The following is a 109,821-nucleotide window of genomic DNA, read 5'->3' as shown; positions in this document are numbered from 1 at the left end:
ATTGGTCGGGCAAACTTTTAAACTTTTCTTGATGGGTGTAAAGAAAATTATAATATATTGGGTGGAAGATACTCTTAACCCTTCTTCTTATTAGGAAATAATAGTTGTGTGTGAATGTGTGAGATGTATCCTTCAGTTTAAATAATGAAAATAGAGACGAATGTCGATTGATAAATTTATCAAAATCGTTTATCAAATTCGTTATATGAAATTGTAAAGTGGGTAAAATAGTAATTCAAATATAGAACACAATCTATTGTTAACACAAAATTATCGTCGGTTACTTTCTTATATTTTTTTATTATGTATATCGTATAGAACTAATCATTGTTACACACAGATGAAGTTAGTTTAAAAGTGTGCTTATGTAAGATATTTTAGAGTACTTTATTATAAAGACCGACCAAAGATTTTCTGAAACAGTCAATGCGTTTTCAAGTGATAAGAAACATAAACGAATCTGAAAAATCTTCTGTAATCTTCATTTCGTCAGGAAATTATAATATTTCAGATAAACGCGAAACTCACCACCGAACACGAACGTAAAATGTCAGAATGTGATATGTGACTTTCATAATTATAAAATTTATAGGATACACGTATCAAAATGGCGTATCATTTAATTCAGTTATCGATGTTGCTCGAGTGAGATACGAAGTGAATTCTTACAGAATCGCTCTGCAGGGGCTATAAATCTTAAATTAGATACAGTTTTAATGACAATGAATTAACAGTTCTTCTTTATTTGAAAGAGTACAATCATTCGTTCCAATGATAAATACGTTGTATTATTTCGAGTTCAGAGAGTTACAGCTTACCATAAATAATCACAAAGTATCCGATAATTCGATGATATATTCACTTGTCACTCATTACGTATTTATATGACGCTTTAATTCTTCCTTACTGTTTTTGATGATGTGAGTGTACTTAAGTTTACGAACTGTGATTATTTTGAACCAAAGGTTTTTTACACCTGTAAACTCCAGTTTATGTCTATGATATTATCAAAACGAAACTCTTGTTTACAATTCGTATTGTTTGAAAGTGCGGCATTACGTAAAATACTTTATTTTTATCAACGTGTGAGACTTCAGAGTAAAGGTTAAATATATCGGAACAAAACTGTTTTTTAAATCATTTCATTTCATCAGGGATGAAATTTAATAATATTTAGCAATAAATCCTTAACAAATACTTATTATTACATCATACACAATTATACAAACTATCTTATACGAAAATAAAATCAGGATTAGAACAGCAATCGCTCTTTCTATCTGGATTTTCCTTGGCACGTATCCACTTCCCGTGACAGTGTGGTGCCACCAGCGCGTAGAAACGCGTGCTGTGACCACTCACGCCGTGACCACCACATCGCCAGTTGAGGTCTCGTCGGAGAGCTGCTGCTTCACACATCACGCAAACTGTACCACCTGATAAAATTAACATTATATAATTAGGAATATCGGAATTCCGATTCAACGGAAACACTGCTTGGGAGATTGGGTGGCCACATGGCCTAATGGCTGAAATACGTTGAACTTAACCGAAGATTTTGGGTTCGAACCTGGTACGCATTACTGAAATTTTATGTGCTTAATTTGTGTGAAGGAAAACATCGTTGGGAAATCTGTAAGACGTATGCAAATATGCCACTTGTGTATTCAACTCGTAGAGCTTCGTGGTGGAATAAAGTCCAAGGCTTCTTCAAAAAGGAACGGAGAACTTAGCCCAGCAGTGGAATATTTAATATTTATGTCTCTGTTCTTTGCGGCCATGATTTGTAATTAATTTTGATCTAATAATAATTAATATTTAATTACGTCCTTAGTGCATATTATAATGTGAACATGTTGGTTTCGAGGCTAGCTTTCAAGGTTGCAGATCTTGAGTCCTGGGTTCACAACCAAGACAGACCAGTAAATAGTTACTACGTTTTCCTGTAAAGAATTTTTCAGCAGTTCGGAATTTGAAGAAGACAGTTTTATTTTTTAAGTAATAGGTAGGTAAATGGGCTACCTGATGTGTGGTGTTCACCATCGCTGTTAGAAATATTAACCATCCTTTACTTCGACAATACGCCCCCAACCTTGGGAACTAAGATATTATGTCCCTTGTGCCTGTAGTTACACTGGCTCACACACCCTTCAAACCGGAACACAACAATACCAAGTATTTCTGCTTGACGGCAGATTATCTGATGAGTGGGTGGTACCTACCCAGAAAGGTTTGCATAAAGCCCTACCAAGAAAGATCAACTATCTTTCTTGGTAGGGCTTTACTCCAATGCTCTATAACATATATTTGATTCAATAAGCAGAACTATTCGTAAACTAGGCTTAGTTTAACTGATTTGTACTCACTCTTTCTTCTACATCATTTTACAAAAGTTATTACATAATATAATTAAATATCAATGTACCTTCACGTAAGGGCTTGTAATCGGAATCGGTGTGACAGGCTTTAGACACTTTCGTTACTTCAAACTGTACACAATATCTGAAACAAATACATTAAGATTATAAATATATTTGACGGCACATCACTAGCGCCATCTTTTAAATTACGAGGAAACAAGATTTGACAACTAGGGAATGTTGAACACCGCCATCATTGTGGGGTGTCAACGGCAAGCGCTACCACGTCTGCGACGAATCGCCTTTGTTCCTCATAATTTTTATATTGTGTAATTGTAATTTCTTACGAAAATAATAAACAAATGGCTTATCCTAATAGAGATGGAGATTTGCCTTTATATCTAAATATGTCGGAGACGCTCATTAATACGGTCCCTAAAACAGAGCGACACGAAACCCAAGGAATGAGTCGAGCTGATAGAAGGACGTTGGGTTGGCGTATCATGTGACCAGTACTGACAATTAATAAAATGATTATCATTCTATTGATGTATGGATGGAATATAAGATTTGTAATGAAAAGGGATTGTGCAGTTTTTTTTATGATATCGGTAGGCGGACGAGCAAATGGGCCACCTGATCGTAAGTGGTCACCGCCGCCCATAGACAATGGCGTTGTGAGAAATATTAACCATTTCTTACATCACCAATGCGCCACCAACCTTGGGAACTAAGATGTTACGTCCCTTGTGCCTGTAGTTACACTGGCTCACTCACCCTTCAAACCGGAACACAACAATACTGAGTACTGCTGTTTGGCGGTAGAATATCTGATGTGTGGGTGGTACCCACCCAGGCGGGCTTGCACAGAGCCTTACCACCAAATATGATTTTGAGAAAATGGAGAACATTAATGGTATTATTGTATCGGAGCTCGATTACTCAAATATCTGCCCGCATAATGTCTTAACGATTACATCAGTACCGTCCATACGAGAAACAGATAAGATCTTTATTGCACACAATTATAAAACAACCGAGATCGCTCAGTGGTTAGAACACGTGCATCTTAACAGATGATTGCGGGCTCATAACCAAGCAAGCACTACTGAATTTTCATGTGCTTAATTTATGTTTGTAATTTATCTGGAGTTAAGAAGAAAAACATCATGAGGAAATGCATGTGTCAAAATTCAATGAAATTCTGCCACATGTGTAAGGGAATCATGTCTCAAAAGGGAACGGAGACCTAAACTGTTACTTTATAAAAATAACAAATTACACTGTAACTCGTGTCCGCCCTTTTTCTTTCGAAGTTTCTAGAAAACTGTACACATATTTTTCTATGCCCTTTAATTTGTTAAAGTACGTTTTTTGGTTGAAAAGTTTTTTATATGATTACTCACTCTCTATGTGAATTGGATTCTGGATCGTCGGGGTTTCTCAAGCGCAAGTTCTTTCTGATGTCGACAGTTTCATTCGAATGGCGGCTCACCGACAGACCTCCTGGCAGAATCATCGCTGATTCCTCTATAAACAAATACATAATGGTTAGTACTGATTCAAAATGTCTAAGGTGTAGTAAGGCCTCTACCCATAATTTAACAAGATTCAAACTCTAATTAAAATGTAATGTATGTGTGTACACTTTTACATTGCATATTTTTTTTATAATATGCCCAATAATACACCACCACTCACAGAGATTGGCGCTATAATATTAATCATTCCTTACATCGCCAATGTGCCACCAACCTTGGAAACCAAGATGTTGCATCAGTTCGATCACCGTTCAAAAAGCAGCACGACAATACTAACAGCAACGTTAAACGATAGAATATCTGATAAGTGGGTGATATTATAGAGTCGAGATAAACCAGTGATTAGAACGATTGCGAGTTGAATCCAGTCAAGCTCACTGAATTTTCATGTGCTTATTTTATTTTATTTCGTGTTCGGTGTTGAAAGAAAACATTACTAGGCACAAGGGACATAACATCTTAGTTCCCAAGGTTGGTGGCGCATAGGTGATGTAAGGAATGGTTAATATTTCTTACAGCGCCTTTGTCTATGGGCGGTGGTGACCACTTACCATCAGGTGGCCCATATGCTCGTCCACCAAGCAATGCCATAAAAAAAAAATATATATATACCTGCACGATTAAATTTTAATGAAATTCTGCCACATTTATATTCATCAATCCGCATTGAAGGAGAGTGGCGTCCAGCTGCTATAGTGGTTAAAACTAGCTAAAGCTAAATTCCTCCCTTCGTTTGTAACTCACAACCCATTTATTTGGACAGCGCGATACAAGACTATTTAACAGAATGACTTTCAGTCGCCTCGAAACCAGACGTGTTTAGGAATTATTTTGCTGATTTTAACTTTTGCAGAGCAATGAGTTAAAAAAAACAGCACGTTGAACTAAAATAAACATTGTAAGGCTGAAATTGGCAGTTTTTTTTATTAGTACGAAGGTTATATCATTTACATAGAGCGATATCTCGTAAGCTAGTGGATGTTCAAAATTATCTTCCATTTTTCAGCGAAGTCTAAAACATTGTGTTATAAGCAGGCCTGTCTTAATCCATAGTACAGGTTGCAACCCACATGTGGGGGAACCGCGGAAAAGAACCCAAAACGTTCTCTTAAAAATCTTTTCTCGGGAGGGTTAATTATTTGGGGTTTGTTGTAAGTTTACCTTTAAAAGTATTATTATCGCTGATTTAAAAAAAAAAAATAGGATTGTGAAAATATATGTGCTTGTGTGGGTTTGAACCCAAAATCATCGGTTAAGATGCACGCGTTCTAACCACTGGGCCACTTATAACATGTATTAATAATTTCATAATAAACTATGCTAACTATATAGCTTTAATATATACATTCCAAGTGAAGCTCCCTGAACTATTTCATCGATCAAGGATGTTCAACTATTTCTAGACTTCTATTTACGTAGACGAACGGACAGCGAACTAATCTAATTAACACGATTAAGTACGGGAGGGGAAATAAGGAGGTATTCTTGCTGATAAATCTTCGGACGTGTCTATTTAGTATCTTAAGTTGTATGTTGGAATTTAGTTTCAATGGACTTTGGACGTTTATTAGAGTTTTCTGTGGTTATGAGAAAAAGTTGGCGGATTGGCAAATGGGACACCGAATAATGTGATTACCTCATAGTATTGGAACTGATAGAAATATTCGACATTTTGAGAAATGTCGATATTATGTCAATATCGATGATATGAGTATCACCAATGCGCAACCAACGTTGGTTGGTTGTTGGGAACTAAGATGTTATGTACCTTATGACGGTAATTACACTGGCTCGTTCACACTTTAAACCGGAACACAACAATAACAAGTATTTCTGTTGGGTGGAAGATTGTAAAAAGAAAAAGAGTTACTACTGAGTTTCTTATCGGTTCTTCTCGGTAGAATTTACATTCCGAACCGGTGGTAGCTTTACTTTAAATAGTTTGTTAAATGTCGATTCGAAAGTGCTTGTAAAAGGCGACTCGAATAAAGTATATTTTGATTTGATTTGATTTGCATGACGAATGGTTGATATTATTTTTTATTTGACTATCAAGCTTTGGACAAAGGGCTACAACCAAGTAAAATCTTTTGGTGATAATTAGCGTGTTGCATTTGTACAGAATTAAATTTCCTCAATAATTGTACTAGATTTACATATGATTCTCAATAGCCACCGCTTTTAACATCAGTGGAGAAATTACGATTTTAACAAAAAATATAGTATATTTATGTTATGAATCACAAGAAAGAACAAACATCAAATTTCAATCTCTTCATTTTTGTGTTTCCCTACAGATATCTCGACAAAAAACAACGACACAAACAATCAAATATTATAAACTTATTTGTTGTATTATATTCGCAATCATTTTATCTTTACAGAGAACTAACTTTCAAAAGGAGACAAAATTTAGCCCTTTGTTCTAAACGAGTAAGCTCATTTTAACTTGACCTATTAAAAAATTTAAGCTCATGACATAAAAAAACAGTGGTAAATAAGATATATTAATCAAATCAAGATTATATTAAAGATAAAAAAGCGTCGACTTAGTTTTTAAAATATATAGAAATCTAGTTGTACTTTATTGACGTGATCTGTAATTAAAATAAAGGTTAGAACGCGTGCATCTTAACCGATGATTTCGGGCTCAAACCCAGGCAAGCACCACTAAATTTCATGTGCTTAATTTGTGTTTATAATTCATCTCGTGCTCGGCGGTGAAGAAAAACATCGTGAGGAAACCTGCATGTATCTAATTTCCACGAAATTCTGCCACATGTGTATTCCACCAACCCGCATTGGAGCAGCGTGGTGGAATATGCTCCAAACCTTTTCCTCAAAGGGAGGCCTTAGCCCAACAGTGGGAAATTTACAGGCTGCTAATATAAAGTAATGTATGTAATGTAAAGGAGCTACTGAGTTTCTTGCCGGTTCTTCTCGGTCGAATCTACTTTCCGATTCTGTGCTAGCTTTAAATTTAATTCCAAGCTGTAACATGACGATTCAAAATTGCTTTTATATAATGTTTTGATTTTAAGAAAGTTTTTTCAACCCAATATCTAAAGCTCCTCAATTTCCATGTATGGAATTATTTTCCGACTTTCATTACCTCGGAAAATATTGCTGGACATAAAATCCTTCGATAAAACTGTCAAGAGCCAAATCCATTAGTTATATTTAACTAACCAAACTCGACAAATATTGACCAGCCAGTGTACATATATTTATGGCGATCCGTCGGACATAGAAATAAATGCGAAAACGTTGAAATTGATGTGCTGCGGCGCCAATTAGTGCCGACGTGCAACTAACTGGATAACACACGAACCTCCTCCAAGTAAAAACAATTATTCCAACGTCCACGGTAATCGATCATTGTCAAAGTATGTGTAATTTATATAACTAGTTGTCGTCCGCGACATCTTTCGCGTTTTAGGAGTTGGTTGTCTAGCGTTGGGCATAAAAAGTCTACGTCCTTCCTGAGAGTTCAAGGTTGATTCATACAGAATTTCATCAAATTCGATTCAGCGGTTTAGCCGTGAAAGAACAACAGGCAGACAGACATACATAGTTACTTTTGCATTTATTATATTAGTGTAGATAATACGTACCTCGTAAAGGAATATCACTATCCGGTAGACAGCCATGGTGCGCTTGGCATGCCCGACGTTGCACGAGCGAAGGACAGTGACGACCACCATGAGCAGGCGCTTGCATGACCCTTCGGCTCCTCACCATGCTGCCGGACCCGCATGTCGTGTCGCAATCTGACCACTCGCCCCATCCCGACACCACGCAATCTAAGACTGAAACAAATTATTTTCATCAAATTGCGTACTTTATCACAACTAAGTTTATTTATAGGATTACTAGTTAAACAATCAGCTTTACTCGCGTGAAATTTATACAAAAATACCCTCTACTTTACCCCCACAAAGGGTGAATTAAAAAAAGAAGTCTTCGTTCTTCTCCGATCACCGGGGCTCAAACGATCTCCATACCGAATATCATCTCAATCGGTTCCGCGCCTGAGCGTGAAGAGGTAACAGAGTTGCCTGAGCATTTATCATATTAGTACAGATTTCATAGACATGTATGGAGTTATCCAAATCTGTTCTACTCTTCCTGAATATATGTATAATTATATGAGAAAAATATTTTTTTAACTAAGCGATTTTTATGAGATTTATCTTCTGGCTTTTATTACCAATACGCGATTATTTCACCATTGAGGTTATCGAGAATGAAAATATAAGTTGGCAGAACATTTGAAGCGAATCGCGAATAAATATTATACAATATTCATTGTAATGTTATACAGTTAGTTATTTATTCGAGGTGCGCTCAGTGCCAATTGTGATAAACATGAATACGGGTGAGTTTATTTCATAAAACACGGATCCTTAAGTCGATTAACAAAATTAATGTTTGATTCCAGTAGATAAATAATTATTCGTTCGACATACAAATTAATTATTCATGTATATTCGAAAATATAATATTTCAGATTATTAGCATTATCTAACAAGAGTTATAAAGAGTTCGAGCGTTCATTTCTCTTATATAATACAAGTGCTTTAGCTACTTACATTGGGATCAGAGTAATGTATGTGATGTTGTCCAATATTTATTTATTTATTATTATTATACTATATGTTCATTCCGACATCGTACGCGTTAAATTCTACAAATCAACCTGACCCATTTACCCCATTAAAATCTAAATTGCCAAAAATCCTAGTAGTAATTGTCTACGTCACGACTAATATAAGTAGCGAGTAACTATGTTCAATTTCAAGTCAAACTGACATATAGTTTCGGTGTTTTCGTCCTGAGTCATTTCAGCCAGCGGTAGCCAGTGGTATTTCTTATATATATAGATTCCAAATTGTTATTAAGTCCTATTCGATGATATGTTAGAAAACGTGATTGTGTCAATTTAATATAATATACATACCTGACATACTTTAGCCGAATAGATGAAAAAATATAATGAAGGAAGAAATTATATGTCATACAATATAATTTTATAATATGATATTCACTAAGTTATGATAATATTTTCTTCAATTATATACAGTAAGCGGATGAAAATTCTTGCGAGACAACTTCGTGAATAAATGAAGATCAAAAAGTAATATATTTTTAAATATTTCGCATCATACTTTGTATTTCGTTCGCAATTTTTAATAATACTTAAAAACAGGTGTACATAAATAGAAAATAAATCAATTGTTTTATGAAACAAATTAAAATATCTCATAAGAATCCGTATTAAATACGTGTTTACTATACATGTGAATATATTGACGTTTACTTTTACAGTGATATTTCAAACTTTTAGACAAAGGAAAGTTCATACAGCCCAGTCTCATTTAATACGATTTAAATGTAAATTAGTCTGAATAAATCCTTACATAACCTATTTTCCGAAATTTAATAAACATGCTTTATATGCGCGTCGTTTATTAGTAAATCGCTTTAAAAATGTATACAATAGAACGCTTTCATATATAACTTGGACAGATCATGTGTGGCAAGCTTTAAGAGGCCATTAGTCAAACTGGATCCATTATGACGAGGTTTATGACGTTCTTATGGAGTGCGAGGATATTTGAGGACTTTTATAGCGAAAATAAACCTGTTGAAAGAAGCTCGCCTATGAAAAGGTGTTATGTCGGATTTTCCTTTGAGAGTTTATGAGGTGATAAATTTATAACGATTCAAATTTAGAATTATTCACATCTCACAGATATAAACGAAATCTGTACTACAAAGGCGACTTTGTCTGTCTGTCTGTCTGTTACTCTTTCACGGCTGAATCACCGAACCGATTTTGATGAAATTTAATATGAAGCAAGCTTGAACCCAATTAAAGATATATTTGCGATGCCTAACATCAGCCAATCAACTCCTTAAACGCGAGCAAAGCCGCGAACGACAATTAGTTATTTATATGATCAGTAACATTAAGTATTAGTTAGCCTTCGGATTTTAAAAAAATAACGGTTTTGTTACATTTTTGAATGATATGAATATACGTAAACCATTATAACGTAGAGTATTAAACTTTCGAAATATGATCATGAAATGTTAAAGTAACAGCCTTTATAGGCCCTCTGCTGCGTAAATTCCTCCATTTGAAAAGGCTTGGAGCTTACTCTACCACGCTGCTCCAAAGCAGGTTGGATGCATGTGACAAATTTAATTAGCCACGTGCAGTATCACGTTTACCTTTACCACTAAGCACGAAATAAATTATAAACAAATCAAGTATATGAATTCAGCTTGCCCGGGTATGAACTCATTAATATTAATTGTAAAGATATTTATGTTAATATACAGCCTTCATTGTCTTGTTTGATTAATTTTGTTGCAAAAGTTTTTTATTAATTTCCTTATAACAAAACGAAGCTTTGCAACCGGTAGCAGATTTTACTAATTCCATGAGATCGCCGCGGAAAAGCACCGAGTAATTAAATCAACGAGCTCAGTATATACAAATAAAAAAATAAAACTCAAAAAAAAAAAAATTGTTACATTTTTATACGATAGTACATTCAGCATTTAAAGTGAAAATTTTCATGTCCACATTGAAGCTCGCACTGGCAACACAATAATAACGAATGAAAAAGAAAAATGGTTCCATATTTAAACGTGTTCCTTGTCGCAGTGGTTTTGTCGCGCCATTGTTATGATGAAACAAAATGGCGTCCGTGTAGCGAACTACGTGTTAATGTCACACAAGTTTCTAGTGCCTACTTGTGTGGATTTTACTCAGAATTCGGTCGAGAACACACAATATTATTATACTTTACACCACAAGAGTACAATTTTTGCTTACAACGAATCTAGTTTCACAATATAGCAGATTATTATATTATATTCAAAATTTATTTTTAATGGGGGGGACGTCATCAAAGAGCGTAATTAGCACCAAGGCTCGACAAATGTTACACATCAAGAATGCTTAAAATAGAAGATGGATTCATTTTCATATTGTGTTTTGTTTATAATTAATTTCTTGAGGTAAACATCGTGAGCAAACCTACAAACATCGACTGAAATTCAACCACACATATATTATTATATAACAGGCATTTTAAATAAGACGTATTGTCTTATTTAAAATGCTCACGCTTAAACTTAACCTAATTTTAAGGAGTCTCAATTTTAGGTTAAATTTTGATATCTCATAAGAATTTTACAATACACTTAAAAAAAGATTAAAAATACAAACAAAAATTAAACAAAAATACTCGTATATTTAATAATCATTGAAACTATATACACATATAGCCGAGATGCCCAAGTGGTTAGAACGCGTGCATCTTAACCGATGATTTCGGGTTCAAGCCCACGCAAGCACCACTGAATTTTCAAGTGCTTAATTTCATCTCGTGCTCGGCGGTGAAGGAAAACATCGTGAGGAAACCTGCATGTGCCTAATTTCAACGAAATCTGCCACATGTGTATTCCACCAACCCGCATTGAAGCAGCGTGGTGGAATATGTTCCAAACCTTCTCCTCAAAGAGAGGAGGCCTTAGCCCAGTAGTGGGAAATTTACAGGCTGCTAATGTATGTAATCTAAAACACATTAGTTTATGGCAAATATACATTATGTTAGACGCTAAGCTTCTCCGAAACACGCTGCATCCTCCGATATAAGTTTTATGTATGTATATTTGTCCAGTAGTCGCATCGATAGAGTAATAAAAAAAAAAAAGCACGCAATATTATTGATCACGTCATTTCTTACATTGTCACGAATAATATATTAAAAGATAAATCTCTTTGATCGTAATAATAATTACTACAATTTAAATATTCTCATTAAAATGTTTATGGGTTTTTTAATTCCGTTTCCGTCTGTCTTGCATTTGTAGTACGCAGTTGTAATTTCCATGATAACAATTATGAAGGATAAACAAAAGAAATGGCCAATTTTATTTCAACGTTAGTTGATTTTGATGGAATACTTCAATTAATTGCTTGACCGTAGGTACTAAAACGTAGCGCGTAGGCGCTGAAACGTAGCGCGTAGGCGCTGAAACGTAGCGCTACGAACAATGATTAAATTAAATTATAAACCAATAATTATTTGAATCCTCCCGTAGTTTAGAGGTTTTGGTTATTTTGCAACCGATTAAAAATTAGGTTGTTTTATCAGTATAACTGGTAAGGTATGTTCGGTTATATTTTGTTTGTGAACCTCTTTTGATTTTTGTGAAGTTCAGTATAGCTTCGTCGATCTCGTCTTAATTTATATATTCAGATTAGTCTTTCATGTCGCTTTTTATTTAACATTGTATTTATTATTTGATTTACAAAGAATGTAAATGGAATTATGTTATTTAATAAAAAATATTTATTAAGTATCTTCATGAGTAATTTTGAAAATGCAGGATACAAAATTGGAAGGCTCTTTATATATAATTTCAAAATATTATATTATTATATATTTTATTACATATAGACGAAGATAAACTGTTCGACTCTTATTGTTCGACGAATATTATACGAATTATTATAAATTATATATACTGGAACACTAAATTTTCCAGTATTGATATATTTACAGAATCAGTTGCTAACTTCAGGAAATTTGTGCTAGAACCATAAAGCCTAGATCTTTTATTTGTTTTTTCTCAAATTTGCCCTTTTTTCATAGGTTTGTTTTTTCTTATTGTTATTATATTAGATATTATAATTCATTTTGTTCTGCTCTTATTATGTTTTTAGTTATAAGTGGAAACTTTACTGGTATATGTGCTAATTTCTATGCTTTAGCTTTAAGAATGACTTGTAATGTTTGTTTCCCTAATAAAGTAAAAAATAAAAATAAATAAAATATTACTGACGAGTATCTGTCACTTTGTATATTAATCATTATAATATTATTTTTTAATCTGTCAACGTGAATTTTGACAGGTAATCATCACGGCGGGAAAATTAATGCTCTGGAATATCTATGTATATATAAAAAATGAATCCCTATTTTCCTTGGTCACGGCATCACGCGTGAACGGCCGGACCAATTTGGTTATTTTTAATTAAGTAAATAAGTTGCAACATTATAAAATTCAAGAAAACTCAACGATTATATTAACTTTTCTAATATAAACATCGTTATTGTGGTCCACTGTCAGTTGTTTGACAGTTGGTGCAACTCACAGAATCAGCACTGCAAATCTTATATTTTATATATTAATAGCCTAAGCCGATTTTTGTCCCCGTCATTACGGGGCAATAGCTGCACATAAAAAATCGGCTATGGTCTCATTTCGAAGAGCTCCAGCCATAGACGTGCAGAAAAATAAAGAGGATTCTTGATTGCATTTACTTAACTGTTACGATTTAACAAAGAATTAACTTTAGAGAGCAGAGAAAACTTACTGGCCAGCTAGAGAGCAGCTACACGGCTGTATAAGAAAAAAATACTAATATAAAAAAAAAAAAATAATGAGCCTAGTTGAATAAATAATATTTTGATTTGATTGAATGTCTGCACTGCACTGTACTGATACAAATAGTAAAGTCACTCTTTTTTTGTTGAGACTCTGGGTAGCATACATTTTAATTCCATTTTTGAATTTCATTGCATGTATTTCGAAAATTAGTTTGATCTATTCAGTACAATTCCATGCGTATTGGATCATCGGTTATACTACAGACAGACATATAGATATCATCACATATTCGTGTCAGCATGTTTGAATTAATGCTTTGAATTGTAATGTAGATACAGCTTATTGGATAGAAGATTATAATCAACAAGGCTATTATGGAATAAATTAGACGTTGAAATTGAACTCGATTGTGTGTCGCGAACACATGATATTAATAATAATTTTGATAATACAGAGGCTCACTGCTTTTATATCTTTGCCTAAAATATATGTTGGATAATTAAAAAGTTAAATTTTATAATTGGAACTAGATTGGTTGGAACACGTTCTCTTTTAGTTTTTACTAGTTACGATTTTATTTGTCGGCGTATGAGGGAAGGTGTTAAATACCCTTCGTCGTTTACTGTACCCCAAACAACATATACACAAAATTTCAGGACGATCGTTTGAGTAATTAAGACTTGAATTCGTGACAGACAAACTCAATTTAGCGTTGATAATATTAGTTTGAAAGTTCACACATTTTCGCGTAAAACTAACTGGATTCTTCATATTTGAATTGATTAAACAGTTAGTTTATTTTTTTGTTAATAGATGGCGTTGATTGTTCATTAAATCGCGCAAATCGTCATTCAAATATAAATTGAATTTATTGGCTTAGTCCAGTCAGTATATACAAAAGTCAGGCCGAGAAATGCAAATAAACATTTCATTTCATTCATTTCATTTCATTTGCATTTCCAAATATAATGGACTAGTTCAATCTTTAATCAAAATTCGCTTTAATCGTCGTCTAACAGGATGTCAAAATAAAAACTTAATTTTTGAATAAATATTGTATGGCTAATCTTATATCTTAATAAAAGCGTAAGCCGATTTTTGCCCCAGTGATTATGTGATACAGACAGACAGTGATAGCTGCACATAAAAAAATCGCTTATGGTCTCATTTTGAAGAGCTCCAGTCATAGATGTGAAGACTTAAGAGAGAAAATTAAAGAATATTCTTGATTGCTATTTACGAAATTGTTACAATTAAACAAATAATTAATTCTTAAGAGAGGAAAAAATATACGAAAGTCCTAAAAAACCTTTCGAATAAACGCGTAGTTTGTAGAGACCCACTAGTATTCAATTAACTATGTATTGTCAACGGTAAACTATAACTATAGAGCCGAGATGGCCCAGTGGTTAGAACGCGTGCATCTTAACCGATGATTTCGGGTTCAAACCCAGGCAGGCACCACTGAATTTTCATGTGCTTAATTTGTGTTTATAATTCATCTCGTGCTCGGCGGTGAAGGAAAACATCGTAAGGAAACCTGCATGTGTCTAATTTCAACGAAATTCTGCCACATGTGTATTCCACCAACCCGCATTGGAGCAGCGTGGTGGAATATGCTCCATACCTTCTCCTCAACGGGAGAGGAGGCCTTAGCCCAGCAGTGGGAAATTTACAGGCTGATTATGTTTTATGTATGTTAAACTATAAATTCTCGATGTCCTTCAGACCGATTTCCCTTGGCCACTCCACAATAATATAGTGCACTCTATACGCTCACTCTGATAATCCAATCGGATATCAAGTTCGACATGACCGGAAAGAGTTCAGGCGCAATACGTTTACGTGCTTCCCGAGGCACGTCCATAAATACTGATAATAATTATCACATCACTTTTTCGTGTCATAGTTGCATTTGCAGTTGAAACACTTCGGAAATTGGTTAACGATGCAAAAATATTTATTAAAACTTATCGCCTCCACTGGTGACGGGAGGGCTTCATGTTTTGCTTTACCCTGTAGATCGGAACTGCGATACAGCAGAGAAATGCTGCTAGCATTCTTGCCCCATCACACTTGATCATGATTTATTCAGTTTACTTGGTGGTAGGACTTTGTGCAAGCCCTATGGATAAGTACCACCCACTCATCAGTTATTCTACCGCAAAATATCAGTAGTCTGTATTGTTGTGTTCCGGTTGGAAGGGTGAGTGAGCCAGTGTAATCACGGGCACAAGGGTAACATCTTGGTTCCCAAGGTTAGTGACGCATAGGTGATGTAAGGAATGGTTGATGTTTCTTACAGCGCCTTTGTCTATGGGCGGTGGTGACCACTTACCATCAGGTGGCCCATATGCTCGTCCGCCAACCAATGCCATAAAAAAAGTAACTATTTAAAATTGTATATAATTGAGGCCTTAATGTGAATAATTCTTATGTAAATAAATGCTATTGTTTCAAGATTCTTGCTTGAATTTTTATTTAATATGCTAATTCAATGCTAATAAACGTTCTAATGATCTTTGCTATAACTTCGCTGTATGGAATACCCTCGAGTTTCTAGCTAGAGGAAGAAAATCGATTTTTAGGGCCTTTTAGTCATCAACCAGAGATATTGCATTTTATTCACATCAATAATAAACATTAAACTTGATCAAATAATTTTTTTTGTCTATTATTTAGGTCAAGCAAATGGTCACCTGATGGTAAGTGCTTACCACCTAAAGGCATTGGTGCTGTAAGAAATATTAGCCATTCTTCACATCGCCAATACACTACCAACCTTCAGAACTAAGATGTAATTTCCCTTGTGCCTGTATTACACTGGCTTACTCAACTTTTAAACCGTAACAAGGTAATAAAAAGTATATCTTGGTGGTACAATATATGACGAGTGGGTGGTACCCCCCAGACGGGTTTGCACAATATCCTTGGATCGATTTTAAAAAGCGTTTGTCCCAAATTCGTTCATTTAAAACTTCAAACAAATTTTCCATTGTTCGTTTAGGAAGCCTGTTCCCTCAGCGACGAGTGACACGTACGAGTTTGTAGCTTGCTTTGACGCATTTTTTAGTCATACAAAAACAACCCAAAAGTTCTACACTACTGGGGAAGTGTACTACAAATATTGCATATTTATTCGAAACTGTTTCGTGCAACTCGCCCTGCTAGAGTAAATTTACCCTTGTGGAGTCATTTCTACTAAGGCCTACAAAATCAAAATATTCATATAAATATTTTAAATATGAAAGTAAGTCTGTCTGCCTGTCTATTGCTCTTCTACTGCCAAACCACTGAACCTAATTTGACGAAAGTTACTTTGAACCAAGCCCCAAAATACAAGCGAAGCTGCGCACGCCAAGTAGTTCTTTCTATAGAGTTTTAATAAGCACTTTTGACCAAAAGCACCATCGTTTCAAAATTTATATTTCACCGGCAAGATACTTAGTAGTTACCTACCAATTTTTTTCAAATGTAATATTATATTATAGTAATTTATTCTTTTATTATAAGAAATAGCAAGTCTCTCAATATAAACAATATTTTTAACCCAATTAACTAACGCAACATTATCAATAAATATATACAATATTTAATGCATATATAAACATATATATATTTATAATAGCATTCCCTGTTTAAACCCCAAAAGATTTTTAAAGATAGATTGTTTGTACACATCCAAACCATCGATAGAGCATACATTTTAAATTGCAAGTACCTAACTACAAAAACATAAGAATCCCATACAAACTTCCAAACCCCGTTTTACCCCCTTAGGGGTGTAGTTTCGTAAAATCCGTATCCGTATTCTTAGCGGATGACTGCACCCTATGGAACCTACCTGACAAATTCCAAGTTTGTAGGATTTGTTTTGTAGGTAGGTATAGACATATATATAGATTATTAATTCCGTTACAACAAACAGCTGCTACAAAAACCAATTAATCGATTAATTACTACAAAGTACGCTTTGTAAAGAGATCTTGAGATCTTGAGGTCTCAATTAATAAACAAATTACGATATTTGTAAAGAACTCATTATAAACTTTCTAGTCAAAATAAGTAATTATTTGTTTTCATAATTTAACATAATAAAGGGTAAAAATTAACAAGCCGAAGTAGTTCAATGAATACACGTGATCGACCGAAGATTGCAGGATCAAAATCAGGCAAGCACTCCTGAAATTGTCATGTGCCATAGTTGAAGGACAACATCGTGAGGAAACCGGAATGTCTTATATGATAACTAATATTTATGTATCCAGTGGGGTTAAATCGCACTGGAGCAGAGTAGAATAATCTCTAAATCAGATGATTATTATTTATTATATTCCAGTTCCTTATTATATTATATTCCAGTCGGAGAAGGCATACTGATAAACAAACTTTACGTATACTAACAGTTCTTGAGTAATATATCTTTATTTATACATTACATTATTTTTACATTAGCAGCCTGTAAATTTCCCACTGCTGGGCTAAGGCCTCCTCTTCCTTTGAGGAGAAAGTTTGGAGCATATTACACCACGCTAATTCAATGCGGGTTGGTGGAATACACATATGGCTGAATTTCTTTGAAATTAGATACATGCAGGTTTCCTCACGATGTTTTCCTTGACCGCCGAGCATGAGATGAATTATATACACAAATTAAGTACATGAAAATTCAGTGGTGCCTGCCTGGGTTTGAACCCGAAATCATCGGTTAAGACGACGAAGGAACGTAACATCTAAGTTCCCAAGGTTGGTGGCGCATTGGTGATGTAAGAAACGGTTAATATTTATTACAACGCCATTGTCTATGAGCGGTGGTGACCACTTACCATCAGGTGGCCTATTTGCTCGTCCGCATACCGATATCATAAAAACAAAACGATAGAATTATTGACGTGTTCATGTAAAACTGAGATAAAGACGAATAAAAAAAGCATGCTATTTACCTACAAAGCCAATGAGCACGCTTTACAGCGCTTCAGTAAGCGCTGAATGGTGCAAAACATTTTCATACATAATATGAATGCGTAGATATTACAATTATTATGCGTAACGCATTACTGACGAAAATAAAGCGCTTTGGTAAAATTGCCAACATTTGCTTCCAAAAAATAACCGCTAATTTACGTCAGCTGGTTCTTCTCAAGTATGGGTAACGTTTTTGGTGGTCTCGTGGTTTGAATACCAAATCAGTAAGTGTTATACTTCTACCCTTATACACTCACAAATACCTTATGGTGGGCAATTTAAATAAATTGAAACGAAAGGCGGTAACAATATTGTCATTAATCTTTTATATTTTATTTCATTCCGTTATTTTTCACCGCCCTGTTGCTATCACGACACCCGAAACGAAAAGATCTTTTGTCTGTTATATCGGTTGCCATGGGCGACAGTCTCTTTTGCATAAACTCATGAATGAAGTACGAAAAACTTGTTGGGTATTCAATGCCTCTCACTGGATAAACGGATCTGACGGACGGTTCCAGCACAACTTGACGTGGATGGCTTGGCTTGGCTTTGCTCGACTCGGCAAAGCATATACCGTGGCGTTACAAAATATATAAATGTACTTATTTATATAACTTAGGGATGTCTGTCTATGAGTTTTGTGATCACATCCTTAAGCAGTTTAGCTTTACAAATTTTACTATTTAAACATTTATAATTGTTCGAATAATATTGTCTCAATCGGAGGGCCTGGTGTACTACTGGTGATCTACCTTTTCTAAATACCATTCGTATATATACGAGAATAGTGTATCGAATTGATAACATTTACTCTATATTCCATAAATATTTAAATTTTCGTTTTGAATGTCAACGAAACGTGCCGTTATTACGTAAATATACCGACTAACTTACGAAGGCATCGAAATGATCTCCATTATAAAGTTTATATTGAAACATTTGTGGATGTGTTCAAGATTAATAGACTTCGAATCTGTTTGAAAGCTGGTATATACCTAGACTAGTTGATGCCCGGGGCTTCCCTCTCGTTTTATAGATTGGTTAGTAAAAAGTAACCTATGTACTTCCTTGGAATTCAAATTTCATTAAATTCAGTTCAGTAGTTTGGTCGTGAAAGAGCACCAGACAGACAGAGTTACTTTCGCATTTATAATTAGTAAAGATGTAATTTTTATATGTAATACATATAATTAAGATTATTTATTACATGCCACATTTGCATACGTTTATATAATTCCATAAGCGATTATCAATTAAAATGAGTTCAAAGTTATAATTGTTTGGTTTACTTTATTCGGGAACGTTCCGACTTTATTCGGGACGATTGTTTGAATTTAAAAATTACCTAAACAAATATGATAAACGCAACCTTTTTTTTTCGTGCGTGATATTAAAGGTTGTCAACTTGACATTTGATTGAACGTTTTGTCAACAAGACAATTGAACTTGATATGTCGCGGAATCAAATGGATGGCCATCTAAATTATCACTATTGTCGTTCGACATATTGTTCTTACTAAATCAGTCACGCACGTCTGGCGATGGCGCTGTCCCAAGAGCAAGTGCCTCACTAGACAAAGGAACAAAGGCTCACTCACACACGCACACATACACAGAGCACCATTTAATCTTTTTATTTCCACCAATCGGCTGTTTAACAAATATAGGTGCCCGGTACAAGTGCCGACAACTGACAACCTATCAAACAATAACACACAAAATGAGTTAATCACGTCATTGTCATTATAATAAATGAGGTCGTACACCTGTGTAAACAGATTGTCTCTAACATATATTTAGGGAACATTTCTATTATAATAAAAAAGTCTATATAAGGCTGCGTAAGCCCGACTTAGGGGATCTAATCCGAAGCGTTGATGTACTAAGGACGTTTGAAGCGCTCCCGTATTACATCGACAAACGCTAACTCGATAGGTTACACATTAAACACACACCGACCCCGCCAACGGAGTCGAGGTCCCTCGTACCTTATTACCCGTCCGCGCCTAGGCGTATGACGGGCTTCAGAGAACACAATCTCTTCCCTCGAGAAGTCGACGGCGTCCTAAGCCGAAATCCGGCCTCACAGGAGGCGCCCTTAAGACACGCGTACTCTGAGCCCTTCAGTGGGCTCTCAACATCCGGCAGAGTCTTCTACGACTCGCCCACCCGCCCGTTGGCGCTGTAGAGGCCACTATGACCAACAGCTACAACCGAAAAAAAAAAACTAAGCGGCATTTTATTTGTTGTACAAAACGTTAGCTATCGACGCGATATTATTATGTATGTGGTTGCAGTTTTAACTAAGATCAGTATTACCGTTATAAAAAAAATACGTTGTTTTTTTTTGTTTTTATAAGTGATTGGTGTTTTATTTAAAGTTAAGTAATTATATGAGAACATGAGTTTGTAGTATTTAATAAAGAGATTTAATTAAATGATTTAATAAAGATAAAGCAACTGTTTTTTTTTCGGCGTCCTATATACATGTCGGAGGAGCAGGATGCCGAACAGTTGGGTTCGGGGATTGATCCGACATTTGGAAGAATCATAATAATATCAAAGGATTACAATAATTCATTTCGATTAAGAGCAAATGGGTTTGCAAGCAACCACCGCATTCGAGTCGCTTGTCAAAACATAACGGCTCGCATTGCCATGACACTTACAACTCCATTCGGGGTGACCCGCTCTTAAAAGTAAATCAGCCATCAAACATTATTGCCAACTATTAATTAATTATCCGAATCAACAATCAAAGTAATCTCGCCCCGTTATTCATATATATATCTATACATTTTAACTTAAACAAACTATGTCAGTTTGTACATATTATAATTTGATTATTTATATGTATAGAATGCGTTGAAAAAATAGGAGCCAACAGTTGCCCACTGAGCACTGTGTGTGCAAGTAAAGTATTACGGCGTTTGGCAAGTGTCAAAGGTAGCTGTCACGCACACTAGGATAATAAACATAACATAAAACATAATCAGCCTGTAAATTTCCCACTGCTCTCTCCCGTTGAGGAGAAGGTATGGAGCATATTCCACCACGCTGCTCCACTGCCGGTTGGTGGAATACACATGTTTCGTTGAAATTACACACATGCAGATTTCCTCGCGATGTTTTCCTTCACCGCCGAGCACGAGATGAATTATAAACACAAATTAAGCACATGAAAATTCAGTGGTGCCTGCCTGGGTTTGAACCCGAAATCATCGGTTAAGATGCACGCGTTCTAACCACTGGACCATCTCGGCTCTTCTATCTAGGATAATAAAGTTTGTCATATTGTTTTAGTTTTTTTGTAGTGCAACACTCTATCAAGATACATACATAATCTAAGAATTTATTCTAAATTAAATTATTATAAATATTACAAAATATAAAGAGGCTTAGAATGCTTATTGATATAGAAAAGAAAGGATGATCAGAGATTTAATTCTCTATGAGGAGAGATCCCATTCTTCTCACTCAACACAACGTTTCTACATTAAAATGGAAAACCACTGACGGTGGTGATCCCCCTCCGTGACAGCTTAAAAGTTTTAAAACGAGTACTATTTTAACTCTTTTATAAAACTCGTGGACAAAACTTGTCCAAATGTAAGATTTTTCCAACTATAATAGATTTTTGTGAGGTGGTTTTTCTTTAAGACTTATCTTGAAAGGGTTTTTGTGGATGTCTGGGTAAGCGTCACCTACCCATTATATATCCTACTAGCGAGCAACAATAATTCGTATTGTTGTATTCTGGTTTGAATAATGAATGAGTCAGTGTAACTACAGGCAAAAGGGGCATGTAATCTTGTGATGCCCCCCGGAAAGACCCCACATCATCGTGGGGGAAATTACAAATTATATTATACTTATTTCTATTGTAATATATTTATTACACGCTTCATGTCACTGTCGAATTTCACGTAATTTAATAATAAATAAATAAATATTGGACAACATCACATACACTACTCTGATGCCAATGTAAGTAGCTAGAGCACTTGTGTTATGGAAAATCAGATGTAACGACGGCACCACAAACACCCAGACCCAAGACAACATAGAAAACTAATGAACTTTTTCTACATCGACTCGGCCGGTAATCGAACCTGGGACCTCGGAGTGGCTTACCCAAACCTAACTATAGCTAACGCCAGGAGCAGCTCTTGTCATAGCGTGATGTTATTTTACGTGACTAACTTATATTATAAATACAATTGGAATATTATGTTAGTATTGCAAAAATATTTTTATGAAATCATCAGTTAGTAAATTACCAAGTAATTAGTGCTAGATATGTTAGAAAACTTTTAAAAGCTTGAAAGCAATATGAGTGTTAAGGTTCAGTACCGACGCACCCATATGGAGAAGTTTCACGAAAACCTCGTACAGTGAATAACCCGGAGAACAATTCCAATATATCATAAAAGTAATGGAAGAATCCAGATCGATGGGATGAAGATACGATGGAATATCACCCGAGAGTATCTCAAGGATATATGCAAGAAAGTTTCGAAAAAAAAATTATTTATGTAGATACGTAATAAATTATTATTGCGGTATTGCCATATCACAGAAACTACTCGTAGATTTGGAAAAAAAAATTGTTATAACTAGCAAATAAAAAAATCAACATTTTAGCTATGACGGCACCAAAATATTTCTTAACCTCTGTAATCTATAATAATATTCCATAAATTGACTATTTAAAGCGAATTCGTTTTGAAACATAATCGGACTCTTGTGATGTATAAATAAACTAAATATTTTGCTTTATATATAATGTTTCCTACTCAAACAAAATGGAAATCTGCCCACGGTTCATTTAAACGATAACTGAGAAATTATACACATTACAAAAACTTTAATTGAATAAATATTAAAATACTGTTTTCATTCATTGGATACTGAAATTATTCTGCTATAAAAAATATAAAATTAATATATATATAACTCATTAACAGGATTCTGTGACTACTGATTGACATTATTTTGTATTACAAGTGTTGGAAAAGAGTAACTATTGAGTTCCTTGCCGGTTCTTCACAGTAGAATCAACATTCCGAACCGGTGATGAACTCAATAAAAATAATATACAAACAGACAACATGACTGTGGTAATTATTATTAAAGTAAAGGAACAGTCTTTTATATCTTACTGCTGGTCAAAGACCTCCTCTGCCTTTTAAGGAGACGTTTTGGAGCTCCACACTACTCCAATGCGGATTGGTCGGTTGAAGATTCTCCGCCGCCACGTGCAAGATTCCAAGATATTTTCCTTCAGCAAACACGAGACGAATTCTAATCACAAATTAAGCACGTGATTTAATTGATAATTGAACTCATTGGTTAAGATTCACGTCTTGTCGTCTTTGAAATTTTTTCATAAAGAAATGAAAAAATAATATAAATATAATTTACGAATTTATAAACGTAAACGAAGTCGTCGGTTACTGCTTGAGGAATAAATGAGATTCGAAATGTTATTATCAGTAAAAATGAATATTGATGAAACGAGAAAGATAAAAATACGAAATCCTATCACGTCGTACCGACATCTGTCATCAGGGGTAGTCATCAAAATAAATGTTCGTTACATTCTCAAGACCCACGCCATAAGGGTTGAAAGTATAACGTATGATCACACTGCAAACTGTTTTAGGGTTCGACGTGAGAACACTTTTATAATCAGATTTTCTTCTTTTCTAATATATTTTTATCACTTGCTCAGGTTTTGTATCTTTATGTAAAGTGCCTAACTAGATAAGGCAGATTTCATAGGTTCACACTTGGGCAGAAAACAGCCGTGGGATATTGACTGTAGTCGACCTTCGTTTGACCTTTTGCAAATTACATATGATTTTTAGTTTATTTAGTCAATGAATTATGACCCTTTTATTACAATAACACGTCAACAAGAAGCGTAGCTTTTTATATAAAAATGTAATATATTAAAACCTACGAAATGATTTATATTTTCTCGTATAACTTACGTTTAAGTTTAGTAGATTTTTTCAGTTAGACATTTAAAAGAACATTTGTGACATCACTTGTAAGTAAAAAAAAACCGATATTTCTAAATTTTAAACTTTTTAAATCCGAACTAAACTCCAAAAAGATTGGATACTGTTTAGCAATTACTTTGTGTATATTAATTAACCACTATGATCTGAATTAGAATAAGATTCAAGATCTTAACAAATTAACAATCTGTATCCAAAAAGGCTGTGATAGAAATAAATAATTATTTTATTTATTTATACCGGATAAAGTTGCATGAGATGAAATGTTCATAACATAGTGTGTTTATAGCTTTACAGGCGGAATACGGAAACAGGTTTGAGAAGAATAACTTGAACTTGTCCCATTGAAATACAGTTGATATAAAAAGTAACGACAGAGTCTTATGGATCAGATTTAAGTATCGTAATGTTTTAATAGATAAATGTTGAAAGATTCAAAGTCAACTAGTGGTTACAGAGCGTGAACTTAAATGGAAGTTTGGGTGTTCGAATCCATCAAAAATCAAATGCAAAATGTCAAAATAAAATTAATTAAAAATAATTTATTAACCTATAACTGGGGATGTGGAGGTATTTAATAATAATGATGCAAAATAATAATTAATTAATTATTATTCGCTGCAGTTATACTACACTTGGTGGTTTGAATACCGTTACCGTTGAGCCACTCATCAGATATTCTACCGCCAAATAACACTACTCACTATTGTTGTGTTCCGGTTTGAAGGGTGAGTGAGCCAGTGTAACTATAGGCACAAGGGACATAAAATATAAGTTCCCAAGGTTGGTGGCACATTGGCGATGTAAGGAATGTTTAATATTTATTACAGCGCCATTGTCTTTGGGCAGTGCCACTTACCATCAGGTGGCCCATATGCTCGTCCACCAACCTATGCCATAAAAAAAGTTGTTTTTCTACTATTTTATACTAGTATGTTCGTCCCGACTACGTACGAGTATAATAATATATTTTTATGTTTATTAGTAATGGAAACCGATCCCAACCAACTCACACACGCAAAAAAATCATCATAATCGGCTATCATCTAAACGGCTGTACGTTTAGAAATTCAGTGATATACACACATACAGAAGAATTTATATATGAGAGAAGTAATCATAAAAGTTCTAGTCTTCAGATATACTTTGAAAAAAAAAGAACTATATTTTTCAGGAATAAATAATTTTGATTCAATAATCTTAACGAAAAACTTTTATACCTAAAATGTTGATGATTAGAAGTTATTTACACTAAATTGTTATTTAAAAGGGACATTTAATTTAATATGCGTTTTATGGAAGGAGCGCATCGGCTTTTATCACAGTAACTTCGTTTTTACTGAAGGCCGCTCTATTTTTAATGTACAATAGGGTTACTATCTTTTAACTTTGCACTGCAACTGATATTTTTTAAACTGGCAACACTATTATACCCTCACGCTATTTGTCCAATGTTTCTTCAAGTGCAAGCCATAATTACGGAAGTGTTGTGTGTAACCCAATCAATTTAAATACACCTCTCTGCTACAGAAAAATTATTGACAGAGAAGTCACTTTTTCTAGCATATCGTCATAGCAAAAGATCTCGGAACTCGAACTCGACATCTGATGATTTGCTGCTGTACAGACTAACTAAGACACCAAATAAATCAAACTCGTGATCATCCTTAAAGAGCCGAGTTCATGTGTCATAAAATACGAAATATTATCACGAAATAATACCGTAAAAATAAATAAATAATTTTCGCTACGGAAAATGATAACCACGAACTACCGTTAAGAGTTTTCTAATGGTATATAAAATTAATAGTAAATCACTCCACTTCAAGTAAATATTCAACCAAAGAATTTCATTTAAAATTCTCATAATATTTTTTCTTTATTTAAAGTGGTAACCCTATTTGAAAATAACTAATGAGACTTCATTACAGTTGAGACGGTAGTTTTTCAATATTGCTTCGGTATTCCAACTTTATTTAATTTCCAGCGTCGAATTGTTCCGTTTATTCTAGGTGGTCGACAATTATATTAATTTTGATCTCTAGTTTGTACAGCTCTTAATAAAATGTATTCCTAACAATTTAATTCGTATATTTGTTACTTATATAAATAAATCTTCGATCAAATCCATATTGGAACATGGAACATGGTTAGTTTGGTGGCGCAAAACTGTTGGAGTATGCACCACCCACTCATCGTATATACTACTCCCAAACAGACATTCTTACCCACTTACCGGTTTGAAAGGTGAGTGAGTCTAATTGCAGTCGCAGGGACATAACATCTTAGCTCTCAAGTTTGATGACACAATGATGTGTTCTTTGGAATGGTTAATATTTCTTGCAGCACCAATGTTTACGGACGGCGGTGTCCTTCGTTCCCAAGGTTGGTCGCGCATTGGCGGTGATTCGAGTTGGTACAAAATGTACAACATTCTATAGTTTGAAATCGTTCAGTTAGGTAACAAATTTTATAATTTAATTTAATATCACATCGATAGATTATAATGTATCGAAACATAATTCGTTCAATTGTCCGCACTTGCGGCTTATATATGAATTATCATCATTGCAATTACCGTCTGAATCAACATTAAAAACAAAAAAAGAACACTCGAGTCGTTTAGCAACTTATTTTCTTTCAATAGCGTTGTAAATTATTGTAACGGATACATTTTATAAACCCATAGACACTGCAAAAATGAAAATTAACCACAATGACTTGACAGTAATAATAACTAATTCAATGATAATTTAAACTAATATAATAATATCATATTATATTAATTCAAACAATACGTCGAAGATAAATCAAAATATTTGGATAAGTCGCGCAGAGAACTACTCAAATATTTTACATCAGAATCACGGAGCTGAAATGTAACTTAAAATTCATAGCGAACGCCGTTCCGAAACTCGTCCGACTTCGATAAATCAATTCAACTATCGCCTACAAAATTCCGAACATAAGTTTTATTTGAACAACTCCCATCGAAAACTTTGGAGTATCGATACGGCATTGCTTTTTCACGTTTAAAACTCTCCTCTTAAACTTCTCCTATTGTATAGGAGTTCATTTTAAATTGAAACAAATAGATGCTTCTTAGCTATGCATCTGAGTTCGTTTTAATTAAATTTCAACAATGTTTACATGAAAGCGCTTTGCTCTCTGATACGAACTAACGAGGCCAGGGAATTAATTTCGGAATATATTTATTCAGAATTATTTTGACTCGGCTTCAAATGTGGATACGACGATGGTGTTATGAGTTTAAGTTGGTCTTTCAATAGCCACAGTTTATTTTGATATATATTTTTTTATAGTCAGGCAGACTGACTACCTGATGGTATTAACCCGATGATATTGACGTTTATGCTTACAAGATGACATAGTGTGCGTGATTTGACTAATGTAACATAAAATAAAGGTTATGTATACTTAACAATTTAACAACGAAGACTAATGTACAAGTATTTGATCTAGAATCCCACAAAACCAGAAATACATCAAATGCAAGACCAACGTCTTCGCGTCCTTTCGACGTCAGGGAAGGTTAAACTCTGCTAACTTTCAAATTCCGAGCTCCGGCAAAACCATGACTTTGGGACCGCATCGTCTTACAAGCTAGCCACTAGGGCAACAAGGCTGTTGACTAGTAAAGAATTATAGAAAACTAACTTCGCCCGCGCATGAGGGGTAAGGGAGTCAGGTTTAGATCCTTACCTACATCCCTGACAAGATCTTTACAAAATTTCACGGTGATTGATTGAGTAGTTAAAGCGTGAAAGGGACACAAAAGTGAGTTATCGTTGATCGCCCTATCGGAACGAAGTAGCTTATAGTTTATCTCATGTCATAAATGACAGACACAAAGAAATAAGATTTTAAATTAACATGGTTATTTTTATCACTAACAGTATTTAAAACGGGATATTTAGCATGTTTTTCTGTTCTATATATTATATATATATGTTCACGAGAACAAGACATTCATAAATAATTATTCGTAATTATTAATTCGTAAATAAATACTGTTAGTAACAAAGAAATAAGTTAATAAACTTTAAGAATAATTCAATTTTTTTTATGGCATTGGTTGGCGAGCATATTGGCCACCTGATGGTAAGTGGTCACCACCGCCCATAGACAAAGGCGCTGTAAGAAATATTAACCATTCCTTACATCAACTATGCGCCACCAATCTTGGGAACTAAGATGTTGTGTCCCTTGTGCATGTGATTACACTGGCTCACTCACCCTTCTAGCCGGAACACAAAAATACAGAGTACTGTTATTTGGCGGTAGAATATCTGATGAGTGGGTGGTACCAACCCAGACGGGCTTACAGAAAACCCTACCACCAAGGACAATATGTAAAATCGTTATTAAAAATCCTGCTTGAATTAAATCAATATTAAAAAATAAAATTATATGAAACCGTATACAATAAAAAGTGACGGTGTCGAAGACATGGAAAGATACCTGAGATGGACCATAAAGTTTTTTCCTTGCACGTTTTCAGCCAGTTCACACAACTAAGGCATCTTTAATAACTTCGTTCCAAAAAAATCAATAAACAGAACCACTTTCAAATTTATATTACTAGTTCGGATATTTAAAAGTATGCTTGAAGCATTACTAGTTCGTTTCTAGTATAAAAAGAAACGCCATAAAAGCCAACGCCTAGTATCTAGGGCTTCTCATGAGACCGACCTATTAAGTAACGGGGTCACATTGCGCACTGAACGTCTCAGAGCTACCTCGATTCCTTCGAACAAAGCTGTTTCCTTTAATTAGAACTCGAAGAACTCGCGCAAAAAACATCGGCAAGTTTTTTAATTTCTTTGCATCTTTCAGAAGGTATATGAACTACCAACTACCGTCATTTCTGCACGTCTCGACTTCGTACTTATAAAATTCATACAAATGATTTTTTTTTTTAAATACTAGCAATGTTCCTAATTCCAAAATATTTTTAAGCTTATAACTTGTGTTAGGATAGGAGACGACAATAACCCAAGGAGTCAGGATGGCTCCTGCGATTTTTTTACAACGCTAGACTGCCCGTAAACCATTGCCCTATTGCCGCTTCAAAGATAACTTCAAACATTAAAGTTGAAATTTACAAAAAAATTCTTAGTGCTAACCTTTTAAAATAAATCGACTGTTCCAAATTTTCTATTTCTATACTCAGTAGTTTTGAGAGTACGTTACGACAAACAATTTAATAAATATACATATCCGCGAATAGTCTTTATTGGTTTCCAAAATACAGTACAGTACAGTATAGTATAACCTTTTGGATAGGACTCAATAGAACATTGGACTATATAATTAGACCAAATACTTGGTGGTAGGGCTTTGTGTAAGCCCGTCTAGGTAGGTACCACCCACTCATCAGATATTCTAGCACCAAACAATAGTACTCTATATTGTTGTGTTCCGGTTAGAAGGGCGAGTGAACCAGTGTAATCACAGGCACAAGGAACATAACATCTTAGTTCCCAAGGTTGGTGGCGCATAGGTGATGTAAGCAATGGTTAATATTTCTTACAGCGGCTTTGTCTATGGGCGGTGGTGACCACTTACCATCAGGTGACCCATATGCTCGTCCGCCAACCAATAAAAAAAAACCTTACTAGCATAACATAAATCTATAACTTCACCTTAGTGGATACGTGTGAATGTTCCATTACTGGGTTAAGGGCTTCTCTCCGCTTTAAAAACAGGTTTGGGATCATTCAATCACATACTCCAATGCCCAAAAATTATTTAAACAATAAATGCAGGTTTACTCGAGATTTTTCATTCCTTGACGCCAAGCTAATTGATTTGTGAACATAAATTAGGCACATGAAAATTCAGTGGTGCTTGCCCGTGTTTGAACCCGTAATCATCGGTTAAGATGCACGCGTTCTAACCACTGGGCCATCTCGGCTCTACGACACTTGTGTCACAACACGTGAAACCGACAACTGATATTGATTTCACGTTTTCTAAATACTTGAACAACTCGGATTTTGTCAAAACACAAATACATACATAGAATTGAATTTGGACTCTTCATAAGTATCCCAATCTGTTATAAAATTGAAGGAGATGTTTTTATTTGCGATCCCTAACTGAAAAAAACTACTCAACCAATAAACATAAAACTTAAGGCAGAAGGTGGAGCGCGTTTCGAAGAAGGTTTTAGTATACAAAACATGGCGGACAACGTAATACAGCCTAGAATTCCACCAAAGATACTTCAGCGTAGGAACGATTTGAACTTTAAGAACATAGAGTCTAGAAAATAAATCTACATTTACTGAACGGTGTAAGTTCGTTTTCTGGATTTGAAAATGGAACATCTAGGAATTACGAGGGACCATAAAAGCGATTATATCTGACAAATAGTTGAACATTCATAAAACGATCTGACAATCTCAGAGTCAATTTATTTTTGTTCGGATTTTTGAAACTACGGGTAATTTTTCCGTTTCACGTTCGACGATAAACATTATGAATATTTACAATTCCAATAATTGCTTATATATATTTTTATATTGTGATCGTAATGATTATCAATAAACATTGTGTAATGTATATTGTTATTGATAACATTTTCGTTTCACACTTTGAAAATATATATTTCATACAAAAATAATGTCATTAAAAGTCTATTAGCGCTTCTTTTTTTTTATGCTACAGGGGGCAAACGAGCAGGAGGCTCACCTAATGTAAAGTGATTACCACCGCCCATGGACATCTGCAACACCAGGAGGGTTGCAGGTGCGTTGCCGGCCTTTTAGGAAGGAGTACGCTCTTTTTTTGAAGGTTCCCAAGTCGTATCGGTTCGGAAAAACCGCCGGCGAAAGCTGGTTCCACAGAGCGGTTGTGCGAGGCAGAAAATGTCTTAAAAATCGCGCTGTTGTGGATTTTCGGACATCTAGGTGGTGCGGGTGAAATTTAGAATTTTGACGAGATGTCCGAAGGTGAAATTCAGCTGCCGGGATTAATCCAAACAATTCCTCGGAACATTCCCCGTGGAAGATTCGGTAGAAGACGCAGAGTGATCCAACATCTCTACGCAGAGCCAAAGGATCGAGCAGATCAGAAAGGGCTTGATCGTCGATATTTTGAGCTGCTCTACGTTGGATACGGTCAAATGGAAGGAGCTGGTACTGGGGAGCACCCGCCCAGAGGTGAGAGCAGTATTCCATGTGAGGCCGAATTTGCGCCTTGTATAGTCTTAGGCGATGTGCCGACGTGAAATACTGTCTTGCCTTGCTGAGCACACCGAGCTTTTTTGATGCCAATTTGGCTTTGCCTTCCAATTGACCGTGGAACTGAACGAGGCTTGAAATATCGACGCCAAGTATTCCTATACTAACTGTGGCGGCTAATGGAATGTTCTCAAATAGTGGAGATACGACAAATGGTGTTTTTTTAGCAGTTAACGCGCAAACTTGCGTCGTTTTGGGGTTGAAATGGACTAGGTTTAGCCGGCCCCAGTTCGAGACTTTGTTTCACGAAGACTCGATTTCAGACACAAGTTTGTTCCGGTTTTCTTCGACGTTTTCCCGAGAAATATTAGCACGGCCGGTGTATGAGGTGTCTACGGTGCTATCGTCTGCATAGCAGTGAATGTTACTGATTTGCAACAAGTCATTGATATGCAGAAGAAACAGAGTGGGTGATAGAACGCAGCCTTGTGGAACACCAGCATTGACGAATTTTAAGTCGGAGCATGCACCGTCGACAACGACTTTGATGCTCCGATCTGCCAAAAAACTCGCCGCAGTCAACACGGAGCCAGATAATCGATAGGTCCTGCCCTTCAAGGCTGCCGAGGCGTCGAGAGCAGATATCATCTCTGACGTAAACGCACACCCCAGCTCGTGGTACAAAGATATGTTCCAATTTGTACCCGGGGTAAGAAAGAAATGTCGTATCGGCAGGAGAGGATATCTGGGTCTCGGTAAGAAAGAGCAAGGCCGGCTTCGCTGTCTCAAGATGAAAGTGAACGGCGTTCAAGTTGGAGTTGAGTCCCCTTATGTTGCAGAAGTCCACAGTGTGGGTGGTAGGGGTTGCCTTATGATGCCTGCTCCGCTTGCCCCGAAAAGTGGCGAGCGCAAAATTGTTATAATGCCAAAGTTGCCCTTGGAAGAGGGCAGCTTTGGCATCCCTGCTCAGGTAGTGTACGTCCTGAGCATGGATTCCCAGAGAGGGATTCTCCACCGCAGTCGCTGATACCCTCCTGGGGTAATGTAACCAAATTCTGCACAACCATCATGTTTGGGGGGGAGATCGGGCCTCTGGGACTCTCACATACCAGACGAAACGCGGTAGCATAGCTACCACTTTACGCCGGTTTTAAGTGACAGAGTGGTACTTCCCCGGGCGTGCCGGCCCATTCGGCTGCAACCCGAAGGTATGCAGTGTGGCACTACCACTTAATTCGGAAAGACGAAACTCTAACTTGAGAAAAGCCGCCGATATAATCCCGATGAGTTTCTTTCGCCGATTATCTTAATGCAATTGTTGTTCACAATTAATTTATAACATTAAGTGCTTAAATATATATACAAATATGAATTAAAAATAGTTACTGTATAAATCTTGACCGCGTGGAATGGTGGCAAGAATGCTAGCAGCATTTCCCCGTTGAATCGCAATTCCGATCAATACAATTATTATTTTAATAAATATATTTATAATTAATTTATTTACACGTTTATTTGAAGCGACCTGAAGGTGATCGTTTCACTCTTGGGTTACGATATTTAAATCATTAGTTCGATTTAAGGAATGAATTCGATATAAACAGTGAGAGTTTTTTAATCTGTAATATTGATACTGTTTTATCCGTCCGAAATATTTCAAAATGTATATTTATAAAATATATTTTCTATGTAAATGTTATTTAAATTGAACGTTGGAATAATATTCCAATAAACGTTAACTCAATTACAGCGGAATTATAAATTTTCACATAAATATTTTACAAAATGTTATTTTATAACGAAATAATTTATTATTGTGACGGAAACTGGTATGCATGTGTGCACTACGCACAGGAGCACACATGAATGCGTTTCTTTTTTTTTGTTAATAATTAAAACCTTCGACTTAATACTTCATTTAAAATAACAATGTGTTGTCAAATAATGTATGTTATTTATTCAAATAACAAATCAATACAACAAATTTGACGACCTCCGTATAATAGGCACATGAAAATTCAGTGGTGCTTGCCTGGGTTGGAACCCGAAATCATCGGTTAAGATGCACGCGTTCTAACCACTGGGCCATCTCGGCTCCTCAATTTTGAATGTAGAATAAAATAACGCTGGAACGCTTGTGATTTTAATTCTATTCGGTATTAATCGTGTTAGGAATATAACAATTACTTGATTGTGTATTTACTCCCTTTGTGCAAGACAGTATCTTGACTCTGGGTAGTTAACACTCATCAGATATTCTACCGCCAAACAGCAATACTTAGTACTATTGTGTTCCGATTTGAAGAGAAAGGGAGCCAATGTAACTACAGGCATAACATCGTAGCTCCTAAAGTTGGTAGCGTATTGGTGTAATGTACGGAATGATTAATATTTCTTACAGCGCCAATGTCTATTGGTGTCTTTCTTTCGGGTGTCTACACCCTATAAGGAACGTACCAGCGATTTTTCAAATATGTAGGTTTTACAGTTTCTGAGATTTCGTAATTAATTTAGTGAGTGGCATATTCACTTTTATATACATAACTATATAGAAGATTTAGTAGTTAAACAAGACAAATTAAAAGGATCATAAATAATATCCGGATTTTTCTTTTAAACAAATTACGAACTTAGTCCGGAAAGCAGATAGCCGAACATCTAATTTCACCCCAAAACGAATTCCACGCATGCTCAGTCGTTATATTAATAAAAATGAGCTTAATAATCTTATGCTCCCAAAAAAAACGAACCAAAATTCCATACAACGAATTTATGTGAACGAAATATTTATTACACAAATAAATAACTGTCTCAAGCAACCCTCCGTATATCAAGTATCCTTTGTAGGCACAATCCGGTTAATTCCGGTTTGGGTGCACTTTATATTTTCAGTATTGTATGAATTTCTTGAAGTATGAAGCCTATCTTTTAAACTTTATTGCTCGCATTTGTATTTTTATATTATTTGTCGAACAATATTAATCTTTATTATATTCGTGATAAAACATACGTGTAATTTAATTTTCGAAAAATAATAAGTACTGAGTCATCTACCGAGTAGGCTTAGGAGAAACTAGTTTTCAAACCAGTGGTAACTTTAAATTTACTTTAAACCTGTTAAACGCTAAATAAAAGCGAATAAAAGACAAAGTGAATGATAAAGAATAATTTGGTTTGATTGAAGTTGATTTAAATCTATTTCTATATTGATAGTAACAGCCTGAAAATTTCCGACTCAAGCAGTGGGCAGTTAAGGCCTCTCCCTTTGAGGAGAACGTTTGGAGCTTATCACACGCTGCTCCAATGATACATATGTGGCAAAATTTCGTTGAAATTAGACACGTGCAGGTTTCCTTCACCGCCGAAGATGAATTATAAACACAAATTAAGCACATGAAAATTCAATGGTGTCTGAGCTTGTACCCACTACCAACGGTTAAGTTGCACGCGATCTAATCACTGCAATAAAATATATAAATAATAACATTGCGAAAGTAGCTCTGTCTGTAACCTCTTTAGATGAAATATGGTATGATTATAATATGAGCACCGGGGACATAAACTAAATCACCTCTCGAGTGGGTAAAACGGGGGTGACGGTTGACGAAAACCACAGGTTCAGTATAATAAAAACCGAAAAGGAAATTTTTTATTTGAGTGTTCATTTTCTTACACTGCAAGTAGTCATTGGGTCATGACTACTTAGAGTCATGGTATGATGAGGTGGGTCAAGTTATAGTTCTATTTATACTTGGTGGTAGGGCTTTGTGCAAGCTCGTCTGGGTAGGTAACACCCACTCAGATATTCTACCGCCAAATAGTATTATTGTGTTCCGATTTGAAGGGTGAATGAGCCAGTATAATCACAGGCACAAGGGACATAACATCTTAGTTCCCAAGGTTGGTGGCGCATTGGCGATGCGAGGAACGGTTAATATTTCATACAGCGCCATTGTCTATGGGCGTTGGTGACCACTTACTATCAGGTGGCCCATTTGCTCGTCCGCCTACCTAAAAGTTAAGTTATTAGACTCTGATCTTCCAAGAAACTTTATCTTTATCGAGAAATAATCGTATCTACTGAAATATATTTAAACAAAAGCCGACAAATTAACAATATACAATAACTTTACGGATACATAACTTGACAAGGCCTGGCGCAACAAAAGAGTTATTCACGGACATAAATGGCTTTACAGATGAAATTCTTGTCTTGTTTCTATATTACAACACGTCAGAAACACAGCTGGTACATAAATAATTATAATCAAGTAATCTTGGTGAGTATTCTACCGTTTAACAGCAAGACTCGGAGTAGTTATGTTCGAGCGATGAGTGAGCCAGTTCAAATACAGACACAAGTGTCATAACATAGCTGCCAGTTGGTGACACATTATCCATGTAAGGAATGCTTAATATTTCTTATAGCGCTAATGTCTCTAGGTGGTACCACTTACCATTAGGTGGCCTATTTGCAGGGACGGGTAAACATAGCCTTACCTTTGATTCAACCCCGTAACATGACGATTCAAAATTGAATTTATTAGCCCCAATACTTTAATGAAGAATATTTTGAATTTGATTTTCGTTTTGATTGAATCAGTTTGGTAGAATAAGGTCCAAATTGTATCCTCAATATGATAGATCCTGCCAAAGCAGCGGTATATATACAGAATGTTGCATTATGTTAAATGTTAATTTTGAACGAAATAAAGAATATTATTATTGTACATATTGTTACATTGTAGTTCATATTCCTCTGAATGTAGCTCAAAATTGTATGCGACTGGGGATTGCTCAGTGAATTGTACTATTCAAAAAAAATTGTACGCTTTTCTAAAGGTTAGTGTATTCTAATGATGCTTGTTAACATTTTTCCTCAAAAATACAACTCATTCCGCATGCATTTGTAAGTAACTAGCTATTTAAGTATCTGTGAACGAATTTCAAATGCTAATTTGTTTGAGATTTTTTTTTTTTTTTGTTATTAGGTAGTATAATTTATTTTTAGTTTTCCTCAGAACTAAAAAATAAATTATACTACCTAATAGAATTTATTTATTTATTTTATCCGTACTTTATTTTATGTCATTTGTAATTTGATCGATGTAATTGTAATGTGCCTGCAGTTTTATTGCCAAGTCTATAAAAATAATCGAATATTAGAGAATAATTTGAATTATATTATATTAATTATTTCGAGGAGATTTATTATATATCTACGCTATATATTATACTATAACCTTAACCGATAATTGCGGGTTCAAACCCAGGCAAGCACCACTGGATATTCATGTGCTTAATTTGTATTTATAATTCATCTCGTGCTCGGCGGTGAAGGAAAAGATCGTGAGGAAACCGGCATGTGTCTAATTTCAACGAAATTCAACTCATTGGAGCAGCGTGGTGGAATATGTTCAAAGGGAGAGGAGGCCTTAGCCCAGCAGTGGGAAACTTACAGGCTGTTAATGTATGTATCTTCACATGATGACGAAGGACGAACGACGTCCGCGATAAATTAATTATTTTGTAATGAATAAACTTCACAAATCTAATCTCATATGTATTTTTTGGTATATATACTTAATATATAATAAACTACTAAGATTTCTTAAGCCCGGTGAGGCGAGTGATAAGTGAATAGTGAAATCTATATTATTAACAAGATAAGTTGAAAAGTCACAAAAGTCGTCTAAGCTGCATGACATACGACATAAAAATATAATGTTTTCTAAAAAATATTGGATATTTTCAACGTAGCGCTGTATGAATACACTTGTTAGAGCTAAAAGCTTCTATTAGAAACTGTAATCTATTTTGAAAATGCATACGATTTTCTGAAATAAAATTGGGCTTTAGCTAGACGCAATAATAAACGGGGGACTGAGTAAGAGACGAGGCAAAGAAGGATACGAGACGAGCTTGATTGGGGGAGAACAGTAGTAAATAAAAACACGATTTAAAAATAAGATTTATTTGCTTTTGCGTGCAATAAAATATATTTTTTATTTGAAAAATGTATTGGCGCGCAGCATGACGCGCTCCTTTGCCATCATACTCAATCTCCATCCTTGCTCTCTATTCCCTTGTGAGTGCATGGTCAACACATACATATATCATATATCCTTAACATATCGTTGCTATATATTAAGGAAACACATAGTAAACTTTTAACGGAGTTCCTTGTCTATATTTAATCGATTCCATATTTATCTATTGGTTTGCTTAAATTATATATTGTTTTATTATTTAATAGAAAACAGCTATCCACATGGTTGATATATATATTTTTTAATTTACTCTTTACCATACTACACATATATTTAAGGTTGGAGAGACCTCTTGTGAGCATGGTACATACTCGTGTCAGATGAACCCACTCTTCCATAACATAATGTGTTATATAAGCAACTAAGTAATGAACAAACTTTTACTTAATATAATTAAAGTTAAAGAGAAAAAATAAAATAAATTAAAAAATAAAGTTATTGTGCTCGAGTGTGTGCGTAAACACAGATTGTCGATATATTTCGTTACGATTATAATCCAATCGCAATCGGACACGACGGAAAATTGTTCAGGCGAAGGACCAACAGCTTTGCGTTCTATCAACACTCCACCGTCATGATCAAAAAATTATACAGCTTGTAGAAAACAGTACTACGAAATAATATTTTTTTTCTTTGATCCGTGTTTTAAAACGAAAACGTAATTTTTAATGTCAGAAGCTGAATCAGAGTGGACCAACTTTAAGACAGATACCAGATTTGACCCGCCCATACAAAGGTTATATAAAAATAGTCTCGCTTTAAAACTTCGCCTTCTGTCGTATGAAAATTTATATCAAAGGAATGTTCTATTAAATTATGAATGAGATCTCTGGTATTATGTCGCTGTCATTAAAAAAAGTCATTAAAAAATAGTTAATGACTCATTTCCTGGTGATAATTAAAACGCTAAGTCAAAGTATACAGTACGTGTTTACTCCTCATTATGATACAATCTATTTTTCTACACAAGAAAAGAAATTCTAATCGACAGAAAATGAGATATTTAATTTTCCTTTGCAACGTTTAACTTCAAGTTTGAAAATTGTCGTCTTATTTATAAAACATAACTAATGTGTTGTGTTTTACTGAACAAAGTTCGGTCATAGCATTGGCAAAGCAAAACTAAACAGGAGACATTATTATGTCTTCTTAAACGATTTTGGTAAGAGTATTCATTCCCAAGAGATACTACCTGCACAGTAATGTGCAAAAGGTTATGCGCAAACACAAGTTTAAGCTCTTTACAGTTATGATCCGATAGGACACGAGACAAATTCAGGCTACTTCTAAGATTTTATCAACAAAATGTCAAAATTCGTTTCAATTTTACTACAAGTCTCTAGAGCGAGGCAGTCGAGATTTTAGTGCATACGTGTATTTCTAAAACACTGTTTACTCTCTCTTGTCCTCTATATTCCCTCACTCTCGCGAGACGTAGGAATCCAGTGCTAACACAGACAGACCCAGAGTTTACATACCGAGGCACGAGTCTAAGATTCTGCAACAAAACTCCAGATTGCTTACTAAAGTTTCATTGACAAAAAAACCCCAAAACATTTTACTGGTACGAAGGATTCCAGTCTTGAATCTCATTTCTAACCTTCGTTTAAGCCGCATTTTCATGATCGATATTATATCAATATTCGATAGATTTAAAAAAATATTCGTATTCGGCTAAAATGTAGCAACTTTGTTAAATATGACGGGCCACTGTGTTTTGAGAGTGTCAAGAAACGAAAAAAAGTAATAATGACATTTTTGACAGTAAAATTGGTTATAGTGCGGTTGGACGTTTCTTCACTCTGACGCAACTTCAGGCTCTTTTGTGTAATGCTTTTGCATTTGTCGTAAGCAAGACGTGCCTGGTGGAGCGTCGTTACTTTATTATAATATCAAAAGTGCTGATTGTATTACTGTTAAACTGTAAAACCTTCAAACACGTGGTTTTAATTCTCCTCGCCCGCCTACCCACGATCGCTCGGCAGCCACAGATGGATACAGAAAATAATGATAATGGCAATGTGTCGTTAAATATTATTTTTTAACTTTATCGTATAAAAAACATCTTACCGAATATTGGCTCGGTAAATATATTATAGAAAAACCTATTGTGATCGAAATATTTCACGTCAAAGATTCAGTTGCCTTATACATTCTAGTTAATCAGGCTGTCGTTGATATTATCAGTGAAGGGAGCGAGGATAATAAACATGAAAGTTTAATGTCAGCACTTTGAGTTTTCAGGTTGTAAATATGTAATGCATCTTATGACGGAAAACGCCTCCAAGAAACATGCTTCTCAGAAGTATCGGAGATGTATACAGCGGTACGACGCATACACCTTCGTTTCTTAATATGTAACCATATGACAAAGAGTAACTGTAAATTAAGACAAACTGTAAATTGGGACATAGAAATATAAATATTGAATATTTTTTTATGATATCGGTAGGCGGACGAGCAAATAGGTCACCTGGTGGTAAGTGGACACTACCGCCCATAGACAAAGGCGCTTTAAAAAATATTAACCATTCCTTACATCACCAATGCGCCACCGACCTCGGGAACTGAGATGTTATGTCCCTTGTGTCAGTTACACTGACTCACTCACCCTTCAAACCGGAACACAACAATACTGAGTACTGCTGTTTGGCGGTAGAATATCTGATGAGTGGGTGATACCTACCCAGACGGGCTTGCACAAAGCCCTACCACCAAGTATTATATATTGAATATGTAGTATATTCAATATATATATATATATATATTTCTATGAACGAAGGAAGTATTCAAGGTCGCTGATATTGTCTGTTGCATTATTTTTGCTAGGTATATTGTAGTGTTTCCTTGGCCAACACCGACTCCAAAACTAACAATAATTGTTAGTACATTATGTTATCGTAAATCGACTTTTAAGTAGTCTAATATTTTTCATTTCATTTTACTCAGGACAACTCTAAAAAACATTTTGATCGTTTTTTGTTATTCATAGATATATGTGGAGTTAGATTTAAGGTGTACCCGCTTAATTTACCCACCTTCTTGCGTGGCAAAGTCATAGATCGTACCTACATTGATGAGTAGAAAAAGTACATAAATTGATTATTAAGTTGTAGTAGAAAACGCAATTATTTTTTTACTTTTTATTTTGGTTATTCCAAAATTGTTTTTTTTAAGTCGGTTTCTTTTTGTTAAAATTTTTAATTATTAACGGAAGCGCACGCTGTGCAGAGTGTGGACGGCGAATGGCCATGCTCAGTTAGTTAAAATTACCCGACAGTACCTGCATTGAAACTGCTCAGTGTTAAGTAACTGACTTTGATTTTTGATTATTATATTGTGACTTTTGTGACTATTAGTTGAAGATTCATTGAATTTGTAATTACTAATTCAAGCTGTATGACATTATCAGTACTGAAGTTTTGGGACTGTGACATACAAGTGTGTAAATTTACATTGAATCATTAAAACTTTTAGTTAATCCTATAATTATCATAATGCCGATAAAATCTACTCGAATAAAGAATATTTACATCTTGACAAATACTAGATTTGTAAGGTTGTTTGACAAATTGGCTACCCTCGCCCCCAGAGATGTTCTAGAATCTAGGTTACAAAAAGGAATGAATGAAGTGCAAAGGGGCCATTGGGGTGCAACTGTTGAGTAGAGTTTTTATTCTTGGTTTCAATGAATTCTTACTCTATTTATTGTAAGATGCTATTAATAACGACGTTTAGTTAACATAATATTCAAGACAAGAAGTTTATGAAAATAATTTTCTTACTTTTAAACGTAAACGTACTTATAAATGCAAATTTAAAAAAGTTAATTATTTTTATATAATTTGAGTCGAATTTTACCCGACAGCGTCGAAACGAACATTCCAAATAATACGATACATTCTAACGTTAGTTAGTGAGCAATAGCTCAACTTAAGGCCTAAGTGGCTAGCGATCACGGCAATGAATATACCTCTGAACATCACTATGAATATTTATTGATAAGTAAGTAATTTGTATATAAAAATACTAGATGAGAATATATTTTTGTTTCATACTTTTGACCGCTGCGTTTCTTACGCCGGTTCTATTCACGTCAGGGCATTCTCTTTTCCGAAACGGTGTTAGAGTTTAATTTGACAATCAATAATTACCTACATAAGTATAATGGTGCTCTATTCAATAAAGGAATTTGATTTGATTTCACGTTCTAATTTTTGACAACACGAACACGAAGTTTGAGGCTTTATTTTGTAAGTTTAGCTGTTTTTTTTTTCAAAAAAATATAGGAGTATAATAATATATACTTTTTTATAAATACAATCTACTCTAGACAATCTGTCCTTTTTTGTGATGTTTACGGAAATAACTTACAACTCATTTTCATATGTAAAAATAGTTTTCATGAGACACTGAATTGTACAATTTTTGAAAAAGTGCATTTTTAACAATTAAAATTGCGAAAATCAGTAATGTTTATTTAGGATTTTTTTAATAGATTCTATTACTGAGAGACTTAACTTTTGTTTAAGTTACCGATAAATATATGGCTCACAGTTTTTTAGAAAAAACCCGTGACAGCGGCCAATCCAGCATAAACGCTCGTAAGCAGTTAAAATGTATAGTTAAATATTTAGGATACAATTAAGATTTAATGATTAGGTTTGTAAATGACCGGTTATATGTATTATATCAGTTCATGCATAATATATATGGTACATAAATTTATAAAGTATGTGCTTATAACGAGAAAGTCAATGGAGTTCCCTCCAAATAGGGAGGTTACCGCTGAATAGAAATGTCAATGCGAAGTTTGAATATAGAAATACAAAAAGACAAACTTTTGTATGGGATACCGCCCCAATTTGTTAAGGATATTTTTTACATTCCATCCAGGGGTCTTTAGATCAAGTTTAATTCGAAGTTCTTTCAAGAAAATATCGGTTTTTTACCATTGTGCTCACAAAGATGTCCCTTTGGAAGTATAACTTCAATACGGATTAGGGAACCTTAATCTCCGCATGAGTTCGACATATGTATCAAGGTTATAATTATACAATGATTTTATTTCAAACATTATACCGGTTTTAACAGCATATTATTTTGCTTATACTCAATGAACAAATGGACAAGAGCACACTGTAGTAACAATGTCATCCTGACCGATTTCAGCCACGGCACCCAACCTTTATTTACGGTATAGGGGGCAAACGAGCAGGAGGCTCACCTGATGGAAAGTGATTACAACCGCTCATGAACATCTGCAATACCGAGAGACTTGCAGGTGCGTTGCCGGCCTTTACGGAATGAGTACGCTCTTTTCTTGAAGTTTCCTAAAGGGAGACCAGTCAATTACATACTATAAAGCACAAGTGGGGGTGCAAAGGTACTCGCTCTTCTCTTACCCTCATGATGGAGGATGGCAACGACACGACCAGAAGAGTTTAGGCACAGGACCGACTGCTTTTTTTGCTGCGTTTTCTTTCTTTTTTTTGCCTTAAAAGAATACTAGCAATGCCCCAAATTAATTGAGGAATTATCAATATTCCTATTTACCCCTCCTTTTAAGCTTATCACTTGTGTTAAGAGTGGGGACGACATTAGCCTATAGTCCCCACGATCGTGAGCTCCTGGCCATTTACGACGCAATACGTCATTTCAGACACATGGTTGAAGCCAGGACGTTTGTGGTATACACAGACTATAAACCTATCACTTTTGCCTTCTCCTATAACCGCGAAAAGTGCTCACCAAGACAATTTCGCTACCTTGACTTCATTTCCCAATGCACTACTGCTATCCGCTTCGTAAAGGGAAAAGATAATATAGAAGCGGATGCTCTTTCGCGCATCGAGGAGATAGCCGTCATAGACTACAAGGCCTTTGCACTTTCTCAAGATACAGATCCTGAACTGCAAGACCTGCTAAACAAAGGCACCGCACTTAAGATGGAGAAGATGCAAGTTCAAGGGGTCAGGATCGATCCTGCGACGTTTTACATTGCTAGACGGCCCGTAAACCATTGCAATATTTACGCTTAACTATCCAAATTGGCAAGCAACTACCAGAAACTGTTACTGAGTCCAGAAATCCAGTAACATTTTATCGGTCTAGACAATCGAGGCAGTCAAACAACTCTATGATATCATATCATTGTTTTCAACAATGTTATTAAAAAAACTTAAAAACCCGGTCAATGAATTACCAGTTAATGCCCATTTTTTGGAAAATCCTCTCGAGGAGACGGTTTCGGAGTTCCTTTCACTGTGGTTTGATAGATAGATAAAATTTAGTACAAAAGATGAATAAACAAATTCAAGTACATTAAAGCCAAGTTCTTTCCCTGGTGTTAACCGGCAATTGTCGCTTAACATTCACGTGTTCACCGAAAGGATCTAGCCCGTGGTAATACATTGGAAGAAATGCAAATACGTCACAATTAAAGCATCACATAAAACATAGGAGTATGTTTCTTATGTCGACACGGTATAGTCCAAAGTCGCTACAAAGTAAATTGATTTTGCAATCTTGAGCGTTCCGATCAATCTCCTTCGGGGCTTTTTTATCTTAAGTGAAATTTTCTCGATACTTTGTACCGCTACTAATAAGTCATTAAAGAAATTAAATGATTTTTTTAATGAAAAGCGATTGAAGTTGCCTGAAAATGTCAGTAATATAAAATGCTTTCATGTGAATTAATAGATTTCTAAAGTGCCTTAGTAAAAACGAATTTTGTACTAATATCCTTTTATATCAATACGGAATACTAATTATTTCAAAATCGGAATACATACGCCAGCGCACATTTGTAAGGAAATCGATGATTTCGGGTTCAAACCCAGGCAGGCACCACTGAATTTTCATGTGCTTAATTTGTGTTTATAATTCATCTCGTGCTCGGCGGTGAAGGAAAACATCGTGAGGAAACCTGCATGTGGCTAATTTCAACGAAATTCTGCCACATGTGTATTCCACGAACCCGCATTGGAGCAGCGTGGTGGAATATGCTCCTAACCTTCTCAAAGAGAGAGAAGGCCTTAGCCCAGCAGTGGGAAATTTACAGGCTGCTAAAAATAGTAAATCGCCATTTTGCGGCCTTAGGCATATCGACTCCAATATTTTATAGCCGATGGTGACCACAGGTGGTAATTTGCCAATATACCTACGTGTATTATAAAAAAAATAGGAAGTAATTTTATCAAAAAAAAACGCGTCTTTTATAATCTAACCTGCATATGTGAGCGATAAATCTTTTATATAAGTAATATATAAACAGGAGGTCGGGGTAAAATGGACTAACAAATTGTGTTTTAAATTGAACTGGCTTGTAATGGGGTTCCCAAACCAGACGCCATATGGGTGAAAAGGTCCAAATGAAACAGAAAAACGGATGCTTCGAATTCTATAAATAATATTGCGATATATTTTCTTTACTTTAATTACTTCAAAAGAAATTTAAGACTTAAAAAAAAAAAAAAACAATAAAAAATATCGGCATTATATTAAAAATCGCTTGAAAGGGTAAAATATTTTTGCGAACATTCACATTCTGTTGTATTTATAAAATGTAGAATTTAAAATTATCAAAGTAAATTTATTTTATTGTACAGTAAACGTAGGTATTTCAATAAAGCGTTATGACGGTATAAAATGTTGTACAAAGAAAAGAAACGTATGTCAGAATGTGATACGCGTCTTTGACTGTAATCATTATTAAATTTTTAAGCTATACGTATCAAAATAGCGTATCACCGTAAGTCGGTTAATTACATTTAACGAGATTTGAAGTGACCCTTACAGAATCACATCGCTGACCAGTCTGTTTTCTTGGCTCGTTCGATAAGAACATAGATGCTGTGCTGGATTTATACTAGAGCCACTCAAAGGTAGTATCCTGGGAAATATTTTTTAGGGCCGGAAAAGTGTTTATTTAAAAATTGTGTATCGAAACTTTATCTGAATTAAAGTAAAGCCTGTAAATGTCACACTGCTAAGCTAAGGCCTCCTCTCCCTTTTGAGGAGGTTTGGACCCTACTCCTCCATGGTGCTCCAATGCGGGTTGGTAGATAAACATGTGTCAGAATTTTATTCAATTTAGACACATGCAGGTTTGTTCACGAGGTTTCTATTCACCGCTGAGAACGATATTAATTGTAAACATAAACTAAGCTCATGAAAATTCAGTAGTGCTTGTCTAGGTTTGAACCCGCAATTATCTAGTTAAGATGCACGTGTTCTAACCACTGCGCCATCTCGGCTCTTTCCTTCTCATGATGTGACAATTCACAAACCAATAAATTTATCATTACTTGAATTAAATGAAGACGTCTCAATATTTTTTGTATTTATTAAAATATAAATACATTAAATATATCGCCAAGGTAATAACAAAACGTATCTTATGTAAAGTGTTTTTAGGTAAATAATGTTCCCTTTTAAGTTGTTAAATTTAACTACAGGCACAGGGGACATAACATCTTAGTTCCCAAGCTTGGTGGCGCATTGGCGACATTGTCATTGTTATTAAACCATATACATATGTTAAATTGTCTTGTCCAATCATTGTTTTTTCGTTTTTAAACACTGTTATTAATTTATCATTACTTGAATTAAATGAAGACGTCTCAATATTTTTTTGTATTTATTAAAATATAAATGATGACTATAAAAACACCCACAATTGAAAGGTTACGCCAAATTGGCCTCTAAACAGCTTGGTGTGAAAGGCGAAGCAGTACTTGACATCGGCTTGTCGCCTAAAACTTTATAAGGCGCAAATTCCCCCCACACTGAGTACTGCTCTGATATCTCGACGGGAGCTCCCCGACACCGGTATTGACGTAGAGCGCACTCGCAGAAGCTCCAAATATAATTGGGTATGGCACATCTTAGATTAAAAATATTCAAAGCGAAGACATGCTCTTTTTGATTTGCCTCGTACAAAAATTGTATATGCCCGAAATTATTTCATCCGTCGTTCGTGTAATATGTACACGTTTTTATACTATAGATATGTGTATCGTCATAATAATAATAATATTTATTCAACACAAAAATCATATTTAAAAACAATTACATGGTCGAACTGTGACAAAAATCTTAATAAAAATAACATGGTCATCAAGCAAACACAGATCAAGTACTGGCTATCCTAGCTAGGCTAATTAAATAACCTGTATTAAGGATAATCTGTCCTCTCCCCGAAAGTTGAAATAATTAAAATACATTAGATATATCGTAATAACAAAACGTATCTTATGTAAAGTGTTTTTAGGTAAATAATGTTCCCTTTTAAGTTGTTAAATTTAACTACAGGCACAGGGGACATAACATCTTAGTTCCCAAGCTTGGTGGCGCATTGGCTACGTAAAGAATGGTTAATATTTCTTACAGCGACATTGTCATTGTTATTAAACCATATACATATGTTAAATTGTCTTGTCTAATCATTGTTTTTTCGTTTTTAAACACTGTTATTAATTTATTTTTGTCTTGGTAATTGATTGTTTAATTTTTTGTCTACCGTAACACTTCCTGCTTCTTATTGGTGTTGGATTGGTGGAAACTTGATTGGATTACAAGTTGTTTTTTTCGAATATCTTTTTTTTATTTGTTTACCCAAAATAACATCAAATAAATAAAATAAAAGGCAGATATAACGCACGGAACTTTATAGTGAAGGTAATTAATAAAATCATATACCCGGTGGTGCAAGGGCGCGTCTTTTTGTTAATACGTTAAAAGTGTTGTCACTTTGAAAATTTTTATTTAATTTGTAGGCGGACTGGCAAATGGACCACCCGATGGTAAGAGTTCATAGACATTGGCACTTAAAAATGAATAATAACCATTCCTTACATCCCACCAATACGCCACCTGTAGTTACACTGGCTCACCCTTAAAGCCGGAACACACTATACTAATTATTTCTGTTTAGAAGTATAATATCTGATGAGTGGGTGGTACCTAACCAGACTGAGTCGCACAGAGCTTATCATCTAGGTATTTAAAAAAAAATTCAAAAATCAAAACATACTTTATTCAAGTAGGCTTTTACAAGTACTTTTGAATCGTAATTTAACAAACTATATCAAGTGAAGCTACCACCGGTTCGGAATGTAGATTCTACTGAGAAGAACCGGCAAGAAACTCATTAGTAATCTAGTAAAATCGCAATAATTAATAATAATATAATATACAAAATGATGGGAATATTAAAGTATTTGATTAAAAGTACAAAGTGTAACAGAGTTAAGAAATATCATTTTAATATGACAACTGACAGACAGCTTAAAGACTTTATTAAAAATGCGGACAGGGGAAGTCTTATGAAAGGCGTCTGAAAAATCTCAGCCATTAGGGAGAGGAATACTACGAACGTTTATGTATAGCAGAAATTGTTTTATACCAGACTAGCTTATTCACGCGACTCCTTGCATGTCAAGTTTTACGTGCTATTAGTGCGGGTTTGGGACCTTTGATTATTTATACTTTTAGACAGACTATAGAAATTGAGAACACATCGAAAACTAAGTACACGCACACTAGTAATGTCGTATGACGTTTGGCGAGTGTCAAGTAACTGACACACACACACACCAAGACAATATAGTTGGGACGTTTGTTTTAGTTATTTTGTAGTGCAACATTCTATCTAAACAATATATCAATATACATTTCTTGGTTTTCTATTTAATCATCAATTTCGATGTCCAATGACAACAGACGACGATACAATTTATTTCATATAACGCTATTAAAAACTCTCAAGCCGTATTAGAAATAATCTCATTCTTAAATAAAAATCGTTATTAAAACACGTCGTAGGAGTATGTGCTGTCTAACGAACGCGGTTTCATTATAACTTCCGTCACAGTGATACATATTTAAAATCTGATGATGCCCTGCCCGAAATTGTCCACAGCGTCCATTATCAAGGAATACCAGCAAACGCAGGACATTATCATTATATTGCACAAATACACAAGCAAACAAACATTGTCACCTCGATCTCATAATGCGAAGAAATTCAAACACGCGATGGTGACCACAAGTTAGCCTATTCGCTAATCCTACCTATATCATAAAAAAGAGAATTTCATGTTCTTTTACTCAATAAAATAATCCCCCATGTATCGGCAGATCATTGGAATAAGCCGTCGGATAAAGGAGGCCTGTATATGAGGATTACGATTTTATAACCTCACAGAATGCATACGAGAGGATAAAAGATACGTAAAATTTAATTTCATTTTTATGTCGTAACTCAGTTATGCTCGTAAAGAGAGTAATTTGTAAATCATTCTAGAAACCAATGCGTTTACCTAATTTTATTTAAAGTCGGCAAGTAGACTGTCAAATACAAATGCACGTGATAGTACCAGGCAAAGTAAAACATATTAACCATCCATTAGATCTTCATTCTGCCACTAACCGCGGGAACTGATTACATAGTCTCTTGTTCGTGTAATAAGACTAACTTGACCTTTAAACCAAAACACAACAATACTATGTATTGCCGTTTGGCGGTACAATAAGTTATGAGTAGGTGGTACCTACAGACGGGCTGCCACGTGTATCCACATGCTTATTCAGCCATCGTCCAATGTGGTTTACATTAGACCAGCGTTTAATAGACCAGCGTAAATAATTATTTCGTTATTTTCAAAATCGAATAAAAAATCCAAACACGCCAATAAACAAATAAATAAGTCGCATTCAAGACATACACAAGAGGCGTACTTTTCGCCAAAACAGAGATCTCTTCCAGGCAAACATAAGTTAGGCAAAAATAAAATAATATTTCAAGTGATAACTTCTTATGGGAGGGTAAACCGCTTCGTTACGTAACGCGTTACGGCGCCAGTCTGTCTGGCTTCCCTTTCTCTTACGCATACGGCAGCGGCAGATTCCTCTTCTCTCTCTGTGGACTAGCCGCAGCGCTAGCCGTATTTCGGACAGTTTAAGTTATCACTTCTATCACGTGTCCAGAGACATATACGTATTTATTTTTTTGTATATTCGATGTCAAATACAGAAAAGTTCAAAGGGTACTTAACAACTGCATGACCCGTGGACAAAGCCGCGATTATAAACTAGTATTTCATAAAAAATATTCATTATTCATACTTAAGTTACGGATGTTCAACAATATTAAAACAGGGGTTATGGAGCGCCCCGGCGGGACACAGCTGTCATAATGTAGTCATTACGACGCTCGAAATCATTTATTAAAATCGCAGTTTTGATGGAATAAAGGTGTTTTATTAAGCTGTAGATGACCCGATTAACAATGATAACATATTCAAATACAACCCCGTTATATATTATATAGTAGATGTAATCCTTAAATAAATATAAATATACTAACTACCCCTGCACGAAAATATTATTTGGAACACTTACTTGAACGCATCCGATTATATCTCGAATACACGAACTTTGCGGATATATGTTGTCGACTAAAAAATCATTATTTTTTTAAACGATATATAATTGTAGGTAGGTTTCGATCGGGTCTAACGCACGAAATTATTAATATAGATACGTCAATATCACAAAAGGCCATTGCACTATTGGGTCTTCAAAACTCAAAATGTCAAAATCATTCGAACCGTATTCTATTAACAACTAACTGATTTGTAAATTCACAATTATTGTTTTACAAAAAGTTTAACAGTGTTATGTTATGTATAGAGTATCAGTTTTATGTACTTACTAGCTGAGCCCGCGACTTCGTGCGCGTTGTTTGAATTTAAGTTATTTGGATATTTTATTCTATATATAATTCTAAAATAAAAGTAGCCTAAGTTACTCCTTATTACATCCGCTATCTGCCAGTGAAAGTCCCGTCGAAATCGGTTCAGCCGTTCCAGACATTAGTCGGAACAAACAGACAGTCGGACAAAAATTGTAAAAAATGTTATTTCGGTATATGTACCGTGTATACATAAATATGCATTTAGTAAAAATGGGTTATTTTAATATTACAAACAGACACTCCAATTTTATTATATGTATAGATATTCAAATAGTAGATTTTTAAGTCAAACATTACAAAAACGTCTCGTCCGTCGTCTTGTCGTCGTTTATTCTGTCGTAAGCGCTTTAGGCATTTCTTGATACGAATATTTAGATCCTATGTTTTTTATTACATGCAACGTACTATGTAAAACAGTTATTTCAAAAACATATACATACCTCCACAAGTCTCTCTAAAGTCGGGACAGCAATCACCCAATTTCAAGCAAGCGTGGTCACAATAACACGGTTTATCCGTCAAGTCCTCTATTATCGCGTTCTGATGGGCCTTTTGTACCACGCACGAGCTATCCCGCCCGGGACAGCACAGGTTCGCGTCCCGGCAGTAATTTGCATTACATTGTCCCGCCAAATAAACGGCACTCAAAATACCGACCCAGTAGCGAAACATTTTTATATATATATGATAATTAATTAAAATTTTAGAACTAATTCCTTTTTAAAAATTTTGTTATAATTTTTATATTTCAAAATTGTTTTTAATTACGAAATGTTTTTTATTTTTACTTCTACTTTATATATTATTTTTTTATTTTTTTAGTTGGTTCTTGATGTATCCATCAATGTATCTGAAACAAATAAAATATCAAATAAATATATTGAACATACATAAATAACATTTGACATCGAGTTGATTTCATTGGTCGAGAGCTTTAGCAATCTTTGATATTCATTATTGTGATTGGCGAAAAAAGACGTTTTGTATGTCGAAGCCGCTATTGGAACTTTGGAAGTAAAATTAAAGTGGATTTACGTAGTTAAGTGAATCATTGTATTTAAAATATAGATATATTGATCAAGTATTTAATATTGCACAATATAGCCGAGCTATTAGCAAATCGCAGGGAATACATACGTAGCTTACTTAAATGTAAGGTTTGTTTATCTTAATTCCTTTTTCGATTGGAACAGACTATAATATTAGCTTATAGGACTACTCAGAAGTCCTGGGTTCAAATCCCAGGGCAGGTCAAAAACGTAATTTAGTTTGAAAAAATGTTCAGTATTTTTTAGATACTAGTTACTAAAAATTATAAAAAAATAAATATTTGAGATAATTGAGAGTATGACTGTTATTCAAATTCTTCGTTTAAAACAAATAATGCTAAGAATTTCGTGAGTTCATTGGGTAACAACCCTCGCGATTACACCGTTGCGTCAAGGCCACCTGATACCCGGTAAAGCTTCGGCTGCACCAATAAAATATCACAAATTCGAATTAATATACACGTGCTCGTACCCTATACCACACGTGTGACCGCAGCTTTACCGGCGGTTCACGAAGTGCGGTTTTGATTTCGTAATCGATTTTATTTTAAGGGATGATTGGATTTGGAACGAGCTTAATTTATGTGCTCGATTTTGTCCGCTTCGTTGAGTTTCGCTTCGATGAGCTTTGCCACTGCATCAATTACAATGTAAAAACTTATATTAAATCAAATAAAAAAAATATATCTGTCTATTAATTTAAGTAGTACTTTGTAACAGAAATACAAATATTGATAATTTCGCTCAAATGTCATGGTTACATAAACTCAAACGAGACAAACGAACGAAAATCGCTATATAATATATTAAACGTGTACTAGAAAAACCCAGTCACTATTGTCCTGTCTGTACATATACATACATATGTATAGACATACGTATGTCGCGGCGATCAAATTGACGGTATTAAAGTTGATGTACTGCAGCGCCATCTAGCGGTGACTTAAGACAATGTTTATGGTATATTTATACCATTGTAGTATCCATGTAAAGTATATATGTCTACCGATATGTGGAAAGTTTCGAAGTATCAGACAAACGGCGTTCGAGCCTTATCTCAAACGTAATATTCTGTAATACCTGTATTAATATATAAGGTTATATAAATATCAAAATAATACTTAAATAAAAAATATATTATAATATTGATAACGTTCAATGCCTCCTGTGAGGTTTGAACTCACGACCCCTGGTTTACGAGACCAGTGCTCTACCACTGAGCTAAAGAGGCTTGTGGATTGTATGACGAAATAACAGTACACCTACGTAGTTGTATAGGAAAAATAATAATAATTTTACTTTGACCTTATTCTTTATATTATAGTTATTATTATATTTAATCAAGGCTTTGCCCTTAGAAACTAAAAAATGTCCTTTTTGAATGTTACAACTAAGACTGGAAACTTAACATAAATTTTATATAATAACTTATACAATTACATACAGGTTTATATATAACTTTAAATATAGTTTAAGCCAGCATTTCAATCAATAATATCTTCAATTTATAGTGCCCTGTTCAAAGGATACAATGACGTTTAAAGGAAATAGGGGTCTAATCCCCTTCATTGCAACATCAAGCTGTATAATATTAAAAAAAGAGCAATGTCAAGAGACACCCTTGTATTAAATAAGACAATCAAATAAATCAACAACTTTAGAGAATAATTTAATGACAAGTAATGAAACTGTTATTAAAAATTTCGTTTGAATTAAAACAATAATAAAAAAACGGCCTTTGAGAGTCGGACTCGCGCACTAAGGGTTTCGTACTACATATTATTTATAAAAACGGCAAAAAATCATGTCTGTTGTATGGGGTCCCCATTAAATAGTTATTTTATTCTATTTTAAATTAGATACCATCTGTGAAAATTTCAACTGCCCAACACGGTACATGAGATACAGCCTGGTGACAGACGGACGTACAGCGGAGTCTTAGTCACGTTTTAAACATTTTGGTAACCCTAAAAATAATAAAAATAACATATATATAAACGTAAAAAATGAAGGAAAGCAAATGGTCGCCGGGAGACGTCATAACGCTTTTTCTTACGTGACGATATCCGCCTGTTCACTCTACTGTAAGCTACGTGAAAAATCTTTGTTGAAAATAATTTAACCCAATTCACAATCAGTGACAATATCATGTAACAATTCAAAACAGAGACGCACTGACGTCCCCTTTATGTAGTTTAAATAACTCAGTAACACTTAATTGCAGAACCACTAGATTTACAACGAAAGAAGTAACTACAGTTCTATTTTCAAAAACCTTTGGTCGTATGTCACTTGGGAAATATTTAAAACTCAGGCTGATACGGTATTTTGAACCGTATATTCTTCAAATGCTTTAACTGTAATAGTCAATATTGGGTATCAATCGTATTTTACGATTATGATCCGCGATGAGTTACGAGTTAGTTTTTCCTTGACATCTTATCTTATATATCTTTTTTTTTTTTAGCATTAGCAGCCTGTAAATTTCTCACTGCTGGGCTAAAGGCCTCCTCTCCCTTTGAGGAGAAGGTTTGGAGCATATTCCACCACGCTGCTCCAATGCGGGTTGGCGGAATACACATGTGGCTGAATTTCGTTGAAATTAGACACATGCAGGTTTCCTCACGATGTTTTCCTTCACCGCCGAGCACGAGATGAATTGTAAACACAAATTAAGCACATGAAAATTCAGTGGTGCCTGCCTGGGTTTGAACCCGAAATCATCGGTTAAGATGCACGCGTGCTAACCACTGGGCCATCTCGGCTCATATATCTCTTAAACAACAATTCAAATACAAAGTTTTGTCAGTTAAATACATTTAAATGTGTTACACTAAAATATAGGATATTTCTTTCCTTGAAGTTCAAGCTTACTGCATTTAATATAAAACTATATATTTATAATCCGACATATTTAAATCAAAACAAAGAAGGGATAAGATCACGGAGAAGATGCACAATTGTTAAAATCCGTTTTACTTTTTTTTATTTTAATAACACTATTTGAAACCTTAATACTGCTACGATAACCTTATTCTACAAAAACTTTTTGTTTAAAATAAAAAAAAAAGAACACATTTAAATAAAAATCGAACATTATTTATTATTAAAGTTATGAAAGAAAATTTTTGAAACGTCATATTTCAATATGGGATTAAATTTTAAACTACCCGTTCGGAATCAGAATGTAGATTATATTGAGAAGAGTCAGCAAGAAATGCTTTAGTTATTATTTTCCAGTATACATTGCCATTGTAATAAAATACAATTAATAATATATCTTGTATAAATAATAACACCTTTTTTAACACTACATAGTATAAAACAAAGTCGCTTCCGGCTGTGTCTCTCCGTCTGTATGCTTAGATCTTTAAAACAACGAAACCGATTTTGATGCAGTTTTTTTTATTAGATAGAGTGATTCGATTAAGGTTTATATGAATTATACATACATAACCTAGTAGAGCATCACTGCTAATTTTAGAGGTTTCTATTGTGATATCGTAAATAGACACATTTTTTTGCGCTTACATTAGAAACAGCTAGGTAAAACCTAAGAGATAGATCAAATTAATGTACAACAGTGTTGTACACCTCAAAAATATCTACTAAAAAGTCCGTGATGATATAATTTTATCACTTAAGAATAACCAACAATAACCATTGTTTATCCTTTACTTTTTACAAAAATAATGACTTCTTTACGAAGCGATTTTAGGCACTACAGTATTGATCCTTATTCTTAAATACATTGTGCATTTAATATAGATCCAAAATGGCCGTTTACATGTAATTTAAGTGAATATTATCGAAGATACAGATTTAAAATGCAGAGTCAAAGCGGTTTGTATTGTCTAATGATAAAAAAAAGCTGTGAACGTTGTATAGAAAGACAATCTGTAGTATATTTAGTATATTTAGTAGACCGCAAGTTATCTATATAGCATTAAGCACATTTATTTATTATTAATTACTAGCGTTATTTAAATTCATTAAAAACTTTAAGTCTATTACAAACACAGACAAAAACGACTACATAAACTGACATAAACATTGTTTTACAAATAGCTTTATATTTAAAACACAATACGACTGAAAAGTCTCGTCACGTTTGAACATATAAGTTCAAAACGAGGCAATATTGTATGTGTTCCCGTGACGAACGTTTTAAAACATATTTTGTACGAAACGTACATATAGTCTTATTCTGTGTTTGAAACTCAGTTTCAGGGTTGCGTACATTTCATTTGGCCGATTAAAAAATTTAAAGATCATCTAAAAACGTTGATAAATAAGGCATATTACTCGATACGTGATAATATTATAATTATATGATTAAAAAGCGTGGACTTAGTGTTGGTTGATTTCTAGGCACCGTAAATTTAAATTTAATTGACATACTTTATCATTATAATGGTGGAATTAATTAAATACTGAGTGCCGGTTTCTCTAGTTAGAATCTACGTCCCGAATCAGAGTTCATAACGTGTACAGTTTGTAAATTTTCCACTGCTGGGCTGAGGCCTCCTCTTCCTTTGAGGAGAAGGTTAGGAGCGTATTCCATGAGATGAATCATAAACGCAAATTAAGCACATGAAAATTCAGTGATGCTTGTCTGGGTTTGAACTGAACAAAGAACTAAATACAAAAAAAATGTATTTAATAATAGTTTCCAACCGTCACTACGATCTCGTTAGGTGAAACATTTTTTGTACGTCTGACAACTTGTAATACAACACACACACATCATGTGATGATCGGTTAAGTAGTTAAGACTTGAAAGCATAAACAAACTCAATTTAGCATGTATAATAATATTTTTTAGTATGACGGAACCCTATCTACATTCTAAATGACGGACTTGTTCCAGTTTCCTCACACGTACATTTGCAATCAGAATTTGAACGAAGCTTCGAAAGTCAGCTTTGATATTCACTTTTATATTTTGTTTTTAGAGCTCTATCCATCAGCTGGTGGATTTAAATTACTATTGACCAATGTCAGAACAAAAAAGTGTAAAAAATGGAATATCAGATCGTAAATGAGCTGACTTCTCGTTTTCAGAAGGTTTGAAGATTATTCCAACGCGCCAGTACGGGTTATACACTAGTTGCATTAAGCACATGAAAGTCTGGGTGCTCATCCCAGATAGGCAACATTTCATCAGAAAGTCGTCATATGCCGTGAATGAGCTAATGTATAAAATAAACCCAAAGCGAATTTTAGGTCTGCTGTTGTAATTTTTTTTAAAAAGAGAGAATGAGTGAGTGAGTCACCTGATGGTCAGTGGATGATAAGTATGTCCCTGGTGCCTGTAGTAGTTATAGTTTCTGAGTTTCTTTCGCCGGTTCTTCTAAGTTCAGGGTATTTTCTTTTCCGAACCGGTGGTAGTGTTTAATTTAACCATCAATAAGTAAGTGTAATGCTTCTATATTGAATAAAGGAATTTGAGTTTGAGTATTAATGTTTGATTATCATAGTCGTGCCATCAGCTAAGTATGAGGGAGAAGGAATTGAAATATCTCATACTATGAAATCCAATTGAAAGAGATGCAAAAGTAACTCGGTCTGTCTGTTACACTTGCCCGGCCAAACTACTGAACCGAATTTGAAAAGCGAGAAAGAAGCTCATGCTGCTTTTTATGCCTTACAACGACCAGGTCCTAAAACACGTGCAGAACCACGAGCGACAACTATAAAAATTCTTAAAAATACACGGAATAAATAAAAATAGAAATACGATCAATTGGTTATGAATCATACATTATTATAATACACTAAAATTAAAGTATTAAACATATACTAGTCTTCAGGGAAACTTCGAGTTTATTTAAAAAAAAAATTATAAATTTCGAAACCTATGACAGGTTTAATTAATGTTTCAGTTCATTTTAAACTGCAAGTCACTTATCCACATTTGGCGCCAAAATTATGAAACCTTATTTAAATGTCAAATAGTATAAATATCAGTTTCTTTAGAATTGGAGTTTGTCGAAAATAATTTACTTTAATTATGTTTTTCATTTTTTTTTTTCTTATACAGCCGTAGTGCTCTCTAGCAGACCAGTAACTCTTTTCCGCTCTCTAAAATTAATTAAATAATTCGTAACAATTTAGTAAAATGCCATCAATAATCCTCTTTAATTTTCTGCACAATCTACGGATGGAACGCTTCAAAATTAGACCAAAGGCGATTTTTAATATGCAGCTATCGCCCAATAATCACTGGGACAAAAAACGCTATTAAATATAAGATTATAATTATAAAAATGATTCGTTGAACGAAGTACCAGTTTAAAACACACGTATATTAAAAAAATACTTCAGTCTGTATAAATGTAAATAAGATTTTGAATGACAATACATGTCTCAATGACGAGCGCTTTTCGTCCCTTCGTAACAATGGTTTTGAACTCGAGGACCCGAATACAAAACACCATTTAAACTAACTCGACCGTACAAAAAAATCTATTAAGCTTTAAGCTTGATGGAATGAAGGTCTAAGGTCTTATGCCGATCACGATCTTGGATACTACTTTTTTTGGACACAATAAAGTATTGTTTTTTATTTACATATATTTTTGGAAACGAAGTTCTATATCCAAGGGACGTTTCCCTCTCTTTATATAACATTAAATATATTAATAAACTTATTTTTGATTAATTATTTTACTTTTTTTAAGAGCCGAGATGGCCCAGTGGTTAGAACGCGTCCAACTTAACCGATGATTTAGGGTTCAAACCCAGGCAGGCACCACTGAATTTACATGTGCTTAATTTGTGTTTATAATTCATCTCGTGCTCCGCGGTGAGGGAAATCATCATGAGGAAACCTGCATGTGTCTAATTTCAACGAAATTCTGCCACATGTGTATTCCATCAACCCGCATTGGAGCAGCGTGGTGGAATATGCTCCAAACCTTCTCCTCAAAGGGAGAGGATGCCTTAGCCCAGCAGTGGGAAATTTACAGGCTGCTAATGTATGTAATGTACTTTTTTTTTAAATAATTTTAAAACCGACTAAGATGAGACACGTAATTTTAATCAAATACCTACAAGGTATGAGGGATTCAAAGTCTACGCAATCAAAGGAAATGTAATCTTAATTTTTTATTAATTTAATTTATGATATACTTAAGCAGACGGGCATATGGGCCACCTGATGGTAAGTGGTCACCACGGCCCGTAGACATGACACTGTAAGAAATATTAGGCGTCACTTACATTGTCAATGTGCCACAAACATTCGTAACATGTCATATGTTAAAATGTATTGTAACTTCAATGATTAAAGTCGATTTTTCTTTGACCGCACACACACATACAAACAACTTTACATGAATTTTATTTTGTTTGAACTAAAACGTAGTAATTCCATTATTTTTTTCCCGAAACGTATGCATTCGTATATCAAACAATTAAATTGAAACGTTGTATGAAATAAAATACGACTAGATACGTCGTATCGGATTGGTGTGCATATGAAAATCAAAATATACTTTACCCGAGTAGGCTTTTCTAAGCATATTTGAATCATTAATTTACAGAATCTTATTAAAAGTAACCGGTCCGAAATGTAAGCCCGAGAAGACCCAGCGCGAAACTCAGAAGTTACTCTTTTACAACATTCGAAATACATTATGTTAATTAAATATATAATATGTCCTGCTTGAAAGTTAACAAGCATTAGCTCCACGCTTTTTTATCATACATACAGTTTTGTGTTGAGTATGCCTTATTATTTATTTATGTTTTTTTTAACAAATGATTTGATTTTATGAATCGGTAAAATTATACAGAACTTAATTTGTATTTACATCGAATAACCGTTTTAAAAAAATAAAAGCATATTTCTACGCGTGTCTAGACTTGTTTCTAGTGATTTCCTTCTACGAGTATTCATTAAGATCACTGACTCAGAAAATTCCTCGATGTCCACAGGTACTGGAGAAAACTCCGGATCAGTCCACTAAAATTTTATTGCAAATTTTGTCAAAAAAGGTCACAGAGACAGCCCGGAATCTAGTTGGCAGAGTTACATTCCCGTGCCTCGAAAGGACGTGAAGCCCGGTCCTGTTTAATTTGCCGTTTCATAATACTAAGGATTGGTATTGATGCTACATAGAGTACGTATCGTGCACACTATCGTATTCTAAAACATATCCCGCTTAAAGCGGCTAGACTTTCTCCAGCCATGGGCGTTATCAGTTAGAGTTACATCAACATATCAATTTGCTTAAAAAAAAACTACATGCCAGCACTTCCCACTTCCCAGTGGATGTCGGCAGAATTCTAACGAGAAATTACAACAAACAGCCTTAACATAAATTATAAATCTCCTAAAATTCTTTAACTTTTCAACACACGGTCTGATTTCCATATTAATTAAGATTAAAAGTTTACACGGGAAAGTTAGTCGTCTAGAGACGAGTTCAAGGAACTTTCTTATTTAGTTTGTTTTAAAGTTTTTGAATTTTAGTTTAGCGAAATAATATACAAACGAGCCTAAATGGAAAAGACCCTAAAGATGATAAAAAGTTAAACTTCAAATAGGATGAAATGTTATTAACTCTTATAATTAAGAAGGATTTGCGATCTAACATCAAATTGTGAACCGTTGCTGATTGTCAAAATAAATATGTCGAATTATAATTAATGATCTGTAATAAAAAACATGCAGTTCTATCATCAATATTTAAAACAACACGGTTTGAGAAAATAAATATCAGATAGCCTCTATTGAGAATGTTTACAGACCTTCACAGTGGTTGGTTACAGTGGAATGGTTACAGAGTTTTTATGTACCAGACAATTTATATCATTACATAGTATAAAACAAAGTCGCTTGCTGCTGTCTGTCTCTACGTATGCTTAGATCTTTAAAATTACACGACGGATTTTGATGCGTTTTTAATAGATAGATAGATTCAAGAGGAAGGTTTATATGTATAATACATGCTCAATATTGTAGAGAAACACTGATTGTGTGATGAAAGTTTGATTAGAATAAATATTGTCGAGTTCAATTTAAGATGTATCACTCAGGGAAGACCTCAGCCGTCTCTTGGGGGTTGCTATTTAACAATTATCAATTATTCGTAATCCTTCTAAATTGTACCTGGATTTTGTTATGTAACAACTTCAACCCGTATAGCAGAAATGTCATTAAAAGCGGTAACAACTCGAACGAGAAGTGACTTTATTTATTGGTTAATGAACTGGTACAATTAACAATTAGTTACGAGTCTAAATTTACCCGAAGAGAGTTCGTGTGGAGCTATAATCAAATTGTAATAATTATTAACTTAAAACCCTTGAACATGGAATATTGTTGTTACTTAAAGTATCAAGCCTTTATATCTCTCTTAGTCAAAACCAGAGGTCTCTTTTTTTTCAAACAAATAGATGGTTGTGACCTTGATGGTTAGTGGGTATTACATCATCAACCTTGATAACTAAGATTTTATATCTTATGTTGCCATAAAAAAAAAGTTCTTAATAAGCGACAACTTTAGTGGAGACTATTGTTACGTTATTTGAGTTGAGAACACATTCTCAAAAACCGCTGATAAAAGTGACTCAAAAATAAAGCTTGTGTTTGACGGAAAACCATCCAAGTTTTTTGGTAAAGACAGAATAATTTCATCCTATATCTTGTTTGAAGTAATAAAAATGATAAATCTACTTGTCAGTCGACTCAAAGGCTAATTATTTTATGCGGCCATTTTATATGAATTAACCTCATAAAAAGATAGTGTCCTAGTATAATAAATTATATAACTACAGCACTAAATCACACAACAGGATACAAGGGCCTTATAACACTTAAGTGTTCTAGAACAGGAAATCATTTAGAAATGGTGTGTCTGTAATATAAAATTATATTACGATCAGATCTTACTTTTACCCTGTTAAAAGTCTTGTTTATTTATGAACTAGAAATGTATCTAATAAAGTATTTAAAATGAAATATTATCTTTATTCAACATAGAAGTATCACCCTTTCTTATTAATTGTCAATATTCTACTACCGATTCGGAAAGAAACACCTCAGGTCTGAAAAGAACCGAAAGAAATATATAACAATTTATTTATCATTGTATAAATGATTTATTTTTAAATTGGTCTGCAAGCGATTTTCATTTCCATTTTACCAAAATGTTTTCATTCTTTGACCAACCCTAATTCCTTTTACTGGAGCAATGAAAGAAATACTGTTTGTCTGATGATTTTCACACCAAACTAGTTGAAACCGCAGTTTCGCCCACGTGAAATTCGTTTAGTAACGAAAATGCTTTAAGAACTTATATGCAAAATCATCATAGCCTATATCCGTCCTTGGGGTTCAAGCTTCGTACCAAATTTCATCAAAATCGACATAGTAATTTAATCGTGAAAGCGTCACAGTCAGCCAGACAAAGTTGCTTTCACGTTGCACATATTGCAATGCTGATACAAAATATACTACAGAATTTGTTTATATACAACGTTCACAGCTTTGTCATAAGACAATACAAACCGCTACGTCCCTGCATTTTTTTACCTTATTTTGATTAAGATTCAGCCAGCGTTTGCAAAGTAAGCGCAAAATAATATGTTTCTTTACGACAGTTTTTACAAATTATCAGTGTTTCTCTACTATATATATGATACATATTAACCTTCCTCTTGGAACATTCTATCTGTTAAAAAAAACCGTATCAAAATCCGTTGCATAGTTTTAAAGACCGAAGCATACGTAGGAACAGACAGACAGCGGGAAGCGACTTTGTTTTATACGTTCCACGCACACTAAGACATCTTGTAAGCATGATCAACACTTAATTAATATCAATAATAATTTAACGACGGACAAGGACGAACGCGTCTTTGTGATTGAATAGAGCGCCGATGAATTTGCCGTGATTTAAGTCGAATTTTTAAAATTCACGAGTTATGAAAAAATCTTGTAGAAAATATGCACAACATCTACAAAATGTTTAACTAGATATTCGTTTTTTTTTTAAATATTTATGAACAAGACGTGTGCCCGATGGGTTTTCCCAACGCCAATATCTCAGGAACAATCCGGCTATTCTCGAATGTTAAGAGCTTTCTGAAAACCTGCTCCGGCCCTTGTTGTTAACTTTTGGTCACGTCGAAAAAGTAGTTTCACTCAAATAAACACATAACAAAAGTCCACGAGGCTTTCATGTTTCTAACTTTGAAAATAACAAACTTCTATACGAAATTTCATCGCCTAATCTAGGCTAACTTCATGCTCACAGTTCTAGCCTTCAAGGTACACCAGTTGAGCTCTTTTTGGACCACCTGATGGTGGATATTCACCACTCCTCATAGCCATTGGCGCTGTGAGAGTACGTCAACCATTCTCCATACCACCTTTTTATCTGTATTTGTGTATTGTTGTTGGCCCTACTGGCCTTTACAGCGTCACCGAACGTTGGGGCGAGTGCTAAGACTCTGCCTTAAGGTGAACCCTTTTGGGCTCGAGAGTGACGTTCGTCCTGAGGGTGTCTCCTATGAGATCGCACCTCGGCTCAGAACGTAGTCGGTGGGGATCATACCACCTATGCCTCACCAACGTTATAAATTAAGATTATATGTCCCATAAGCCTGTAATAACACTCACAACGCAATAATACTAAGTATTGCTGTTTGATGTAATGATATATATGATGACAGATGACTCTTTGGGATGTTTTTAACAAATTAGGAATACCCACTGTTGCGTCACAATATATTTACAACAGTATTATGTATATTCACGGTAGCATTGATCACTTTAATATAATCAGTGGTAACCATTATATGTGCAAGAAGTAAGGACAAGCTTAGAACGCAAAGTTTCCGACTCCGCAAAGTCTTCTTCAATAATAATAAATAAATCTATTATTATTGAAGAAAAATTTGCGGAATAAATCATTCTTGGGGCAAGGTATTCGTTTCTTTAATAAAATTCCGCAGACATTTTTAAATTTGCCGTTTCATATTTCATATATTTCAGATTCAAGTCATTTGTAAAAAAGACATTGGTAAAGAAGGCATATTATTCGATACAAGATTATATAGATGATAAAAAAGCGTGGAGTTAACGCTTGTTGACTTCCAGCTAGGAGACATAACATACACATATAATTGTGTTTTACTAACATGACTGTATTCTTAGATGTTGAAAAAGAGTAACTACTGAGTTTCTTGCCGGTTCTTTTCGGTAGAATCTACATTCCGAACTGAATGACAATTCAAAAGTGCTTGTAAAAGCCTACTTGAATAAAGTATAATTTGATTTTGATTTTTGATATATGGTACCTACCCAGACAAGTTGCACAAAGGCCAACCTCCAAATAAATTTAAAACGTACAAATAAAAATGAGCCAGAACTGTTTTCATTAAAGTAAATAGCTTTAATTTATTTTAATGAAGCGAAGCTCGTTATATTGCTAAGTGAATAATGCGGTCGGGTTAACATTTAATGACCAGCTGCGGTTAAAGGTTGTCCATTGACACATCCAATAGATATTTACACAACTAGTGCCCCGCCCCGGCTTCGTCCTGGGCTTCGGCTCAATTATACTGTCAACGATTATGATATACCGATTCTGTTCCGATTCAACTTTGACTCTTTCTCACCAAAATAAACCTCAGCTTAATTGTAAGTTAGGGTCAATTCAACTTGCTTATATCGATATTGATACGATCCCGGTTATGTTCCGATCCAACTTCGACCGAACCGCAACTGGATTGATATATTAGTGTAATCGAAACAGGGCCTTAACCATCTAGGCGCCCCGGGCTGCATATGCATTCGGCGCCCTTTTATTTGGTCGTCGGTCTTTGGCCAGGGTTGGACTGGGCAGGTCAAAGACGGCCCTTAGAATACGTACGAAGACCTTTATTCCGTACGTAGCGAGCGTAAATTCAACGAGTCGAAGACCGACTCTAAAGATATGCATGGAATATTGGGTGTATGTAGGACGGGAGGCAGGAGACTCCAGATCTCAGCGCCCTCCCAAATTTGGCGCCCTGAGTAGTTGTCCCATCGCGCCCCTCCCTAACGTCAGCGCTGAATAAGCAAACGGTTGAACGAGAATGTTGACACTCTAAATATAATTATAATACTAACAGCCTGTAAATTTCTCCTCTCCCTTTTCGAGGAAGTTAGGAGCATATTCCACCAAGCCGCTTTAATGCGGGTTCACATGTGGGAGAATTTCATTGAAATCAGTCACATGCATTTTTCCTCGCGATGTTTTCCTTCACCGTCGAGCTCGAGATGAATTATAAACACAAATTAAGCACATGAAAATTCAGAGGTGCTTGTCTGGATCTGATCCATCTCGGCTCTAATTGACGCTCTGTACCGAAGTAATTCATTAATAACGCAAAATGTTTTGATATAAATATAATTTATACCCCTTTCCTCGGGATAATGTAGCTTTCTACCGGTAAAACGAACCGGGACCGGTTGTAACGAAGTTGCTTTCTCCGTACATCATGTAATAACAGACACAATTAAAAAATTGTTATTAAAAATCCCGAGTGAATTAAAACAAGAACAAAAAGAAGAGTAACGGTAATCTTCCATATATACGTACATAAACGAAACACCACTCACTGATTAATCACGAAATATCAGAAACAGACGGTTTGGAGCATATTCCACCAACCTTCATTGGAGCAGCGTGCTCCAAACCTTCTCAAAGGGAGAGGAGGCCTTAGCCCAGCAGTGGGAAATTTACAGGCTGTTCCTGTGATCAGAAACTGTGACACCTACAAACTTGAAATTTGACAAATTTCTTATAGGGTGTAGACATCCGCTAAGAATTTTAATCATCCGGTTTCTACGAAACTCCACCCTTAAGGAAGTAAAACGGACGGTTGGAAGTATGTCTTTTATTAATTTCGCGCGGGTAAAGCCGCAGGTTCAGCTAGTATTACATAAAAACGTATACAATAGAAGGAGACAGATTGAAAGAGAGAGAGAATGAAATGTCCGAATAGCAACACTGGCTCATTCATCCTTCATACCAGAACACAACAATACTAGTATTATTGCTATAGTATAGTATATTAGTAGTATTTCTGTTTGGCAGTAGAATACGTGACGAATGTGTGGTACATAGCACCAAGTATCATCTTGTTAAGTAAAGTAAAAGTATAAAGTAAAAGTATTTATTATTCATAATCTTTTGACACCTTATACTCTGACATTAAATAGTTCAATTCCAAGTTCAGTAAAGAAAGTCTATCTGAATGATACTTTGCTACCACACATTGTGTGTCTGTACGTATTTCAATTTAATTTTTAATCTGTGCATTTTGACGTATCATAAAATGTATAAATAAATAATGAATATGTTTAATTATTTATTAGTCGTTATAATAATAGTCAATGAACTATCAATTTGTTTATAAATATACGTATATTGACACAGTTAACAATCACTTAAAAAGTTTGTTGAACTATGAACCGTTTTTTTTTATCGTAGGAAGTATTTATCTAATATTTGTGTTTTTTTTTTTTAATAACTCTAAAATTGTTTATTTAAAGGACAGCATATATGTAGTAGTTAAAAATTAAAAAAAAAATATTCTGCTTTTAATCTCCTACATATTGCTGGGCTACGGCGTGCTCTCTCTTTAAGATTTGTGAAGTTTATTGATTAAAAAATAATTTATCGCGGACGTCGTTCGTCCTTCGTCATCGTGTGAAGATACATACATTAACAGCCTGTAAGTTTCCCACTGCTGGGCTAAGGCCTCCTCTCCCTTTGAGGCGATGTTTTGGAGCTTGTACCACCACGCTGAATGTTGGTTGGTGGATGCACATGTGACAGGATTTCATTGAAATCAGACACACGCATTTCCTCACGATGTTTTCCTCAAGCACGATATGAATTAACAAAGACAAATTAATCACTGGAGATTTCAGTGGTACTTGCTTGGGTTTGAACGCGCTATCATCTGATTAGATGCACGCGTTCTAACCATCGGCCCATCTCGGCAAAATAATATAAGAGGCTTATAAAACAGTTATAATCTATCTTAACTTATTATTGGGTATTTTATATGAATACAACACCAATTCACACAAACCAATTATTTAGTATGACAAAAAATGTTTCTTTTTTTTTTTTCTTATTACCTTTAAATGGTCCGGCTCCCCGGCGGGGAAACCGGTTTACAAACTTTCGTTGTATAGCAACTCAAACGTCACTCGTAAATCATCAGAACGATTTTCTTTTTCCTTTTAATATTGAATGTTTTGATATGAAAAAGAAAACCGATCGTAAATCCTAGTCCAAAGTTTAGACACCGATTTGTTTTTATTTATAAAGTAGGTAGGTGAATAAATGGGCTACCTGGTGGTGACTAATCATACTAATTAACCATACGTTCACTTGTATCGCCAATGCGCCACCAACATTGGCAACTAAAAGATGTGCCGTCAGAAACGACGTTGCATCGAAACAATATCGGGAACATATCATGAGCGTTATAAATTAGTAGAATTATCCCCCCCCCCCCCTCACTCACCATTCAAACCAGAACGATACCAAGTACTGCTATTTGTCAGTAGAATATATCACTGGTGGGTGTTACATATCGAGACGGATTCTTTTTTTTTCACTCACAAAACAAATGTAGCGTTGCCTTTTTTTGTTTGGCAGACGGCAAATGTGTTACTTAACGGTAGTCACCACCGCCCATAGCCAACGTCGCTGTAAGAAGTATTAACCATTCCTTACATCGCCAATACGCCACCAACCTTGGGAACTAAGATGTTATGTCCCTATGCCTGTAGTCACACTGGCTTACTCACCCTTAAAACCGGAACACAAAAATACCAAGTACTGATATTTGTCTGGAGAACTTGAGAGGGTGTAACCGATACAGACTCGCACAGAAGCTTTACTACATATTAAAAAATATAAATACATACATATAGCCTATTCTAAAGTAGGAAAAAAGATAAACAAACCTTAGATTTACGTATTTCGTGCGATATGCTAATAACTCAGCTATATTGTGCACTACTAAGAGTTTATGATTAATATATCTTTATTTATGATGCAAAACTATTGCACTTAGACACTTATTTTCACTTCAATTTTACTTCCAAAACTCCCATAGCAATTTCGTCGACGTTCAAATCGCCATTTTATCGGAAATTCATAGTGAATATTATATATTAATCAAGCTCTCAACCAATGATATCGCGTCAATTTGCTGGCAAATGTTTTACACTCGGCGTTTCCTGTTATAGTTGGAATAGAGTATAGTATGTTAAGTTATATATATGTTACTTTATGGACAACATTATGTCACATCGTCAAAGTAAGACTTCACGACATGCTACAACAATTTTCTAACTTTTGTGATTTAGTCTTAAGTTCCGTTCTAAGTAAAATAACTTGAGTTTGATTGGTTTTTAAGTACATTAAGGGTTATCTGTACTAATATTATAAATGCGAGAGTAAAGTGATTAAGTCTGTTCTGATTTCACGACTAAACCACGCCCATTTCTTTTGGAAGGGTGGGTACAGTATGACTACCGGCACGGGCGTAACATATTTGTTCCAATGTTGGCGGCGCATTGGCGATATGAGTGATGGTTTATATTTAACACAATGATATATCTATAGGCGACAACATACCATAACATTTTGCTTGTCTGCCAACAAATAATAATAAATAATATTGGATAACATCACAAACATTACTCTGATCCTAATGTAAGTAGCTAAAGAACTTGTGTTACGGAAAATCAGAAGTAACGACGGTACCACAAACAACCCGACCCAAGACAACATAGAAAACTAATGAACTTTTTCTACATCGACTCGGCCGGGATTCGAACCCGGGACCTCGGAGTGGCGTACTCATTTCAACCAGTGTACACACTACTCGACGACGTCCGTGGTCGAGTAGTGTGTACACTGAATATAAAATAAAAAACAGTACTACCTTTTGGATACTTATGAATACCATGTTTTAGTCTTGATCATGATATATTCAGATACATGATATATCTGTGGAGTTATTCTGTGAGAACAAACTCGATATTCACTGCAGAACACGATCGTGAAATGACAAATGACTTTCACACACCCCCTAATCAATATTTATAAGTACCGTTAGTGTTACCGGTGTGTATAATCTTTCGTCAATTTCCCATATCGTACACAGTTAAACATTATTTCTCTTTCTTTCATCATTGATTTAATATTCAAAAGAAGAAGACACAACATTGTTACACTCACTCCTCTAAATAATAGGTAGTTTATGGATACAAACATCGAAATAGCGTTCATAGTGTGCGTCCTGAGTGACGACGCACTTCACGCGGATACACTATCATAATGCAGTAGATTGGTTCAAACATTTCGAGTATTTGTTACGTGTGCGACGAATTCCGACAGAACGCACACATACAGAAAAACGCTGTCATACCCCGTACAAGATAGCTTGATCTTTTTGACAGACGTAAATTTTTCTGATCGACATAACTTTGCAATGACGAACATATTATTTTCTTAATTTAAAGATTTTAAAAATGATAAAATTATTTAAAAAATATACATATAATACAAAAGTTCGTAAAGATTCAAGCGTTATCCGAAAATTTGAAGACTTTTTCTATTATATAGCTGCAAAGTAAAATTTAAATAGAAACACTGAAAATAATAGACGCTTGTACAATGTTACATCGGTCGGACGGTAGGGACGCGAATAACAGGCAGTAACTGCTACAAATATCAATTACAAATATCCTTATTAAAGATCATTGTTAAGTTATTGTTACGAACGGGTTTTGATTGGGGTCTCTTTGGCTAGTGGTTGGGGTCTCTTTAGCTGGTATAACTCTTTTTAGAAAAATAAGTTTAAAAAAATTGAATTCTAATTTGAATTACGCATTCCATCGTTCCATCGACTGTTATAAGTATATGTAATATTTTCTGTTTCTCATCACTAGCCTGTCTGTCAAAAAGATCAAGCTAACTTGGACAGGGTATTTAGTTCTTTATTTTATTTTATTTTTTTATGTTAGAGTTGGCAAACAAGCAGGAGGCTCACCTGATGGAAAGTGACTACCACCGCCCATGGACATCTGCAACGCCGGGGGGGTTGCAGGTGCGTTGCCGGCCTTTTAGGAAGGAGTACGCTCTTTTCTTGAAGGTTCCCGAGTCGTATCGGTTCGGAAAAACCGCCGGCGAAAGCTGGTTCCACAGAGCGGTTGTGCGATGTAGAAAATGTCTTAAAAATCGCGCTGTTGTGGATACGAAACATTGGATAGATGGATGTTTGTTCAAACTTTTGTCTGAATCACGATAACGGCTGAACGGATCTGAATGAATCTTGGCTCATAGATACTTATAATATTCTCTGGAAAAGTATATAGATTACATTTGTCCCGAAAATCATTTCTAACATTAAAATTAAAGTATTCTTGATTCAAGTGGGCTCATAAAAGCAGCGTCATGTTACACTGTTGAATCAAATGTAAATCACCACCGGTAGTAGAGTAGATTCTACGGAGAAGTACCGGCAAGAAACTCAGTATGTACTCATTTCACCATTTTAATTACTGAGTATGTCAATAAAGTACAATTATGTTTGTATATATCCTGGAGATCAACGCTTTTTTTATCATACATATAATCTTGTATTAGTAATATGCCTTATTAATCAATTTATCCTACCCCCTACCAACTAGGAAACGCCAAAGGTGAAATTTAGAACTAAAATAAAATATATTTCGACTTTATATTTAATACATAGTTCAAATCAAAACCGACGTCTAATGTATCAAAATGCGGAATTCAAGTTTATTCGTTTAAGGTTTTCTTAAAGGATACCCTTGTCTCTCGAGGGATATTGATACGAGCAGGGATCTAAGCCTTTTTTAATAGGTATAATATGAAACATACTGCGACGAACGAGTCTTGAGAATGGTAACGAATAAAAAATACTTTATTCATATTTTACGTTTGTTATTTTCAAATTTTAATTAAATCCAAAACTGCCACTGGGTTTAAACCGTCGTGCAATCTATTATCATTATTTGGTCGTTTAGAAATCTATACTAATATATAAAGCGGAAGAGTTTGTTTGTTTGTTTGTTTAAACGCGCTAATCTCAGGAACTACTGGTCCGATTTGAAAAATTATTTTTTTGTTGAATAGTCCATTTATAGAGGAAGGCTTTAGGCTATATAACATTACGCTGCGACCAATAGGAGCGCAGCGACAGTGAGAAATGTTGCAAAAACGGGGAAAATTATTCACATTTATGGACTTTCGATGCGTGCGCAGCATAAACGTTTTAAGTTACTCAAAAAATGTGTATGAAAGATATATTCCTCTTTTAATAATAAAAAAAAAGTCCGTGACACTATATGTCTATTTGTTAAGAGTGTGCTAGCAGGCGGGGCGCGGCGGCGGATGAGGGGGAGGCGGGTCAGCCCCGCCGCCGCGCTCGCCACTCTCACCCGCGGTGTAGTTCTGCGAAGTAGCAATGCACATAACGACTTAAAAAAATTAACATTCTTAATAGTTAAATTATTTATCAAAATTAGGTTTTGTTATCAGCTTATTTGCTCATTATTTTTTATCGTTTAAAATCGGTTACATTTAAATCATAATCTGCTGTAGTTTTAACTTACGATATAAGATAAAATTTCAATGAACATTCCTTCGTACTTTGCAAGTAAACAATTCAAACGTTTCACGGTATAAATAAGGTATAAAAATTACATTACACACGTAAAAAAGTTCAAAATGGCGAGCGATACTTTCACCGATGCAGATTAATCATCACTGAGAAAATAAATTATGCAAATAAGCAAATAGGTGAATATCGTTTAAAATGACTACACAAATAAATTAGTAGTTCAATATTTCAAGTAATTTCTATTACGTTCAAGCATTTTCAACACGGTTGTACTATAATCACCTTATGAAATAATAACACCAAAGGAGAAACAATCTAAACTTCTTATTGTTCGGTTTGTTTATCTTATTACGTTTAAGTTAATATTGTTTGTTTTCAACCGACTTCAAAAAGGAGGAGGTTATCAATTCGTCTGTATTTTTTTTTTATATGTCTGTTACCTCATAACTTTTCACTGGATTTTGATAATTTTTTTTTGTTTGTAAGGTAGTGCTTCCCGTGGGGCCCCATTTTAATTTTATCCTGTTACGATGATGGTATCCTTATGAAAACGATATAAGTCTTAAATGTGCATTATGTATGTGCGCGATAAATAGGTGAATAACTCAAAATTGTGCTAACCAATTTTAATGATTCTTTTTTTATTATAAAGGATATACTTCAGGGGTACTATGGTGAAAGTTTGGTAAGGTTCTGAGCATAGGATCCATGACAAAGTAACGGTACGGAAGGGAACGGAACAATTCTAAGGAGCACGTTAGCGATACTCGGCCGAATCTTTTAGAAACAAAAATTTTGACAAAAAAAAACCGACTTCAAAAGAGAAAAAAAATAATATGCTCTAAAAAGTAAAAAATAATTGCTTATTATTCTACAACTTAATAATCAAGTAACTTATTCTACTTACCAATATGTAGGTACGTTCTGTGTTTCCACGCAAGGAGATAAGTATGTACCTACCCACTTTAAATCTAACTTAACACAAACCTATGAATAACAAACAATGATCACAATATTTTTTAGATTTATACTATGTAAAATGAAATTAAAAATATTTAGACTATTTAAAAGTCAGCAAAGTTATTACGATAATATATTATAGTTAAAATTATTGTTATTTTTGGAGGCGGTGTCAACCAAGGTAGGTTTGTAAATATATGATATACTCCAAATTTGTAAATCTGGTCTATCGATAAATACACTTCTTCTTGATGTTTTTTTAAACCCTATACGTACATAGTGGTCCTATATAATGACAGAAAATTGGAATCAAAATTGAGTGTTTAAGCAAACATGTCTACCGTCAGGTATTACAATTCATGAACTTTTCTCCTAATCCAAGACAAAGAAAAGTCATTCAGATTTACTATTACATTTCCTGTTGAACGTTTTGTTTGTTTTGGCAGAGTATGAATTTTGTTTGTGATTTATTTATTTACAATTGACTTTTTCTTTTGTCTTACATCCAGATGTCGATACACCTGCATCGAATTGTTAACAAAAAAAATATTCGCAATCGTACACTATTGTACAATATTTCTTTTATGTTTAAGAAAAGGGTTGTCATAATTGACCGTATAACAATAAGCAATAAAAACACAGATGTTGGTAATTTATTTAGACAAACTTTACCGGTAATTTTAAGAGGAACTAGAGCAGACATTGTAAGGTCTTGCCTTAAAAGTTCACCGTTATGGAAATTTGTCCATACCTTAAAACTATCTACGAATATGAGAGCACATTTGGGGGGAGGAAGTACAAATTTTCCTTCAAAGTTACTTTTAATGGAAATGGGAATGGAAAAGTACCTCATTCTGAAAATAAAATTGAAATTGATCGCGATTTAGGAGAAAAAGTGACTAGCATAGAGGATTTAATATCAAAAGTTTACCCTAATATCGTCGAAATAGAAAATAAAGATTACCAATGGATGTGTCAAAGGGCAATATTGGCGGCGAGAAATAGTAGCGTTGACGAAATTAACGACCTAATTTTAACCAAACTTCCAGGCGATATAACTACCTACACATCTATTGATAATGTAATGGATCAAGAAGATGCTGTCCATTACCCACAAGAGTTTCTCAATTCTTTAAACCCGAGCGGCCTTCCACCACATTCCCTGAAGTTAAAAATAGGTGCTGCGATAATTTTACTCAGAAATCTTAAACCACCAAATTTATGTAACGGGACCCGCCTTCAAGTAAAATTCCTTCGCAATAACGTGATCGTTGCAACAGTTTTGACTGGTCCGGCAGTTGGTCAAACAGTGCTTATACCTCGCATCCCAATGATTCCAAATGATTTACCTTTTAATTTTAAAAGAATTCAATTTCCCATTAAGTTATCTTTTGCCGTAACCATTAATAAATCACAGGGCCAAACATTTAAACACGTAGGAATCGATTTACGTCAAGACTGCTTTTCACACGGCCAACTATGTAAATATGTCGCGTTGTCAAGATCGGGTTGCGGGCAAAATCAGTATGTTCTTCTACCACAAGAAAATAAAACTAAAAATATAATCTACGCTAAAGTACTGTAAAACATATTATTAAATCTTATTGACGATTATAATAACAAAAACCAACGTGAGCAATCAAACGATAATCATGATAGTGTTTCCGACAACTACGCGAACGAAGTCGCGGGCACAGCTAGTTTAATATAAATCTTCGAGTAGTAAATCAACAAAAGTATCGGGAAAACTGTCACAGTCAACCAGCGACATCTAACAAACGGAATCAATATTATTACATTTCTCATTTGTTAAATGCAGACGTTCCTCTATATTTTCAAGGAAAACCAAAATACATTAAGATACCTTCCACATATTAAATGGATATACTAATACGGGGAACAGTAACTTTGCACTCCTTTTTACGGTAAATACGCGGATGGGGGAGCATGAAACCACTCACCGGATTTTGATAAACGAGTAAGTGTTCCTAAATATTTAGTACAAAATGACTGTACTTGAACGGTGTTTTAACGAACTTTAGGAATTACATCAAAATAATGTGTTAGATAACTAGCTGAACCTGCGGCTTTGCCCGAGCAAAATGTATAAAACACAAACTTCCAACCTCATATCTACACCGTATAAGGAACCCACCTGCCAACCTGAAAGGCCGGCAACGCACCTGCAAGCCCCCCGGTGTTGCAGATGTCCATGGGCGGTGGTAGTCACTTTCCATCAGGTGAGCCTCCTGCTCGTTTGCCACCTATGACATAAAAAAAAAAAAAAAAAAAAGAAAAAAAAAAAATATTTCAAGTCTGTAGATGTTATAGTTTCTGAGATTTCGTGATTAATCAGTGAGCGGTATTTCGATTTTATATATATAGATCTTAGGTCACAAAAAGATCTATAGAAAAGTCTACGATAGCCTATGTCTTCTAAAGTACTCATAATAACAGCTTGTGAGGCTTTCTTTTATAGGTAGGTGAGTAGACAAAAGTGCCACCTGATGCTAAGTCACCGATGCCCGTAGACATTGCCGCTATAATAAATATCAAACTTGGGAACTAAGATGTCATGTCAAACCAAAACAAAAGAATACTAAGTGTTTTTGTTTAGCGGCAGAATATGTGAGAAGTAGGTGGCACTTGGAGTAATATAAATTGACTTTGCAAAACATTTTTGTATATTCTTCTACGCTTAAGAGAGCTGAAATGGCCCAGTGGTTAGATCGCGTAATTATCACATGTTCACGCGTTTACGTTAACGTTACCTACGTTTGTTTATAATAATGATGTCCCTGTGACCGATTCCAGTCATGTCAGACCTCAACGGAGGTTAAACGGAGACAAAAATGTGTGTGTATAAACACGCGTGCGTCATCTATTCCTCAACTGTCATAACCCGACGGAAATAGAGATTGAATCTGTGTTAAGCACACACTGCACTGGTTAACCGTTCCGGCCGAATTTCAGTCAAATATATATCATTCAATCTATTCTATAATTGATTTTTTTAAGAATATTTTTTCATGAAATATCCATTTTCATAGAATCGTTTTAGTTGAAATACCCCCACTTAAAAGAATTACTAATATTCCTATTTACCCCTCCGATTAAGCGTAAAATTTGTTCTAAGGACGACAATAGTTCAAGGGGTCAGGATCGAACCTGCGACGTTTTACATAGCTAGACGGCCTGTCGACATAAACATAAAATCTTTTATCTTAACTGATCAAATTATTTTCAATGCACGGCCAAAACTACTGAGACTAAAGAGTCGAGATTTGATACAAAGTGTTCTTTCATAACGTGAACATCCCCAAAGAACTAGAACCTTCAACTTTAAGGGGGTGAAATAGAAGTGATAACTTTGAATCAAACATACCCGTATGAAGTAGAGACGGTCAGGTAGTAGTTCCATGTTTGTAATAATAATTATTAGTACGATCAGTAATCTGTACTAGCATTTACATGAAATACGAACTATAAATAGTTCTTATATTAATTATACCTAAGTATCAGCTCCATATCATAGGAAAAACATTTAAATCCCCACCAGAAATTCCATCCCTAAACCATAATGCGTTAGGTTTTAGTCTAAGTGACAAACGAGCCAGTATAAATAATATGATCACTCTAACTGTAACTATGGTTTACGGTTGAGTAACTACTGGTATCTTGGTTTCGGAACAGGCGATTAATTTAAATTTCTGGAATGATGATTTAAAAAAATAGCATGGGTATATTTAAACAGAACAATTTGTTTTTGAATTGAAATGATTCATTTCTTTACCCAAAGGATTGGAATTGTGATTCAACGAGTAAATCCTGATAACATTCTTGCTAATCCTAACATTCCAAAAGCCATGAATAGTAACTATTTTTATTTTCATTTGAATGTAATTAAGGCCTGCAAATAATTCTCATGTATTTCGATGCTTCAATAACCTATACTCGCTACACGTATGAACAAAAATGACCAAACGAAACTCCTATTCAATTACATAATCAGCCTGTAAATTTGCCACTGCTGGGCTAAGGCCTCCTCTCCCGTTGAGGAGAAGGTATGGAGCATATTCCACCACGCTGCTCCAAAGCGGGTTGGTGGAATACATATGTGGCAGAATTTCGTTGAAATTAGACACATGCAGGTTTCCTCACGATGTTTTCCTTCACCGCCGAGCACGAGATGAATTATAAACAAATTAAGCACATGTAAATTCAGTGGTGCCTGCCTGGGTTTGAACCCGAAATCATCGGTTAAGATGCACGCGTTCTAACCACTGGGCCATCTCGGCTCTTCTAGTCATCTTCTATTCAATTAATCGTATTTTATTTATCGACAAACAACGAAACCGCTAATACTATAAATTCATTGGTATTTCAGCTGTGATATTTTACTAATCCATGAATAGGGTCACATTATATCATGGATAATTTAATAACTGATCTATCAACGTATACTAGTAAAAATAAAGTTTAAAACTTTAATCAACTCCACATTGAATAGAGGCTTTCGTATTTCGTATATTATATGGTCGTAACGACAATTTTAATAATCAACTGCGGATTACTTATTCCAGTGCTAATGTGTGTGCATAAACACAATCTATTTTCTCTCTCTTCTAATCCGATACGATCGCAAAGAGTTCTGGTGTAGGTCCAACAGCTCTTTTTTTCCGGCGCGGGAATGTCCACATTCCACAATTTCCAGCTTCCAGACTCCGGGCTGTTTTCTCATTGGCTCGACCTGGGGTTCGAATACAGAACCTCAGCGTTATTCTAGCCACTGGATCGATATGGCATTCTTTCGTATATAAAATATTTTAATATAAATATAAGGTCGATAAAGCTCCCGAACAAAGTTTTTTCATATCTTTAAAATTTTGCTTAGTATATTAAGTCATATATGAAACAATATACAACATACTATATTAACCTATATCAGACCGGAAACTATATGCTTAAATAGTAGGGAAATTCCATTTCAACTATAAGCTTTTGCGTGATACCCTAAAAACTAAAAAAATCCTCCTATAATGATTTATTTTTCAATTACATACATTTTTTTTTAATTAATCAATCACTTGATATGGCTTACAAACAGATATATTAAGAATGATTCGAATTCCATCCTTTAATACTTAAGGATGTTGCGAGTGTTTCGTTCGTTCATTACGTTAAATCGTCAAACCACAAAAGATAGGAAACTGAGATGTTAGGTCCCTTGTACCTGTAGTTACATTGACTCATTAAACCCTTCTAACCGGAACTCGACAACTACTATACTAAATGACCCACACTAAGGTACCTACACAAACGTGCATGCCTAAAGCCCTACCATCAAGAAGTCTATAGTCAATTTTCAAAGAAACCAATATATTACAAGAAACCAATAATCTTAAGTTGGTCATATTATCTATAGAATGGATTTTAAATAATTGTTAATAGATCTAGTTCTTTAAAGTTTATATTAACTTAAACGGGAGACTCTTTAAATGGAAAGTATATTATTTAAAAAATACATTGTTTGTAAAAAATAACATTTTTAAATCAAGAAGAAGTCAATTATTAAACACATGATATTATTTTTGCTTCCAATAATATATTGCTACTAATACACCTGGTTTTTTTTAATGTGTAGTCCGTGGTGTACAATTGTAATTCTGTCTCAACTCGGAAATCATTTTACAGGACTAAAATAATTCTTATATTTTTCATTCCCACAGATAAAAAATAAATATATATCAATTGAATTCGGCTTAAAAAAAATGTTAAGTTAAATTTATCACAGCGTTTCCAATCTGTTTATTGTTTTTGTATTGTTTACTTGTATTCAAAATCAGTTTTATCTCAAAATAGAACCGTAGACAATGGGGCCGGTGATAATACAAAAAAAATAATTGTATGTCGTTATTGTCTTTGCCCACGAGTCTTCAACTTTAATATCGTTGGAAGTGTTTGTTATTCATTGAACGAACTTAAACGTTTTAAGTTCATTGATGAAGTGTTTTTAACTTTAATGTACATGTTATAAGTTTTATTTATAATTGTAATGATTCCATTAATAATACATTGTAGATATTGTTGTAGCTTGAAAAAACATTAACCCAACCAACAAATGTATGGTAACAAATAAATACATTAAAAAAAGAATATTAAATATTTATTTATTTTTTAATATCTATCGAATCATAGTTCAAGTCATAACGAATAACTTTTCACGATTTAAAATAAAACATAAGCAACGTTTGCTTTTACAATAAAAAAATAATTAATATAAATTTAAAAAAGAACACTTACGTGATAAACACTGTTGCAATCACTAATAAGAATTGAACTTTTCCCGAAAACCCGTGTCGGAGAACACGACCGACGTGGCGCGCGGGCGTGCTGCGACTAGCGCCCAAGCAAGGGAAGAGAACAGGCTACGGGGAAACAGTTCCCGATTTAGTGTAGGACGATTACAGACTAGCTATATTCTTAGTTTTTTTTTTCAGGCCTCGTAGTTACTAAGAATTATTTTAAATTTTAATACAGATTATACCCTAATTTTTTTTTTCATTGTCCTTAAGTACATATCGCGTTATCGTTTTTTTATAATGAAAAGAAGCCGCTACATTGTAAAACATCTTGTTTCGCAAGGTAATATTTGTATTTATTGATCTTCAAAAATAATATAATATTATTCATAGATTAACATAAAACTAAGTTTTAGTCTCATTGTTCACGGGAATTAGTACAAGTTATATATATATATATTTAAAAGAGCATTCGAATATAATCTTGCTTAGAAATATAACAAAGAAATAACAACTATGAATTAATTAAAAGATCCACGTGGTTTTTTTTAAAGGAATTGTTTATATTAGATTAACTATGTAATGTGTATTCCTTGTGTTATTGTCAGGGCCGGACCGTAAGTTTAGGGGGCCCTGAGCTAACACTACTTAGGGGCCCACCTAACACATATCTGAATGTAGACTTGAATTAAATTAATTGAATGGGTTTGATTAATTGCAGGACTCGCAGGACTGCAAACCATACGATCTGCTTAATTTAATAAAGTTATGGATTCATTTGCATTATCGTCTATTTTTGACTTTGAAACCCAAAAAACCATATAGTAGATCCGGCTCTGGGTATTGTCGATCTGTACGTGTTTTAGTTCTCGAATACGCTGGAAATTAATTCTATAATAATTATGATATCTTCCTATCCGGAACCACGATGTCCGACCACATAGACACGCTATTTGCGCGATATTTCTCAAGTGAGTGCATACACTTAACAAGGGGTGCACTCTCTATTCTCAATATGTATATATATTTAACTTCCCAACTCCAATTGAGTAAACTATTTAAAAATTTTAAGATATTTGTGTTTTAAAGAATTTTTTTAATTTTTATCTTATAATTAAAACACATGCTTCTTGTCCTTTAAGAATAAAGTAATAGTTTTCTTTTTAATAACAGAATTCAATTATAATAGATTATATATTCAGTTGAATTTATTTGCGCACGACGTGTTAACATTTCATGGTCGACTTTCTGTGCAATGTTTAAATTATAACATTCATTCAGATTACTTTTCAATTTAATAGCATAATATTGAGTCTTTTCACTTAGTAGCATAGTATCGTTTCTTTAATGGATTTTACGACTAGTTTAAGAACAAATTCTGTTAAATTATATTGTATATTACAAACAAATTATATTTTTCCCAGAAATTATTTTATATGAGTAATAAGTATGTAGTCCGCCTTAATTTTGAACTGTCTGAGAGGTGAACGTCTTTTGGTTTCTTCTCGAGATAAGGCGACACAAATAGTAACAGATGACTGTGATTAGTTTGAATGACCCCAATGAATTCTCATTGTTACAAGAATATATTTCGTATATAACTTTGTAATCATAATTATTAAACAATAAAAAACATCTTAAAAATCAATCATTTTTCATTGAATTACGTGCACTGGTCCAACCTAAAAAGGTCACTATAGCTCATAAACATTGGGCATAATCAATCGCCAACGCGCCACCAACCTTGGAACTAAGAAGGTGTACCCCCTGTAATAACACTGATTCATTTTCAAACCGGCACACAACAGTACTAAGTATTGTTTGAAGTAGAATTTATTATGAGTCGGCTGCCCAGGGGCTTGCAAGAAACCACCAAGTATTTCATTCAGAATAGGCAAAGGTTATTGACCATACAGCCAAGTTACTATTTTATCATTCATTGATTGCAATATTTACATATATTAATAAAAATGAATAACATATAACGCAATAAAATTTATTTCTACGCGTTGAATGCTTTCAGTATTTCACAATGGTAATCACTCTAACGCCAAAAAAAAATTGATACTTATTAGCAACTCATCGATGTGAACAGTGATACAGAATGTCTTTTATTCCGCTATTAGAAAGAGATAGATATATACAACTGTCGCGATAACCCAGTGGTCAGAACAAGGAAGGCGTATACCACCAAGTATACTTGATAAACACGGATAAAACTTACTTCCTTATAAAAAATATTAGCGACCCGGCCCGCTAACCGGCTTGGGAGTGAAAGAGCAATTGACGGACGAACAGACAAATTTTAGTAATATTAGTATAGATATCCATCCTAGCGAATGTTGCACAGCATCGATACGCTTACAAATTTCGGATACTAAAGTTTGTTAAGCGATCTAAAGCGCTAGAAGCGAATCGCTGTTTCGTTAACGAATTCGGGTTAACATCTAATTATGTTCCTATTCGATTATTCGAACTGTCTCGATGATTTAGTGGCTAGATTACAAACCTAGGTCAGCACCTAGGTTTGTAATCTGAACTCAGTGCTCAGATCAATATTTATATAATCCAATGGAACGATAAATCTGATATGACTGGAAATTTCAGTACAGGTTTATTAGGCAGTGCAATTTTGTAAGAATCCACTTCTCATCTCACTCGTCAAATACCGACACCCGGTTTAAGGTGATACGCCATTTTTATATATATGTCCTATAAATTTTATAATTATTATAATCAAAGTCGCATATCACATTCTAAGATTTCACGCTCGCGTTCTGCGGTGAGTTTCGAGTTTTATCTTACAGAATAGTTCTACAGGCTTTACTTTCTGTTTTAGGTAAAACACAATCCCAAAACCTTTTTTATTTAAAAAACTCAATGGGTCCGCACGGATTCAAATACAGTTGAACACTAGACCACCGGATTAGTTACAAGATTCATAAAATATACACTTTATATAATATTTACAGACTTAATAACTTTCTTTTTCGAAGTCGGTTAAAAAGATATAACCAACCTATTTTCAGACGTCACAGCCTTGTCAATTATAATAGTTAGGTACTCTTCACTCGCGTTTTAGGTATTGCTTGTCAGGTATTCACAGATTTCTTTATAAATTATAGCCTACTAGCTGAATACCCGGCTAAATAAATAAATAAAATAAAATAAATATAAATAATTAAATATACTAACTACCGTACCTAAAATATTATTTCGAACACATTTTATGAATGCACCCGTAAACGTCAAACATGGCCGCCCGTTGAACTGTCATGTCGTTGAATGTCATGGATTTCATATTGAAATATCTCGATTGTACGAATTTTGCGGATATATTTTATCGATTCAAAAATCTTTATTTTTTAACGTTAATAGTGGACAGGATCTATCATTGACCTGCACGAAATTATTAATATAGATGTGTTATTCTGATGTACCTATATTAGTTAACTATAGTTCATAATATGTTATTGTAATGTTTCATCAAAATCCATTCAGTAGTTTTTGCGCGAAAGAGTAACAAACCCATAGATATAAACTCACCTTTATAATATAATTTATAATTACTTATTTTTCCGCTCACATATAACATTACATTAGCAATCAAATACATTTTTTTTTAATAGAAATATCACAAGTTACCTGGCCCTTGGTGATTACTCTGTGTTGCCTGTCATATCTCGACAATATAACAATATTATTATTATTGATAGAAGTGTATGGATGTGTGCCAATCTTAATAAATCATAATAAGATTCTTCATAGCTTTTATTTGTGTCAAATGGACACATTCCGACAATTTCAAGTAGGAATACATCACGCTGAGGAACAAATTAGCGCCAACATCTGTAACATGAAGGCGACATGATAGGTACTTGTCTCTTTAATCTTATCGTATACGTTATATCAAAGATCTGACGTTGTGTTCGGAGGCAACATTTACATTAATTTTCTTGATTCAGGGCTGCCATATAAGAAAAAAATAATAAACATAAAATATTATATTTTTAAAACGAAGAAAAATTTTTTTTATGGCATTACAAAAAAATCGCAATTGATAAGGTATTATTCATATCTAAATACTCGTAACAAAAAAATATATATATTCCTTATTGTCTAACGACTTTGCCGAGCACATCAGAAGGTACGTTTTTTTTTTAATATAAGTTTATTTTTATGTAAATTTTTGCCACGGACAGAAAAAAGCAATTGATTGGTTAACTTTTATATCTGAGTAAGTACTGTAGTTGCTCGGATGAGACAGCTCGGCTTAGATAAATAAGGTACCAATCCCTAAAAGCTTGTACGTAGCATTAGATAAGCGATAAACACAGGATATTAAGCTTAAGCTACTTTAAGACTAACAGATTGGTAGACCAAATAACAAAATTCGAAATATCAGTAATAAATATGTTCATTTAAAAGAAATGTTTTTTATAATACTTTAAAATAATTAAAAATTGTCGTATACGGTTTTGGTATTAGCACACTGCTCGCGCAGAGATCGCATTTGACCGCAAATGTGCCACCTCATAATAAGTGGTCACCACTCCCAAAAAATGTTAGCGCCGTATGAATTTTTAATCATTTCTTTTGTAACTCAAGAATCTTGAGAAATGAGATGTTACGTCCCTTGCGTCTTTAGTTACGTTGGCTTACACAATCTTCAAACCGGAACACAACAATACTAAGTATTGCTGATAGGCGGTAGAATATATGATGAGTGGGTGGCACCTACCCGGACTGGGGGGGGAGTGCACAGTGATACCAAGTTATTATTAATCATTATGTTAATAACTCAGAGTATCTTCTGTGAATTATTTCATCCGCTTCGAAATTGTTTTAATTGAAAATGAAAGCTTAATCTGATTTCATTCAATCCTCAGTACAAGAATGAATTCGATGGAACGTGTGGTTTAGCCGGTTATGGTAATACTAAATGGTAATATTACTTTACCATTTCGCTCATAGTATTCAGTGATCCCGTTCATGCATACGGTTAATTAAAATTGTAATTATGCCGGACTACGTCGCAAAAATATTGTTAAAATACTTCTACTAATCAATAAAAGATGTTAAATTTTAATTTAATCACATATTAAATGTTTAGCTGAAAACCCAAATAACTTTTTAATAGCCTGACCTGGGGGAACCATTTGAACCCAGGATCACCCAGGAACTTGGATCACGAGGAACGAGACCGACTAGGCAGTCACATAAACCAATAATTATGACTACACTATATATAGATCATGACAGACAGATATCAGTGCAGGATTTTACGGTTTTATTTTTATGTCACTATAAAATTTACAGCATGTGGCATTAAATCCCCCACAGAGACCGTAAATGTACCGCCGCCAACACCGACAGCATTATATTAATATGCCCAATTATTTATATTAAGCTTTTTCTCTTACCTTATTAATACGCTAAATATTTTTTTTTTTATTTTGGCCTTTATTTGTGCACAGGGCACAGATAATTTCGTCAATGCGAGATATTTTACTTAATGTTAATAAATAACTAGGTTACTAACTAGTTCCAACTTCATAATAATGAACTTTTTATATATTTTTACAGTTAATTTATTTTATAGTGCTGGCTTCTGAACGAAAACTAAAATTCAACTAAACTAAACTAAACGTAAAATTCAGCAGTGGCAGTCAAAAAGTGACAGCTAAGTATACGATGTCAACTTTTGGCGGGAAACGATACAATTTTTTTTAGTAATTACAATCTCATATTGATCAAAGGGAATCATAAGAAGCCTAAATTTTTAAATTTTATAACGACTTAATTATATGAATTTTATAACTGTAAATTATTATTTTATTCAATGTTAAATAATTATATCATTACTTTTCATTTTTGTTTTTTTAATCTTTTTTTTTTTAATTGCGTACAATGACAAACATAGTAAATGAAATAGAATGAAACTTGACGTTTCATAAAAATTAAGAAATAAGACAAAATACAAATTAATCCAAATGAATTAATTTTAAAAAAAAGTATTTGTTGACGGTTAAGGAGCTCTATTAAAGCATCTCAATGCATTGTCTTCGGAACTGAAAAAACATGTAAAATTTCAACCCCGTAGGAATAGATGAAGTGGTTCTGAACTAAAAAAAACATTAAAAGACAAAAAAAGTATATCAATTATAATGATATTAATTTATATAATTACTAGTCGTGGCCGGCGGCTTCGCTGCCGATTTAAATGTCGGTCGTCAGGTGTGAGGCATAAAGAGTAGTTATGTTCAACCTTGGTGACCATGCTGGCTTCATTCAATTCAAATCAACTCTCATTCAATTCGGTTCAGTGGTTGTTCTTGAAAGAGCCACAGACAGGCAGAGTTACATTCGTGTTTAAAACATTAGTATAGATTTATTTAGTATGGGCAGTGGAAATATATAATTATATTATGTTAATATGTACAACTGTTGAATAATAGCGAAGTTGCAATGTTTTTTCTATCAAGTCTCTGTTTTCAAGTGACTTCTCTTTTTTGACCATTGACTTTTACAATTGTCAATGTCTGTACATTATGTTCGAGAAGCTGAATTTTTGTATTATTAACAATCCCTAAACTAAGCTTAGTCTGCACGTACACCGCTTTGCATTTTTTAAAATGTTACGACATTCTTCTGTCAACTACTTAGAACTGCATCTTGATCAAAGTCTACAATAACAAAAAAATAACATACATGCAGGAAACTCATTTCTATTAAAAAAAAATTATTAGGTGGCGTACGCCCGTACTAAGGAGCATTCTGCTCGTTGGCTTGGTACAGAACGGTCGCTAAAAGTAGTTTTGTTTGTATACCCGATTGGTGTTTTATTTTGGTATAAAGGTTATGTAATTAAGTAGCTACATGAGTTTGTATTTTTGTTTAATTTTGTAATTATTTCATAAAGTGTAAGATAATTGTTTTTTTTTTAAATAATTTCTGCTTCGATTTCTGCGACTTCTGCTTGAACACCTAAATATACTAAATAAATCAGGTCTTTTAAAAACAATGTCGGCGAAATACAATCGCAATTATATGATTTTTTCGGTTAACAGTTTTGAGAAAAACTTGTAATAAAAAATATTAAAAAAAAGTCAAATATAAATTATTTACTCAATAGGTAAATATCCTTATTTTAATACTTACTTATTGTTTGCTAATAATCTTATCGAGAATCCGACCTGACTGACTATCAACGCTGAACCAAAACTACTTATTCCAGAACGATTGAAATTTAAAACATATTTCATATAAAACGCTTAATTTATAACGTATAGTTACTCTTTTCCAAGATTTAAAATACAAAGTTATGTTAGTTAAATACAATTATATATGTATATAATATATCCTGCCTGAAGTCAATAAGTAGCTTCACGCTTTTTCATCGTCTATATAATCTTGTATTAAATAATATGCTTTATTTTTAATGCATTTTTTACAAATGATTTGAATTTATGAATCGTTTATAGTAACTCTGTGGATTAAATGTTGACTGTGATAGAAAAACTTTTGCCATTAAGTTTTGCCGAGGTTACCGATTTAACACTTTTAAACTCTTCTCAGAAAACAGTATCAGATACAACACTTCTTTCAATGTATATAAAAACCGTATATCCATCCATGACTATTACGGACGTAAAGATTGCGGACTTAGTAGATCCAGGGATTACTGAATCAATATATTGATTACCTGCAAGACCGGTCTCAGGCAAAGATTTTGAGGATTATTTATTAAATATGGGGGGAGGGTCAAATGGATGTCCATACTTATTAGCCAGTCGATTATATTCGAGATGATAGTAGTCATCTCGCTTGCTCTCGACCAAGTTTTGTGGGGACTTAACCAATAGACGGAATATGATTTTGAATTTACGAAAAAAATAAATAAATTCCTTATTAATTTATTAAATTTTGGTATATTTTCTATTTTAAGAAGGTTTTAAATTTGATGTATACAATTTTGGGTGGGGACGATTCTTCCTCTCAGACTAATGAGCCCCCCTCGGATCGCACCTGATTGCCTGATACGATAACTAATAATAATAAATCGTCATGAATAAGCGATTTCAGATCAAAGCTGGCTCCATCTTTCGTTTCCATGTATTCCTTTCGTATATCCTTTCTGGAAACTCAGTTGGCCTTAAAGACGCTCGAGAGAAAATACCTTACTTTACTAATCCATAACCTGAACAAAGAATGGATTGATAGAGATACTAAATAGTATTCTATCTGGAAATATTCCAGAATCTTGGAAATCAAAAATTGTAATAAGAATTATAAAGCTTGGAAGGAATCCAGAGGAAGTTCTTATAGTAATGCTCTAACAAATACACTCTGTAAAATGCGTGCATTTAAAATAGATTAGAATTGTTTGTCGAATATTATAACTAAAACTTAAATTGTGATATAATAACACCCTGTAAATGGGCTTAGGCCTTCAGGTTTCTACACGATATTTTCCTTCGCCGTTGAGCACGTGATGAATTATAAACACAAATTAAGCACATGAAAATTCAGCTGTGCTTATTCAGGCTTACACCCGCAATCGGTTTATATGCATGCGCTCTGACCACAGGGCCATCTCGGCTCTTGTGATGCTGTCTGATAATAAAAACATGCAAGTAAAATAAAAAATATACAAATTACGGATAAGATATACCAAAAGGACGGACAACGTGTCTGTGGAGCTACAAATAAAACACGAGAGAAGTAATTGGTTTGCCGAATCTTAAGATAGTTTGGCAAAAACTCAATTCGGTTTTCGAAATGGCAAAGTTACTATCTTTTCATTTTAACGATAAATATTTGACTTGCATTAACAATGAGAGAGATTCTGGTAGGATTTTTTTTGGACTTCTACTGACGATAATATTTTACTTCCAGTAAGTATATAGACAGAAAATGCTCGATTAGAGTTTTTCATAGCTATGAAATGACCTAAATTGTTCTTCAAGATGAGTGTGTTGACTCAGCTGGACCTAAAAAAACATATCTTATAAAGATTTATATTTATGTGATGCTGTCTGCCAATGAAATGCAAGCACATTAAAAGAATACGATGTGACAACAGTACACATAGAACTCTGCTTCCGTGTAGAGATATAATAATACATAAAAAATATCGTTTATTTTCCTTTAGCACCATAAGCTTGTATCAATAAAGAAATAATATCATCATTTTCGGGATATTACCTAATCAGCTCTCTTATTTCCTAAATAATGTAATTAAATATGGTTCGAATAGGCAAGGTATAATTAATGTGACGTATTTAATACATCCCACACAGTACCAGAATTGCGTCGCGTCACAGTTGAACCCGGGACAGAGAAAGATTAATTACTGAGCTTACCGCCGCTCTTTCACACAAATCCATTTTATTTTTTACGGAACCCTCATTTTGCATCCGACACACTCTATACTCATATAAAGATGAAGAGAATATATATATATATATTTCTTTTAATAGGTAGGCGGACCGACAAATGGGCCACCTGATGTTAAGTGGTCACCACCACACATAGAAATTGGCGCTGTTAGAAATGTTAACCATCCCTTACTTAGCCAATGCGCCACCAACCTTGGGAACTAAGTTGTTATGTCCCTTGTGAATGTAGTTACACTGGTTCAATCACCCTTCAAACCAGATCACAAGAATACCAAGTATTGCTACTTGGCGGCAGAATATCTGATGAGTGGGTGGTACCTACCTACTAGAAAAAATTACATAAACTAAAAAAACACCTACCTAGAAAAAAAATATTTGTATTAAATGAATTATTTAGTGAACAAGATACTAACTATAATGACTCACTTCAACGGTAGGGCAACCAATAATGTTTAAGGGCATGCTTCTCCGGTAGCACTCGTTTAATGTTAGCAAGATTCGATTACGTTACAGTACTACCTCACTAACTGACGAGCTTCGCCTATTATTTGCACATTTTAATGCTCAATTCTTTTCAGTCACTTATGTAATGCTCGGATGAATGAATTGTTAAAATACAAGCAAATCCTACCGACTAGGTAGGACTAGGCTTAGGAAAAAGTCAGGTTGTTTTTTTGTATGAAGTAATGCTTCAAAACTATATATGTAAATTAATTTGAATTCTAAATTGCACGATTTTGATATTCTTATTCAAATTTTCTTGATAGCATAACATTCTAATTATACGAAAATAATATAAAAATATACACAACATATTTTTACCATTTTTTTTTTTTTTTTAATTTTAATTCATACCGTTTTGTCAAACTGACAAAGAGCTTCATTGCTCCGGATGAAAATGTATACTTCGCCTAATGACGCGGATTATACTAATCTACACGTCGCTTTATATTCAAAATTTAAAAAAAAATATCAACTTTGACAGATGTACCGCCTGCTCTTAATAATCAATTTCGTTAAAGATGGTTTGTTTTGTTTTAGTATGTTTTTTTTAATATCACATTAACGATAAAACTTTTTAGTAATAAAATTAAAATGATTCGCTCATTAAATCTTGAATAATATTTTAAATGATAAAATGAATTTGTTTTGATACAATTCAAATATAAACGTCTATATTTTTTAACTTTTTTCTTTGTCAACTCTTGTAAACTAACAGCCCACTAAGGGTTTCGTGCAGGGATGTTGTTGATGTACATGTTGTCATTTCGAATCTGGATATGGATTTATCAATACTATTTTACGGGTTTCTGATATGGTTTCGGATACGAAATTATTTAAATTACAATTATTAGACAGACTGGCGCCGTAACGCGTTACGTAACGAAGCGGTTAACCCTCCCATATGAAGTTATCACTTCAAAAATACCGATAAACATTTGTCAAGTTTTTGAATAACTATTAAAATCGACCATTTACTAAAACATTTGAAATAAATATTGACGTACATTGATTAACTGAGTTTTAGTTATATACCAACAAAATATTAGGAAATTCCTCAAGAATGCAACTGACAGTTCAAATTTTTACCGCCGTGACAACCCAAGATGGATTCCCCTTTTTTTACTACGTCTGAAAGGTGACGTCACTTCCTCGACTACGTCACTCAGTTTTCGTTCAACTATATTATTATACATAAGTATTTTAACAAAAACCCTGTATCCAGAGCCGTATTAAAAATATAAAAAAAATTAAATAAAAGCGGGTAGCTAAGAATATATTTGTCATAATATCTACGTTATAGACGCGTCAAGTATTTTTGTGTAAAATGTTTTACAATCCGAATTTGATGAATAACAATACATTAGGAATTGTTTGGTGTTACGCAAATCGACAGAGAGTTGTTAATGATAACGCTACATTGCCGAAAATATGGTAAGGTTACATTTTTAAACGTATGGTAATATATATGTGTATGGGCGGACCAGCAAATGAGCCACCTGATCGTAAGTGGTCACCATAGTTCATAGACAGCGTCACTGTAATATATGTGTACCTAGTTACACTGGCTCACTTTTCAAACCTGAACACAACCATACCGTATACTTTTGTATGGTGGGAAACATCTGATGAGTGGGTAGTACGTATCCGGTTGACTCCGGAGGCCCTTTGTAAAAATGCGAGGAATAATTTTAAAAAAAGCCCTAACCCCATATATTGTATTGTAAGTTTCCAAGTATATTTTCATATAGAACCTTTTTATTCATCACTCATTTAATTTTGTAATAGCGACGCCCCGGCTTCGGACAGATTTTATATAATACACACTGTAGCTCAGGAATAATTTAGTCTTAAGTCATTAGAACCGGATATTAATCCCCTACATACAATTACCTATTGATAATATTGATATATATTTTATCATTTAATTATATGTTGTTTTTGCTTAGATTAAATAGTATTTAATGTTGTGCTAGTTTTGAAGGTGAGCATGATTGAGGTACAGCCTTGTATCAGGTTCAGTCAAAGATGTCCTGTCATTGTTTTTTATTGATTACAATAAATTGATAAGAATCGAAATTGTCATATGAAATCCCGTTTTAATTAAAACATTTACAAACATTAAAGGTAAATAATATTATTTAGAATCATATATAAAGTGATAGAGAGAAAAAAGGGAGGGAAAGGTCGTCTGGTGGGGCACAACGATAATTTACTCTGCCGTTAGCGAACAAAAACTTCGTTCCAAAAATATATAACACTTAAGCCATATTGGGCTTTAACTTGGGAAACGTTTATGATCAGGTCTCAGACACCGTTCATTTTATAGCCAACTAGCTGCGCCCGCGACTTCGTGCGCGTTTGAATTTAATAAAAAAGCGTGACTTTATTATTATTTTACATATAATTCTAAAATAAAAGTAGCCCAAGTTACTCCCTATTACATCAGCTATCTGCCAGTGGTGTCCCATCAAAATCGGTCCAGCCGTTCCAGAGATTAGCCGGAACAAACAGACAAACAGACAGACAAAAATGTTATTTAGGTATATGTACCGTGTAAACATACGTATGCATTTAGTAAAACGCGGTTATTTTAAAATTACAAACAGACACTCCAATTTTATTATATGTATAGATAGCATTCAATTATTTTAAACACACGACAAAACAGAACATAAATTGTTTTTAAAGATTATCTTTATATTTAAATATAATTTTCAGTTCTACTATAGAGAAATGGGTTAATCACGACGGTACTCAACGAGGACGACTGTCCCTCCGGACCTCCACGCTGCTACTCAACGGCACAGCACGTTTATATAAGGAAGAACTCGACAAGTTATACACAGGTATATACATATAAAGCTACATTTATATATTTGATTATTTTCATGTCTAGATAGACTGTCGAAGAAATATATAATGTACTACGGTTAGTCATTAAGTACACGCACACTACAGTAAACTCTAAAGTAGTATTACGTTTGGAGAGTGTTAAATGTAGCTATCGCGCACACCAAGATAATAAAGTTAGTCTCGACTCGTTTGATTTCGTACTTTTGTACTGCGACACTCGTATCTAGATATAATATACATTTTTTTTTTTTTTACATTTGCAGCCTGTAAATTTCCAACTGCTGGGCTAAGGCCTCCTCTCCGTTTGAGGATAAGGTTTGAAGCATATTCCACCACGCTTCTCCAATGCGGGTAGAATACACATGTGGCAGAATTTCGTTGAAATTAGACACATGCAGGTTTCCTCACGATGTTTTCCTTCACCGCCGAGCACGAGATGAATTATAAACACAAATTAAGCACGTGAAGATTCAGTGGTCCCTGCCTGGGTTTGAACCCGAAACCATCGGTTAAGATGCACGTTTTCTAACCACTGGGCCATCTCGGCTCTAGATATAATATAAATAATCTAAAATTTATATAAACACTTACTATGTCCGTTTAGTAAATTTTATTTATATAAGAATTATGAACATTAAGTCCTTAAATATATATGTACAAATATGTATTAACAATAGTTACTGTTAACTTGACCGCGCGGAATGGTGGCAAGAATGGTAGCAGCGTTTCCCCGTTGAATCGCAATTCCGATTCTCTGGGCTAAAAACGAACCAGCCCTCGCGTCACCAGTGGAGGCAGTAAGGCGAGGTGTTATACTCTTAATTAAGCTTTTTACACTACTACTCCAAGGTCCCAAGTGTTGCAACAGCAAAATATAAATACTTTAATTTGAAACATATATCACGGTTTTGAAGTCCGATTTTTTTTGTCAATTTGAAACGGTACTTAGACCGCAAATGGACCATCTGATAATGGTCACCGTGTAAATACGCCACTAACCTTTAGAACGAAAATATTATGTTCCTTATATTAGTTAAACTAAACTAGCTTAGCTCACGAATGTTGTAAATAAACAAAATACTTATTGAAGAAATTCGACTAAATTCTATTTTGATTGATTCATTTTAAAAATATTTAATAAAGCGTAATACGTTTCAGATTGTATTCAACTGGACAAAAGGATCCTGTATCGTCGCTCGCTAAACACGTCTGTCACAGATGATAATCACTCATCTTCGCCAGAGAGAGAACATTCCAGAAGTAATTATCTTTAGTAATACTAGCAGCCCATCCGACTTCGAATGGAGGAAATAATTTATTTTATTATGTTTATTTTTGAAACACCATCGGCATATTCACAAATCATTGAGTAAAAGTAGGAAATAAATTCTTTTTCGGTGATACACCGTTACAGGCGTTTAAATTATACATTATAAATAACAAAAAAACTAAACACTAAACTCCTACATTAATATATCCTTAAAATAAAAACTTAAATATGAAAAACAACATGAAAGAACAAAAAATAATAATAAATTACTCGAAATTAAAAAGAAATAAAATAAAAACAAAAATGTAACTTCATACAAATTAAGCAGAGAGGTTAAAATTTTCTTGAAAACTATTGCTAATATGGCTAAATATCAATGTCAGGAGAATTAATCCCAAGATGTTTATATAACCAATAAGACATTAATAAGTCATGACTGTTTTATATTGAATTTAAGATGGTTGTATTTTTTTTATACGACAAATCCTAAAACTTGAAATAAAAATAATTGGCCAACTATAACTGAACTTATCGGGTCCAACTATAGCTAAGTACTATCCAAGTGATATTCCTTATTAAACAGAGTACATTTAATTCCTATCATATCATTAAAATCGGTCAAGTCATTAAGGGGCAAAAGAATTACAAATACACGCATATGATTTATAAAATCAAGGAATCCTTGTGCCTGCGTGTGAAATTCAAGCGTATCATACAGATTAGAACGGCCGAATTAATTGATTTAAATTTTGTGATGATGATGATGACGGCAGATAATCTAAAGGGGGACCAGAGAACTACGGACATATTATAGTGTACGAGCTTGAACGCACAAGTGCACTCATAATCCGATGGGAAGGCAAATCCGACAAGACCGGAAAGAGTTCGAGCGCAGGAACAACGGCTTTACGTGTTTACCAAGACACAGGAATATGAAGTTCCAGTGCTCCAATTTCCAGACTCCGGGCAATAGCCCAGTAATAACTAGCTTAGCTGTAATAACGGAGGATTTTTCAAGTGAAAAACCCAATATTTTTTTATCGGCCCGTCCTGATGTTTGAACCTTGAACTTCGAATTCTGCCACTACACCAACCAAGCAAAATATCTATTCATAATATATAGTCAATAAGGCAAAATATATAAATTTCGTAATCACCAATTGAAATACATTAACCATATTTTCCGCCCACGGCTGCCTTCGTATATGATGGTGACCAGGTTTTAGATATAATATATGACTACATCCGGTTCTGTCAACGATATGGAGGCAAATTTCATGATAATCAGTTAAATAGTTAAGATGTTAAAGCGTAACAAACAAACGAATGAACTCCTCTTACATTAATTTAAATAATAAAACATTCCAGATACCACGAACAATAACAAACGACGCAGAAATACAAAACGTCACAGAAGATCTAAAAACAATTCACAGAGATCGCCAGCTGGGGATCGTCGGATATCTGAAGGTTCAATACGGGACGTTAAAAGCTTTGAAACGAATTCTACGAATTCTGACGTAAGACCTTAGATTACACGAATACCATTATACAGATATCTGAATAACTGAGTACTGTCAACAGGTATCACTAACAATATAATGTTACACTTCAATATGAAATAATATTATAATTTGTTTCTTTTTGTTTATCCGTGATCTGTTTTTGGGCTTAAGTCGCGCAGAGTGTATTTGCTTAGGGTAACATCGTTCAACTTACTAGTATGCGTACAGGAAATATTGTACTATTTTATTGTTTTACTTACAAATACAGTTTAAATTAATTACGCAATTAAAATATAAATATATGTAGTAGTTAATACAATAATATCAACGATAACTATATTAAAAAATGAATCCAAATAACAAATAACTGTTTTATATATATATATATATAAAACATATAACATATATATATACATATTCGTGTGTGCGTTGAAAGTCTTTAGGCCGAAATACTAATATTGTAAGGGCAAGCTTAAGTCCAATGTTCTACTATACGTTATTTTTGAATAGAGCTATTTGGACACGAAAACGTGGAATAGATTGAATCGCTCTATTTAATATTTCTACAAATTTTTTCAGCTGCATGACGTGTCCTTGCCGAAAACGTCAGACGCAGAAGTCCAAACGACGAAATCGTACATAGCCAATATGAAGGAACAGTATAGGTCGACTCGTAATGACGTAAATTTTAACGCAAACTTACCCATGGGCCTTATAATGGTGTACGATGGTATATCCCGCCTACCGAGCAAAATAATATGTGCCAATATTAATAAAGACGTTCAATTACTTTAAAAAGTATATAATCATTGTTGTTACTTTATATTTGTAAATTTAAATGACTTTACTTGCAATTACTTTTGTTCCGATGTTCGTTTTTCTTGGAATATTTTTGAACTGATTCCGGACTTGGGGTTGCCAATAAGAAAAATATGTTTTGAAATATTTGTAAAACACTTAAATATAGAATACATTAAAGGAAATTATACTGTTACGCTGTTTTTAATTTGAAACCACAACTACCTTGAGAATAATTTAATATCTAACTAATATCATAAATGTTTGATACTCAATCACGCAAGAATGGCTGAACAGATTTGAATAAAAAATTTCATAGAGATAGATTTGGAATAACATATAGGTTTTTAACCCGGAAAATGATACCTAAGACCTGACCCCAGAGGGTAGCCACAAACTAGCAATAAATTATTTGTATTAGGTAGGCGGATGTGGTGTCTAACGGTTAATGACTTGGCGGACAGTTCCAGCTCAAACTGCTCATAACTCGGTATGTCGTGAGACATCTAATGTTGACTCCGTTTTAACGCCATTTTTTAAAAATTCTCAAATACGCACATCATTTAACAACAGATTAAAAAAATTAACAGATAAAATGATTCAAAAATCAAAATTAAAATATTCTTGATTCAAGTACGCTCATAAAAACACTTTTGAAACGTCATGTTAAAGTGTTGAATTAAATATAAAGCTACCACCAGTTCGGAAAGTTGACTCTACCGAGAAGATTGAGCAGGAAACTCAGTAGTTACTCTTTCACCAATTTAATTACACAATATGTCTGTAAAGTACAATTATTTTTTTATATATCCTGCCTAGAAATCAATAAATCCTACGTCCACACTTTTTTTATCTTTAAAGTAATCTTGTATTAAGTAATATGTGTTAATCATCAATATATTTTTGACATGAGCTTAATTTTTTTTTTAAGGTCAAGTTAAAAATGAAACAATCTTGACTTTAAGTCGACTTAAAACAATAAATTATGGATGTTATTATTATGCTTTGCAAGTATCAAAATTATATCAATGAACTTCACTCTTTAACAACTATGATATCGTACAAAAGTTCGCGGCTTGAATTACAATCAGACGTTTCTAGCGAAACGGTTCTTGGCTTTTTTAACGACTGAGCTTGAAACAGTATAAACTACAAAAGCACTTTTATAGTGCTAAAGGATGTTCAAGAGAGTTTCTGTTTAACAAAGGTGTAGTAAAGTTATTTTAGTACGTATCAAAATCGTTTTGAATATTTAACATGGATGTAGAAAACATTTGAGAAAATGAGGCTCCGTTATGATAAGATGTGTTTTGTAACCCCGACGCAATAGGAGAGTATAAGTTACTTGTGTATCTGCGGCACTGCAGCTCCTAAACGAATGAACTTATTTTTATTTTCATTTTTTGGAAAGAAATAGAGTGAACTGGCAGAAATGCTCTCGTAAGGAAAAAGCGTTATGACCCCTCCAAGCGGTCTTCCCTTCTCTTTTCTATTTCATACTTAATATTATTTAAACCTTTTTTTGTTATTGTTTTAATTCATTCGGGATTTTTAATAACAATTTTGTCATAGCGATTTAATGACTCTCAAAAATTGTCAATTTATTTCATTATGTCTATGAATAATACACAATATAAAGTTAAGGCTATTTCGTTCCAACTGGGTGTCACATGAAAACTATAGTTTTTTTTTTTTGTAAGCTAACTAGATCGAGGATGTTCTTCTGGTTCTACTGAAGACACTTCTACTGGTCCGATCTAATCAAAATTTAATATGACGTATACCATACCCATGATACCAACTCCTCATCAACTTACAGCAGAGCTCATAGAAATGGTGAGACCACGATCTAAGTATATCGGATAAAGTTACACAATATTTAAGGATGAATCTTGAAAAGTTAAATTCTAGGTGTCCCGGTAACAATTTATACCCATTATTAAAACTTAAGTCCTCATTATATTTTTTCTGTAAGTTTGATGATTGACTTAACTTAACTAGGGCACGATAGTATTTTTACCCTATTTGAGTTTATAGTATATATAGCCGAAAAAAAATTCACTCACCTAACTTTGGAAAAGAAAATAAATTATCAATATGATGTATTCGATTAATGATCAGACGACGATTCAAAAAAAGAAAACAAGCTGTATGTTTACAATTGTTTTTTTTTTTAGAATCTAATGCTTGTCCGAGGCTGAACATTATTTCCATTGGTACGTCACTAAACAGTGCGTACGTCATCAATGTGATGCTCTACAAGCGTGCGTCCGCGATGTTAGATGTGCTTCAGACGTTAATTGTTATTATTGGATAAAATGTTATCAAAATCGACGAAAAATTTACTATATTTGTTTCTTTGGCGTTGTTTCCCATGATATATAACACAGGATAATTAACGATTTTTCTAACTTTGCCTTTAAAATATAGTCTTTGTATCCATAAATAATATGATTGTTTTTAATGCATTTCATTCGAAGTAATACTGATATAACTGTGAATTATCGCGTAGGTAGCAAAAATCGTTATTTCGAATTTTATTTATGTATATTCCTCAATAAATATTGTGTTCAGCAAAGTATAGCGTTCTAGACCATTTTCTTACTTTAACTTTAATAATCTTAACCATACTTTAGATTGTTTAGATTCTATATGGATCAGAGTGTTGGCTACAAATGGGATGACTGAAAGACAATTGTGGCGGAGACCGGTAACCGAGAAGCTATCTGGAAACCTGCTGTCTTGGTATGGGCATGTTATGCAGAGGAATGAGGACCATGTTGATGTGGATGGATATAGAGGTAGGGGACGACCAAAGAAACGATGGATGGATTGTGTGAAAGACGATATGGTTAGAAAGAATGTTACTTGTGAGATGACGTCCGACAGAGAAGTATGGAAGAAGAAGACATGCTGCGTCGACCCCAAGTAAAATCGTGATAAGGGCATTAGGATGATGATGATGATGATTTTAGATTGATAAAAAAATGCCACCTACAAGAAAACTATGTAGAGAAGCGAAACTGAAAATCTTACTGAACGTCATAGATTAGAAAATATAAAATAATACCAAAAATCTTCGCGCAAATTGCAAGAGAAATGAAGAAAAACATAGGCACTCAAAATAAAAAATTACTGAACGAGGAAAGATTATTTGAATTGGTGAAATAAGTTCTTAACGGCAAATTATATCAGATACTCTCATTCTTAAGATTCACTCTTAATCACTTTACAGCTACGAATATAAAACATCAATCAATTCGTTGCAATAGGATAGCGAGTACGATAGCGCATACAACTCTTTTTCACTTGAGAAGACACGTTATACCACGACCCACTAAAATGACGATACAAAAATTCGTGTTCACTAAAGCCGCGCGGAGCACTAACACCATAAAGCCACATTTAAAAAGTTTTTTTTTAATACAAATAAATATATAACATGTTTGAAATAAACACATACATATATCGTATTTGAATAATCTTTGTCAAATTATCGTATCATATAGACATGAAACTTCGACGACAAGGAAAATATCTTACACAAAAGTGCAGAGCAAATACGTCACTCTATCACACCGACGCAAATTTTCAATATTCTCTTTTATATATTTGGATAGATTTTCAAAGCTGTGAACGCGTCGAAAATAATGGCCAATATGTGTCCACTACGTACACGCACAGTAGTAAAGTATTACGTTTGGCGAGTGTCAACCGTAGCTGTCACATGATTTGACGTTACTTTTTGTTCTTTTGTAGTGCGACACTCTATCTCAAAGTTTATTTAAAACTAAGATTATTATTTAATATATTTTATTTTATATTTTCTTCAAATATAATAATCAAAATAGAAAAAATATGAAGCCTACTAAAACAGAACATAACATGACTTAAAGATGATAGATATCAAAAAAATTATAAATTATTTACGGTTCATACAACCTTTTAGTGATAGTTGATTGTAGAGTGGAATGAAAGTCTCTGATATATGGTATTGATTGATATATTGATTGATATATTGATTGATATATTGATTGTAAGTAATTAAGAACTATATGATATAATGATATGAGCGCACGCGTTATGATTGCTAGCCGTACACGAACTGATGAAATAATGTGAAAATGCTTATGCGACGATACATAGCACTGTACGCGCTGCCTGGCTCGTACAAATTAGAACTTTATTGAAATCCTGATCGCAGCGCCATCTAGTGAATCCAACCTAAACTATCCAGGCTACCGCACAGGAGGAGTTCAATCTATATATATTCTATAGGCTATAACTTTCTTGTCTCCTAATATACTCAAATTAAAAAATAAAACTATTAGGATTATTTACAGAAGTCTATCTAGTTTCTATTTTCAGAAAAAAATCAATGAATTTTAATTTAAAAAAATTTTAATTAAAAAAAAATCAAAGAAAACTACATGATATTACAACCTCTATACGGTGTGAGCGACGTCCGACAAAAACGGATGTCTCCCCTGACAATGCATTGTTGTATAAAACGTAGAATACACGTCAAAGGATATCGTTAAGGGTATTTGAAAGCAAGCTTTGCGAGAAATTGATACAGGGTCAATATAGCGATTCTTTGTAGTTCCATATCCAGGGACGTTACGGGAACATAATGAATAGATACATCAGAATATTTATCAGAGACTTACAATAAAAAAATATTTGTATTGTATGACAAATTTATTGATATACAGTCGTGAGAGTCTTTAGATCGATCTTAACTGAAAGCGGGCAAGTATCGATGAATTGTCATGTACTTAATTTGTGTTTATAATTCATTTCGTGCTCGGAGGTCGAGTAACACCTCGCGAGGAAACCAGCCTCGGATCTGCTACATCTCAATTAAGCGATTGTATATATTTTTTAATTTTTATTTTATTTGCCTATCAAAAATACCAACTGGTGTAAGTCGAAAAAAAAATCTTTATTCAAGTTTTTTTTTTTATTATATCATAGGTGGCAAACGAGCAGGAGGCTCACCTGATGAAAGGTAAGTGACTACCACCGCCCATGGACATCTGCAACACCGGCGGGCTTGCAGGTGCGTTGCCGGCCTTTAAGGAAGGAGTGCGCTCTTTTCTTGAAGTTGAAGGAAAAACCGCCGGCGAAAGCTAGTTCCATAAAGTGGTTGTGCGAGGCAGGAAATGTCTTAAAAATCGCGTTGTTGTGGATTTTCGGATATCTAGGTGGTAAAGTACATTTGAATTATCATGTTACAGTATCGAATAATATGTAAAGCAAAACTTTTAATCTTGTATTGAGTAATATGCCATATTTATCAATATTTTTTGACATTCAATTTTATTTTTTAATATGTCAGTTTTTGTTTAACTTCGCTTTTGGTTTTTGAGTGGTCATCATCACCGATAGACATTGGCGCTGTAAGAAATATTAACTAATCCTTACATCACCAATGCGCCACCAACCTTGGAAACTAAAATGTCTCATGTGCCTGTAGTTTCATTGTTATATAATAATAATGCTTATATTTTTCTCTACATAGTATAAAACAAAGTCGCACTCCGACATCGGTACGCTTAAATTTTTTGAACTAGGCAACAGATTTAAATAAAAGTATATAAGTATAATACATGCACAAAATAAAACACAATTTTATACGAACTTACTTTCGTTTGTTAGTTAATTTTTTATTTCTAGCTCATCCATACTTAATAAATATATATATATATATATATATATATTTATGTTTATTTATATAAATAAAACTAGATTAGTAAAATAAATCGTCATTGTAATCGTATCGTCGATTCCTCTTATTGAACCCGCTAGAGTTATCCGCGAAGACAGTACGAGACTCGTTAGACTGACGCTAGTTATATAGGAAGACTGAGATGAGGCGGAAATTGTAAGTGGCGCAAACATTCGTCTCCAATACCAAATTGTCTGCTTGCATTTGAAACACTCAAATATCGAAATGATAACGCACACACCCAAACATTAAACACACTGCCACTGTTGATACGAGAATTGACAAATTTTGTTTTACGAAGAATCTTCTAGTATTCATGCAAACGTTTCAGGCGATTATAATTTAATTTTCTTACAACTAAAATAACTACAAATTAATTTCGACACTTTAGTTTAAGGTGTCAAGCGTGTTGTGTTTTGTTCGATTTCATTCACGGGATTGGTGACAGCGGGCACGATCCTGATTGGTATTCGAAGACACCACAACGGTTCATTGGTTTCGTCCACAACCCGAAACTCAACTGTCGCAGCTGTGCCCTGGAAAAATAATATTAGCACCAATCAGAGCCGATTTAACAGGACACTTATATTGTGTGTCAAATGTTTATTTACTTTGTTATTTATATATTTGGTGACTGGATGATGAACTCATCGACCCTTTTTTATGACATAGTTAGGCGGACGGGAAAATAGGCCACCTGGTGGTAAGTGGTAACAATCGACGCCATAAAAAAAAAAAAAATTCCTGGTGCTCAATGATTGCTCCAATGCGCCAACAATTTTGGGAACTAAGTTATTACGTCCCTTGTGCCTGTAGTTACACTGGCTCACTCACCCTTCAAACCGGAACACAACAATACAATGTATTGCTGTTTGGCGTTATAATATATGACAAGTGGGTTGTACCTACCCAGACGGACTTGCACAAAATCCCCACCACCAAGCACCTCCTTACCCAAGCCGATGAAATGACGATTAAAAATACTGCAAAGTACCTCCTAAAAAATGTCCACCGTCGACTAACTCGTAATAAAACTGGACAACTTTTCAGAAAGTATTAAACTCGGGAGCTGAGATTAAAGGATTCATTTTCCGGACGTCCGGAACGAAATTAAAAAAGATTTTAACTGACATATATAAAGTTTCCTTTATTTATAAATTTTCGTTGTAATAAAGATTTTTTAATCGATGTTAGATTAGGGGAAGAGGCTTATGAGTGTTCTCACACGAGAACTTCTTACGAAATTTGACTCAGTCCAAAGTATTGGATGAAAATATGTTATAAATACGATACTTGCTTTTAGGTTATTATCTTTAAAAAAAAAACAATTCCCGTACACAATTTATCCCGACAGTTTTGCTCCTATGCTGTTTGCTGGGTAATAAATGTCGCGTACCCATAAAATAAAGAAACAGATACCCACGAAATAAAGAAACAGAAATTTTTTTTTACAAAAGACATTAGAAGCGATCAATTAGTTTTTTGTTTAATTAGGAGTTGGCCTGTCTATTTTACAACTTCCAAAGCTCACAACTGCTAATGCTCAGGGTCAGATTATGCATTAGGCAGAATAGCCAACTGTCTAGGAGCCCCGATTGATCTACGGTCCCCTAGACAGGCAAACATTTCTCCTATTCGAATGAGGTAATGGCATACTTTTGTCAAATAGTAAAAAACATCGTAATTTTATATTAAATCTCCTGCGTTATATAGGGGACCTAATATGATTAATCCGGCTCCAATAATGAGCTCGGACAATTAATATATATTTCGATATATACAAAATAACTAATCAAACTATATGATTTAGGAAATAAATCAAATACTTACCACCATGAACAATGGTTCGATGTACATTTTCAATGTATACTGAATCACTTCGTCCTTTAGTACCGGACAGTAGGTGTTCGTCAGAAAGTTGCAAGTGACTGCATTGGCTCCTAGATCGTATTCAATTTCAATGGTGATACCGAAGTTCACGCTGGCTGTTGCGAGGGTCCTCATACTTCTGGAAGTGCGAGCTGTAAGATGATTAAACTTAAGCCGGGTTTCCAAACGTGAGGGAGACGTGTTGTGTAGCGTACTCGGCGTTTCCACCAATGCGGAGCTGAGATGTGATCTCGCTAATGCCGAACAGTACTCTTAGAAATGTTACTGTTTTGCGGAAGCTTAGCGCAGTCGGTAAATAAGGAAGACATGTTGCAAACATCCGTACTCCGTACAGAGCTCACGTCTCGAACACGTTCTATTTGCGCATGCGTGCGCACAAAATTGCAGTACATATTTTGATAAAACTCAGCCTGGTGATACCGTGTAATAAAAATCAATAAATCATCATATAATTAATCCCGAATCAACTAAAACTACATTTGGATAGTAAGTCAATATAATATTAATATGAATATGTATCCATCTATAGATTAATTATTTCAAATATAATATTAATCACGTACGCGCTCTGAAAACAACGTTGATAACAACGTCCTGTAGCTGAGGCAGAAGACAGGGGGGCGTGCTGCAGCCTTCCACATGCTGGTTGATGGGGAGGTCACCTTCATTGATAACACCTTTAAAAATATAATGTTTATTACAAATAGCACTCAATTTAAAGTTAGTAAATTATATCGTATTTTGTCGACATTTACCACTTTTGTGGTAAATTTCGTCAACATGTCATAACTCAGTATATCTTTTCATGATATTTATATTTTAATAGTCTTTCTTTTATACGTAGACCGCAAATGAGACATTTAATAGTACAGTGGCCAGCGCTGCCACTAAACGTACAGCCCCAAAGCACTAAAAACTACTGACCAATCCTTATATCAATGCGGTACCAAAATTGGGTACTAAGAAGTTACGTCCATTGGGCATGCAGTAACACGGACTCCCTCACCTTTCAAAAAGAATCGAAACAACACTAATTAATATTGTGTAGCAGGAAAATATGTAAAAAAACGAGTCAAAAATCTAGTTACAATTACGTTACATTAACAGCCTGTAAATTTCCCACTGCTGGGCTAAAGCCTCCTCTCCCTTTGAGGAGAAGGTTTGGAGCATATTCCACCACGCTGCTCCAATGCGGGTTGGTGGAATACACATGTGATAGAATTTCGTTGAAATTAGACACATGCAGGTTTCCTCACGATGTTTCTCTTCACCGCCGAACACGAGATGAATTATAAACACAAATATTTGACCCAAATACACTAATATTTGTATATTCCTTGTCAATTTTTTTTTTACGTGAATGTTTGCTCAGATTTTAAACGTCAAGGTTGGTGAAAAAAGTTGTGTAGTTTAAATTAAATTAATTAACAGTATTGGCCCCCGATTTAGGCAATCCATTTGCGTTTTATCAATGAACATACTATCTGACAAATTGTTTAAGTTTCAACTTAATTATTTCTTTGAATAATTATAATGTTTCTCAATAATCCACAGCTTATCTTTCGCTAATTCAATAAAATCCGGCTCGAAGGACCATGTGCGGGATTTAAAGAGAAAACTTCGATAGAAAAAATAATAAGACGTTTATCAGTGGTCTACTTCTGTATTCAGAATGACGACAAAAAATATAACTTAAATCTAAGTAAAATCAAGTTACACTACGGCGCAATAAGTATAGCTGCATTTAATTTCTCGCAGGCGCTTAAACACATATAATCTTTACTATATTTCTTATAGTACTATGACTAAACGTCTAAAATCAAAATTCTTATCACATTTTACAGATAAAATTATTTGTAATAACATCATTGTCATAAAAATTCAAATATTATCAAAAGCCATATTATATTAAAATCAGGTATGCTATAATATATCAGCGGTGCCGGCTTCATAAATTTTTAATAATGAATCAAAAGTGATTGCTTGCCTCCATCCCTATATGTTCATCACACTGTTAATTATTATTTTGGGTGTTATAATTTTCAAATAATAATACCTATTTAAATTATAGATATCTCATGTGAAACGGCACACAATTCTGTTCTTTTTTTTTTTTCGAAATTATGCCCTTATTAATTTGTGATGATTGCCATCTTCAACGGTGAAAGAAGACATTGTGAGAAAACCTGCATGTCTGAGAATCGTCGTAATGCCTTCAACTCTCACTAAGCCAGATCGGTCAACTATAACTTAACTCTTCTTAAACTGAGAATGCCCATGCCCACCAGTGCAGTGAACCTTATTACAATAAGTTTTAATATATATTTTTAATATATTGAACAACATCACATACATTACTTTGATCCCAATGTAAGTAGCTAAAGCACTTGTGTTATGAAAAATCAGAAGTAACGACGGTACCACATACACCCAGACCCAAGACAATATAGAAAATTAATGAACTTTTTCTACATCGACTCGGCCGGGAATCGAACCCGGGACCTCGGAGTGGTGTACCCATGAAAACCGGTGTACACCCTACTCAACTACGGAGGTCATCAGTAAGTTAAGTAAATGTTATTAGTAATTACGAGCGCCTTTTGTTTACTAAGTAGGAAAGTAAGCGGTTACTCGAGTTCGTTTTAAATGTTAAATGAATTTAGAGTTGATATCCACAGCTGACCTGACCTGACCTTATATCATATTTAGTCAAATTACACCTTTAATAATCTGAGTATACCTTTTAATTTATGTATTTTTCTTTTTTCAATACGTCCTTTTACGTTTTTGATTTTTGTTTTGGATTATATTGATATTTCATTGATCCGTTACATTCCAAGCTCCGAACTGGCGATTGTGAAATATTATAGCCAGAGATATAAAAAGATAGATATATAACAAGATTAAAATTAGTCATATTAATATAATTTCTTCGATATCCATGATTAAGTTAATTAATAAAAAAAATAAAGTTCTTATCCAGCACATTACGGTTTTACTGGAAGTCACTCGATTACTGATTGAGATTAGCGTTACTTAGGCATTTGACGGATGCATCGAATAAATCAAAAATGGCTGTTATTATATTCTGCGATCTTTCTGAAGCATTAAATTACATGGCACATGAAAAGCTTCTACATTAACTTTAACATTATAGTATAAAATATAATTCAACATATTTCCACAAAATATGAATAAAGGTCTTCGCTGTGCTATAACACTGGCGTTACACGAGGGTCAATTTTAGGACCTATTTTATTTTTTACATTCATAAATCATTATTTTAAACGTAACTTAAAATAATGTTTGGTGACCGTAAAAATCTTATAGATTTTCTTATAGATCCGTAAAAATTTTAAGATAACAAAGATATAAAGTCAAGAAGCAAAAAGCCTAACTCCAATTTACTCGGCTACTCTATTTTGATTTATCGACGACTGACAGTTTAGACATTGCTCAAAACAATTTGGTATGCTTAATATTAGCTATTAATAAGTTAACTAAGCGCTTGAAAATCAAAGACCAGTTTTATCCGGATTAAACAGGATTTAACCTGCAATCTCTGAAAGCCAGAGTGTTTTACCACCCAACAAATATGAAGTAAAACTTACATTTATCGACGGAAGTAGTCTGCGCCTTCACAAAAGCGATCAGCGCACACAAGACGATTGTTCGCAACATGTTCTACAGATTGATACGTTATCGTCAGACCAACAAAAATATACTTTTACTTATCGAACAGGTGTTTATCTAAGAGATAACGTATAATTGTTAACAAAAAATCAAATGATTTATTTGAGATTGCAAAACATTATATTAATCTGTTGTTCGATAAATGGAAGAAATCATTCAGATTTTTTTATACATATTGCTTAGTAGTTTCCGCCCGTGGCTTCGTCCGAATTGATATTAAAAGAAACGGATGTCCTTTCAAGTTTTGATTTATACCAAATTTAATTCAATTCACTTCAGATCTAACAGACAGACAGAGTTACTTTAGCATTTATAATATTAGTAGGATTTATAATAACAGTAATAGGTATGTCCGTTTCAAAAAAGACTCTTTCTGTTCTGAAGTCACTCTCGTATGTGAACCAGATAATCTGCGATGACTAGACGCAGGCAAAAGCCATTAAACAGAGATAAATATAAAGAATAAGGACAAATTTTCAACGAATTTGGATGAAATTTGAAACGGGATAACTCATTCCTTTGACATTATACACAGCCCTAACACCTGCTAACCCTCGCACGTGGTTGAAGCCGCCGAGAGGAACTAATGTTATATATTTCTGTTGGGAAGATTACGAGGTGATGGAGAGCTCCGCACATGAATATGACAACAATGTAAGCTGCACGAGTCTTCTTCTGCTACTCAAATTATACTTTTAAGTCTATTTGTACTAAAATGTTGCGAGCCAACTGTACCAATGCAATCGGATCGTACGTCCTTTGAAAATCCAGTTGTTCGAAGCGCTTTGCTTTCGCTAAATTGTAAAACGTAACGGACTACAATTTGTTGATAAATGAAATCCGACGTTACGTAATTTTTTTTATAGTTTAATTTTAGTTTAATCTCATAATATTCAAACAGGCTAGAGTAATATTATATCAGGATGTACATGGTTGAAATTTAGAGTGTATGGATATATTTCCTTTCGTCGATATTTAACGAAATATTTTTGTATTTTTAAAAGAAACGATATAATTTAATTTATTATCCTGTGGTCTGCGAATTTTTTATCGTTCACTTTCTAAATTACTGAAATGTAATAAAAACGTCTATCACGCCATGAAATAATAAATCTTTGTAAAGGTCTGTTATTACACGTGCTCTGGGAGTTTTTTTTGAAGAAATTTTATCAAAAACAACAAACCTTCTCTTGATTAAGAGTTTAACTGTAAGTTAACATCATTATGAATATCAGATCACACATATTTACATGTGAGGCGTGGGAGTTGCACGCGTTAGGGATAGAAAGTACCCTAAGTGCTATTCTAGACTAATATATCTTTGTGTCATTCATCTATTTCACTGACTGTCTCGTTGACTTAGATAAAAGAGCGCAGATCACGAGAGTGTAAACTCCAGATCGAGCCGTTAAAACGATTATGGTTTTGCTGTCAGAATATTCTCAATAACAACCCAGAACCTGATAGTCAGAAGTTTGAATATTCTCGAGCCTTAAAACACACACAGTAACATTGATCACTTTTATAACGCCAAGTTTCCTCAAAGTCTAATAAATCCTTCTTATATAATAAAATTCCGCAAATATTTTTAACTTTGCCGATTCATAAATTCGATTTGAATTTGTAAAAATACATTGATAAAGAAGGCATATTATACAATACAAGATTATATAGATGATAAAAAAGCGTGGAGCTAATACTTGTTGACTTCCAGGCAGGATGTGTTACATACATAGGTATATAATTGTATTTAACTAACATGACTTTGTATTTAAAATGTTGAAAAAGAGTAACTATTAAGTTTCTTGCAGGTTATTCTATGTAGAATCTGCATTCCGAAACGGTGGTAGTTTCAATTGATATAGTTTGTTAAATGACTATTCGAAAGTGCTTGTAAAAACCTACTTGAATAAAGTATATTTTGATTTTGACACACTCACCAGTAGCGCCTGATCTCTTTCCAGATGTGTCGGATTTGCCATACCATGGATTTAAATCAAGGACATCAGGATCTGTGGTCTTATCTAGCCATTATAGCAACGAGCCAGTCAAACAACATATTTTTTTTTTTATCTCTTTGTTCGCGGACGAGCCTATGGGCCACCTGATGTTAGTGGTCACCACCACCCATACACAAAGGCGCTGTAAGAAATATTAACTATTCCTTAGTTCCCAAGCTTGGTGGCCAATCTTGGGAACTAAGTTATCATGTTCTTGTGTCTGTTGTTACACTGGCTCTTCAAAGCAAAATACAACAATAAGGCTACTACGACTATGTGGTAAGTGGGTGGTACCTAACCAGGCGGGTTTACATAAAGTCATACTGTAATATATATATATACCTATATAAATGTTATTTATTTTCTAAGTTAAAAATTGACACATTTATTAATTAGATAAAATCAATTTCCATTCGTCCATTAATCCATTACGTTACATTCACATAAATGTAAACTAAAATCGAAATTGGAACCATCCCATAATTAATTTTATTTAAAATTCATCTCATAATTCATGGCGAAGGAAAACATTGTGAGGAAACCTCCACAAACGGCATTTAAGGAGGTGGGATTAACTCCAAACCTTCTCCTCGAAACGGGAGGAGTTTTGCCTAGCGGTAGGACTATAAACTATGCAATTTCTTCTATTATTACAAATTCACTCCATTTAGAAGGTGTTGGTTGATCGTGACGATTTATACGCATTAAGTAAAAGGAGCATGAGATTATTTCGCCCGAAACAATTGAACGGATTGGATGTTAAATGAAATAGAAAATTGCGAATAAAATTGCCTTTCGAAAGACCAATCCTTTTATATTATAAATATATTTGTGTCGATCATAATAATATTGAATTTTGTGTTAGAGAGTATACTTTTTTAGAACTATTTTAATTTCTTAATGGAGTCGTCGATCCTGGACTTAGACGCCAGTCCGGAACAATAAACATTTATTTGGTTTTTATTTTAAATAGAAGTTCAGTTGCAGTATGTTGTTAGTTTTTATAATACCCAGCCCTCGAAAACCGTATAAGACCTACTGTTACCAGCCGTGTCAAATTTGCTGTCATATCAGATTATTAATCTGTATTTGAGCACCTAATGTGTCTTGTGTAATTGACTAGTTTTGCCGGTGTGATCGAAGAGGATCATCAGTTTATCTAAAAAAATATAGTTTCAAAAACACGCTTTATAGTTAAATTGTTTGTTTGCATAAAATTTAGATCGCAATTTATTTCAAAACTGTTAATTCCAAATGCATTAAAAATATATATATATTCAAATTTTATCGATAGCACCATTAGATTTAAATTATGATTATGTTACCTTTATTTAAAAATAATAGAGGCTAAGATCTTGATATATAATCTAATTTAAATAACAAAAATAATCTCAAAAAAAGATTCAACAACGTTTCTTTGTTGGAAAATTAAAATATTAATCTTTCTTTATTAAGGCTCTTTTATTTCTCTATGTAATATTTTTTGTAAAAAAATAGAACGCTGAAAACAATCAGTGTAATGAACTCATCATAAAAGCAAAAAAAAAACAGTAAATTAAACAATATCAACATAAACTAGACAAAACACACTAACAATTTTCGGTATGCCGACATTGGATGTATTCGTTTCGACTCTATTTTGAATCGAAATGCCAAAAATGCGTATCTATTCCATTTTACACCGAATATACCATATAGTAGAATAAATATTAAGTAAAATAAAATTATTTTCATCATCATCTTTTTAACCGAAGACGTCCACTGCTGGACATCCTGCTCCGAGGATTTATACAACTGCCGATCTTGCGCTATCCGCATCTTGCGGTTTCCGCGATCCTCACAAGATCGTCAGTCCATCTTG

The 109,821-nt window shown here is 34.1% G+C and overlaps 3 protein-coding genes and 1 non-coding gene across 4 annotated transcripts; 1 reads left to right on the top strand and 3 right to left on the bottom strand.

Moving 5' to 3' along the window:
* Window positions 1-1,172: 1,172 nt before the first annotated feature.
* On the bottom strand, window positions 1,173-78,420 carry Vex (vexed). Its single transcript, XM_064218327.1, has 6 exons — window positions 78,317-78,420; window positions 50,768-51,177; window positions 7,516-7,710; window positions 3,767-3,890; window positions 2,426-2,502; window positions 1,173-1,436 (listed from the first exon to the last, which is right to left on the bottom strand). Exons 2-6 carry the CDS (start codon window positions 50,997-50,999, stop codon window positions 1,234-1,236), a joined length of 831 nt encoding a protein of 276 aa, XP_064074397.1. The 5' UTR covers window positions 51,000-51,177; window positions 78,317-78,420; the 3' UTR covers window positions 1,173-1,233.
* Trnat-cgu (transfer RNA threonine (anticodon CGU)) lies at window positions 52,536-52,607 on the bottom strand. The gene has a single exon. It is a non-coding gene; the product is annotated as a tRNA-Thr (tRNA).
* An 11,094-nt stretch (window positions 78,421-89,514) lies between the features above and the next one.
* Window positions 89,515-94,820, top strand: LOC135193909 (uncharacterized). The gene is made up of 5 exons (XM_064218347.1): window positions 89,515-89,651; window positions 90,939-91,066; window positions 92,232-92,333; window positions 93,712-93,863; window positions 94,428-94,820. The coding sequence occupies exons 1-5, from the start codon at window positions 89,545-89,547 to the stop codon at window positions 94,641-94,643; spliced, it is 705 nt and encodes a 234-aa protein (XP_064074417.1). The 5' UTR covers window positions 89,515-89,544; the 3' UTR covers window positions 94,644-94,820.
* A 5,922-nt stretch (window positions 94,821-100,742) lies between these two features.
* On the bottom strand, window positions 100,743-105,976 carry LOC113404673 (uncharacterized). Its single transcript, XM_064218265.1, has 4 exons — window positions 105,879-105,976; window positions 102,831-102,944; window positions 102,208-102,398; window positions 100,743-100,913 (listed from the first exon to the last, which is right to left on the bottom strand). Exons 1-4 carry the CDS (start codon window positions 105,946-105,948, stop codon window positions 100,770-100,772), a joined length of 519 nt encoding a protein of 172 aa, XP_064074335.1. The 5' UTR covers window positions 105,949-105,976; the 3' UTR covers window positions 100,743-100,769.
* Window positions 105,977-109,821: the final 3,845 nt, after the last annotated feature.

This window comes from Vanessa tameamea, chromosome 21, assembly GCF_037043105.1.
Source record: "Vanessa tameamea isolate UH-Manoa-2023 chromosome 21, ilVanTame1 primary haplotype, whole genome shotgun sequence".
Lineage (NCBI taxonomy): Eukaryota > Metazoa > Arthropoda > Insecta > Lepidoptera > Nymphalidae > Vanessa > Vanessa tameamea.
This window is presented reverse-complemented; position numbering and strand designations above follow the sequence as displayed.

Coding starts and splice junctions, on each gene's coding strand:
- Vex (XM_064218327.1), bottom strand. CDS start 50,999: ATGTTTCGCTACTGGGTCGGTATTTTGAGTGCCGTTTATTTGGCGGGA. Junction 7,711..50,767: donor CTTTAGAGAGACTTGTGGAG/GTATGTATATGT, acceptor AATTTGTTTCAG/TCTTAGATTGCGTGGTGTCG. Junction 3,891..7,515: donor TAGTGATATTCCTTTACGAG/GTACGTATTATC, acceptor ATTTGTTTATAG/AGGAATCAGCGATGATTCTG.
- LOC113404673 (XM_064218265.1), bottom strand. CDS start 105,948: ATGTTGCGAACAATCGTCTTGTGTGCGCTGATCGCTTTTGTGAAGGCG. Junction 102,399..102,830: donor CAACGTTGTTTTCAGAGCGC/GTACGTGATTAA, acceptor ATCATCTTACAG/CTCGCACTTCCAGAAGTATG. Junction 100,914..102,207: donor TCGAACCATTGTTCATGGTG/GTAAGTATTTGA, acceptor TTATTTTTCCAG/GGCACAGCTGCGACAGTTGA.
- LOC135193909 (XM_064218347.1), top strand. CDS start 89,545: ATGTTTTACAATCCGAATTTGATGAATAACAATACATTAGGAATTGTT. Junction 92,334..93,711: donor AGAGAGAGAACATTCCAGAA/GTAATTATCTTT, acceptor AAAACATTCCAG/ATACCACGAACAATAACAAA. Junction 93,864..94,427: donor CGAATTCTACGAATTCTGAC/GTAAGACCTTAG, acceptor AAATTTTTTCAG/CTGCATGACGTGTCCTTGCC.